This window comes from Mauremys mutica, chromosome 5 (assembly GCF_020497125.1).
Source record: "Mauremys mutica isolate MM-2020 ecotype Southern chromosome 5, ASM2049712v1, whole genome shotgun sequence".
Classification (NCBI taxonomy): domain Eukaryota; kingdom Metazoa; phylum Chordata; order Testudines; family Geoemydidae; genus Mauremys; species Mauremys mutica.
In genome coordinates, this window is record NC_059076.1 from 98,626,979 (window position 1) to 98,771,157 (window position 144,179).

The 144,179-nt window shown below is 42.5% G+C and overlaps 2 protein-coding genes, 1 long non-coding RNA gene and 1 pseudogene across 5 annotated transcripts in view; all 4 read right to left on the reverse strand.

Annotated features, from left to right (window-relative positions):
• Window positions 1-30,447: 30,447 nt before the first annotated feature.
• On the reverse strand, window positions 30,448-95,135 carry SLC30A9 (solute carrier family 30 member 9). Of its 2 annotated transcripts, XM_045019402.1 has the most exons (18): window positions 94,897-95,128; window positions 92,210-92,362; window positions 87,029-87,091; window positions 83,947-84,046; window positions 78,291-78,383; window positions 77,780-77,862; window positions 74,465-74,523; window positions 73,447-73,514; window positions 67,762-67,864; window positions 63,579-63,634; window positions 61,820-61,955; window positions 61,292-61,331; window positions 57,710-57,781; window positions 56,916-57,023; window positions 53,800-53,965; window positions 40,665-40,794; window positions 37,691-37,804; window positions 30,449-35,389 (listed from the first exon to the last, which is right to left on the reverse strand). In XM_045019402.1, exons 1-18 carry the CDS (start codon window positions 94,991-94,993, stop codon window positions 35,345-35,347), a joined length of 1,686 nt encoding a protein of 561 aa, XP_044875337.1. In that variant the 5' UTR covers window positions 94,994-95,128; the 3' UTR covers window positions 30,449-35,344. The 2 variants fall into 2 exon arrangements, 1 of the variants encoding a protein (XP_044875337.1); XR_006579871.1 differs by lacking the exon at window positions 40,665-40,794 and having other exon boundaries at window positions 30,448-35,389; window positions 94,897-95,135.
• LOC123371155 lies at window positions 80,169-82,081 on the reverse strand (annotated as a pseudogene).
• Window positions 95,136-112,806: 17,671 nt separating the features above from the next.
• Window positions 112,807-123,258, reverse strand: TMEM33 (transmembrane protein 33). Of its 2 annotated transcripts, none has more exons than XM_045019711.1 (8): window positions 123,189-123,258; window positions 122,913-122,991; window positions 120,920-121,014; window positions 120,221-120,408; window positions 117,958-118,025; window positions 116,718-116,851; window positions 116,122-116,205; window positions 112,807-115,125 (listed from the first exon to the last, which is right to left on the reverse strand). In XM_045019711.1, exons 2-8 carry the CDS (start codon window positions 122,967-122,969, stop codon window positions 114,996-114,998), a joined length of 756 nt encoding a protein of 251 aa, XP_044875646.1. In that variant the 5' UTR covers window positions 122,970-122,991; window positions 123,189-123,258; the 3' UTR covers window positions 112,807-114,995. The 2 variants fall into 2 exon arrangements, with proteins under 2 accessions (XP_044875646.1, XP_044875645.1); XM_045019710.1 differs by having other exon boundaries at window positions 123,141-123,253.
• An 18,304-nt stretch (window positions 123,259-141,562) lies between these two features.
• Window positions 141,563-144,179, reverse strand: part of LOC123370956 — a 3,658-nt gene continuing 1,041 nt past the window's right edge. The window contains exons 2-3 of the long non-coding RNA XR_006579656.1: window positions 143,680-143,723; window positions 141,563-141,985 (exon numbers count right to left, since the gene is read on the reverse strand). This is a non-coding gene — a long non-coding RNA (uncharacterized LOC123370956). The remainder of the gene's footprint in view (window positions 141,986-143,679; window positions 143,724-144,179) is intronic.

Below are 144,179 nucleotides of genomic sequence, written 5' to 3' on the forward strand. Positions count from 1 at the left end.
TGTGCAGAGGACAGAATTTAGATGTGTTTGTTTTATTTTTTAAAGTTTTAGATTACAAAAATCTGTCCTGGGTTTATGATGAACTATGGTCCCCATAGCCAAACTCACTTCATTTATAACCTTTCACAGCTACTTATTCTAACTAGTCCAAGACATATATTCTCATTGCATTGTAAATCCACGTGTATTACTGAGAACACAGCTGCAAGAAACTAGGAATAAATTCTAGGGAATACTAGGGACCAGAAGTAACAGCATATAAGCCATTGCACAAATATATATTCATGTTAAACCCCTGTGTTTTGAAAAGTATTGTATTAATTTACAGTGCTATACGTACATGGAAAATTTGGAACAGAAGGAAGTTATGTCACCTCACTCAGAAAATAGTCTTAAAATTGTTCTGGAAGATAGATCCTTGTTTTATATATTCTTTACTGTCGCTGTCCTTCATGTATCTACCCTCTCTGAAACTGTGTAGCAGTACTGCATACCCATTAGTGCCAATCTGCCTTTGCTCTATTTTCTATGACAAATAATTGTGGAGAAACTGTGATTAAAAACCCATTAATCCTAATATTTTTATTGTTAAGGTGTAGTTAATTCTATGAATACTTTCTATTGATGATTGTACTGTGTAGAGTAAATACAAGCTAGGGGTAGCCTAATACCGGATACCGTATAACAAAGTGCATAGTGTAATATAGACTAGTAAGTTTTTGTGACAATTTCTATAGGATGTGTGAATTGTTTTCTATGTGGCAACACACATTTCTTTTAAAAATGTTAGACAATTTTTTAAAGTCAATATTTTTTAATTATAAAAAACATTTGTTACTAGAGTTTGCTATTTCAGGTGTTATCCCTAATTTGAATATTGGTTTTTATTATTATGTACCTCTAGTTTCATTTGTTCTGTTGCATAACAATGCACAATAAAAGTTTGTCTCTAATTAATTGCTCAATTTTCTGAACATGTCATTGTGTCAAAACGATATTCACTATTTGGACTAAATATTAATATATTAGTAGATGAAGGGCTGTGTTGCTGTCTTTTTGATTAAATGTTTTTATAGTTTGAAGCAGGGTGGGGGAGCACAAATAAACATAATTAAATAAGAAAACAATACAAAGGTAAGTACAATATACAATACAAAGGTAAGTACAAGCCAAAATTCACCATGACATAAAATGTTTTATATTTATTCCCTGCTGTATGTTGGAAGAAAATGTAGCGAGAGAACCTGACTGCAAACTGGTTCTTCGATTAAGGCTGCGATTTTCATAGGAAGGAGCCCAAATTCCATTTATGTTCTGTGGAAGTTGGGTGTGTCACTCCTTATGTGTCTTTGAAAATCACAGACTAATTTACTTTCTGTAAGGGAGTTACAGCCTTGATGACAACAAATGGTCACATCTCCAAATATTTCTATTGAACTGGGGGTGGGAAGGGGAACAGGCCTGCGCCATTATAGACAAGGCTGGGAACACTGCTTATTATTCAGATTGCCAAACAACTTCCCATTGTAGCACCACATTTTTAGTTTCTTATAACTTTGCCAAGCTTTAACAGCTTGGGCTGAAATTTTCCATCCCAAGTGCCTACTTAAGGCTGAATTTGGAAATTTTCAGCTAATACAGTTCAGCCATTTCAGAGAATGATGTTAGGGGGAAATATGTTATTTTGCCCATGTTAAAAAAAATCTGGCAACCTTTTCTTTGAACAGCTCTTGCAGCCCCGTGCTTTGGAGCAAGCACTTGAAATCTGGCAGGGGATTTGTAGCAGAGATGTATTTTTTGCTGTTCCCATGAAAGTCTGCCCAAATTTGGCTGTTATAAGGCTTTTGGCCAAGTTATAAGCCAGTTCAGACATGCTCAGTAGAGACATCTTCAGTGTTTAGCAGCTAAATCTCCAGATTTTGCCCTCCCTTGCCATGCTCAAGCCTCTGTGATTTCCTAATGCTGACCAGACTCCACATGCACACACCATCCCCTCAGAGCTCCTAAGAGTGACTGGACTGTGCATATGCCATTCACAAAGTGATTGGGCATACGCCATCTGCTCACAGATTCTACCTGCACTATCACCACTGAGTGACTGAGCATGCTCCTTCCAGACCAGAGCTAGAGGGGCTCAAAGATTTTCTCTGGAATTATAGCTACAGGCTGGGGTGAGGCTGGCCCCTGGAACAGGGAGCATGTCCTTTCCTGTGCTCTCGGTGACCCCTTGCATCCAGGCAGTGTGTGGAGGAGGAAGCCTTGTGAGTTGAATACAGGGAGGACAAGCTGGATGGAGAGAGAGAAAAGAGTAGATTGGGACAAGGAGTCTGGGAGGAGTGAGACTAGGGGCGGGGGAGAGAAAATGGGACTGGAAGCTATTTGGCTGGGGAGGAAACAGATTGGATGAGGAGCTTTGCACTGCAGACTGGAACTGGTGGACAAGGAGACTGCACTACACCAATGCACACTGGGGAATTTGTAGCATGTGCTAGCAGGGTCAACATGAGCCAATTAGTGTGCAACACATTGGTGTGCTTTAGAAATCATACCCCTCTAGCGCCCATTGCCACGCTGTGTAGACAAGCCCTTAGGCTAGGAATCAGTGAGGTAGAGGTGGAAGACAAAGAACTGAGAAGGAGCTGGGGTGCAGGGGGAGAAGTAGGACTGGCTAGGCAGAGAGACTGGAACAAGGAGCCAGAGATGGGATTAGGGTAGGATTGAGATAGGACGAGGAGCTCAGAGAGGGAGCCAAGAACGGGGAGCCAGTAAGGGGGACAATGAGAGAGAGATCAGATGAGGAATTGTGAGTAGGGCACTGGGATTGGCTGGGCACTTAGACAAGGAGATGAAACTTGTGCAGGGAGGAGGAGAAACTGGGTATGGGGTGGGAGATTGGGACTCAGATAAAGAGCAAAGAGGGGGAGACTAGGATTGGCTAAATAAAGAGATTGGGACTTGGAAGAGAACAGCAGCAGTCTGGGACCAGGCAGACAAGGAGCATGGGACTGGTTGATGAGTCAGGGCTGAGGAAGAGGCAGAACTAGGACAGTGATAGGTTGGAGGTGATGGGGAAGAAGGGAGAAAAGGCTTAGGAAAAATCAGCAGAAAAGTCTGTTCCCACTGGGTCACATGCCCCTCCAAAGCCTGGAATGGAATCCACGATTCCAGAGTCTCATCATTCCCCCTCTGCTTTCAGAAAATATCTGTGCAGCCCACTGCTAGAGTCTGTCTCATCTGCCTCTAGTGCTGGTCCACATAGAGGATGACAACCTACTACTGCTGTGAGTTACTCCATTGGCTCAAGTGAAAGAGTCTGTGCAGTGGAGCTAAAGGTTCCAGCCCTGCTGATGACCCACATGGGTGTCAATACAATGCTACATAAGGGAATTTCTGTCTTCACTTTTCTTTTTCTACACACCAAAAAACTCAACATTATCAATGTTGCAAAGTCAAGGACTCACAAGTTAGGTAACCTTAAGCTTGACATTTCCTAACTTGTGAGTGCTTGACTTTGCACCCTTAATAATTCTCTTTTAACATGGGGGTGTAGTGTGGTGTGTGTGTGTTTTTACTTTATATAGCTGTGAAACCATTTGCTGAAGTAAGATGAGGCCATTACAGTGTCCACAGAATTGAAAGGGGAAAGCAGAAACATACATCTCCACTTTATGCTGATGAGATTCTGCTGCTGGTATCCAAGCCAAGCCCTTAGTCCCTAGATCATAGAACCATAGAGTTAGAAGGAACTGCAAGGATCATCCAGTCTAACCCCCAGCCAAGATGCAGAATTTGATGGTTTAGACTCAACAAAGACAGATGGCTATCCACCCTCCTTTTTTAAACCTCCAGCAAAGGAGCTTCTATGACCTCCCTAGGCAGTCTGTAATAGTCTTCCAACAGATATCAGGGAAGTTAAAATCCCCCATTAATACTAGCTCAACTGTGTTAGCTAATATTGTTACCTGTTTGTAGAATGCCTCACCCACTTCCTCTTCTTGTTTGGTTATCTATAATAGACCCCCACCCTAACATTGCTACTATTCTGTGCCCTTATTATCCTCACCCAGAGACTCTCAGTAGGTCTGCTGCTCACTTCCTCTTGGAACTTCTGAGTAAGTGTATACGTTTTTGACATACAGCACAACACATCCTACTTTTTTCCCCATACCTATCCTTCCGGAACAAGCTATATCCCTCAATGCTGGTACTCCAATCATGGGAGTTGTCCCACCAAGGCTCTGTAATGCTAATTAAGTCCTGATTTTTTTCATGTACCATGACTTCCAGTTCATCCTTCTTGTTCCCCATACTCCTTGCATTGGTATACAGGCATTGTTTTACCTGTCTTCATCTAAACGTTTGAGCTGTTATCTAGAAAGAACAAAATATGGACAATCACAAATCCTTCTATTTTCAGCAGATGGATATTATTTGTATTATGGTAGCACCTAAGACCTTATTGTAGCAGGCACTGTACAAACACCTATTGGAAAGACAGTCCATGCCCCAAAGAGCAAACAATTTAGCTTATAACGGAACAGAGGAGGTAGGAAAAAAACCCCACAAATGGGGAATGAGTTAACTGTTAAATGAGGCAATCTAAGCCCACTGGTCAGAGACACCTCCCCTCCCCCCCCACACACACACACTTGCCTACCCTTGGTTAGCTGGAAGTGTAGACTGTTTCCTTTTGCCTCTTGGGACTTTAAATAGGTAGACAGGTCTTAAAATGCATTCACACGATAGTGGTTTTGAAATGACTGATACGGTCAAAAGATACTGTGTGAAGCAGGAGATTGTTCAGTTCTCCAGATACCTCAAACAGGCAGATTTATCATTGACCCTTTGTAAAATATTTAAGTGTAATTTTTATCCCCACTTCCTTTATGTACATACCCCCTTTCCTCTCTCTAGCCATATTCCTTATTTTTGAAGTTAGAGCTTGGATAAAGTTTCCATGAGTGCCTACGTGGAAATGTGATGCCTCATGTTTAAAATTTTTTAGTGGAGGGGAAGTGAAGAGAGTTCATGTCTACAGAGAAACTACACCTGCCTATAGAGAAGAAGAATTTCTGTTTCCCAGTATTAGAATACATTGAATGCCTTCCTCCCAGAACGGACTCTCAGTGGTGCCCAGACATATCACAATGCCCTAATATAGCTCCATCTAAGGCCTGGCCTACAATAAAAAGTTAGGTCGAAGGAAGCTGCCTTAAGTCAACCTGTTAATGTATGTTCTACACTACCGGGTCCTTTATGCTGACCTAAGTCACCTCAAATATTGACTTCTGTAATCCACCTCTGGGAGAGGCGTAGCCCTTAATTCAATTTTGATGGGTCGACTGCAAGGTAGTGCAGCTGCAGTGTTGTGTAATTTGACTTAATTGGCCTCCCGGCCGTGTCCCACAATGGTCATCTGTGACCACTTTGGAGATCATTCTCAACTCTGCTGGACTGCCACCAGATACAAAGGAAACAGCCCCTCCCCTGTTAAAGGCCCAGGAATTTTTGATTTCCCATTTCCTGTTTGACCAGCATTGGGAGCATGCCAGCTTGAGCACAGCTGATCATGGAGACTACACGCCCCAAATGCACTCCAGCCTGGTCTGCACAGGAGGTGGTGGATCTCACCACTGTGTGGAGAGAAGAGTCTGTGCAGGCAGAGCTCCAATCCAGCAGAAGAAACACTGACATCTATGCAAAGATCACTCATGGAATGGGGGAGAAGGGCTACATGCGGGACACAGCAATGTTGTGTGAAAATAAAAGAACTTTACCTCCCTTTCCTTCTGGTACGCTTGGCAAACAGTCATTCTGATGCTGAACCCCAAGCATGCTGGTTCTACAATGAGCTGCACGCAATTCTTGGGGGTAATCCTCCCAGTACCCCCACAAGCAATGTGGACACCTCACAGGTGTGAGAGTCTAATGACAGCAAAGAGGATGGTACGGTGGACAAGGAAGAGAATGGGAGACAGGCGAGCGATGGATCCACTCTCCCCGAGAGCCAGGAAATAGTTTTAACCCTGGAGTCCTGTGGGTCGCAGGACAGCACAGTGGCCAACCGTGATGTCGGGGAAGGCACCTCTGGTGAGTATACAGTTACAATCGAAGTCTAGTTAAACTTTAGCGGGCACAGACATTCGGTGATATTGCATGTTTATTGTGAAGAAAAAGCGAGGTGCTGTGGTTCTCTGCTTACAAGAGGCCGCTCCAGCTACGCAGAGGGTGGCTCTCAGAAAAGACTATGTGGACTGGGATAGCCTGGGAATCCTCCATGGATATCTCTAGGAAACTTTCATGGAGGTACTCTGCAATCATTTGCAGAAGGTTTCTGGGCAGGGCAGTCTTATTCCACCATGGTAGAACCTTTCCCACACAATTCCTGAATTAATTCTGATGTCATCATTGTGGTACACAGCATAGCAACATAAGAACCGGGTCTATACCCAGACGCTTGCAGCATCTCCTTCCTTTCCGCCTCTGTTACCTTCAGGAGACTGATATCAAATAGGTCACCTAGGAGAAAGGGGGGGGGAGTTCTCATTAAAAGTGCTCTTACAAGAAAAAAAGAGCATGTAGACCCACCCCATCCCGCCCACATTCCAGGTTGCCAAACTATGTGGCCACTAATGTGCCTTTACTGTGCTCAGCATGGGTTAGCAAGTAGTTTAAGTGACTGATAGGGGACTGGGGCCCCAAGAGAGATTCTGCAATTTTTTATGAACATGGCCTTGCTATGGAAACATTTTAATCATGGAGAATGGCTCCTTTATTTTTTTCCATGACTGACAGCTGAAAATGTCCCCTTTGGCATGTCAACGCCTGAAATCAGACTTTTGCTGATTAGAAGAAAGAGAAAGAACGCGGGAGGACATGTTCACTGAGACAATGAACGACTCCCGGATAGCTGACACAGAGCTGAGGCTTGGAGGATTTCACGTCTGAGAAGTTAGACATGGAGAGCGGGAAAGCTTCCAATGAGCGAGAGCATGCAGCACAGGATGAGATATTTCAGGTTGAGAGACAAAGCAGACATGTTGAGGCGTCTGGTTGAACTGCAGGAACAGAAGCAGGAGGGTAGAGTCCCTCTGCAGACCCTGGTGGACAGCCAGCCAGCATTGCCTGGCACAGAATCACCCTCCTCCAAGCGTTCCATGAGGCATGGGCGAAAAGTCCATTATCCCTTTCCCTTAACTCAAGGGTGGGTACAAGGAACAGAAGGCGCCCATTCACAGACCTTTGACAGTGTAGAATGTGGTGTTATGTTACACAGCTGAAAATGTTTCTTTAATTCCAACTTTACAACCCCTTTCCCCCAAGGTTACCTTTTTTTCCCCATTCTCCCTCTTTACTTATGTTTGTTAAATAACGTAAATGGATTCGAGAAATAAATGTTCTTTATTGAGAAGTAGTCGTCGGCTTGGGCAGGGGGTTGGCTTTACAGGGACAGCGATACAAACCAGGTGAAGGTTTGGGAGAGCACAATGCAGACAAGCAGCTCACATTACTGAGACTCATTGCTGAAATGGCTTTTCAAAGCCTCGCAGATACACAGCGCCCCTTGATGTGCGCTTATTACTGCTCAAAAATGGCTGCTATGTGATCTGTCTCAACTGTCCACCCCTGCAAAAAAAAATTCTCCTTCCCCCCGCCCCACAGATATTATGGAGCACACAACAGACAGCTGTAATCATGGGGATTTTCTCTTCACTAAGGTCCACCCTTGTTAGTAAACTTCTCCAGCGCCCTTTTAAATGACCAAAGGCACATTCAACCACCATTCTCCACTTGCTGCGCCTATAGTTGAACCATGCTTTACTGCTGTCCAGATGGGCGGTGTATGGCTTCATGAGCCATGGGAGTAAGGGGTAGGCTGGGTCCCTCAGGATAACTATAGGCATCTTAACATCATTACTTGTTCATTTTGAGGTCTGGAAAGAAAGGCCTCGATTGCAGCTTTAACAACAGACCTGAGTTCCTAAAGATGCATGCATCATGGACCTTTCCCAACCATCCTACGCTGATGTTGGTGAAACATCCCCTGTGATCCACCAGCACTTGCAACACCATTGAAAAGTATCCCTTTTGGTTTATGTACTCTTTGGCAAAGTGGTCTGGTGCCAAGATGGGGATATGCGTGCCATCTATTGCCCCACCGCAATTAGGGAACCTTATCGCAGCAAAACCCTCCATTATGTCCTGAACATTTCCCACACTCACTACCCTTTGTAGCAGAAGTTGATTAATTTGAAGCACATTTGAAGCACAGCAGCTCCCTCGGTTGATTTACCTACTCCAAATTGATTCCCCACTGACTCGTAACTGTCTGGCATTGCAAACTTCCAAATAGCGATCGCCACTCGCTTCTCCACTGTCAGAGCAGCTCTCATTTTTGTGTTGCTGAACTGCAGGACAGGGGAAAGCTCTTTCCAAAGTTCCTGGAAGGTGGCCTTTCACATTCAAAAGTTCTGCAGCCACTGCTCATCATCCCATACCTGCAAAATGTTGTGGTCCCACCAGTCAGTGCTTGTTTCATGGGACCAGAAACAGCGCTCAGAGTGCAGCTGCTCTGTGACTGCCAGCCAGGGGCGGCTCTACAAATTTGGCCGCCCCAAGCAGTCATGCCCGGGAGGCGCCCCCAAGCCGCGGGAGCAGCGGACCTCCCGCGGGCATGACTGCGGAGGGTCCGCTGGTCGCGCGGCTCGGCTGGACCTCCCGCAGCTGCGGGCGGTTCGCTGGTCCGGCGGCTCCGGTTGAGCTGCCGCAGGCATGCCTGCGGGAGGTCCAGCCGAGCCGCGGGACCAGCGAACCGTCCGCAGTCATGCCTGCGGGAGGTCCACTGGAGCCGCGGGCCGAGCGTCCCCTCCGCAGTCATGCCTGCGGCAGGTCCGCTGCTCCCGGGGCTCCGGTGGACCTCCCGCAGGCATGACTGCGGCAGGTCCCCCGGCCTAGCCTGCCGCCCCCCCGGGAAAGGGCCGCCCCAGGCGGGTGCTTGCCCCGCTGGGCTCTGGAGCCGGCCCTGCTGCCAGCAACAACTGTGAATTGTTTTTCTCAATGGCTTGCAGCAGGGCTGCTTGCAGGACATCACTATGTTCCGCGCAGCGGACCCTAGGTGAACTCTAGAAATACTGCAGGAGAAGGCGCGAGGTGTTTGAGATGCTCACAGCAAGCATGCACAACAAAGCAGGCTCCATGCTTCTGGGGTTATGGTGTATGAATGGCAGTTTTAAGGTGTGAAATCCACTGGGTTGTTTGCCATTGATATGAGGGAGGGAGCACAGTGCATGATGGGATGCCGACACAATGTTCCCATTCTCCCCTGCGACAATCGTTTGGTCCCATGAGGCATTGCACAAATTTCCCAAAACACACTGCGGCAAGCTGCACTTTGGAATAGCTACCCACGATGCACTGCTTTGTACATCGATGCAGACACTGCTAATGAGGATGCACTCCATTGAGACAATGAGCATGGTGTGGCCACGCACAATCGACTTAATTAACATGGAGGCTTGAGGTTGAATTAGGTAAAGTCGACAATTTTGTAGTGTAGACAAGCCGTAAGATGGAAACATCTACGCTCTGTCCCGCTCTTGGTGCTGGGCACCACACCTTAGATATTCTCACACAAAAGCCTTTAGAACAGTGTTTGTAGGGCAAATTTCAATAACCTTTTCTCTATTCTGCCCCTTATGCTTTGAAAGAATTCTCAAAATCATCACCTTACCCTGTTCCAAATCTCTCCTTAAAACCTGCCTTTGCTGGGAGATCTACAAATCACCACTGTTTGGCATTATTTAGGCTGGCAATCACTACAGAGACAACTGGGCCTCTATTCTTACCTGTCTCTACTGTTACCTTGTCATCCTATTTCCTTATCCGACAATCCCTTCTGCTCACCCCAATTTGTCAGTTTATTCATCTATTATATGTTCCCTAGAATATGTAGAATGTGAGCTCTTGAAGGCAGCGACTAATTTGTGTTATTTGTTTATACACCACGTAGCACAAATTGGCTCTAAATTCTTAGGGCTTGGCTACACTTACAAGTTAGAGCGCACTAAAGCAGCCCAGTGTGCTCTAACTCATGACATGTCCACATTGGCAAGGCACGCAGAGCACTCTGACTCCACAGCTAGAGCACTCCTGGTACTTCACCTCAGCAAGTGGAATAATGTCTGATGCGCCCCGCTGGAGTGCCACAGCACCAGTGTGGACACCCTGGTCTGTTAATGCGCTTTGATCAGCCTCCAGAAGTATCCCACAATGCCTGTTCTAGCCACTCTGTTCATCACGTTGAACTCTAACTGCCCTGCCCTCAGGTGACCAACCACCAGACCCGCCCTTTAAATTCTCTGGGAATTTTGAAAATCCCCTTCCTGTTTGCTCAGCCAGGCGTGGAGTGCTCTCAGTGAAACTTTCAAGGTGACCATGCCTCCATGCACCAGGCGATCCCCAGTATGGAGCAATGGCGAGGTGCTGGACCTCATCAGTGTTTGGGGGGAGGAAGCTGTCCAGTCCCAGCTGCACTCCAGCCATAGGAATTACGATACCTTTGGGCAGATATCAAGGGACATGATGGAAAAGGGCCATGACCAGGACGCACTGCAGTGCAGGGTTAAAGTGAAAGAGCTGCGGAATGCCTACCACCAAGCCCACGAAGCAAACCACCGCTCTGGTGCTGCCCCAGCGACCTGCCATTTCTACAAAGAGCTGGACGCAATACTTGGGGGTGACCCCACCTCCACTCCGAGTACCACCATGGACACTTCAGAGCCCAGTTCAACAAGGCAGGAGGAGGAGCAAAGCAGGAGCAAGGGTGCTGAGGCAGAGGAAAACCCCCCGGAATCCCTAGATGCATGCAGCTAGGAGCTGTTTTCAAGCCAGGAGGAAGGTAGACCGTCATGGCGGCCGGTGCTTGGGGAAGGACAAGCACCAGAGGAGGTTCCCAATAAGCAGCTTTTATTTTGGGAAGGAAGTTATTCGGTGCGGCTCTTGGGGCGAGGAGGGTTAGAGTTGCATGCATGCCTAGATGCAGAATATGGCATTGCTGTGCTCTCTCACATCACGGTAATCGGCCTCAGTGATCTCTTCAAAGGTCTCATCCAGAACTTGGGCAATCTGCTTGCACAGGTTTCTTGGGAGAGCCACTGGGGTCCTTGTCCCAGTCAGGCTAACATGTCCACGCCACTATGCTGTGAGGGGCGGGGGGACCATTGCTGCACACAGGCAAGCTGCATATAGGCCAGGGCAGAAGACTGTGTAGACAGTGCTTGCCCTCCTTAAGTACAGGGGAATCATTGCTCTGTCTGGTGTGAACAATGCTGCCTCTGTTAAGTGTTGCATTTTGCCTTTACAGATGCAACCTTGAGATCTCAGCCGTCCATCTTATCACTGGCCGAGAGGCTGCAAAGAATCAGGAAAAGACCACGTAGAAGCAAAGACGACATGAGAATCTAAAAGTGCAGGAGTGGAGGGAGAGTGAAAGGAGAATCCGCCAGCAGAGTGAGGAGCGCCAGCACAAAAGCGCGGTGCTCTGGCAGCAAAGCACGGAGCGGCTGATAAGCATCATGGAGCGCCAAACGGACTCTCTCCAGGCGCTCATAGCCATGCAGACTGAGCACTATCGCACCCGCCCCCCCCCCTGCAGCCCTTGTCCCAAAACTCTTTCCCTTGTACCCCCATGTCACCTCCAACCCACTTTCCCCAATATCCGGGTTCTTACTGCCAGCAGCTGCCTCCAACTCCTGTAGCTTCACCACCCAGCCTTGAAAACTACGACCTTTACCCACTGCACTCAATCCCCATGACCATGCAGTACAACCATCTTGAAGTGCAGCACTCATTGCACAGCACTCCAGACAGGAAGGCTGAGTATGATAACAGGAAATACCCAAATCTGTGATTGTACCATTCTTCACCCCACACCTTGCCCTGTTTCCCAAGCAGTTGTATTTCTTTTCAATAAATGAATTTTCTTTTCAATAAGTTGATTTTTTGGCTTTGAAAACATTCTTTATTATTGCATAAAGTAAAAGATACCTTAGCCCAGGAAAGCAACAGGCACTGCAAGTCAGCATAGCAAACACAATTCCTACTAACATTGGAACCACTGCACTTCACTGCTGTGCAGGGCACCAAACATTACTGGTGGCTTTCAGCCTCAAATTGCTCCCTCAAGACATCCCTAATCCTTGCAGCCCTACGCTGGGCCCCTCTAATAGCCCTGCTCTCTGGCTGTTCAAATTCAGCCTCCAGGTGTTGAACCTCCGAGTTCCATGCCTGAGTGAATCTTTCACCCTTCCCTTCAAAAATGTTATGGAGAGTACAGCCCATGGATATAACCATGGGGATGCTGTCATCGGCCAAGTCCAGTTTCCCATACAGAGAGCGCCAGCGGCCCTTTAAAAGGCCAAAAGCACACTCCACAGTCATTCTGCACCGGCTCAGCCTGCTGTTGAACCGCTCCTTGCTGCTATCAAGGCTCCTTGTTTAGGGTTTCATGAGCCACAGCATTAAAGGGTAAGTGGGGTCTCCAAGGATCACAATGGGCATTTTGACTTCCCCTACCTTGATCTTCTGGTCTGGGAAAAAAGTCCCAGCTTGCAGCTTCCTGAACAGGCCAGTGTTCCGAAAGATGGGTGTGTCATGCACCTTTCCGGGCCAGCCTGCGTTAATGTCAATGAAATGCCCATGGTGATTCACAAGCACCTGGAGAACCATAGAGAAATACCCCTTCCAATTAACGTACTCTGAGGCTAGGTGGGTTGGTGCCAGAATTGGAATATGAGTCCCATCTATTGCCCCTCCGCAGTTAGGGAAACCCATTTGTTCAAAGCCAGCCACAATGTCATGCACATTACCCGGAGTCACAGTTCTTCTGAGCAGGATGCGATTAATGGCCCTGCAAACTTGCATCAACACGAGTCCAACCATCGACTTTCCCATTCCAAACTGGTTAGCGACTGATCGGTAGCTGTCTGGAGGTGCCAGCTTCCAGATTGCAATAGCCACCCATTTCTCCACCGTCAGGGCAGCTCTCAATCTCATGTCCTTGCTCTGCAGGGTGGGGGGAGCTCCTCACACAGTCCCATGAAAGTGGCTTTTCTCATCCGAAAGTTCTGCAGCCACTGCTCATCATCCCAGACTTGCAGGACAATGTGATCCCACCACTCAGTGCTTGTTTCCCGAGCCCAAAAGTGGCGTTCCACAGTGGTGAGCACGTCCGTGAATGCCATAAGCATTCTCGTGTCATATGCATTATACGAGTCGATATCATCGGAGTCCTCACTGTCAGTTTGAATGTTAAGGAGTAACTCGACTGCCAAACGTGATGTGCTGGCGAGACTTGTCAGCATATTCCTTAGCAGTTCGGGATCCATTCCCGCAGACTGAAAAGGGAAGACAGAGCATGCAGCACAAAAAACGTTGAAAGATGGCGCCAAATGTGGACAGAAGCAGAGGGATTGCTGGGACGTGAAGCAATGCATCACGGGTCATTGAGACAAGACCCAGAATGCCCCACACTTTCCGCCCCCTTCCCACAAGCCACAGTGCCAGAATGGGAAAAGGTGATCTGTGGGATGGCTGCCCATAATGCACCGCTCCCAATGCCACTGCAAGTGCCGCAAATGTGGCCACGCCAGTGCGCTTGCAGCTGTCAGTGTGGACAGACTGCAGCGCTTTCCCTACTGCGCTCTACGAAGGCGGGTTTAACTCAAAGCGCTCTATATCTGCAAGTGTAGCCAGGCCCTTATTTGGGGTACTCAGGCAACTGAAAGAGGAGAGAAAGAAATCCAGACACTTCAGATCAATTTTAAATTTACAAGAATCCCAAAGAACTAATAAGTCAGCCAGGCTACTTTAACTGTCCCTGTAGGGATGCCCCAAGAAAATTATAAACTCATTAACTTGTCTATTCAAAACGTTATCAATACCCCCACAACACCCCTTTCAAGATCCCTGGATCCTACACACGCCTGTCACAACACGTGGTATAACTCATCCAATGCTCTAAATGCCCCAGTAACAACTACATGGGTGAAACCAGACAATCGCTAAGCTCTCTAATGAACTCACACAGAAAAAGGATAAAACACCACCACCACATCACCCATGAGCAAACACTTTTCACAAGACAATCACTGCATGTCTGCCCTCAGAGTCCTCATCTTCAAAAGGAAACCTGCACAACACTTTCAAAAGATGATCCTGGAAGCTTAAATTCTTAACTTTGCAAGACATTAAAAAGCAGGGCCCTTATAACGACATTGGATTTATGGCTTATTACAACAATCTGTAACCCAGTAATCCACCTTTATGCCCTATGACTGCAAGGGTGTTAACAGGCCACTTCACCTTGAATGGTCCCTTAGAATATGTGTTAACGCCTTATGCTAAACTATCTGTTCCACCTTGTATTTAGCTGTGACAAGTACATTTCCCAGACCAGAAGAAGAGCTCTGTGTAGCTCAAAAGCTTGTCTCTTTCACCAACAGAAATTGATCCAATAAGAGATATTAACTCATCGACCTTGTTTATTCAAAAGTTTCATTTCATCAGTGAACAGAAAAACTAGGATGTCTTACTCCTCATCATATGAGTTGTGCTGCTTGACAGCCTTCTTCACAGTCACACAAGGATTTTTACAGAGTCCTGATTAGATAAATAGCATACGGAAGGCAATCATTCCCCACCTCTTCACCAAACTCATGAGGCACTGAGGTCACTCAAGCTGGTGATGGAAGCTATGGATCGAAAATGGTATTGAATTTCTATCCCAGCTAATTGCTTTTAAGACATTGAGGAGCTCAAGGAAAACTTTGGCTTCCAAAAAGTCAATTTTGGAGCTGCACTGTAATATCTAAATTGAAGGTAATAATATAGGTGCTGAACTCAGGGTGCTGGGGGTGTGGCAGCACCCCCTGGCTTGAAGTGTTTTCCATCATATATAGGGTTTACAATTTGGTTCAATGGCTCTCAGCACCCAGCTGTTCCAGCACCCCAGGGTAATAGCAATCCTGGAATCTCAGAGGCACTTCGACATAAATGGGTCGGAATTTAGGGGGCCTCTTGAACAGAACAAAACAAAACTGGGCATAACAAAACAAAACAAATCCCAGTGGATCTTTGTCTCTAATTTTCCAGAAAATTGGTTTTGACATGCATTAGACTCCAACCTGTATGTTCAAAATAAACATTAAAGATATAGGTAAGTGTTGGAGATGCAGAAGATTTCTTGGTTTTCTCCTGGAAGCTGTCCAAAAATTAGAGCCTGTTGAGAAGTATTTAACATTAGAGACTTCTGTTCCAGCCAGAATTGTTCATATTGGGGCTTACCCAACAGGTGTCCATATGCACCAATAGAAAAGGACACTAGCTTGTTTTAATGACACAGGCTTGTGATGGCAATTGTTTTCTTGCCTAGCTTCCTTTATTTAGTGTGCCATTCAGAATGATTGAGGAGCAAAGAACAGAGGCACCCACTAAAACCATCAAAGTGGCTAAAAGTGAAAGGACAGCTATAGCTGAAACCTTCAAAACCAAGACCCAAAGAGCTAAGGGCCTTGTATGGCTTTGTGTTTTCGAGAGTTCTCAGCAGTGAATGTAGTTGTATTAAAACATTAGGGATTTGAAAAAAGCAATCTGTGATAGACCGTTTCTAATGAGAAGGGCAGGAGAGAGATGTTAGGGGCACACAGCATGGAAGAGTTTCTCTCAAAGTGGGGTGGAGTTACTTATTTTTAAAAAACAGCCCATCAAAGCCCATTCAACTTGGACACACCATTTTGGTGGGCATATAAGGGTGCCAAACTTGCAAACTCGTACTCGCATCATCCCAGGTCTGTAGGATCACATTCTAAATAATTCTTTTCATCATCATTATGGGGAGGGAGGACAAATCAAATGGTGCTTACACAAGTGAGTTTTCATGATGATTTTGCAAGGCTGGTTTAAAAGAAGTGCAAGTAATTCTAAAAGAATTTAACGCCATTACCACCACCCAACGTGGTCTAGGTGCTTTGTAAACATAAGGAAGATACAATCCCTGCCCAGAAAAGTATGTCTATATACCTACCATGCACACCACACACAGACACTTACTTGTGTTTGGGTTTCACACACAGTAGAATTAGTGTGTTTAAATCCCCCGGACTGCTTGGAAAATCTCACTTCTAAATCCATATTTACATACCTAATTAAGTGCTCTGATTTAAATCAATGGGCGTGGCTAGGCACTGAGCATTTCTGAAAAATGGCCTTTTTTGTGTGTGCCCAAATATGGATTTAGCCTAACCTTAGGCTCCCATTTTTAAAAATCTTGGCTACTGTATTCTCTTCCCTGCTGCCTCCAAACCTAATAAAAAGGACTTAAGGAAGATCCTGGGAAGCAGAAGCCAGTGAGCATCATCTCGGCACCTGGGAAAGTGGTAGCGAGTCTAATTAAAAATAGATTACCACAACTCTTGTGTAAGTATAACTTGATAGGGGTCAAACAGGCATGGTTTCTGTGAAGTAAAAATCATGCCTCTCTAACGTGTTTTTCAAAAAGTTAATTAAAAGCAGATACAAGGGAACATTTACCTGGGTTTTCAAAAAGCTTTTGCTAAGGTCCCTCATAAAATATTAAGGAAAACAAATGCAACTACTTACCCTGGAATGAAATAGTTAAGGAATAGGAAACAATCAGCAGTTCCTCAGAGTGGAGAAAGGTTAAGTCAGGGGTCTTAAGGACTAATCCAGGGAGCAGCACTGTTTAATTAAATGATTTAGAGTGGTCGCCAAGTGGAAATTCACAGATGGTAGTTAAAACTATAGAACCTCTGAGCTCATAGAATCATGTGAGGAAAAATTGTCTAGAATAGGATCTATGGATAGTTCAACAGAGCGGATCGATATTCATAGAACAACTGAATAACAATGCTCATATTTTGCAAATAAATTATCTGACTCTCCCCCCTCCACCATTTTCTTTGCTTACAAAGTTGGGAAAATGTTCACAAATACACCCTGTATGTACTGTGAAAGTCTGCAGATCAAATATTTGCCAATGGTTTTTCACTTCTCACCTGACTCTGTGAGGATATTGGTCCAGATTATGGAAGCAAGACAAATGTAAATAATTTACATCATGCTGCAAATGTCCAGAGTACTGTAGAGTGGTGGATCCCTGCCTCAAACAACTTTCAGTCTAATGACACAATGAAAATCAGATGAAAGACTGAAAGTACAGAGTCCAATGAAGTCATTATTAAGCTTGCCCAATGCCTTGAAGCTGTATGGAAATATAGGTGCTTAGTATTTACTAAAAACGTATGTTAAGCGGTATAAGTTGGTGTATCAGAAAGGAATAGAACATATCACCAAAATAATGACATATAGATTGATGATAGGTTCTTACTCAGACTACTGTGGCCAGTGGAACTCACCAAATCTTAAAGGTGTAGCGGAGTGAAAAATCCAGAGGAAAAAATAAAAGACTAAAAATATGTGGATTATTTAGCCTTGAAAGAGAAAAATTGGCATTTAAGGGGAAGGATAGAATAAAAACTGATCAATTCTTCCTTTTTATGTTGCCCCTTACTCAGAAAAGGGGGGAGAGATGGTTCAGGTCTGTACTACTTCAAAACAGTACAGTCACAGAAAGCAGACGAGAGAAATTCTGTAGCAGGGTAAATGTGACTAACAGCTGTAACTATGCACAGTAAGGTGGAGTCAGGGCACATGAAGATCACTACAATTGTCAGGAAGGAGAACCTAGATTAAAAGCTTTTTGGGCACAGGGATGATCTTTTTACTATGTTTGTACATCACCTAGCAGGATGGGGCCTTGATCCATGACTAGCATCTTTGGGCACAATTGTTATATAAATCATCATCATCTTCCCTCTATCCACATATAGTACTGCAGAAAGCCTTCCAGAAATTCTCACTATCCTCTGAAGGACCAGGATGGGATCACTAGCAGAATCAGAATGCTGACAACTGATGCGTGCCATTAACGATTGACAAGCTAGCAAAAAACAAGAGCCCCATAGTATCCAACATCTACATGAAGTCATTAGGAAGGGTGGTGACAGAACACGGGCTGGAGTGCCAGCGCTATGCAGACATCATCCATATATCTTCCAGCTCTCCCAACGCATAGCTAAAATCAGCAGCCAGTCAAAGCTGAACTTGAGCAAGGCTGAGGGGACATAGACAGGAAGAGGGAACACACTTTGAAGAATTTGCCTCCTCTATAACCTCCCCTCTGCCCCATTATCAAGAGCATCTACCCTCAGATTGTCAGTCTACAGCCTCCCTATGGATTCCTCAATGCCATTGGATGCCCAAGAAGGCCTGGCATCAAAAAATGCCCACTTCCGTCTGTAACTGCCCGGAAAATGTCATTCCCATCCTATCAGGCACAGACTTCACCATGGTGATCCATGCATTTATGACCCCCCAGGCTTGGTTATTACAACATGGACCTAGAGATGAAGCAACAAATCCTGATAAAGCGCCAACTGGAACAAAATGCAGCAGCCTCTCTGTTTAGCACCACAGGTCCTTGTGAACACATCACCTCAGTGCTCTGCTCTCTGCACTGGCTCCCCCTTGAGTTAAAATTCATTGCCTTGAAATACCTTTCAGTGGAACTGGCCCTCCATGTTCAAGAGACCACCAGTCCCTCTGCAAACATCCTCCCGCAACAGTTGCGTCCCACTGGAGCAACAGAACTGTTGAACAACACAGGGAGGCTTGCAAGTGCAGGAGACAGAACTTTCATAGGAGCTGGGCCTGAACTACAGAATTCAGTCATGCAAGAAATAAGAATGACCACAGGCCTCACTGCATTCAGATCCACACATGCTACCGCTAGTCACATTGCTTAATGCACTTGGAGAAGGCATGCTGGTACCTCGGTGAAGGAGGCAGTATGGAACCTGAAGAAATGAACTTTGCATCTAGTTCCGTTCAATTTAGCTTTCCCTCAATAATTTCTTCTCTCCCCTCCCCCACATACAAACCATGTATTTATCTTACAGGCTGGGATCAAAGACAGGGAGCAAAAGTGTTATTTCTATTTTTAAAAACTGGAAATTCTCTGATACTACCGTGATGGGCACCAGGTAAGTACCTAGATAGAAGGTTTGTGCATTAGGTTGTATTAAAATGACACTAATACAAAAATAATAGATTATACCCACAATTTAATTTCAACTTAAAAAGAACTCCTGGAAGATAATATCTAAGGTCTACCTGAAGGAGGAGGAAAAAATAGTTGGGAAAAAAAATGAGCCTCTATTATAAACATTACAAAAAACAATAAGAAAATTCAGCCTTCAGAAGCAAGCAGTCACATCACCATCAGTGCATTAAGCAGCATCTTTTCCTTGCACAAAAGACCCTATAAAAAGCAAAGCACTCAAAGCCCCTGATTAAGCTATTTACCTCTCCCCACTTAGAAAAAAATATATTTCCAATACAGAGGCAAAAAAAATTAAATAAAAAGAATCCCTCCCAATTTTGCAGAATGCGCACTCTCTCCTATTTATATTACAAGTGTGCACACACTGCAGAACCAGCAGACAAGTCACTTCAGACATGCTTCTGTCCTCCCTTCTCCCCAGGCTCCATTAAAAAAAAAAATCAAACAGACTTCTTTGGGTGATGTTTCTGTCTGGAATGATCTCAGACATCTGCATGTTAGACAGACATCTGGAGTTAGTACTTCGTAGTCGATGGCAGGATGGGGAGAGGCATTGTTTAAAGCAATACATTTCTAAATTAAATAAACTGCTTATTTTTTCCAGGATAGCAACTTATAAGTACACTTAATTAAAACAAGGGTTCTTTTAACTTCCTCAACTGCAATTCTGATAGAATCGTAGAATTATAGAATCATGGGACTGGAAGGGACCTCGAGAGGTCATCTAGTCCAGTCCCCTGCACTCATGGCAGGACTAAGTATTATCTAGACCATTCCTGACAGGTGTTTGTCTAACCTGCTCTTAAAAATCTCCAATGATGGAGATTCCACAACCTCCCTAGGTAATTTATTCCAGTGCTTAACCACCCTGACAGGATGTTTTTCCTAATGTCAAACCTAAACCTCCTTTGCGGCAATTTAAGCCCATTGCTTCTTCTATCCTTAGGAGGTTAACAACAATTCTTCTTCCTCCTTCTTGTAACAACTTTTATGTACTTGAAAACTGTTTAGTCCTCTCAGTCTTCTCTTTTCCCGACTAAACAAACTCAATTTTTTTCCATCTTCCTTCACAGGTTGTTTTCTAGGCCTTTAATCATTTTTGTTGCTCTTCTCTGGAATTTCTCCAATTTGTCCACATCTTTCCTGAAATGTGGCGCCCAGAACTGGACATAATACTCCAGCTGAGGCCTAATCAGCACGGAGTAGATTGGAAGAATTACTTCTCGTCTTGCTTACAACATTCCTGCTAATACATCCCAGAAGGATGTTCACCTTTTATTTTTTGGTGCAATAGTGTTACACTGTTGACTCATATTTAGCTTGTGGTCCACTATGACCCCCAGATCCCTTTCTGTAGTGCTCCTTCCTAGGCAATCATTCCTCCTACCATTCCTGAGGATCACGAATGCTATCATTTCATGATCACTTTCACCCAAGCTGCTTTCCACTTCCCAATTCTCAACCAGTTCCTCCCCATTTGTCAAAATCAAATCTAGAACAGCCTCTTCCCTAGTAGCTTTCTCCACCTTCTGAAATAAATTATCTCCAATACGTTCCAAGAATTTACTGGATAATCTGTGCCTTGTGGTGTTATTTTCACAACAGATGTCTGAGTAGCTGAAGTCCCCTCCCACCACCAAGTCCTATGCTTTGGATGATTTTATTAGCAGTTTAAAAAACAAAAAGCCTCATCCACCTCTTTTTCTTGGTTAGATGGTCTGTAGTAGACTCCTACCATGACATCACCCTTGGTTCTTACCCCTTTTATCCTTACCCAGAGACTTTCAACAAGTCTGTCCATTTCCATCTCAACCTCAGCCCAAGTGTATACACTTTTAATATGCAAGGCATATTTTCCCTCCCTTTTTCCCCCACCTGTCCTTCCTGAGCAAGCTGTATCCTTTTGTACCAATATTCCAGTTATACATATTATCCCCCAAGTCTCTGTGATGCCAGCTATGTCATAGTTGTGTTTATTTGCTAGCATTTTGAGTTCTTCCTGCTTATTCCTCATACTTCTTGCATTAGTATGCAGACATCTAACTGATATGGATTTTATTTCTCTCTCTCTCACACACACACACTTCTGTCTTGTCTATCCTTTATCCCTGGTATAACAGCCCATACACCCCCCAAATTCTAACCCTTCTTCCAGGTCTCCATGTTTTCTGACTTACCTGAGGGCTCACCTGCCCCCTTCAAACCTAGTTTAAAGCCCTCCTCACTAGGTTAGCCAGTCTGTATCCAAATATGCTCTTCCCCTTCCTTGATAGGTGGACCCCATCTCTGCTTAACAGTCCTTCTTCCTGGAACAGCATCCCGGGGTCAAGGAAGCCAAAGCCCTCCTGGCGACACCATCTTCACAGCAAGGCATTAACCTCCAGGATGCATCTGTCTCTGCCTGGGCCCCTACCTTTGACCAGAAGGATGGAGGGATCAAAGAGAACATCACCTGTGCTCCCAGCTTTTTCACCTTTACTCCCAGAGCCCTGTAGTCACTTCTGATCTGCTCAGAGTCATAACTCACAGTATCATTAGTGCCCACATGGGGTAGTAGTTAGAGGGCTAGATGATCCTTGACAGTCCCTCCATAACATCTCAAATACAGGCCCCTGGCAGGTAGCATACCTTCCGGGATGCCATGTCTGGGTGACAGATGGGTGCCTCCATCCCCCCTCAGAAGAGGGTCACCAACCACCACTACCCTACGTTTCCTTCCTTCCTGGTGGGTGGGTTGGGAGTAGGGGTGGAGCACTGCCTGCTGCCAGAAGTAACCAGCAGCCAGTGTCCTCCCTGTGACAGAGCCATGTCCTCCTCCCCTGGTGGAGTGACAGCAATCCTCTGCAGCTGGATAGCTTCCTCAGCCTTGGCTGTCTCCATATGAATACTCTCAAGGAATTACTCATGGGCACGGATGCTCCTCAGCCTAGCCACCTCCTCCTGTAGCTCTCCCACCTGCTTCATAGACTTTAAGGTCAGAAGGGACCATTATGATCTTCTAGTCTGACTTCCTGCACAACACAGGCCACAGAATCTCACCCACCCACTCCTGTAACAAATTCCTGACCTATGTCTGAGCTATTGAAGTCCTCAACTTGTGGTTTAAAGACTTGAAGGTGCAGAGAATCCTCCAGCAAGTGACCCGTGCCCCATGCTGCCTCTGCCAATCTGCCCTGGAGGAAATTCCTTTCTGACCCCAAATATGGTGATCAGCTAAATCCTGAGCATGTGGGGCAAGAGTCACCAGCCAGACACCCAGGAAAGAATTCTCTGTAGTAACTCAGATCACACCCTATCTAGTGTTCCATCACAGGCCATTGAGCATATTTACTGCTAATAGTCAAAGATCAATTAATTGCCAAAATTAGGCTATCCCATTATACCATCCCTTACATAAACTTATCAAGCTTAGTCTTGAAGCCAGATATGTCTTTTGCCTCCACTACTCCCCTTGGAAGGCTATTCCAGAACTTTACTCCTCTGATGGTTAGAAACCTTCATCTAATTTCAAGTCTAAACTTCCTGATGGCCAGTTTATATCCATTTGTTCTTGTGTTCACACTGGTACTGAGCTTAAATAATTCCCCTCCCTCCATGGTATTTATCTCTCTGATATATTTATAGAGAGCAATCATATCTCTCCTCAGCCTTCTTTTGGTTAGGCTAAACAAGCCAAGCTCTTTGATTCTCCTTTCATAAGACAGGTTTTCCATTCCTTGGATCATCCTAGTAGCCCTTCTCTGTACCTGTTCCAGTTTGAATTCATCCCTCTTAAACATGGGAGACCAGAACTGCACACAGTATTCCAGATGAGGTCTCACCAGTGCCTTGTATAATGGTACTAACACCTCCTTATCTCTACTGGAAATACCTCGCCTGATGGATCCCAAGACCGCAATAGCTTTTTTCACAGCCATATCACATTGGCGGCTCATAGCCATCCTGTGATCAACCAATACTCTGAGGTCCTTCTCCTCCTCTGTTACTTCCAAGTGATGCGTCCCCAGTTTATAACAAAAATTCTTGTTATTAATCCCTAAATGCATGACCTTGCACTGTTCACTATTAAATTTCATCCTGTTACTATTACTCCAGTTTACAAGGTCATCCAGATCCTCCTGTGGGATATCCTGGGCCCTCTCTGTATTGGCAATACCTCCCAGCTTTGTGTCATCTGCAAACTTTATTAGCACATTCCCACTTTTTGTGCCAAGGTCAGTAAAAAAAGGATTAAATAAGATTGGTCCCAAAACCAATCCCTGAGGAACTCCACTAGTAACCTCCCTCCAGCCTGACAGTTCACCTTTCAGTATGACCCGTTGTAGTCTCCCCTTTAACCAGTTCCTTATCCACCTTTCAATTTTCATATTGATCCCCACCTTTCCCCCCCAGTAGGCACCTTTCACACTGGATGGTGTCCCCCCCCAGCCTGCCTTTCTGGGAGTGGGAAATGCAGGCCACAGTCTCTGCAAATCCACATCAGGATCTGGGTAGAGGCATCCAGGTTGTCTGTCTGAATAGAAGCACAGGTGGAGGAGACAGAAGCAGTGTTGGCACTGGTGATGCGGTCCTTCCTAACCATAGCGACTATATTACAATTCCCTCCCACAAACTCACTCCCAAACTCCCGTTTGCTAGCTCCCCTTGGCTGCTTAGCTCCTGGCTTTTAAGGCCTTCCCTCCTAGGTCAGCCCTACCCCCTCATTAATCACACAGAGGGAGGGTGATCACAAGGCTGATCAAAGATGATCCAGGGAACAAAGGCTCAAGCAGTCCCCAGACACACAAACTCAACTGACCCAGTAACTGAAATAACCTGAAAGAGAAAGAAAATCACAAACAGCCAAACAAACTCACTCACCCCAAGGTTAGTACTCACATCTTGTTCGTTCAGCGGGGGTGAAGATCTCCTTCTCCCCCTCTCAAAATCCCCCGTTTGTGGTCCCGTTCGCTAGCAGATAATGGGGTTAAACACCTCCTTGATCCTTCTCAGCTTCTAGCTGGACTGTTTATAAGTTTGCTTCTTGACTTTTCTCCAACTCTAATGGGTTTGTGCAAGTCAGTTAGGTCTCAATATTACGCCTGCTCATGCTGACATTTTCCCCAGCATGGTAAGTATTGAAATGAAACTTTAGGGTGGTAGCTCTCTCCATGCTCCCAATGCACTCTAGGCCCCCTTCCTGGGCCTCCTAGCTCTGGCTCTTCTGAAAGTCCCACTCTCCCTCTGTGGCACGTCAACAATTGTTTTTCCAGCAGCTTGATGCCCCTCCAGTCAGTCTCTTCATACAAGGTATGAGAGAGAAAGGGATTAAACAAAAACGCCTCTTCTTGGTCATCCTGTTACCTAGAGGGGAGAAAGTTATTAAATTCTGGGCTGCCCAAGACCCAGCTTTGTTCCTCAAAGGCAGGATTAAAGAAAAAAAGCATTTTAAGGAAAATCAATAAATTTCTCATTACTGCCAACATAACAGATTGAAAGAAGGTATTTGTCTGATGAACAGGGTTTATTAATCCTTACTCAACTAGCTGATTTCCAGGTGGATGATACCTAGCTTTTTCCTAGGGGCTTGAGACAGTTGTGTTGGGGAATTAGTTTCCAGCCACATGTCAAATAAGGATTATTGTATGGAGACAATTGAGCTCAGCCTCTGGGAACATAACATAAGAATGACCATACTGGGTCAGACCAAAGGTCCATCTAGCCCAATATCTGTCTACCGACAGTGGTCAATGCCAGGTGCCCCAGAGGGAGTGAACCTAACAGGTAATGATCAAGTGATCTCTCTCCTGCCATCCGTCTCCACTCTCTGACAAACAGAGGCTAGGGACACCATTCCTTACCCATCCTGGCTAATAACCATTAATGGACTTAACCTCCATGAATTTATCCAGTTCTCTTTTAAACGCTGTTACAGTCATAGCCTTCACAACCTCCTCAGGCAAGGAGTTCCACAAGTTGACTGTGTGCTGTGTGAAGAACTTCCTTGTATTTGTTTTAAACCTGCTGCCTATTAGTTTCATTTGGTGACCCCCCGTTCTTGTATTATGGAAATAAGTAAATAACTTTTCCTTATCCATTTTCTCCACATCACTCATGATTTTATATACCTCTATCATATCCCCCTTAGTCTCCTCTTTTCCATGCTGAAAAGTCCTAGCCTTTTTAATCTCCCCTCATATGGGACCCGTTCCAAACCCCTAATCATTTTAGTTGCCCTTCTCTGAACCTTTTCTAGGGCCAGTATATCTTTTTTGAGATGAGGAGACCACATCTGTACACAGTATTCAAGATGTGGGCATACCATCGATTTATATAAGGGCCATAATATATTCTCCTTCTTATTCTTTAACCCCTTTTCAATGATTCCTAACATCCTGTTCACTTTTTTGACCACCTCTGCACACTGCGTGGACATCTTCAGAGAACTATCCACGATGACTCCAAGATCTTTTTCCTGATTTGTTGTAGCTAAATTAGCCCCCATCATATTGTATGTCTAGTTGGGGTTATTTTTTCCAATGTGCATTACTTTACATTTATCCACATTAAATTTCATTTGCCATTTTGTTGCCCAATCACTTAGTTTTGTGAGATCTTTTTGAAGTTCTTCAGTCTGCTTTGGTCTTAACTATCTTGAGCAGTTTAGTATCATCTGCAAATGTTGCCACCTCACTTTTTACCCTTTTCTCCAGATCATATATGAATAAGTTGAATAGGATTGGTCCTAGGACTGACCCTTGGGGAACACCACTAGTTACCCCTCTCCATTCTGAGAATTTACCATTAATTCCTACCCATTGTTCCCTGTCTTTTAACCAGTTCTCAATCCATGAAAGGACCTTCCCTCTTATCCCATGACAACTTAATTTATGTAAGAGCCTTTGGTGAGGGACCTTGTCAAAGGCTTTCAGAAAATCTAAGTACACTATGTCCACTGGATCCCCCTTCCACATGTTTGTTGACCCCTTCAAAGAATTCTAATAGATTAGTAAGACATGATTTCCCTTTACAGAAACCATGTTGACTTTTGCCCAACAATTTATGTTCTTCTATGTGTCTCACAATTTTATTCTTTACTATTGTTTCGACTAATTTGCCTGGTACCGACGTTAGACTTACCGGACTGTAATTGCTGGGATCACCTCTAGAGCCCTTTTTAAATATTGGTGTTACATTAGCTATCTTCCAGTCATTGGGTACCGAAGCCGATTTAAAGGACAGGTTACAAACCCTAGTTAATAGTTCCACAACTTCACATTTGAGTTCTTTCAGAACTCTTGGGTGAATGCCATCTGGTCCCGGTGACTTGTTAATGTTGAGTTTATCGATTAATTCCAAAACCTCCTCTAGTGACACTTCAATCTGTGACAGTTCCTCAGATCTGTCACCTACAAAAGCCGGCTCAGGTTTGGGAATTTCCCTAACATCCTCAGCCGTGAAGATTGAAGCAAAGAATCCATTTAGTTTCTCTGCAATGGCTTTATCGTCTTTAAGCGCTCCTTTTGTATCTCGATCATCAAGTGGCCCCACTGGTTGTTTAGCAGGCTTCCTGCTTCTGATGTACTTAAAAAACATTTTATTACCTTTGGAGTTTTTGGCTAGCCGTTCTTCAAACTCCTCTTCGTCTTTTCCTATTACATTTTTACACTTAATTTGGCAGTGTTTATGCTCCTTTCTATGCCCCATTCACTTGCTTGTATACCCAAATGCAACCTTTCTCCCCTACTAGCTGTTTTTGACCTAACCCTCAAATCCGGAACCAGGATATAGAGATGATTCACACAGGGAGTTCATGTCAAGGAGGGAACCAACATGGATTTAGCCTATGCAGGGAGTCTTAATGCTCTGCTTTGCGGGAGGCACCTCATTGTGTTAGGGGAAGGAGAGGGCCAGGATTGAGGGAGCGGTCAGAATTGAAGAATTTACTGTCTATGAGCAAAAAGCTGCCAAATTATTGTGAGACTGAGGTCACGGACCACTTTTTAAAACTATTTTTCAAATGATATATTAAATATAGATAGGGTGAGTGTTCCTAAAGATTTCAGTTATTTTTAGAAGAGGTTGTGTCCAACCAGACATTCTGAACCCCCGAATTACTGTAATGTGCAAAATGCTACTCTGTACTCAGAACGTCCAGCAAAACTGTCCAAACCTGCTTGGTATCTGCCTGAAGCTAATGTTCTCATCTGTTTTATCTTAGAAATGTAAATTGCTCTCTTCAAACTAAAGCAGAACATACCATCTTTGTCATCTGTGATTTATTTAACATTTTTACTGAAGAATAATTACAGTTTCCAGAGATTTTTACAAGATACAATATGAGCCAATGTTAAGTGTACAAAATAAAATACATATGCACAAATAAATATTAATATGATGCCTATGCCTCTCAGTCCGCATGATTCCCAGACTTAAAGTAACTGAAATATAGCAAAATAAAAAGCATCACAAGAAAGCTTCAGAATAGTGGGGACATACATTTGTTTGAAAGATTGATGTGGTTACATGAAGAAACATAAGATACCGATTTTGAGGTTCTCAATAGCAAAATCTCTTCCAGACACGTAAGTGAAGAGGTCCAAAGTGATGGCTTTCAGATTTGTTGCAGTGTTGGCAATGATTAAACAGAAATGTATTTTCATATTTAATATAGCACATTTCCACTTCAATAAACCAAATTTTTGCATAATCTCCTTTCAAACTATAGTCACCACATTTATTTTCTACCACACTAGGAAACATGTTTTCTTCTGCTCTAAGATTTGAAACAGTTGCTTTTATCCTAAAATAAATCTTTCTTTAATAAATCCACTTTAAATTTGATTAGAAAATCAACTTTGTCTTAGGTCAGATGAGAGCATGGAACTATGTCTCACTATTTTAATCAAGTAAAATCTTTCCCTAACTCTACTGCCTCATAACAATTTTGTTAACAAATACTAGAAATACAGAATTTTGTCGATATGCTTTATCAGTACAAAAATTTAAATAGGGAATAAGAGCCTCTACTTGAATGGTTCTTGGTGGTTTTGAGCAGTGTTAGAGAAAGAAACTGCCCTCAAAAGTGCAGAGTCTAGTCTGGAAAACTGCTGCTGTACTTGCTACAAACAAGATTTCCCCCCCTCAACTAGGTTTTTCCCTCATGTTATTAAAATAATTGTCAAATCCTTGAACATGACACTTAGCCCTGGTCTACACTAGGGGAGAGGATCGAGCTAAGTTACACAACTTCAGCTACGTTATTTACGTAGCTGAAGTCGACGTACTTAGATCGACTTACCGTGATAGCGTCACCGCGGTGAGTCGACTGCTGCTGCTCCCCCGTCAATTCTGCTTGCGTCTCTCATGGTGCTGGAGTACAGAAATCGACAAGAGTGGGCTGGGGTGGGGGTCGATTTATCACATCCAGACTAGACGCGATAAATCAATCCCCACTGGATCAATCGCCGCCCGCCGATCTGGTGGGTAGTGTAGCCATATCCTTAGTACAATTAATGGCTTAAAAGGGATTTGCAAAAAGTTATGGAACTGGGCACTTCACTTTGTCCACAGAAGTTTAGACAACCTGAAAAGTTAAGGATCGGAATTTCTTCCAGTCATTCTATTAAATATTGGTGTGTTCACAATATAATGCAGTGATCTTTGGAACGCTATGTATTTCTTGCTAATGGGAGATAACTGCTTTTAATCTGTCCACAAGATGGTGCTTCAGTTTTGTTGCTGTAAGGTGTCTTTTTTTAAAAAACTTCCTTCAGTTCATGCCAAATTCCTTTTATTGGACTGGGTTACATGATTTAGGTGGCCAAATCACATAATACCAGTGTTTTATTCAGTGTTTATGCTCATACGTTGAGTGTGCTCTGAATCGATCTTGTTGAAAAATAAAAAAATAAAAGTTTCTTCAGTGCAGTGCCAACACTAATATTCCTTCCTACAGCTCACTGTCCTCTATATCTTAAACAGCCTGCCAACAGCTTTGAGAGAGGGATATTTACACACTAGATTACTCCATCATACTTAGCAGTAGGACCCAAAATTTTCCTTCCCTCACTGATAAATAATTAAACCTATATGAGACACCACCTTAGACAATTTCTTCTTATACTACTCTACCTCAAATGTCTGAAATAATAATCTGTGACCTTCATTTGGTCACCTCAGTCAAGAAACAAATTGTCAGTCCCTTAGATTGGTCATCTAAGACAGTTTTCACCATATAAATCTTTACAGTGAGATTGAAAAAAGTATTGTTTCACGCAATCGTTATTTTAAAGAAATAAAAATGTTTCAGAACAGTCTCTTTTGCTTAGGATCCAGGTATTAACTATATTGCATTCTGTATCCTTGTCAGATAACTTATTGTCTATTTTTTCCATTCAAACTATACCTTATTTCTTCTCATTTTCTATTAGATCAATTTGATGTTCATTTTTTCCACTTCTCGAGTTCCACACATCCTATTTTTTATTTGTTTCAATATTTTTACACATTACTGCTTATCTTGATAAGTCTTCCATTCCTTTTCTTCAAACACAGTCTGTTTTACTGTAGTTTCTACAGTCCATATAACTATTCAACGTAAGGAGCACACTTTTCCTCAACAGCAGGTTTTCTGAAAACAAGATTATTCTGCTTGCAAGTCAGTCCTCCTCTTTCTCCTAACCCAGGGGTCTCAAACACAAGGCCTGCGTGCCGCATGCAGCCTGCAGAGCTATTTCCTGCGGCCCACCGAGCGGCCCGGCCCCGCCCCACCTCCAGGCCAGGGATGGGCAAACTACAGCCGCAGGATTGCCCCCCTCGAGCCCCGCACCGCTCCCTGAAGCCGCTGGCATCATATCCCTGTGGCCGGGGAGGGGAGGGGGGAGAGCAGAGGCCTCCATCCATGTGTTGCCCTGGCTTCCAGGCACCACCCCCCACAACTCCCATTGGCCAGGAATGAGGAACCGCGGCCAATGGGAGCTTTGGGGGAGGTACCTGGAGGCGCGACAAGCAGCGTGCCCTGGCCCCACAGTCTGCCCTAGTCCCAGTGTGCACCGCTGCCACCCCAGAGCCTGAAGCCCTCCTGCACCCCACCCCAACCCCCTGCCCTGAGCCCCCTGCTGCATCCCACACCCCTTCTGCACCCCAACCCCCTGCCAAGCCCCCACCACACCCCTCATGCACCCTCTGGGGGCAGGGAGGGGGCAGAGTTGGGGTGGGGACTTCAGGGAAGGTGTTGGAATGGGGGCAGAGAAGGGGTGGGAAGAGGCAGGGCCTCATGGAAGGGGTGGAGGGGGGTGTCAGTGATGCAGCCCTCGGGCCAATGAACTAGCCCTCATGTGGCCCTCGTGGTCATTTGAGTTTGAGACCCCTGTTCTAACCCATAGTGAACTGATATTCTTTTTCCATCTATTTTAGTATGTGAAACAACCTAAACTATTAAATATCTATTTGCCTTACTAAACAGTGGGAAAATAACCTATTTAAAAGATGATGGTGCATTCCTCCCTTTCTGGAAAATCTTTCAGTATGCCTCAACATGCCCAATTACATGAATTATCATTCCAATTCACCTGTTGGTTTCTCGATACTCAGAAAGTACAAACATAGAAAACACAAAAACATAGTACATAGCAATAAAGGTACAGAATGATATTTTCATTTTAAACTCACCTCAGCAATATAAACTTTGGGGCAATTATAGGCCATTTTTAGCTTTACCACAGGTATCAGTACTCTCTAGTATTGATCGTTCTATTCTGCTAGGCCTGACTGCCATGAGAATAAGTTATCACAAGAAAGATTTTTCTGCCAAACCCAAAGTCATCCCAATAAATTCCCATGCATCCATTTGTTGTAAAGTTGCCTCAATCCAAATTATGTATGAACAAGATAATTTAAATGAAATTTCAAATAAATGACAAACTTTCTGCCATATACAAAGATAATATCCTCTATTTTTGGGACTTATGTGGATTTGGTGCACCCATCACAGTATGTTTTGCCACACTTCCAAAAGGTTAGATTTATCGTATTCTCTCACAAAAACCAGAACCAAACTTGCTAGTAGGATGAAATGCCAGGAGATCCCAGACCTTCAGTTAGCAGGAAACTAATCTAAGTCACATTCCTAATGTGAATGCAGTCCACATACTTTTCTAGCATGTGTGAGTATTAAAGAGGTGGACAACCACTGAGAACGTCGGGGTCCTGTGACCTTAACCCTTGCGACAGAAAAAGCTGAAGAGCTTATGTTGAGCCCAGGTGGAACAGTATCAGACAACCGAGGCTTACACCATTTAGGGCTTAATAGATAGTGACCAGCATCTTGAATTAAATTCCACTGTGAACTGGGAGTCAATCTGAAGTTCAGCGCATAAGTACAATATACTCCTGCCAGTCTGCCCTACTCAACTGTGAGGCGCGGCACATATATTGTACCAGCTGAAGATTCTGGATAGCCTTCAAGATTAGCCCCAAGTAGAGTCCCTAGCCTTGAGATTACAACTATAGATAACCATAGTGAAGGTCCCATCTGAAGGGGAAAGGATACAATCTCATGTCCAGCATCAGAAGACAAAGTATTCAGGAAGTCTACATAGAAGTCCAAGAAAAAAGAGGAATCTAATGAGACCGTAAAACTGTGAGCCCTCAGTGGTTGCAGTGGTTAGACTCTTTCCTCAAAATATATCCTGTCAATCAGCATTACCTTAATGTTAACCAGATTGAATTATGAAGTATCATGCAACTAAAGAGAATGTATTTCCCACAAAATAAATGGAGAGAGTTGTCTGAATCTTGTTTTGCAAAATAAAGGCTGTAAGGGCAACAGAATTCTCTAAAAATAAATATATTCCATGGCTTTAAGAGACAATAGAGGAAAAATTATTGAAAAAAAATCCTAGAACAAACATTTTAATTTTAGCGGATTCCTTGCTCCATTGATTTTACCACTCTTTCAAATCAGAGGTAGTATTAAGGGACATGTTAAGGTGTCACATCTATAGTTCATGAAGAAAACACCCAATTCCTCGGTACTTTGCAAATTTACTTTAATCCAAAATATCCTACCACAGAAACTATCTCAAAAATCTTCCGTCCAGAGTACTGTAACGAGGCTAAACCAAATCCTGGAACCAGTTCAACCCATTCTTTAGACCATGAAAATACTGTAGCTTAAATCCGAGTAACAGTTTTCACTAAAAAAATATTAACAGCAATCTGCACATATATTTTAAATTGCTGCCACTTTAAAGTGTGATTCCCTTCTCAAAGTACCAAGTTTATTAGGTCAATTTCTGTTATCAGTCATGCTCAATGTAGAAGACATTTTAACTGAATGCAAGCCATGAAAACCCGTGCTGGGCTCTCAGAACCAAACTGGGGTCTTTCCTCGTGCATCGCCACCAATGAAAGTGTCTTTGCAAATAAAATTAGATTCTTAATGAGGCCTGTGCAAACCTACAGCCTCCAAAGGGATTGCAAAGATGTAAACAATTGGAATTTAGTCAATCTTGTTGAAGACAGAAGCAACAGAATCCAGCTCACTTTTTCATAGTTCTGCAAAGACAATAAAAAGCAATACAATCTTATTTTTGTCACTGAAGTAGGCAGATATGAATCAGAAAACATGCAGGGAGCAGCTATGACTGAGAAAGTACCATTTTTTACACAAACATTTTTCAGAGTAGTATGCACCTGAAGATGAGGTGCTTAAATTTCTCTATAAACTAGATAAGGGAGCATTTCAGTACATTCCTAATATTTACTAACCTTTGGGGATGTTTCAGGAACACAATATACAAACTCCCCTTATAGATTACTGACTCCTATTCATGATGGTCCACCATACATGTCACTTGTGACATCACATACACCACTGAAGAGTAATGGCCAGAGGCAATGTTCAGATTCTTGCCCCTCCCTTACAGGTTTTTACAATTTTTGTTTTTCTTCAGTAACAGTACTTTATAGTGCTTTATGGGAGAGAGTGGGGGAGAGAGAGAAGATAAGATAAATAGGATTTGCATTAATCAGAGCCAAGTTCCAGTGCTCTTCCAGGATGATTATGTCATCAGCAGAGTGCATGCTGGGATATGGAGACGCAGACTTGCAGAAAAAACGCAAAAGTAAACCATTTCGAATGGACCAGTGTCCCTCATTAGATATTTGGGAAACTACCCACAAAGTTGTAACATTTTACAAATATGTGCAATTAACTATAAAAATATCACTTTTTATTAAACACATTTCTAATTATCAGTCTTAAGGACATACTACAAATCTAATTAGTACTACAGTGGGAGAAAGCCAGATAAAAATCAAGTCTTCCCTTAGATTAAGCACTAATAGGTTATAAACAAATGACTGATGAGAAGAGAAAGAATAGGAATTATAGGCAAGGGTACTAACAGACCCTTCATTCCCAATTATGTAACACAATGACACACATTACAGTACATAAAGCCTCATCTCTAAAAACTCAACTTTGGAATGTCATTTTATTTAAAATGCACAGCATGCAGTGTTTTGTGATTGTCAAAAGGCATGCTATTTTAAATTCTCATAATTCACTGGCAAATGACATTTTACATTTTAAAAAAATACTATTACAAAACATTTAATCAAATCCTGACATTTTGGTCTCCACCATTATTATTTGCTGCAATGCATAGGATTTAATCATAACAAATTGATTTTGATGACTTGTGTTCCCTATCAACAATTCTGACCTCAGCATGTCAGTCACTAGACTACTCAGCAGCAGAATCATCAGGATGCTCTTATTGCCACCTCTCTCCCATGAGCAATTTTCATGTTACTGAAACGTTTTAAAGTGCATAAAGGGTTTTTCTTGGAGAAAGATTTATCGGTAATTATTCCATTAATATTTCAATTACTAGATTTGCATGATTCGTACTCACTTAGCCTTTATTAAAAGATGATTTCTTACAGAGTCTGCTATGACTTGGATACCTATTGCAGAAAGCCTTATTCTAGAAACTCATTTTGTAAAACACTAGAAATGTGCATTTCAAACACGTAAATTCTATACACTAAGTTTTGGGATTACTGACAGCCCTGACATATATTTCAGCACAATTGTTTTACTTCCCCCACACAAAGGGTTTTTTTCTGAAAAAAAAAACAAAACCCAAAAAGCTATCTACAATTCAGATTCATACAAGTAGTGCCTGTATAAATAAATTAGTACCATCTTCACATCTAATTATAAATATTTCTAGAATGTGTTAAAACTTCTACACACCTCTTGCTTTTGCTAGCAAAGATCATTCGCAGAATATTGCCTCTTAAAAATATAAAAAGCCAAATGAAAAAAAAACCAGAAAACTACTAAATAAATCATTCCCCATGTTATATCCTCCAATGTTAGCAAGTTAAAGCAACAAAAAGAGAAAAAAACCTAAACACAAGGCATAGGCCAAGATCATCTACAAAAAAAAAGTTTGTTGAGGTTTCTACATCCTGCGCAGTAACAACGTACTCTAGGCCAAGCCCAAAGCCAACTGCATTCAAGAGACTGATCTGATCCTCTGAGGTTACATCAATAATTGCAACACTGGCAGAAGCAAGTTTCCAAATCATGACACTCGAGAAAAGGGCTGGTTTTTTTGGAGGGACTGATCTCAGAGGAAAAAAAAGGAGACCATATAGCTAGAATATAACAACTGGTTCAAGATTGGCAGGTTGAACAAATGAAACAAAGCCTGTTCTAGCATTAAAACATCTGTATCTTGCAAATACCTCCAATGGCTTCTAGAAGGAAGTAGTTAAATGAGTGCAAACTGATGTGCAAGTTGACAAAAAATTGAAATGGGGAAACTATCTTCTGTGTATTTTCAGGCATTAACATTTGCCTTATAGAAACTAAAAGATTTAAGTTCCAATTCCCAAATAAATTCACCTCCAACAGTCTCATGTAGAAATTATGCTAAGTAGCTTTTGTTGAACTGATCTTCTATACAAAGTTGTTGACTCTGAATCTAAAGCTGTTCTGGAAACTGATTCAGTAACAACAGTTCAGGAAGCCTACAGCATGAAGTAAATGAGGTATGGTATTGAAGTGACTGCAGTTTCAATAGCTGTTCCATCTCTGTGCAAACTTGTTTCCAAAAGAAAGTACTCCACGGATTTCTTCTGTCAAATCTACAATATTTCCAAATCTACATGTCGAACATCAGGATTGCGTTGCTGAAACAAAAAAACCCAATATTTTATTAATAAGCATAGACAATCAAATGTATCACGCTGATGCTGACGACAAGACCTGCCATTATGTTGGCAACAGGATAACAAATCCCTACTCCTGGTAACATAGCAATTGTTTTTAAATGAAGACTAGCTAATACTTTAACCCAGGCTTTAGGCAGGTCTAAAGAATTTGTCCACCAAGGAACATTTATCAGTGTGTACTAGAATGGTGACAACTTCATAGCTAAATTAGTTCTAATGCTTTCAAAAGTATGAAGCAGCTCATGATTTAAAAAAGGTAATTGGTTAAAGGTAAAAATGTCCAAATTAAAAAAAAAAAGTTACATTCTACATAGAAGAGGCACTTTCCTGAATGCCAAAAGTGCATGAAAAGAGCTGTCTATGCTATTAAAATGACTTGTAAGACCTAATATACTGACCAAGTTTCTATTAAAGAAATACACAACTTCAGACACTGAAAATATTATGTGGTTTGCATAACAGGTGATGTTTGCTTCAAGTGACTTGCTTCACCAACACTTCTACAGGTGACTTTAAATTAGGTAAAGCTTTTGCAATAGCAACACAATTATTGAAATCCCTATATACACTGAAAATAGGATTAATGTTTTGAAAATTATTATTCTTAATTGAGCCTGCTGTTCAAAAAATCACTGAGGGCTGGCAAGCAAACCCAACTATAGTCAAAACACTGATTTTGATTTTCAATAGCACCACTCTGGGGAGATAAAACTAAAATTACTTAGAATGTTTCTCAAAAATCCTACACAGACTAGAACATGCTCTTGAACAGCACCTTCTGATGAAGGGAAAAGGCAGTCACAAAGGCACAATATTTATCTGGCACACTATGGTTATGATCATGGCTCTGTGCTCCCCTTGGAAAATACCATGGAATTTACCTATGTCTGTGGAAATATTTGTCTGCCCAAATGCCTCACATCTTCAGACAAAGGAAATACTTAACTACTCCAAAAGCAGGGAAATAATTCTTCAGCAGAAAGGAAAAAACATTAAAAAAAAAATCATCACACCTTACAGAATGGATACGTTCTGTATTAGAAGTTCCCTTTGGGGCTTTTCATACATTTGTAATATAAACAGTTTACCCATTTATTTCATGCAGACTAATATGATTTATTTGTACATACAATTCCTTCTACTGCTCAGCCACAAAGGGCATGAGACTTGTCCACCTTTTCATCCTAGGAGGAACAGACAACTGCTGGTGCTTGGAAGAACAGATTTTCCCAGATTGTGGGATGTAACAGAATGCAAAGCAAGAAAACCAGACTCCAAAGACGGAACCAAATGTTGAACATCTGCTGCTTCCCAGACCTCTCCAATCCACTTATACTTTCAGGAATTCCCAGCATCTGCTAAAACTAGGTGATCACACATCAGCACATAAACTATCAATACAAAACCAGAGTCACAACACAACTGTCTGACTAGATATCTGTCCAGTCCAATAACACCATTCTAGAATTTGAAATCAGAAAGGCAAAAAGTATTAGAGTTGGGAAAATATTTACCTTAAAGGCCCTTATGATGAATCTATCCATTTATAAAGTTATGGTTTGGTATAAAGGACAAACCGCAAACTAAATGAAAATAAAAGCATGCCACACCTACCTACCATAACTTCTCAGGTAAGGTTTTAGTAGCCACAATGTAACAAGGATGACACGCCTTTGCTTTTACAATTGAAAGAGATCTCTAAATCCTAAACTGAAAAAAGGATGGATGCTTGTTTGTGTGTCTATTAAAGTTGTGTCACATGGTAGAGCAGTAGTTACAATGAGAGATATCGTTTGCCAAGAGCAAAACAAAAAATAAGAGGTAAAGTAATTGGAGCCCTCTTCATGTGCAATGACATCACTTCTGACACAACATTAAGTGTATGGTTAAAAAACCATTAAAAGTTGCTTCTCATTACAGCTGACGTAGAGTTCAAGGGCCTATAAATGACTTGACATTTTGAGACAACTGTGCCATTTTTCAGAGAACACAAACAGGTAATATTCCATGGGAACTGTAGTAGTAGTAGTAATGATCTTAGAAAGGCAAGTGACTTGGACAGAGACAAAACAAACCACCATACAAGCCACACATCTCAAGCAGACCCAGGGCAAGACAAATACTTGTTTTCGAGGTCAGATTTGTTCAATAAAACTTAACTGAAGTTTGTCACTGCTTTTCTTAAAGGTAAAACAAAGCCCTAAATATCAACAAAATAGGAGGATTCAGATTAATTATTTTTTACCAACTGAATATTACCTTTAGCTCCTTTTCAAGCCGGTCTACTTCAGCTCCCAGTGTGTCAATGATATTCTCTCCATGTTTAAGCATGAAGGCTTCTAATTCCTCAAGAGTTTTCACCTGCTGAATTTCCTGGCAAGAAAAGAAATTTGAGAGGTTGGAAGGAAAGGTAAAAAAAACAAAAAGAAAAACAAGCAACCATCAATTTTTAAACATTTTCATGTTTCCTAATGGGCAACCACTGGCCAATGAACTGGAAAAGGCTGGGCTTCTTTATTATTCCTGAATTTTCAGGGCAGTGAGGATGAAAGACACGAAGAATGTAAAACAGATGGGGAGGAAGATGAGCTGGCAATAAACCTGCAATATGTACATACACATTTTCACTTTTTCCTTTATTCACAAACTAGGTTTAAAGAACTGCACTTTGTCTTTCCAAAAAGTCATCTCTTAAAAAAGTTGGTAAACGTCTCAGTTTTCTCCTAACAAGACAATGCAGCTTCTCTCTTCTTGTTCTCTCCTCTCATTCTCTCTCAAAAACATAAGGCCAGAACAGACCACCGTGATCATATAGTTTGACCTTTTGCATAACACAGGCTACAGAACTTACCCAACATCTTCCCTGTTTGGATTACAGCATGTCTTTTAGAAAAACATCCATTCTTGATTTTAAAATGGACACTGATGGAGAATCCACCATAACCCTTGGTAAATTGTTCAAATGGTTGTTTACTTTCACTGTTAAAAATGTACACCTTATTTCCAGTCTGAATTTGTCTACCTTCAACTTCCAGCCACTGGATCTTGCGATACTCTTGTCTGCTAGACTGAACTCGAGGGCCAGATTAAAATCGGCTGGCGGGCTGGATGTGGCCCGTGGCCCATAGTTTGCCCACCCTTGCATTAGCCCTTTTGGCCACAGCATTTCACTGGGAGTTCACATTCAGCTGATTATCCACCATGACTCCAAGTCTTTTTCAGTCACTGCTTCCCAGACTAGTGTCTCCCATCCTGTAAGTATGACCTACATTGTTCCTAAGTTCACATTTGGGTGTATTTATTTGCTTGCACGCAGCTTATCAAGCAATCCAGATCGTTCTGTATTAGTCACCCATCCTCTTTGTTATTTACCAATCCCCCAACCTAAGTGCCATCTGCAAACTTTAGCAGTAATGATTTTATTTTCTGCCATGTCATTGATAAAAATGTTAAACAGCACAGGGCCAAGAACCAATCCTTGAAGTAGTCCACTAGAAACATACCCACTTGAAGATAGTTCCCCATTTACAATTACACTGAGACCTATCAAACAGTTTTTAATACTTTTAATACGTACCATATTAATTTTTTATTGTTCAAGTTTTTAAATCAAAATGCCAAGTCGACTGCTAACAGAAGTCTAAATAAATCATATCAACACTTTTACCTTTATCAACCAAACTTGTAATCTTACTCAAAGAAGTAACAAGTTAGTTTGACTGGATCTGTTTTACATAAACCCATGTTGATTGACATTAATTATATTGGCCTCCTTTCATTCTTGATTAAGTCCCATATAAGCTGTTCCATTATTTTGTTTGGGATCAATGTCAGATTGACAGGCCTATAATTAGCCTGCTTGTCCCATTTACCCCTTTTAAATATTGGCACATTTCTTCTAGTCCACTGGAACTTCCACGGTGTTCCAAGACTTATTGAAAATTCATATTAATGGTCCCAGCAAGCACCTCGGCCAGCACTTTTAAAACTCTTGGATGCAAGTTATCCAGACCTGCTGATTTAAAAATGTGTAACTTTAGTGGTAGCTGTCTAATGTATCGCATCGCAGGTGGCAAAGTAAATGTAGTAATACCTAAAGATTCACTATGCAACCTGCAGGAAATACTCATCCTTGGCCCCCAGAAAGAGCCAAGAAAAACAGCTGTGAACTGAGGCTAGGAGAAGCCAACAGTGTATCAAACAGAAGGAAAGAGGTTAAGGAAAACAAGATGCAACGCTCTCTACAGAAGTACTAGGCAGACCTCTTCTATAAAGAGAGGAAATTTTCACCAAATAATAAAACCCAAGCTAACAGATGCATAAGAACTATAGATGGTATCCCAGTACTAACATGAGTTTTTCTTGGCTGTCTCATATCTAAGGACAGAGCTGGCTAGATGCTTCTTAACTTGTAATATCACAGCCATAGACAATAAGGCTGCAGTATATTTAAGACACAAATATTGCATCACTAATATAGACATTGCACAGTATAAGATCAACAGTACTCCCTGGATACAAAGTAAGACGACTAGTTAAAGTTAAACATTTCCTGCAATATCAATAAAAATGTATTTAGTCTCTAAAAATCAAGTGGAAGGAGAGAAATAATGTGCTGTACAATCATAAACCAGACTTGAAAGCATGCCACCTCTGGTTCTGATCTGCACCTGCTTAGTTTGCAAGACCTACAAAGATCAGTTTTTGGATGAGAGATTTCCAGAGAAAATCCCAGGGTGTTGCAGAAGTGCTGTTGGCATAGTCACAGGGTGAGCTTGGCCTCGCTCCATCTCCCTGGTCTTCCACTGAATCAGGGTAGTTCTTAGAAAAAGCATTTCAGAGTAAGGAGCTGGGAATCATACAGGAAAATCTAGACAGAACAACAACTTGTGAATGTTGGGCAATATCCTGATTATTTAAAATTAGCCTTGTAATTTGACCTGGATAAGATTTTTTTTTTTTTTAAATACACTTCTTGTACTATGAAGGTTTTATAGTATTGCTATACACTACTGCTATTTGAGCCCAGAGGTGGAGGCTGATGGTATGATCTCTGTGTATACTTTGTATCAGTATGTTAAATATGTAAGGCCATCTGGGATCCTGCAAGATGAGGAGCTATATAAATGCAAAACAATATACTCCATCTACTTGCAAATTTTTCTTTTAATATGCTTGATAATGGGAAAGAAAAAAATGCTGGAAGTAACAATATTGCTTTATTAAAACATACTTGTAGCAGCTGTTCAATGTCTTGCTTTTCCAGGTAAGAACGAGTCACAACCCGTCCATCAAAGTCTACTTCTGCCTTGAATCTCACTTTGCTCAATCCCATGTCTGTGGCTTTAACATCATGAATTGCTCTGAAATAGATAATTTTTAGAAATGTGGAAAAATGTAAAGCAAAACAATTAGCTGATCTGAATTCTGGTATTCACTATAAATTGTCACAGTTCAAAGATTTTTTAATTATATAGGGGCACTGTTCCCTTTTGTCCCGCATTAGAGCCTCTGAATATTTTCAAATCAAACTCTCATTACTACATATTCCTATGTTTAGTACTGGTTTAAATAGATCAAGTTTTACAAATATGACCGCTGAGCGTGCAATAGTGCATCAAGTCATTTGTGAGAGGGATAAAATGGCCGAGAACTGATTACAGGAGCATTAAGATCTGACCTGGTGGCTAGTTTATTTTTTGCATTTGTGGTTAACAGATAACTGTAGAGACCAGAAATTTTCCTATCCGTAATTACCATTCTCTGATAAGTTAATAGATAACCACTCCTAGAGCTATGCTCAAAGTGAAAGCTCCAAGTTATCTACTACAGCAAGGGAGTTGTGTGTTTTACTTCTGGAGGGTTTCTGCACCACTGCACGCATGCAGAAACATGTCCCCACATAGAGTCTCTTTGCTTTCCCGCAGAAAAATGCTTTTAGTGGGGAAGCAAAGAAATGCTGCACTAGTTCTCATTCACCCCTCCCTGGAGGGGGGAACAGGAGGTCTGGGGATGCCCCGGCTCCCAGGGACAGTAGTCCCGGCTGGATGGGGGTGGAAGGGGAGGATGATGACAATGGAGTTCCCCCTCCCCTGCATGGAGCAGCCGGGGCTGGGTCAGCTCAACCCCCAGAAATGTTGGAGGGGTGGGAGTAGATGAATAGGGTTTGGGCGGAAAGGGAGAGCTGCTCCCATACAATGATCCTTCCCCCCACTTCCTGGACCCATCACTTCTCAGCTATGGGGGCAGTGGGTCACTGTACATGGAGCTGCTCCCCCTGTCTGCCCAACCCCCATGCATCTTTCCACCCAACCCCCGCACCCAGAACCTCCCCACCCCAACCCCACCACATTGGGAGCCCCTTGCATCCAGAACCCCTCCATCAAGCCCCCTCAAACTCTCCTCAAGCTTTACCCCCTGCACTGGGAGCCCCCACCCCACTGAGCCCCAACCAACTGCACCCTGCACCCCACCCCCTCACTGAGCCCTAATCACCTTCTTTTGGACTCCCCTGTAGATCCAATTCCCCCTGCACCCAGAACACCCCCAATGAGCCCCTATGCATCCAGATTCCTCCCTACCCCCAACCCCACTGAGCTGCCCACATCCAGATTGCACCACACAGAACCCTGGTACTCTTGAGGGAATTCTGCAGCAAAAATTAAAAATTCTGTGCCAAAAAATTAAAAATTCTGCAAATTTTATTTGTAAAAATAACACCGTAATACAACATTATAATTACGCCGTTTTCAATTATTTTGGTAATTTATTTCAAAATATTTGTCAGCAAATAATTGAAAATGGTGTGATTATATTGTGTTATTTTGACAAATAAAATATGCAGAATTTTAAATTTTTTGACGCAGTACTCCTTCAGGTGTAGTGTGTACTCCTGCCCTGGAACTTAAGTGATCCTAGTGGCTCAATCACCAGTTCCTTTATAGCAAGTTAGAAACTCATACATGCACATATTTTAAAAATATGACAAACTGGTTGGGGGAAGAAAAAACGGTTACTCACCTTCTCATAACTGTTGTTCTTCGAGATGTGTTATTCACGTCCATTCCAATCAGGTGTGTGCACACGCACATGCATGATGGCTGGAAGATTTTTCCCTTAGCAGCATCTGTCGGGTCAGCCTGGGCGCTCCCTGGAGTCACGCTTTCATGGCGCCTAATATATAGCCCTGCTGACCCGCCACCCCTTCAGTTCCTTCTTGACGGCTACTCCGACAGAGGGGTAGGAGGATGGATACTAGAATGGACATGAACACCACATCTCGAAGAACAGTTACGAGAAGGTGAGTAACTGTTTTTTCTTCGAGGGCTTGTTCATGTCAATTCTAATTAGGTGACTCCCAAGCAAAATTAGGGAGTGGGGTCGGAGCTGTCCACTAACTGGAGTACTGCTCTACCAAAGGCCGCATCATCTCTGGCCTGCATAGTGCACGGCGCAAGTGTGTACTGATGACCACGTCGCCACCCTGCAGATTTCCTGAGTGGGGACTTGAGCCCGGAAAGCTGCTGATGAAGCTTGTGCCCTTGTAGAATGTACCGTTATCGGGGGCGCTGAGATTCCTGCTAGATTGTAGCACTCAGTAATGCAGGCCACAATCCATGATGAAATGCACTGTGTCGAAACAGGCTGGCCCTTCATCCTGTCCGCTACTGCGACAAAGAGCTGTACCGACTTCCTGAACGGTTTCGTCTTCTCGATGTAAAAGGCCAGCGCTCTGCAGACATCAAGAGTGTGTAGCCTCTGCTCCCCGCTACTCACATGAGGCTTGGGGTAGAAAACTGGGAGGAAAATGTCCTGGTTGATGTGGAACTGCGATACCACCTTCGGGAGGAAGGCCGGATGGGGCCTGAGCTGAACTTGTCCTTAAAAAACCATGATGTAGGGCGGCTCGGACGTTAGAACCCTAAGCTCAGACACCCTCCAGGCTGAAGTTATTGCCACCTTATAGGAAAGGTAGAGCAGGGAGCATGGTGCTAGAGGCTCAAAGGGGTGCCCCATGAGCCTAGAGAGGACCAAGTTAAGGTCCCAAACAGGAACCAGTTGGCGAAGGTGCAGGTACAACCTGTCGAGGCCCTTCAGCAAGCGACCAATGGAAAGCCGAGATGGCAGCCAGGTGTACTCTTATAGAAGACAAGGAGAGACCTTCCTGCTTTAGGTGGAAAAGGTAATCCAAGATCTGGGGCACTCAGGCTAGCGCTGGGGGAAAGTCGCACTGAGCTGACCAGATTGAAAAATCTCTTCCACTTGGCCAGGTATGTGGCCCTAGTGGAGGGCTTCCTACTGCCCAAGAGAACCTGTCTGACTTGTTCTGAACAGGAGAGCTCAGATTCAGCCATGGAGCCTCCATGCCAGGGGTAGGCAACCAGCGGCACGTGAGCTGATTTTCAGTAGCACTCACACTGCCCGGGTCCTGGCCACCTGTCCGGGGGGCCCTGCATTTTAATTTAATTTTAAATGAAGATTCTTAAATATTTTAAAAACCTTATTTACTTTACATACAACAATAGTTTAATTATATATTATAGACTTATAGAAAGATTTCAGAGTAACAGCCATGTTAGTCTGTATCTGCAAAAATAACAGGAGTACTTGTGGCACCTTAGAAAAAGACTTATAGAAAGAGACCTTCTAAAAACATTGAATGTATTACTGGCGCACACAACCTTAAATAAGAGTGAATAAATGAAGACTCAGCACACCACTTCTGAAAGGTTGCCAACCCCTGCTCCATACTATGAGATGCAGTGACTGGAGGTTCGGTTGCTGGAGCCGCCCGTGATCCTGCGTGAGAAGGTCCAGGAAGAGCGGCAAGGTAATCGGGGCTCCCACTGACATGTCTAGGAGACACATGTACCAATGCTGGCGGGGCCAGACTGGTGCTATGAGAATGACCTGAGCCCGGTCTCTGTAGATCTTGAGCAGGACCTTGTGGACGAGAGATATGGGTGGGAAGGCGTACAGAAGCGGTCCCTCCCCCAATGGAGGAGGAACGTGTCCACTATGGAGCCCAGACTATGATTCTGGAAGGAGCAGAACTGCTGACACTTCCTGTTACGTCGCATGGCAGAGGTCGACTGGGGACCACCCCACGTCTGGAAGAGCGAAGATGCGACGTTCGGGCGAAGGGACCACTCATGGCTGTGAAAAGTCCTGCTGAGGCGGTCCACCAGCTCGTTCCGGAACCCTGGAAGGTACGATGCCTGCAGATTGACTAAGTGCTCTATACAAAAGTCCCATAACCTGAGGGCTTTCTGGCACAGGGGAGAGGAGCGTGCATCCCCCTGTTCGTTGATATAGAACATCGCGGTCATATTGTCCATCATGACCGATACACGTCGACCTGCTAGATTTGGGCAGAATGACCGACATGCTAGGCACACTGCCCTGAGCTCCCTGACGTTGATATGAAGATGGAGATCTGTCTGTCTGAGTCCTGTGGTCCCCTAGATGAGCTCCCCACGCCAAATCTGACACATCCGTCACTAGCGTTAGGGATGGTTGTTGGGCAAAGGGGACTCCTGAGCACACCTGCTGAGCGTCCGTCCACCACAGGAGCGAGTTGAGGACAGGGCGAGGCAGGGTCATGATCCTGTCCACGCTGCCCCTGGCAGGTCCGTACACTGACGCAAGCCATGACTGAAGCGGTCGAAGCCTGAGTCTGGCGTGCCGAACCACGTACAGTCTGCCATGTGGCCGAGAAGTTTGAGACAATTTCTCACGGTGGAGGTGGGGAACTATCTGAGTCCCTGGATCATGGCGTTGAGGGCCTGGAATCTCACTTGAAGGAGGAATGCTCTGGCTTGGGTTGAGTCCAGAACCACCCCTATGCACTCTATCCTCTGACGGGGGACAGAGTTGATTTCGCCTCATTCAGTAGCAGGCCCAGATTCTCAAAGGTGGCTCTGATGAATGCCACCTGAGCTTCCACCAGAGCCCTGGACTGGCCTTTGACCAGCCAATCGTAGAGGTATGGGAACACCTGTACCTGGTGTCTCCGCAGAAAGGCGGCGACGACTGCCATGCACTTGGTGAAGACTCAAGAAGACTTGGAAACCTTGTCTCTCCTGCTGGTTAGCCGCATCGATGACCAGCGAGTCCGGAGGCAGATGGGAGTAGAGATGCTCAAAGGCTCTGGAGGGGACAAAATACCACTACTCATTATGTTTGGCAGTGGGTGGCAGGAATGCTGGCATCTGCCATAAGGTCTTCGTGGGGTCCACCACCGTATTTATGATGGGTAACGCTACCCATGAAGGCCCCAAGGGTGCTAGGATGTCCACCGTGTCCTCTATGACCTCCTCGGCCTTGATGCCCAGACCTTGGGCAGCCCTGTGTAGCAACTGCTGTAGGACTCCGTTATGCTCTAATGCAGGAGCTACGGTCGTCCCTGCCAACACTTTGTCCAGCAACGAGGAGGAGGAAGCATGTGCCAGTAGTGGAAGCTCCCTACTGTCTGCCCCGGATGGATCACATGACTCCCGGAGCAGCGTTGGAGGAGGTGGTGCCAATGACAGTGCCGGGACCATAGGCATTGTAGCCAATGTCGGCGTCAGCATCAGTCTCTCTGGAGGTAGCTGCATCGACACGCTCACATGAGCTGCCAGGGTCAGAGGGCCCAGTGCCAACATCAGCACCAGGGCCATAGACGCCTGCATCGAGGTCAACGTCGACAACAGTGCAGGCATGGGAGACAGATGTGTCCACATCATGAAGGCCGGTGCCGAAGTCGGAGCAGAGCATGGTGATGGAGGAAAAAGCATCGGGACCGTAGGCACCGGGGGCGGATGCACAGCGGAAGGTGTCATGAAAGTGGTGGAGGCCACTGAAGACATCGCTGAGCGTGGGCCCTGGGTTCCTCCCTGGCGATAAGCCCAGAGAGACCAGAAGGGCCACAGAGGCGGGTTCTGCCACTGCGGAGGCCACGCCTGCTGCTCCCTTCTGTCTCTGCCCGACCTCACTCTATGGCTTCTGCTCCTACTCGAGCGATAGGAGTCGGGCTCCGACACTGTGGTCTCAGACACTGAAGACCACGGAGGAGCCGATCCTCGGTGCCTCGAACATCGAGAGCTCGGGGAGCGGGAAGGCTCTCTGTCAGAGTGTGTAGGCGCCGAAGGGGAGCACCTTGACATCATAGCTGGCTTTCCCTTAGAATGCACCGGAGGATGGGGCTCCATCAGTGCTGAGGGTTCCTCCCTGGCAGGTGAGAACGGTTCCGTCAGGTGAAGGAGATCTCTAGCAGCTTCCAGCATGGACGGGGCCTGAAGCTGATGCGTAGACACCGGTGATCAAGTTGGGGCCAGACTCGACTGCCTCACCTGGACAGGAGTCGACATGGCCCCGGAAGGAGACGCCGAGGAGTGGCCCGCCTGGGGTCGCACTTCTTGAGGCTTAGCCGGAGGAGAACGGTCGTCCGGCTTTTTCTTCTTTTGCAGCATCAACGTGTGGGAGTGGTGCCTACTATCTGATGGGCCCCGTGAAAAGCCGTGGCAGTGCTGAGCGTCCCTGGAGGAGTCCTTTCTCGGTGCCGAAGTCGCCAGGGCACTCCGTGTTGAGGATGCCGCCGTAGGTGTCAGGTCTCTCGAGCCCGGATCGGAGTGGGAACGTAAGGCTGCCTCCAGGAGGATCACCTTCAGCTGCTGTTCCCTTTAAGTGTTCTTGGGCGGAACTCACGGCAGATCTTATAACGATCTTTCTGATGGCTCTCCCCCAGGCACCAAAGACACGACGAGTGAGGGTCACTCTTCGGCATGCGCTTGACGCAAGCCACGCAATTCTTAAAGCCTGGGGACCGTGATATGTCACAGCGCTGGGGCCGGGGTGAGGGGAAACCCCCAACCACTAACTACACTATTAACTGGAGTACTACTAACTAACTAACTATATACATGGAATAGAGAAGAAAACTTGCTGAGCAAGAGCCAAGGGAAGTTCCAGCCACCACCACTGGTGGTAAGAAGGAACTGAAGGGGTGGCGGGTTGGCAGGGCTCTGTATTAGGTGCCCTCCATGAAGGCACAACTCCAGGGGGCGCCCAGGCCAACCCGATGGATGCTGATAAGGGACAAATCTTCCAGCCATTGTGCACATGCATGCACGCACGCACACCTGATTGGAATTGACATGAACAAGCACTTGAAGTAGTGATCTATGACAACTTATGTCTTCAATGAACAGCAATTGCAGATAAGTCACTTCCTCTCCTTGACTGCTACCACTTGAAACATCTTCACTTTTGGAGAATAAAAGGACAGATTCTCCCTTGTGCCAAGTTATATTTGATGCAGGAATAAGTGTCCCCCATCCATCAGGGACCTGCTTACTCTTATATTTTCAAGCTCTCCCCCATCCCCGACATGCCTACTCTAATTTACCACAGGGCACTATTATCCTGGTAAGGCCATACACCAGATGAAAGTTCTATTAGTTGAGCTCTGTCCTGACCCCGCATCAAGCAGACAAGCTACACAGCAAGGGTAGGAGGGAAATTTGTGGAGGAGAAGGCACTACCGACCTTATGGCAGTTGAGAGGTCCCAGCTGGAGAAGTGTAACCATACTGCATTACCTTTGCTTCAGAAATGGAGCCAAGAATCTAAAGCTCCAGGGACACGAGGATCCAAATATTTAAAGATTTTATTATGTGGTATGCATTACTCCAGTGAAAGAAGTTGGTAGCTGAGCTCTGTATGCTCTATTCAAAGCATGCTTAAAACTAATTTTAGGAAGTTCCCATCTGAGCCTTTGTTAGGATCATAATACCAAGCTTGGTTTGCTTTCTTGATAGGAGCATTGACCCAAGCATACTGTGCACGTTACAACTTGTCACAAGCTTGTAACTCCATGGAAAAGTGTCCAAAACAATGTCTCTGTCTTTGTTTATACAGTGATGGAATTTTAGAATGGCACAGCCCATGTGGATGAACATGAGCCTTGGAACACGTGCACTTGTACTAACATATTAACAAATGATCATAATGTACCTAGAGTCATGTAACTCCTGCGATAGACCTTACAACTCAGGCAGAAATCAGTGCTTTGCCTAATGACACATGGAGCCCTCCCAGGAGCCCCAAAACATAGGAGAGGATGAGAGCCAGACCTGCAGTTCACATAGATTGATTTTTGTTTGGTTTGTTATGCTTTTTGTTTTTAAAAATGATTTAAAATGTTTTGTCAATTAAAAAAAACAACAACAAAAATATTTCAGATAAGGTCAAATCGTCCCAAAGGAAATATTTAACTTAGATGTTCCTGACTGAAAATTGAAAATTTTAGCAAGTTCAACAATTTTCCCAGGAAAAAAATAGGGGTTTGTTTTTTTGTTTTTTTTTACAATTAAAGTTATGTCAGAAAACCATTCACAGAAAGTTCTCAACAAGCTCTAAATATTTTAGACTAATTATTTAGATCTCTCGCATATTGGGCTTGAAACTACACCTCTACCCCAATATAACGTGGTTGTGGGGAGCCAAAAATCCCCACTGCGTTATAGGTGAAACGCCGTTATAACGGGGTAGCGGTAGCAGGGCTGCAGAGGTGATTTAAGAGCCCAGGGCTCCAGCCACATGGAGCTCCAGGCCCTTTAAATTGCTGTTGGAGCCCTGCTCCCACTGCCGCAGCCCTGGGATAACAGCGGCAGGGCTCCAGCGGTGATTTAAAGGGCCTGGGGTTCCCAGCAGCAGCCAGAGCCCTGGACCCTTTAAAGCGCCGCTGGAGCCCTGCTGCTACCACACTAGATGCAAACCCGTGTTATATCGGGTCGCATTATAGCAGGGTAGAGGTGTACCAAAATCCCACTGGCAAAAGTTGTCAAAAACTTTATAAGCAGTTATAAAAACAAGTCTCCCCTCACACCTGAATGCCGCCCCACTAGAAATAACTTTATTTAACAGAAAAGCTAATTTTAGAAGTGGCACAACTATGAGAAAACTGTGAAGGATGTGGGGGCTGATCTGTATTAATTTATTAATACTGAATATGACTGGGCATAGTTTACTGTACAACTATATTAGAATGTTCACTGTGTGCTTCTGGGGGGGCTAGTTTAATTGCAAGCTTAAAAGGAAAGCAACACAATGATACCAGATAAAACACATCTTGGTAAATAGATCAGGATTTACAAAACAATATCTGCACTATTAATTATGAAACTGCTAATTCCAAGATCTGACCAAAGTTGCAGCTGTTTTGCTAAAGCTGAGAACTAATAGATCAAAAGGACACCAGCTGGAGCAGACAGAAGGATGTTGAAACCAGGGAATAAAAGTGATACAAACTCAAACTGAACATTTCATGAACAAATGGAATTGATGTGATGAATAATGCAAAGAGAAATAATTTTTCAGCTGCGTATATACCAATGCTGGGAGTCTGGGTAACAAGGAAGAAGAATTGGAAAGTTTCACTGATGAGAAGGAATTCAATAAAACTAGCTTTACTGAAACCTGGTGGGGCAATTCATGACAGGAATGCTAAAATCACAGGTTATAACTTGTTCAGATGAGACAGAGTAGATAAAAGAGGTGTTTTGGGGTGGGTACTTTACATTTGCGACACCATCACCTGTATTATAGTTACCGATACCCCAAAAGTGCAGAATCTTGAATGCATATGGATCAACGTGCTAATTAACAACGTCTGTGTCACAGAATCAAAGTAGAGAACCGGATGAGTTATTCCTTAAACACTTGTTTAAGGTGTGGAAAGAAAAACTCTTATGGGAAATTTATTTGGAAGACGTATGCTGGACAACTCATGCCACTAATACCATCATTAGATTTTCTAAAAATGCCAGATAATTTTCCAACACAAAAGGTATTGTGCCCATGAGGTAACTATTTTGGACCTCACTGTGATGGATAAAAATTAATCACTGGAATGGAAGCTGGTGGTTGCCTAGAGACTGGTGAACATGACCGGATTACATTAAATATGGACAGAGAACAGTCCCAGCCAGAAATATATATATACACACTTGGTGTTTCAAAAGGGCTAATTTCCTAAAGATGAAGACGATTACGAGCAAAATTGATGAGAACTTCTTTAAGAAGAGTTTGTTATATTGCCAAAAAGTCATGATTCCACAATCAGGAAAGAGTCCACCTTTCGCTCAAGTCCATCTGGTTCAGTGGCAAAGTGAAGGACGCAATTAGAAATAAAAAACTCAATATATAACGAATGGCAAAGGGAGGAAAGAGACAGCAATCAATATAAATCAGAAGTTATGAAGTGCAGAAAATTGATAAGGGAAGCTGAAAACATCAGGGACAAACCCGTGGTCAGCAGCACTAAGGACAATGAGACTTTAAAGTATTAGGAATGAAAGAAATCTCAGCAATGGTATTGGCCCATTATTGATGGAGACGATACAACTGTTGATGATGCAGAAAAGGCAGACTTCTAAATATAAAACAAAAATATTTATTGAAGAAAGCAAGTTATTGTACTCACATCATGAGGATGTGAAAGGGCAATTAGTAACAGAGAATTATGTTAGACTAAATCCACTAGTATAAACATTTATAAGTCAGCAGGCCCAAATGACTTGCATTCAAATTTCTCCAAGAGTTGGCTGAAGAGATCTCTGGCCCACTGATGTTAATTTATAATAAGACTTGGAATACCAGGGAAATTCCAGAAGACTAGAAAAGTACTAATGTTGTGTCAATATTCAAAAAGGCAAATGGGGTAACACAATTATATGCTGATTTGTCTGACATCAATCCCAGGCAATATAATAATAAAGTTGATACAGTATTTGACTGATCAAGAATTAAAGGCTAAGAATATAATTAACACCAGTCAATGTGGTTTTATGAAAAATGAATCTTGTAAAAAAAAATACCTGATTTCATTCTCTGAGGAGATTAACAGTTTGGGTGATAAAGGTAACTGCACAGATGTACAATGCTTAGACTTTTATAAAGTGTTTGACTTAGTACCACATGACATTCTGATTAAATAAATAAGTGGTAAATAATGTTGAGGACAGGGCATTCATACAGAGTTATCTGGATTGCTTGGTAACCTGAGCCCATTCAAACAAAACACATTTTAATATAGCCCACTGCAAAGCTATAAATCTAGGAACAAGTAACACAGACCATAGCTACAGAATGGGGGTCTGTACCATGGAAAGCAGTGACTCTGAACATGACTTTGGGGTCATAGTGGACAAGCAACTCAACAGCTCTCAGTGCGATGCTGCGACAAAAAGGACTAATGCAATTTTTGGATGTATAAACAGGGAGTAGTGAGTACTAGTAGGCAGGTGATTTTACCTCTGCCTATGACATTGGTGAGACCAATACTGGAATACTGCAGACAGTTATGGTGTCAATATTTTAAAAAGGATGATGAGGGCCTCAAGTAGGTAGAGGATGCACAAAAACAATTTGAGGGCTGGAGAAAATACCCTTACAGTAAGAGACTTAAAGAGTTCAATCAAGATGAAGATGGAGAGTTGGTAGCTTGATTAGTGTATAAGCACCTTTACGGGGAGGAAAATACTGAGTACTAAAGGGCTCTTTAAACTAAAGCAAAAAAAAAACAATGGCTGGAAGCTGAAACCAGACAAATTAATATTAGAAATTAGTCCCCTTTTAAAAAAAAACATTAAAACAAAAAACCCAACAGTGAGGGTAATTAACTACTAGAATAAACTACTGTACCAAAAGAAGGGGTAGATTCTCCATCTCTTGAAGTCTTCAAATTGAGACTGAATGCCTTTCTGTAAGATACATGTTAGTCAAACAAATTTGGTTTACTGCAGGAGCCACTGGGTGACAGTTAGTAGCCTGTGATATACAGGTAGTCAGTCTAGATGAACTAATGATCCCTTCAGACATAGAACTCTGAGTAATTACAAGGGAGGAAAGAAGAAGGAGGAGAGAGAGAGAGAGAGAGAGAGAGAGAGAGAGAGAAAGAAAGTGGGGCAGTTGCCAGTGAGCTGTTCGCAGAAGAATAAGCTAAAAGAGACACAAACTGGCCCTGTGAAGGGTGTCTGAAGCAGTCGAGCCCTCCTACGCTTCCAGGGGATAGTAAGTCTTGGGGAAGAAAGATATAGGTGTGGACTGTTTATTGTGTTAAAAACCTTTTTCTGCTATGCTTTGCAGTGTTCTTACTGATAAAATTAAACAATATTTTGTTTTAAGAAACCTCTCTTTTCATCATATTAACCACTAGCTACAGCTCCCAAAGGTAAGACTTAGAGGTGCTGAGTCCTGCGAGACCGGCTGAGAAATCACAATTGGTTCACAGAGACCCAGCCTAAGAATGGGGGAAATTGCAGGATTCCATCTCAGGACAGGTAAAGCCAAGAGGTTTAATATTTAATGTGGGGAGGGTACAATCTGAGAGACCAGAAAGGGGTCAAAGGTGCTGCTAGCTCTGCAACTGCCACACAACTGATTTTTAACTGTACTGTTAAAACATCCTCCACCACTCATATTAACGTGTGGTTAACAAATGTTTTACAGAGTTAGTACCTGACGCTTGAATTTTCAGACAGGACCTTAGAAAGGGGGAGATGTGTTGTAAGTAGGGTTCCCAGATCTCTCTGATAGTGATTTTCAACCTGTGATCTGCAGACTCCTGGGAGTCCACAGACTATGATTAAGATTTCCAGTGGGGTCTTTTTAGGGGTCCACAAATGAAAAAAGGTTGAAAACCACTGCTCTGTGATTACAACAACCTTCACGGGGCATATTATTCAAATTTGTTGCTTGCAACCCAAATGATACAGCCCTGTACTACAGGAGTACTTGAAATTGAAACTGACTCATTTATTTTTGTTGACCAAAACTGACAGTAATACATAAAGATGAACACCATAAATATTCCAGCTACTGATACACAGAGAAAAATAGCCATGGGTAAAGGATATTGAAAGCAAGGGTCAGCTTCTATTTTATTAAAAATTAAAGGGATTAAAGTACCAGAGTTTTAAGATAGATACTGAAAGAGCAAGGAAATACGACTTTGCAGTATGTGACTAAATTTATTTGTATCCCTTTCCTTCAAAATTCTTGTGCTGACTGCTGTAGTTAATAGTATAGTGCACCACAAAACACATTTGAAGGCTTTATTTCAGCTAAGCTTGAATTCTCCTGTTTGTCAATTCAGTCAATAACATTTTTAGCACAGGAAACCAAACCAAGTTTCTGTCAAAACCCTGATCCTGCCATATTGAGGCTGAAAAATCAATGCAAGAGGTGTATCTCTGCTCCTTTGTTTCCAATTACTTAATTTGGCTTAAAATGCCCTTGAACTATTTTTCCTCAGACAAATACTAGTTTCCTGCTTTTTGATCTGCTTGATAAGAGACTTTTATATCATGAAGATCCTCATCTTACCTAACGACAGGGTCACTCTCCAGTAACTCAGTAAGTCGCTGTAATTGCTCAGGATTAATGGATCGTCCCAGCAATGCTTCTGTATTGGTGTAGATGAGAAAAGCTGATACAGCTCCCAACAAAGTTCCCACACCTAGAGATCCCAGGCTGTCATAGTAAGGGTTGCCTACACACACACACAAAAGTTGAAAATAATTTAACAGAATACTTCTAAAAGTGTAAAAACAAAACCTTTGTAATACGGAAAAGCAGACAATACGTTATCTCTACACAGGAATTACTGTTTCTTTAGAGTACGTACTGGGAACCCTGCCTTTATTTCTGGTTAAGAAAATAAAATTGAAAAAAGAAAATAAAGAAAAGAGAATATTTAAAATAAAATCTTTCCTGTCCTAGGTCCTGGAAGCCCCATGCCCTCCCCTTATGACTTATGAATTTGTAGACTATTTTGTTAGGCGCTCAGATTCCCGGGCACGGGCGTCATGCAAGTAAAAATACCATCATCATAACCAAAATCTTGACCCACTTTCTGTGCTATGTGATAAGTAAAGCCTTCAACAGAGCAAATATCAAGTTAGCAGTAAGGTCCATCAGTTTGATGGAGAAGAGGGAGAAAAACATTACTCAATCTTTTTATAAAAACAGGAATCTTTCTTATTTGCCTTAAAACATGAAAGTAATATAAAACAGACAGCAGCAGAAATCCATCCTGGAATGCATTACAGTACTTACATAATGAGCACGTTATACATTTATTTATATTCATTTTTCCCGTCTACAACATTGCATATTTTTACATCGTATCCTAAATATAAAGTATCAGAAAACATTTTATAGAAGAGTCAAAGATGAAGTAAAGCAAATAAAGCTGTGAGGCAAGTAATTAGTGAAGATCTATAAAGAAAGGTGCCATGTTTATCCAGTTCTTACTAGGTCAATTACAAAAAACCAACACCCTTTAACGGGCAAATAACCCTCATCTCACCGCTATCAAGTCTCTCTGATTCTTGCATGGTGGGGAAGCGAGAGCTACAATGCAGAGAATGCACACACTCCTTAACACAGCTTCGTTCTCCAGCCCTTGTGTGGGACCACAAAATCTGTTATACGGATCATTCTATTTTCCTCACCTACTTTGGCAGATGGGGAGTATTTGGGCTACCGTGCATCTTTGGGGCTAAAGTCATAACTTCAAAGCTACATCCTGGGGGAAGGGAATAGGATTTCCTCCCTTAACCTTCCCTTCATGCAGAGTAAAACAGTGCACAGCCCAGTAACAAGGCTGTGCGTGGCTTCCTAGGATGTGAGTTTATGTAACCAGACTAGAGAGAAAGTGATTTACATATTTGACTATGATAGATTCTCTTTTCAGAAAAAGATTCAACTACAACTTGGGTTAACTTGAATCCAGTTAAAAGGAAATGACCCATCATACAAACTTTAAAGTCTGCAAGTGATCCCACTGGCTTCAATGCAACCACTGGAGTAAGTAAGAGTGTGAATGACTCAAGCCCTCATGTCTCCAGAACAGGAAGGCCTATCCATACGATCCTTCAATAGCATTATTAGAATTGTTTCAAGCTATAATCTCAACAATAACGGTGGTTTGAAAAAAGGCATTCAAATATCTCCTAATTTCAAATATCTTCAACTCAATATACTTGAAATCAGATTAGAGAGTAATATACAACTGTGGAAGCTCACCGCAGTAAAAGCTTCCTCCAAAAAATCTGCAAAGGGGCAGAGAGATTTTCATTAAAATATACTGCTAGAAAATCACTCAGATTCATCAGTTCTGACAGATTTTAATGCAAGCTTTTTTAAAGCAATATGAAATGTAATTGAATGTCATCAAAGAGACAAACAGCATTATTGCAGGATGTATGTATGCAGAGTGATGCCACCAAGATTATAAACTGAAGCTTACGTAGTGCTATCATTAAGGCTACGATTATGTCACCGAGGTGGCGGAAGTTCACAGAATCCATGACTTCTGCAAATTCCGTGACACCGGAGGCCCCCACAGCTGACCAGCCGTCCTGTAGTGTGAAAAACTGCTGACTGAATGTGCTACTTAGGGTGTACTGAGCATGCTCATACGAACTAAGCATGCTCAGTAACATCTACTGAAGCCAGCAGTGGGGGATCCCTGTAGCAGCCTAGCCTCCACAGTCAATCCCCACAACTGACTGGCCGCCGGCAGGGACCCACGAGTGCCCCAGCTGCCACTGCTGGTAGGGGCCTCCTCCCCCCGCTGCTCTGCCACCGCAAGCAGCTGGTCCCCTCCCTCCCCCGCCGCAGGCAGAAGGATCCCAGAGCTGCTCAGCGATCGCTGGAAGGGGCCCCCCACAGCTCCCCAGCTGCCGCCAGTGGTGGCAGAGGGACCCCCCGCAACTGACCGGCCACCACTGCTGGCAGGGACCCCTGAGCTGCCCAGCCACTTCCGCCAGAAGCAGAGGGACCCCAGAGCTGCTCAGCGGCTACGAGCAGCTGCCCTCCCCACAGCTCCCAGACATCTCTGGCCATGGCAGAGGGACCCTGGAACTGCTCAGTGGCTGCTGGAAGGGGTCCCCGACAACTCCCCAACCAGCAGTGGTGGGGGACACCCCCCCGATCCAGCTCTGCAGGGCAATGGGGACCCTGCAGCTCTCAGCTGCTGCTGGCGAGGGAGGGACAGAGTGCTGGACCCTCCTCCTTCCCCATTTTGTCATGAATGTATTTAGTAAAAGTCATGGACAGATCACAGGCAAAAAAACAAAACAAAAAAAATCACAAGCTGTGACCTGTCCCTGACTTTTACTAAAAATATCCATGACAAAATCATAGCCTTAGTTATCATACACCAGTCATATATCATACAATGGTGTAGTTTATAAATGACTAATCAACGGATTAAAAAATGTAAAATGGTTGACGTCAAAAGTGAAATTTTTCTTTTCTTATCAACTGACTTTGTAGAGTTGGAAGATGAGGAGAGTCCCATAATACAAAGGAAAAAGATGCATACATTTAAAGCAATTAACAAAGGAAGTCTAAAGGTATAGTCATACCATGCATACAAAACACAAGGATATTCTCTCAAATCGAGTCAACCTCAATTTAAGATGGAGTTTTACCTGTTAAAGAAGTCAGACCCATGCAAGTAGCAGCTAACGTCACACCCAAAACTGCTGCAGCATCCTCCAACAACACCACATTTGTACTGGGATCACGACTCAGCCTGACTGAATATTTAATAAAAATTACACTAATGTTGAAATCTTAGCTTTGTTACATCATTCATAGAGTTTTGTAAACCATTCTAATTCTAATAATGTAAAAGATTATATATTTATACATATATGTATATGTATATATATAGTTTTTATATATATACATATATTTATACATATATAAAAACTATACTTTATAGCTAACTCTTCTGTAAGTGTACATATAACACAATAAAAACAACAAGGAGCCCTTGTGGCACCTTAGAGGCTAACAAATTTATTTGGGCATAAGCTTTCGTGGGCTAGAACCCACTTCATCAGATGCATGGAGTGAAAAATACAGGAGCAAGTATAAATACATGTAAGGATGGGGATGCAGACTAACACGGCTACCACTCTGAAACATGTAACACAGTGTACACTAATTACGGAAGCTTGTCCAGAAGATGTGTAAAACTAATGGGAAATTTATTCTGAGAAATGCAACAACTTTAGTACTCAAGTGTCTAAGTAGTATTAAAGGCAATAGGTTTTCACCCAATTTGTAAAATATACTTGTTACTAGCATTCATAATCATAAGACTCATGTAAAACAAGAGAAACCGGTAATTATACTGGTTTTTATTTGTATGCAAACTCAGGTAACAAATCCTCTTTTAAATAACGAACACATACCATACTGATATAAAGAGACATACCATATTGATAAAATGATAGACCCTTGGCCCGGGCACTCCTTCGAATTTCATTTATAGCAACAAGAAGGGTAGCTGAAATAAAAGTAATATTGTTGCTGAAAATGGTTAGAGGCAAAGTGACCAACTTTCTACTATAGGAAGTGGGGGAGAAACTCTTGCTCATATCATAGCAAACTAATTACAGTGCTCCTACCAGCCATACCAGCAACAAATTTCTTTAGTGGATCAGACCCATAAAGTGTAAGGATAAACAAGTTTTACACAGAGTACAATAACTTCTTCTTACAAATACAATGAAAATTGTAATATTCTGTATTTAAAGATTTTTTTTCATGTTTCAAATGTGAGAAAGTATAAATATTTCAAGAATTCTAATCTTGAAGCTACATAGCACATAATACCCCAAAACAATAGTTCTATTAAATAAAACATCAATATACTATTACATGTGATGGCCAGAAAACTTTCCTGGTGACAATCAGTATTGTGAGCAGTGGCAATTCATAAAGAGAAGCCCTACCCATGCACTCTTCTCCACATACAAGCCAACCCATTGATGAATACTACAGTCACATAATGGCAAAAGGCTTGCTACACACTCTTTCAGATTATGTGCCAGACATTCTTATATGTATTGTTCACATCCTGTAAGATGAATACAGACCTAGAAAATAAATAAATAAAGTGTATATGTATATGTATATATATATATATATATATATACACACACACATATACACACACATATATATACATATACACACACACACACACACACCATGATTCATAGATTCTAGGTCTGGAAGGAACCTCAAGAGGTCGAGTCCAGTCCCCTGCCCTCTTGGCAGGACCAAATACTGTCTAGACCATCCCTGATAGACATTTATCTAACCTACTCTTAAATATCTCCAGAGATAGAGATTCCACAACCTCCCTAGCCAATTTATTCCAGTGTTTAACCACCATGACAGTTAGGAACTTTTTCCTAATGTCCAACCTAAATCTCCCTTGCTGCAGTTTAAACTCACTGCTTCTTGTTCATCTTAGCCTCTAATGATAGAACAAGTTTCCTTCCTCCTCCTTATGACACCCTTTTAGATACCTGAAAACTGCTATCATGTCCCTTCTCAGTCTTCTCTTTCCAAACTAAACAAACCCAATTCTTTCAGCCTTCCTTCATAGGTCATGTTCTCTAGACCTTTAATCATTCTTGTTGCTCTTCTCTGGACCCCCTCTCCAATTTCTCCACATCTTTCTTGAAATGCAGTGTCCAGAACTAGACACAATACTCCAGTTGAGGCCTAACCAGCACAGAGTAGAGCAGAAGAATGACTTCTCGTGTCTTGCTCACAACACACACCTGTTAATGCATCCCAGAATCATGTTTGCTTTTTTTGCAACAGCATCACACAGTTGACTCATTTAGCTTGTGGTCCACTATACCCCCTAGAACCCTTTCTGCCATACTCCTTCCTAGACAGTCTCTTCCCATTCTGTATGTGTGAAATTGATTGTTCCTTCCTAAGTGGAGCACTTTGCATTTGTCTTTATTAAACTTCATCCTGTTTACCTCAGACCATTTCTCCAATTTGTCCAGATCATTTTGAATTATGACCCTATCCTCTGAAGCAGTTGTAATCCCTCCCAGTTTGGTGGTATCTGCAAACTTAATAAGCACACTTTCTATGCCAATATCTAAGTTGTTGATGAAGATATTGAACAGAGCCAGTCCCAAAACAGACCCCTGAGGAATCCCACTTGTTATACCTTTCCAGCTGGATTGGGAACCATTAGTAACTACTCTCTGAGTACAGTTATCCAGCCAGTTATGCACCCGCCTTATAGTAGCCCCATCTAAGTTATATTTGCCTAGTTTATTGATAAGAATATCATGCAAGACGGTATCAAATGCCTTACTAAAGTCTAGGTATACCACATCCACCGCTTCTCCCTTATCCACAAGACTTGTTATCCTATCAAAGAAAGCTATCAGATTGGTTTGACATGATTTGTTCTTTACAAATCCATGCTGGCTATTCCCTATCACCTTATCACCTTCCAAGTGTTTGCAGATGATTATCTTAATTACTTGCTCCATTATCTTCCCTGGCACAGAAGTTAAACTAACTGGTATGGAGTTTCCTGGGTTGTTTTTATTTCCCTTTTTATAGATGGGCACCATATTTGCCCTTTTCCAGTCTTCTGGAATCTCTCCTGTCTCCCATGATTTTCCAAAGATAATAGCTAGAGGCTCAGATACCTCCTCTATTAGCTCCTTGAGTATTCTAGAACGCATTTCATCAGGCCCTGGTGACTTGCAGGCATCTAACTTTTCTAAGTGATTTTTAACTTGTTCTTTTTTTTATTTTATCTTCTAAACCTACCCCCTTCCCATTAGCATTCACCATGTTAGGCATTTCTTCAGACTTCTCGGTGAAGACCAAATCAAAGAAGTCATTAAGCATCTCTGCCGTTTCCAAGTTTCCTGTTACAGTTTCTCCCTCCTCACTTAGCAGTGGGCCTACGCTGTCCTTGGTCTTCCTCTTACTTCTAATGTATTGATTAAAACGTCTTCTTGTTTCCCTTTATTCCTGTAGCTAGTTTGAGCTCATATTGTGCCCTTGCCTTTCTAAGCTTGCCCCTGCATTCCTGTGTTGTTTGCCTATATTCATCCTTTGTAATTGTCCTAGTTTCCATTTTTTATGTGACTCCTTTTTAATTTTTAGATCATGCAAGATCTCATGGTTAAGCCAAGGTGGTCTTTTGCCATTTTCTATCTTTCCTACCCAGCGGAATAGCTTGCTTTTGGGCCCTTAATACTGTCCCTTTGAAATACTGCCACCTCTCCTCAGTTGTTTTTCCCCTCAGTCTTGATTCCCATGGGACCTTACCTATCAGCTCTCTGAGCTTACCAAAATCCACCTTCCTGAAATTCATTGTCTCTATTTTGCTGTACTCCCTTCTACCCTTCCTTAGAATTGTGAACTCTATGATTTCATGATCACTTTCACCCAAGCTGCCTTCTACTTTCAAATTCTCAACGAGTTCCTCTTTATTTGTTAAAATCAAATCTAGAACAGCTTCCCTCCAGTAGCTTTTTCAACCTTCTGAAATAAAAATTTGTCTGCAATGGAGTCCAAGAATTTATTCAATAGTCTGTGCCCCGCTGTGTTATTTTCCCAATATATATCTGGATAGTTGAAGTCCCCCATCACCACCAAATCTTGGCCTTTGGATGATTTTGTTAGTTGTTTAAAAAAAGCCTCATCCACCTCTTCCACCTGGTTAGGTGGCCTGTAGTAGACTCCTAGCATGACATCACCCTTGGTTTTTTTACCCCTTTCAGCCTAATATTAATCTTCTGCTTCAGGCAAAGGAAGGAAACTAAATAGAACACACAAGTAAATTAAAAGCAATGAAAAAGTTTTCCTGGATGTCAAACATCAATGCAATTGTGAATAACAGAGCTCAAATCTTTGCAGTTCTGTAAGCAAAAGCTTAATAAACTATCACCACAGATTGCTGAGCCTGCATTATCAGCTTAAGAATAAAGCAACACAAATATTTCATGATACTGCATACCTCCTTCAGACACCAGTGATCCTGCTAAGATACAATAAGCCTGTAAGTATAAAAAAACTAGTATTTTATTATTTTGAATGTATACAGTTTCACATTTATATAGAACCTTTCATCCCAAAATCTCCATAAGAACTTTACATACAAGAATCACTTTACCCACAACTGCAATGCAGCCATCTCTAGGTGACAGACAGAAGACTGAACAACCAACCAAATTATAATGCACTACCCAGTATAAGGAGAGAGGGAGAAATTTTTGGCTAAGGACACCAGGACAACCCCATAGTCTTAAAAAACGGACTAAATTATCAGTGTCAATGCAAAGCAGAGAGGAAATTGGTTTAAATAACCTCACGCAGATACACTGAGTTCCACCCTACATACTACCTCAGACAACTTGGTTAACCCTACTGGGATTCAAACTTTTTGTTTCAGGGTGTCTAGGTGTTTCAGATACTGAGGTTTCATTACATTAAGCCGTCCCCACCACCCATAGTTAAAAAATCCAATAGAAAAAGATTGACTTACCCAAAGAAGAGATTCCATGGGCTGAGGATGAAGTAAACCCATGATTCCATGATACCAGGAAAGTCCTGCACCCATCATGAAAATGCCGACCCCACTAATTAGGGAGGCAATGTAGCGCATATTTGTGAAGCCATATCTGTGTGAAAACAAAAAGTGGTTTAGTAAAAAATGCCTGCTTTAAAAATATATTCAGATGCTTCATTATAAATGATAAACTAGAGGCTCCTGATAGCTAATTAAAATATAGTTGCTAAAATCAAATTTAATCCGAGAAAATACTGATAGAAAAGGACATCCAGTTTCTTAAAAATTTATATAAAACAACGTAAATGTATGTAATTTAGATTTTTTCTATTCCCTTCTCCACACACAGGCTATTTAGATTTAGTTGTATTACTTTATTATGATGTACCATGGCTATATTAATGAAATTAATTTAATCTTTTTTTTTAAATTCATTCAGGTGTTTAATGAATGGGCTAACATTTACACAGCCTTGCAATGCTGCTTCTAATTGAAATCTTCATGTGTAGTCAGTCTACAGATTTCATTTCCTTTAAATTAATCCCGTAAAACTTAATAGTTCAGCTGACTGCAAATCCCCAATGTTTGCAGGTTTAAATATTTTTGGTAAAATTAAAATGGCATCTTAATAATACATCATTGTGTTAAATGCGACTCCTGATTAGCAGCATTGCAAAAGAGATGATGGTGCAGGTGAAGGGCGTAATTTGAGGGAAAGGGGAAGACTGAGTAGGGAAGGAGATCCTGATAAAAAAAGATCCTATTCTGAGAAGGCTGAATCTGGTAAACCGACATAAATCAGAAGCCTTAGGGCATGGCTACACTTGCAGATGTAGAGTGCTTTGAGTTAAGCCAGCCTTCGTAGAGCGCAGTAGGGAAAGTGCTGCAATCTGTCCACACTGACAGCTGCAAGTGCACTGGTGTCGCCACATTAGCAGCTCTTGCAACGGCCACAGAGAGCAGTGCATTGTGGTAGCTACCCCAGCATGCAAGTGGCTGCAACGTGTTTTTCAAATGGGGGGATGGGGTGGAGTGTGACAGGGTGTGTTGTGTGTATGGGGGGGGAGAGTGGGTCTTGAGGGGGCTGAGAGCATGTCAGCATGCTGTCTTGTAGGTTCAAACAGCAGCAGACCCCTCCTCCCCCCCCGCCACTCTCTCTCTCTCTCTCTCTCACAGCATTCCACAGTAATGGCTGCTGTCAGAAACGGAAGAGGAAGAGGAAAAGGCAGTCTCGTTACTATTGCCCAAATCCTGCCATCCATGCAGGAAAAAATCAGAAGAATGAACAGCATACTGTACAGCTATCTAGTGGAAAAGGTGGTAGGGCCCATAAAAATGCATCTTCCTAATAGCAATGAAAATGAAATACAAGTTTCATAGCTTACAATGTCAAAACAACATGCCAACTCATGACCATTTAGAACTCTTGAAATTTGGTAGGAATTTTTCTTACTATTTCTACTGTAAAACTGGAAGTTATTCATTTCAGTTTAGAAAAAATGAAAACATTGGATATACATACGAGTACCACCATTTTACTTAAAATAATTCAAATTGTCTGGATTAATATGATGGAACAAAAAGGAAAAACTATGGTTTATCTCCTATTCAGAAACAACAAATCCTTTAAATAAAAACAGGGTTGCACACAAGAAATAAAAGCTTTTACGCCCATATAATTATTGAACCAATTATTTATTCAACAAGATAAATTCAATAAAGACAATGGCCTTACGGATGACTAGGGTCTGGTGTCCTTGCAGACTGACTGATGCCCAATGCTAGCAAAGCCTGCATAATGCAAAGGAAAAACACATCTGTAAGAAGTTTTAAAAACCTTGAGACTAGTTCTAACTTGAAAGAATATGATTAAATAAAATTAGATCCAACTTGCTGATTTTTTACATGTAGCATTAGAAACAAAAACACATTAGCTCAGATTATAGTAACTTCACATGAAACATCCACTCCCAGACAGGACAATGTCATCCAAAACTAACTCACCTAAATCTGGTTAGTTCTAGCTGCAAGAAGTTTAAAGCAACAATTTAAACAGAAGTTAAGAACATGTTTAATATAATAGTAGAAATATTTTTGTAGCACTCTCCGCTTGGGTGTAATCAGGAAACAAAGGTTGTTTAATTTAAAAAATAAAATAAAAATCTGTCCAAACAGAAGTTTTATGCATAAACTATAGCAGTAAGTATATACTCATCTCCATTAGGTTTAAGGAAAACTAAAATTAAAATAGCCTACATTTACATTTCAACTTCCTAAGTATACATTTAGTTGCAACAAGTCACCAAATTGGAAACAATAAAAATATACTGTCTGTGCCTACATCTTGAAAAAACGGATTGTCTGAGTTGATACGTTTCTGATAGTTAGTTTAGAATAGATTCAATCTGATAGTGCAGTCTTTTATAAATCCAGGCCCAGCTACTGCAAAGATTTAGGCATGTACTTAACCTTAAGAAAATGCCAGAATTATGGTTACCCAGGTATCCTTGATTTGCCACCCCTTAATATGTATGCATTATGATACTGCCTTCAATTACATTATCACATCCTTTGTTCTACAGGACTAATATTCATTGTACAAGATGGACAATGAGTGAGGCAGAAGGTTGCCTCTCTTGTGTTTAAGGCATTAAACTCAGACTCTAGAGAACCAGATTCTATTCCTGGCTCTTCCTACATAATGCTGGACAAGACTTTTATAACACATACAGACAAAGTGGCCAAATTAAGGTTGTATCAGCATCCTTAATTCTGGTATTTCCTAACTTTTGAGTGCTTAACGTTGCATCCTTAACATTCTTTTAACTTTTTTAGAAATGTAATTTTACTTTATTACTTAGACAACTAGGGGGAAGATGAACTTGAGACTTTCAGCAATAGACAGGCTGAAGAACACAAGTTTGAGGTAGGCTGGGCATGTGATAAAAATGGGAGAAGGATGACCAGCAAAGAAAGCATGAGAAGACAACGATAGCAACAAAGGACATGGAAGACTGATGATACTTCTCTGTTAAGAGAAGTGTGAAGAGAAAAGAACTTGCACTCCAAGACCTACAAACCCATGCCAGAAGGAGTGGCAAAGAACTGTGGGCACCTCTAACCCCATGTAAATGGGAAAAGGAGTCAAGAAGTGAAATGTGATGTGACTTAGACCAAAGGAAAAAAAACAGGCTAAGGTATGAGGAGGAAACATGATCTACTGTCTTCTTCTTTGCCTTTCCCCATTAGTCAGGGTCAGCAATGCTGATCTATAGAGCATGTGTAGGATTCTACCAAATTCATGGCTATGAAAAATGTGCCACAGACTGTGAAATCTGATCTCCCCTGTGAAATCTGGCACCCAGACAGGGGCTTCTACTCTGTGCAGGGCTCCAGCTGCTAGTCCAGACTGAGGATCGGAAGGGATGAGACTTCCTCTCACACTGCAGGGGCTGCTCCCTGGGTGGGTCAGACCCATCTCCAGGAATGTTCCCTGGCTGCAGGAAGCTCCGCAGCTCCAGCTGTCACCCCACCCACACGTGCAGTGGCTGCGGCCCCAGCTGTCAGCCCCACACTGGGGCAACAGACTGCCAGAAAATCCAGATATATGATATAACCCACCCCCTTAATACCCTGCGACCCTCACTTCCATGCTGCTGCTGACATGGCACTAACTTTAGAGCTGGGACCCGGCCAGCAACCTTCCTTTCTGGCTGTCCAGCTCTGAAGACAGCAACCCTGCCAGCAGCAGGGGAGAATTAAGGGTGACAATCCCAGACTCCCCTACAATAGCTTTGCGACCCCCTAACCCTGACCACCTTTTAGGTCAGGACCATCATGGCTACACCACCACAAAATTTCAGATGTAAACATCTGCAAACATTAAACTGACTAATTTTAAAACCCCAGCCTTGAAACTGACCAAAATGGACCATGAATTTGGTATGGCCCTGAGGTGTGCGATTAGCAAAACACTTTTACAAACTAGCTGGCCAGGCCTGATTACTTCAGTTTTCCTTTTCCTAGGTCAGTGGCTCCCAACCTTTCCAGACTACTGTTATATACCTCTTTCAGGAGTCTGATTTGTCTTGCATATGCCCAACGTAGACTTAAGTTAAAAACTACTTGCTTACAAAAAGACACAAAAATACAAAAAAAAAAAAGTGTCACAGCACACTATTATGGCAAAAATGAGAAAGCAAGCAATTTCTAAAGTATCATTCTAAAATAAATCAATTGAAATATAAATATTGTTCTTATATTTCAGTGTATATAGAGCAGTATAAACAAGTCATTGTCTGTATGAAATTTTAGTTTGTACGGACTTTGCTCATGCTTTTTATGAAGCCTGTTGAAAAACTAGGCAAATATCTAGAGTTAATGTGCCCCTGAAGACCTCTGCCTACCCCCAGGAGTGGCTGAGAACCACTGTCCTAGGTGGACTGTCTGTCACAGCTGATGAGCCTCACCTGAGCAGACAGAGGCATAGAGAAGAGAAGCAACTTGCCCGTGGCCACGCAGCAGGTCAGTGGCAGAGCCAGGAATAGAACCCAGGTCTCCTGTATCCTACACTGTATCTTCTCCACTGAACCACACCACCTTGCCTGGTACATGGCCAATGGTATGGGAAATTATTAATTTAGGAAGGAGGAGTAATACTTCTGCATATCTGAAATATAGACAATATAGACAGAAGTATTAGTCCAAACTTCACTAATCAGAAACAAGATAGCAACAGAATCTCCAGTTTCTCTCCATTTCCAAGGTTTTAGCCTAGAGTGTGAGTATGAATTTGTTAATTAATAATTCTGCTATTAGTTCACAAATTCTGTACCAAGTTATGTACATCAAAACAGGATAATATTAAGAGACAAGTTGGCTACAGCAATATAAGGAGAGACTCTTAGGTTCTGAGTAAAAGTACCAAGTAAAGTAATGATAATGTGGTATTCAGAACTCACACTGTTCCTGGAAGGATCACCAACCCAGGGCTGCTTGCTATATGCCCCCATCATTAACTGACAAGGTTATGCCTAAATCACCATGCAATTTGACAAACTATTTAGTTATTCTTTCTTCTTTAAATGAATTCACTTTTATATTGCAGCCAAAAAATATATTCACGTATTACAAAAATTGCATGCCCATACTATAACCAAATGGACCTTTATCATGGATTAGTCATAACAGCATGTTACGGTCTCTAATATGAATGCCTTGCTTTGCAAGGCAGGAATTATTTAGTAATAAGTTAACTGACACTTGAAGGCATGTTCTCCCAGATGTGACAACAGTCTAGGTAAGTAAATTCTTAAACTGATCAGCCTTGGCACTGTTAAAATGGCTGCTGAACTTGTTGAAATCCAAAGCGCTTCTTACTAAGTGTTACCTGCTATTTTACTTTGAAATGAAAAGCATGCAAAACCACAGAAATTAATACAAAAACATCCACTAAAGTGTTAAAAGAGCCAAAACCACTGAAATATGCAACAGCTTAGAGCCAGTCTGTGGCTATGCTAATTCTAAAAATGGAAATGACAAATTAAAAACATCGATGTAAACTAAAAGCCAGAGAGAACCTGAAGGCTCAATTTCTGGTCTCTAGCCTCTCTCTCTCTCTCTAACTTTGTAGCATTATTTTACAAAACATGCTCCAAGAAAGCTTCTCAGAGCAGTATTCTGACTTTCCAATTCACCTCTCAAAACTAAATGCAATGTGCTACTTTCCTTCTATTTGTCATGTGCCCTGTAGTTTTTCACCCTAATCAACCATCACCAGGAGATGGCCACTTGATTTCTGAATTGAGAGCAATCTTCCTATCTGCTACCAACACAACTGTTTCAAGGGTCTGCATTCCTCCTTGGAAGCTAACTACAATCACTTTAACTTAAACAAGGGCAATGGAAGCACTACTCACCTGGTTGCAAGTGTCTGCTAAAGAATGTATAGCTTCTGAAAACATGCTTGCAGAACCCGTGTAAACCCAAGCGAGTAGTTTAAAGAAAAAATTCAACCCATTTCTAAGATTGGAGATAGAAGAAAGCTGAATTAGCAATATTATATGAATATTAACATTCAGTATTTTAAATCATCACAGTGAAATCAGATATTTTGTACAACTACATGTTGCCATCAGCAAATAAGGAAACTAAATTTCACCAAAAGTCAATTTATCAGAAATTAGTACATATAGTGAATGTGTACACATCTTCTGCAATATTTACTAGATTAAAAACATTTTCAATTAAGTGGAGTATATAGGAATCTACAGTTAGGATTTTTGGAAAACATGATTTTTTTTAAAGTAATTGCATATCATAAGCTATACTTTTGAAAGTTGCAATCTTTTTGCTCTCACCTTCTAGACACTGCACAACTACTTCCCAATTTGTAATCATGTCAGACCTTTTAGTCCAGTGGTTTTCAAACTTTTTTTCTGGCAACCCAGTTGAAGAAAACTGTTGATGCCTGCAACCCAACGGAGCTGGGGATGAGGGGTTTGGGAGGGGCTCAGGGCTGAGGCAGAGGGTTGGGGTGTGGGAGTGAGGGCTCTGGGGTGGGATCAGGGATGAGGGGTTTGGGGTGCAGGGAGGCTCCAGGTTTGGGGGGGGGAGGGCTCAGGGCTGGGACAGGGGATTGGGGCACAGGTTTATCTCGGGCGGCTCCCAGTCAACAGCGCAGCGGGGGTGATAAGGCAGGCTTCCTGCCTGTCCTGGCACCACGGACTGTGCTGCACTCTGGAAGCGGCCAGCAGTGGGTCCAGCTCCTAGGTGGAGGCGCACAAGCGGCTTCACACAACTCTTGCCCACAGGCACCACCACCACCCCTCCGCAGCTCCCATTGGCTGGGAGCTGGTGCTCGGGGCATGGTCAGTGCACAGAGCCCCGTGGCCCCCCTGCCTAGGAGCCGGACCTGCTGCTGGCCGCTTCCAGGGTGCAGCGTGATGTCAGAACAGGTAGGAACTAGCCTGCCTTAGCCGGGCAGCAGCAACAACGGGACTTTTAACGGCCAGGTCAGCGGTGCTGACCAGAGTTTCCATGACCCGGTGCCTTAGGTTCCACGACCCAGTACTGGGTCGCGACCCGCAGTTTGAAAACTACTGTTTTAATCCATCCTTGCCACCCTTGGCACAAGCCTCAGCAATCTCTCTTTCTTTCTCCCACTTAGATTTTTGTGCCTTCTTGTACAAAGCCCCCCTTCAATCTCAGTGTGCCAGTCTCATTTTACTTAAGTTCCTTCCAAGATACAAAGGGGTGGTTGGGAGAGAAAGAATCATTACATTAGGAAGAAAAAATTAAATGAACTCCTTCCCTTTGAGCGTCCCAGTGTGCTGTGTCTTTCTAAACATGCTTTCTAGATTACAAGATCTCTAGGGCAAGCACCATGTTGATATTTGTGTCTTCTCTGGGCCAGAGTGCAGCTCTTAATAATAAATAGTAGTATAATCATTGGCAAGTCTATTTCTAAAATACAAGTTTCTTTCTAAAACATATTATTTAGTTCATCCACTAGCTGTTGGAGACACTGGGTAAAATTCTACGCTCTGTGTTATACAGACAATCAGACTAGAGGGTCATAACTAGGGTGACCAGATGTCCCAATTTTATAGGGACAGTCCCGATTTTGGGGTCTTTTTCTTAATAGGTTCCTATTACCCCCCACCCACTGTCCCGATTTTTCACATTTGCTGTCTGGTCACCCTAGTCATAACAGTCCCTTCTAGTGTTACAACTTCTTAAAACAGATTAATAAATAACCCAGAGTCACAGAGGAAACCTGTAGCAACAGTGAAAAGAATTAAGTTCTCCTGGCTCCCAGTCCTTTGTTTAATTACAAGCCTGTTCTTCCTATCCATAGTGCAACATAGGTTTAGCACTAATGAGCAATGCAAACAAATTGCTGTAGGAATTATGACCACATTTTCCTGACTTCTTGTAGCAATGTAATTTTTTCCATTTAAAGAAAAAAGGAGCCAATCTGTTTATCTGAAGATGTAGTAAAGCTGTGGGATTCCTGCCTTTTAAGATGACACAGGAGAGTCCCACCAGGATTAATGACATTTTACTGCACTCCTCCAAATTCCAGGTTTGGGTTATCCGTGGGAACACAATACACTTGTGGGCTATGCAAAAATCTGCATCCAAATTTGATATGTCAGGACCCAACAGAATGGATAAACCTTTTCCTCAAATATAAAATGCTTTGAGATCCACTTGTGAAAAGACCTACATAAGAGCTAGGTATTATTATTGTGCCGTCTGGGTTAGAAACAGTAAACATGGAGTAGGGAAGATTCCAAGAGCTACTCATTAAAGAGATGCATGGCAAAGCACAAGTAGACTAAGGAGCCACTGTAACCCCAAGAGCATCGTTATGCCAGAAGGAAAGGAGCTCCCTGGTATCTAACAGCGAGTTTCAGCTGACCTGACCAATTCAGTGTACCCCAACTCATCATTGTTATAATCTGTATCTCAAAGATGCCATTAGGGATGTAAAATGTTAACCGGTAAGCATGAGTCTTACTGGTTAATCCACCTTAACCGTTAACAGCTGCGCCAGCCAGCGGGAGCAGCCCTGGACGCTTAATTGGTTAACTGTTTAAACAAAATATTTTTACTAATTTAAACAGTTAACTTTTTAAATGATATTTACATCCCTAGATGTCATGTAATATGTCACTGGAAAACTAATAACTCATTTATCATACATACATCACACAGGAATATTTAAACCATGCATGTCAGAGGGATTTGATCAATGGGTTTTTTCCAGACAAAGGAAGGAATGTGGTTCCAGCTGCCTGAATGTGCCTCCCATGTAAACTGAGAAAGATGTGACCAAAGACGAAGAAAAACAACATTTGCATGCCAGGCAAACAAAGCCATCGGGAGGGCAAGTGGGGGAAAAGTGATCATTTATGGAGCCCTGCACACATACAAAATTTGTAACCACATCCAATCCGCAAACATGGTCTGGGGATAGCTGCAGATTTGCAGGGCTGTAATTATTTAACAATCTTGGGGGGCGAGGGGGGAACGGGGGACTGCACCCCCAGGAAACCTTCCTACCTTTTGAAACACGGTTAATGAACTTTGAGAGTGAGACTTTTAAAGGTTTACTGGACTATAAAGACAGCAGCAGAGAACCCTTAAGTTATCCTGGACCTGAGGAGACAAGAAAAGCCAGCATCTTGGGCTCTGTGGGGATCCTGACTAAGGGCCAGTCAGCCATCGCTGGAAAAGGAAGACTGGTGAGGAAACTACCTTAAACGAAGACTGTAGCTTATTAAGTTATGTCTTAGCCAGTAGAAAGTGTTTTAACTTTTGTTTGTTTGTAACTCTTTCTATCTTTATCTCTTATACTTGAACTCATTTAAAACATTTCTTTTGATGGAATAAATTTGTTTTACTTTTCTAATTCTCAACCAGGGGTCTGCGGCCCCCTGGGTGTCCACGAGCCCTCCGTGGAGCCCTGCAGTTGAAGCCCCGATCCCCAGCGCCCCACACGGGGCTGAAGCCGGGAGGCATGGGGCTGAAGCCCTGAGCCCATGGGCAGAGTTGGGGACATGGAGGGCACTACCATCCTCAAAACTGCAGCACAAGAGCAAGGCAGTGCCGGGGGCAGCTCCACATCTCCTCCCCATCTTCTCTCCCTGACCAGGTCAGAGGTGGGAAGCGGGAGCTGGGCAGCGCAGGGCAGCTGCTGCTCTGGCTGGTGCCATGGAGCAGGCAGCTGCAGTGTTCCCTCCTCTCCTACTGGTGCCCCAGATTGAAGCTGCTCCTCAGCTCTCATAGTGCCCTGAAAGAGCATCACATAAGAGATAAGAGCCTATTACTCAATTATCTTCTCAGAGATTCTCTGCAAGGCTGGAGAAGGAAGGATGCATGTAGCCCTATCAACTGCCCCCGCCCCGGCAGGTATTCATCCCTTCCACCCTACTGCAGACCCCTAATCTGCAGAGGGGTCCCCTTGAGGTCATGAGTGTAGGGAAGAAACAGTGCCATGATCATGGCTGTGCCCAATTCCAAGGAGGAAGGGCAAAATTTGTACATGAATCTCTGGTGCAGGAAAGAAAAAGGAAGGGAGTATAATACAGGCCACTCTTTCCCCCTGTACACACATACAGTTGTGGTTATTGTAAATTTATTTAACAGAGCAAACGCGAGACTCAGTAGTTAATAACAGAATCTCTTGAATGATAGAAAGGGCAATTTTCAGTGACGTTACTTTCCTGATCCTTTCTTCCTGAACAAAAAGCAGAAGGAGCTGTAAACAAATTCAGGGATATTTCCCATCAAATTGCAGCTTCTTCTTTTGGGGTTATAAATTACTATTTTCTTAATAGTTCCTGCTATTTTGCTCATTTATTACCTTCCATTGGATCTGAGGAAATAGCCACACTTTTTAGAAAAATGAAGTGAATCTGTTTAAAAGATTCACTGTGTTCCTCTAAAAAGTTTTATTCAGTGTTCACTTCCTTTTCTTGTGGGTAAACTCAGTGGAAAACTAGTGATAGTTTTCAAATCAGGTTTATTTAAAGGGAAAGTTTTTGTTTGTTTCACTTAACTCAAACTCCTGACAAATACTTGAGGAAGAAATCAGCTTTGTAAAAAATTCAACACTCCTCCGCTTCTACTGATGGGGTCCTTAAGAAATCTCTCCAGCAAAAGCAGAAAAGTCAAATTTTTGACATTTTTCAAGTTTACAAAAAAAAAAAAAACTTGTTTGAAAATATATGAAGCTCTCTTTATACGTCATACAAGAGCAGGAAAGGGCATAAGCTATAAAAAGTGTTTGCCTATGCCATTCACCTTCAAGAATGCTGTTTTAACCATTAATTGTCTAACTGACCAGCTTCGAGACTAGCCTTTCTTTGATCAAAGATGGAACATGTCTTTCTGATCTCTAAATATAGAGGAATGTACTCCTAAAAGGAGCCTAACCTCTGTTTGTCAAGACATGCAAATAAATCTATTAATTTCAACTAAGAATTGGGTCTACAGATGAAACTATTGAGACAGAGAGAGAGAGAGAGAATAATTTTGCTAATTCTTACTATCAACAGGGTGATCCATCACAGATTATGTACAGTGGAAAATAATGTTTTTTTAAAAACAAAGGATACTGCACTTACTTTTTCATTTATAATACTCCACAGAACACTAAAGCTGTACTGTCGCATCTCCTAAAGGTAATTAAATCTTAATGAAACCTAACTGCTGTAGTTTGTTTTATTATATTACAAAGAAAGGGGAGTTAAACTAATGTTTTAGCTGTTTTTCAGGTTTGCTTTATTATTAGGTTATCAGTGCCTTCAATGAGAGCTGCTGGATTCTCAGCCCTTTGGAAAGTCATGCCTATTATTTAACTAAATGCCTAAATATGGACTTGGAACCTAATTTTAGGCACCCATTTTTTTAAAAAATGCCCATAATTTCTTTTAAATAAAGACTATTTTCTGGGTCACATTGCTGCAGCAATGGTGGGCTCTTCAGCAAATTTCATAGCTGCAGAATTGCAGAGAACACTAGGACCTGTAACTCAAAAATACAGACTATTTTTTACTCTTGCGTTTACAAAACATTTACTTTTTCAAACTTACATGCAAATAGCAACCATCACCACCTTTCCTGGTCCTTTGAGCAACATACCGGCTGTGCTGGAGCGTGGCTATATACAGAAATGAGAGAATGCTAAAATAAATTGCTAAACTGAACAAAGTAGTAATATAGCTAAATCCTGGGTTTATGAAGGGACTATCAGTAGTCTACTGTACACCACATACATCACCTACAATATCATGTAGTTCTAGAATTCCTGTAACAGTTGAGGTATAGCTTTGCATAATCCAGTAATATATCATGGACAGCTCACTAGATTTACACTTTGGTCTCATGCATAACTAAGATACCTAGTTTTTGTGCAGAAGCTCTCAAACTGTGGTCTGTGGAGCTCTTGATTATTCATATGATACTGACAATTCCCTTTTCAATTCCATAGACAGTGCAGGATTAGCTGTAAAGGAGGTTAAGCAAGCATTGCAGCCTCCACCAAGGGCCACTGCAACCATAAACAGAGTGAGGAGAGGAACCAGAGTCCAACAGAAAGAAGTGTCAGGTATCACCCAGCAGGCCTGGAGTTAGGAGCTTTCTCAACTAGGTTGCTTAGGGAGAGGGAAGCAAGAAAGCCAAAACAGGCTGAGGAGATTTGTTCAAACAGATGGAGGGAAAATGAAATGGAAAAAAACAACCAATATGATTTTATGTAATTAACTGTGTATTGTACACATTCAGCAAGTTGCCACACGTCTGGGGTGGAATCACAATGGGATTGTGATTAGAAATCTGGGAGAGGAGGAGATCCATAAACCAGCTCTTACAAATGGGCCAGACTATGATCATATCAGAATCCATTTAAATAATATTTTAAAAATTTAAGATTCTATTACAAACAGCATGATATAATACAGATACATTACAGGGCATTTATAACTTTCATCAAAATCTTGTATGGCCACCTATACTTTTTTCCCCACATTCTTTTGCTCCGAAATATGCTGTAAGCAATCACACACGCACCTTAATGGTGATTTTACCAAAGGAATTTAAATGATCTCTTACCTTAGTATCCCCAAGAAAATCTTTGTACTCCTTTAACAGCTTTTGGTTTCTAAACAGATCTGCAATAAGACAACTCTAGTTACATGCTGCACTTTGCAGTTGAAAATAATTTCAGGAAGTCAAGATTTGTTTTCTTTACACAACTCAGGTAAGTTTGCTACTGCATACAAATGCATTTATATTAAACAAGCAGATCTGGTCAAATTTAGATTTCTTAAAGGATCTGTTTCTTAACAGAACCCAGGCATAACATGGTAAATACTTAGCATTGGAACTGGAACTGAAAAGTATCATCTTTATCAAAAAGCTGACAGGTGTCTAAATTGACTCATAACATCTTGAAAAATAATTTAAGTTTAGGGGTGGGATTCTATGCGTCATCTCTAACAGGTGCCATACACAATCTTCAGGCCAGGGAGAAGGGAACTATGGTGGCTCTAAACCCGCTTTTCAGCCTCCCAAATCTGGGATATTCCATAGCCGCTGGCATAACACAGAGAGCCCTGGGGAGGATCTGTCTAAATAACAACCGTCTGTCCCAGTGCTGCCTACAATCTCCACAGCTCTTTGTGCTATGACCCTGCCCCGACATACCTCTCCTGACTACTGACATCTCATATGCCAGAGCTTGCAAGAGGGTCCTTGGAAGGTAGCCTTACAGCTGTCTTCCACAGTTGCTGTGCTGAAGGATTCATCCCCTAGCCAGATCTGGGCTTCTAGACACTCTTTATGCTGCTCTGGCTCTTTTACCTGAAGTAAAAGGGTCAGAGCCTATGTGAGGATCTCACCCCAGATTCTTTCCTGAGCACCCTCAACTTGAGTATCCTTTTTCCTACACTGCTGCTCTGTCACAAATATTATTATTTGTATTACCATAGCACCGAGGAGCCCTAGTCATGGATCAGAACCCCATTTCGCTAGGCACACAAAAGGAGCAAAAAGATGGTTCCTGTCCCAAAGACTTTATGATCCAAGTACAAGACAAGAGAGAAAAACTGGTGCAGACGGGAATACAAGGAAATAATGAGACAATATTGGTCATCCTGATAGGCAATTCCCACTTCAAAAGGAGAGTACTCTAATACAGTAAACATACACCTGTATAACAGCACAGTACCACTGAGATTTTATTCAATTCTATTTTCACGTTAAGATCTGGAAACGTTTGCTAGTTGTTAAGCTTTCAGGCTCCAACTTTGCGATATTTGGCTCAAACCCTTAAAAACAGTTTCAATTCTTACAATCTTTACAAAGAGTTGCAGACATGTACCACTCCCTTCCATTGGGACTACACACATTAAGTTACAAAGGTGCTATATGTTTGCAGAATCAGACCGTTTTACTTTCAGCTTTTTCAATGGTCAACTTATTTCTATGAACTACAACAGACCTCTAATTTTAAAAAGTTGCATAACTGGAACAATCACCTCAACTAATAATGCTTCTGCTAGAATATTAATTGGCCAGTACTTCCAACAAGAGAAAAATGTAATCTATAGTAAATATTGAATTGAGTTTTGTTGTAACATTATGAATAAAATCTACAATTTTGTTTTAAAGGAAAGAGTGGATCATCAGAATACATACTTTTAAAAGCATTAGACTAAAATTACAAAAGATAAGGTATCATGAATCAGTAGTTCAAATAGCATAAAACAAACAAAAGGCAAGGCTTGAAATGGTTTTGATATTTTTGTAAATTCTCACAAAGAAAAAAGCTTTGCTCAAAACCCATTCAGGTTGTTTAACAATATCTACAAATTAATCCACAAAAGCAAGGATACGTTCAGTTAAGATTAACTCATTTAAACACGTCACAAATACCTCCTATGTGTACATTAACAATACACACATTTCTCATGGCCACACTATACCATAAAACCTTAACAAAAACGTACGTATATGTTAGACACCCATACAAGGGTGAAGTGAATGATGTGTTATTCTCCTACAGGTAAGTATGAAGTTGAAGTTAACAGTGATTGATAAAAAAATAGAAAACAGGAGTACTTGTGGCACCTTAAAGACTAACAAATTTATTTTAGCATGAGCTTTCGTGAGCTAAAGCTCACTTCTTCGGATGCATAGAATGGAACACACAGACAGGAGATATTTATACATACAGAGAACATGAAAAGGTGGAAGTATGCATACCAACAGGCAGAGTCTAATCAATTGAGATGAGCTATCGTTAGCAGGAGGAAAAAAAATTTTTTGAAGTGATAATTAAGATGGCCCATAGAAGGTGTGAGGAGAACTTAACATAGGGAAATAGATTCAATTGGTGTAATGACCCAACCATTCCCAGTCTTTATTTAGACCACAGTTAATGGTATCTAGTTTGCATATTAATTCAAGTTCAGCAGTCTCTCTTTGGAGTCTGTTTTTGAAGTTTTTTTGTTGCAAAATTGCCACCTTCAAGTCTGTCACTGAGTGGTTAGGAAGGTTGAAGTGTTCTCCCACTGGTTTTTGAATGTTATGATTCCTGATGTCAGATTTGTGTCCATTTATTCTTTTGCGTAGAGACTGTCCGGTTTGGCCAATGTACATGGCAGAGGGGCATTGCTGGCACATGATGGCATATATCACGTTGGTAGTGTACACCTGCACATCTACCAACGTGATATATGCCATCATGTGCCAGCAATGCCCCTCTGCCATGTACATTGGCCAAACCGGACAGTCTCTACGCAAAAGAATAAATGGACACAAATCTGACATCAGGAATCATAACATTCAAAAACCAGTGGGAGAACACTTCAACCTTCCTAACCACTCAGTGACAGACTTGAAGGTGGCAATTTTGCAACAAAAAAACTTCAAAAACAGACTCCAAAGAGAGACTGCTGAACTTGAATTAATATGCAAACTAGATACCATTAACTGTGGTCTAAATAAAGACTGGGAATGGTTGGGTCATTACACCAATTGAATCTATTTCCCTATGTTAAGTTCTCCTCACACCTTCTATGGGCCATCTTAATTATCACTTCAAAAAAATTTTTTTCCTCCTGCTAACGATAGCTCATCTCAATTGATTAGACTCTGCCTGTTGGTATGCATACTTCCACCTTTTCATGTTCTCTGTATGTATAAATATCTCCTGTCTGTGTGTTCCATTCTATGCATCCGAAGAAGTGAGCTTTAGCTCACGAAAGCTCATGCTAAAATAAATTTGTTAGTCTTTAAGGTGCCACAAGTACTCCTGTTTTCTATTTTTTTGCGGATACAGACTAACACGGCTGCTACTCTGAAACCAGTGATTGATAAGGCATTGTGGAGACATTTGAGAAGAAAAAAAAACTCTACGCTTACTTTCTCTGTATTCTATCTCTGCTTCTTTACGCCGTTTTCTCTCTCTAGCAAGAGCCTCCGGGCTTCCCCAAACTTCTAGAGATCTGCACAAAATACAAATAATTTGGAAATCCATTTGATTTCCCCACACTATACGTTACAAAACAAAATACTTTGAATTTCAAGTTTTTGACTACATAACCCAAGCCTTCATTAATACCAGAGTAGCATGTCTTATCAATATTTCTTCTGGAAGAAATTCATCCAGATTAATCTCACAATAAGATAGTGTAGGGGGACAGTTAGATTGCAATTTGTATATATACAATGTGACCCTTCAATTTTGTATACTGTACTGAGTTACTACAACAATGGGCAAATATAGATGCATTTAAACAGAGAAGGAAAATATTACTGCCCCTTCCATTATAAAGCTAACCTTTTAAAAGTATATCTTATACCATTTTCTCATATAACCAAAGCTAAATTACTTAAATAACCAACTAATTTCCTTTTAAAAAAATTAGCTTACTTTGCCTCTACATCTGATCTCAAAAATACAGTGAAAGCCTCAGTATCATCATGGGGACTTCGTCGTCTGATTTTCCTCAGCTGTTCTAGATCACTGTTGAAGGATGGAAACAGTTTATGGCAAAAAAAACATGTTCATACTGTACATAAAGGAGTCAATATAAAGATCAAATGTACTGATCCTTAAAAAGGAATATATCATTATATTTAAAAAACTACCCTAAATTTTTTTTTAACTTGGCAAGTTTAAAGAAATTGACAGGAAGCTGAGGGTTTTTACTTAAACACAGTCCAGTGGCAATACAAGCACTATAAAGTGTTCTTTAAATTGCTCTTGAAGCTTATAATGGGATTTGCCTGGGCTCAGACTCCAAACTGTGGGCCCATATTAACATGGGAATGTTTATACCTTAGCAACTGAAAGGAAGAAATTCTTTGGATGATAAATTAACCCATACTCCCTCTTATTCCTCTCTGACGGCTACCTACATGAAAATTAGAGGTCATATGGCACTTTAAGAAAGCCGAAAGGATTATGCCCAATACCCAGGCCATTTCCCCCTCTTTCAGTAACACAGGTCTAAAGCTATGTAAAAACTGTGGCTGAGCAGGTATTTGCTATGTTTGGCTATCAGTTTTTTGGTTTTTTTCCCCCACTGTAAATCACTGTATAGAATCATAAAAATGTAGAGCTGGAAAGGACCTCAAGAGATCATAAAAGTCCATTCCTCCACACTGAGGCAAAACCATGTATATCTAGACCATCCCTTACAGATAATCTGTTCTTAAAAACCTCCAATGACAGAGATTCCACAACCTCCCTTGCTAATCTAGTCCAGTACTTAACTACCCTAAAGATTTTCCTAATAGCTAATCTAAATCTCCCTTGCTGCAGATTAAGCCCATTCCTACTTGTCCTACTTTCAGTGGACCTGGAGAACAACTGATCACCATCCTCTTTATAACATTCCTTCACATATCTGAACACTTATCAGGTGCCCCCTCCGTTGTCTTTTGTCAAGATGAAACATGCCCAGTTTTTTTTAATCTTCCCTCATAGGTCAGGTTTTCTAAACATTTTATCATTTTTGTTGTTCTCCTCCGGGCTCTCTCTAATTTGTCCACATCTTTCTTAAAGTGTGACACCCAAAACTGGACAATACTCTAGCTGAGACCTCACTAGTGCCAAGTAGATCAGAACAAATTGCCTCCTGTGCCTTACGTATGATACTCCTGTTAATACATCCCAGAATTATATTTGCCTTTTTTATAATTGCATCACACTGCTGGATAATATACTATTTGTGATCCACTATAATACCCCCAATTATTTTCTGCAGTACTACTGCATAGCCAGTTATTCCCCATTTTGCATTTGATTTTTCCTTCCAAAGTGTAGTATTTTGCATCTATTTTTATTTAATTTTGTCTTTTTAAGTTCAGACCAATTCTCCAATTTGTCAAGGTCCTTTTGAATTCTAATCCCCTGTCCACCAAAGTGCTTGCAACTCCTCTCAGCTTGGTGTCTTCCATAAATATTATAAACATACTGTCCACTCCATTATTCAAGTCATGAACAAAAATACTGAATAGTACCAGACACAAGAGAGAGCCCTGCAGGACCTCCAATAGATACATTCTCACAGTGTGACAGCAAATCATTGATAACTGCTCTTTGAGTATGGCTTTTCAACAAGTTATGCACTTTATAGAATTCAGTTTGTTTATGAGAACGTCATGTGGGACAATGTTAAAAGCATTACTAAAAATCAAGATCTCTCATATCGACTGCTATCCACAAGCCCAGTAACCCTGTCAAAGGAGGAAATTAGGTTCTGGCATGATTTGTTCTTGACATATCCATATTGGCTACTACTTTTTATTCACTGTAGCAATTGTCTGCTGTGTTGCTGCCCTCTATAGTTCAAATGGAGTCATTCACAGGTAACAGAGGCTGCTCCTTAAAGCACGGAGAAGTTTTAAGTGCTGGTGAAGCAGGATGGACAGACTGCAATGGTTCCTTAGTGAGTTCTTCTGGTTGCCTGTTTCTCAGTTTCATTTTAGCTTCCAGTTCTTTAAAGTCTTTCTCCAATTGTTTATTTTGTTCATTCATGGTCATGATGAAATTAAATACAGATTGCCTTGGGTTCACAGTTCAGTCAAACTGATGGTACATATTTCTCCAAAATTTAAAATTGAAGGACACTGTGTTAGACTCCAAGAGGGCAAGTTTCTAGGAAAAATCTGGTTTGTAGAGGATTTAGATGCTGCTTTTGTTTGTCCAGAAGGAATGGCCATAAGGAATAAGTTTTCTCTTTCAGTTTTAGTTCTTCTAGCTCTTTTTGGCAGTTTCCAAGGAAGTTTCCAAACTGGCATGAATGGACATGTTCGTGGCTCTGAAGGAGCAAAGCTTCATTGTATTCAAAGGCTTGTGGAAACTGCTCTGTGAGATGCCACACACCTTCTAAAAACTGAGTGAAAACTGGAGCGATTTCCTTTGGGTCACCATCCAATTGATCACATCTGTCAGAAAATGTGTGTCCAAAAGAGAGCCAGTCCATCTCTATCAAAACCATGAAGCCTTATATTGTTCTATAAAACAAATCCAACAAGCAAGCCAACGGAACAAATTTGGGAAGTCCTGTCCCAGCCATCAGAGCAATGAACTGGCACAGTTGCATTTTCAACTGCTATTGCTTTGGCTAAGAAGACAGCAGCATCCAACACAGCTTTGATATGACACGGTCAGCTAGAGTTCTCCAAACCAGACAAGAAATAGTTGATAGACAAAGCTTTTGTACCACTGACTTCTAAAAGTTTCTGCAGGCTGGATCTCATACAGGAATGTTTTCAATTCCAACAAACCAGAATCTAATGTTAGCATAGTTGTCTTCATTTTCATACTCTTTACCTGCTGCTCTGTTTGCCATTGCATTAAACTTCAGTTGAGTGTCCATGACACACATGTCGTGATGAGCAGGGTTGGCTATACTGATTGCATTCAGCACATTTTCATCCTCCAGACACCTGGCACTGAAACCTGAGAGAGGTTGCCTGCATCTGCAAATGGCAGCCTCTTTATCTCTATGATATGACAACACTGGGAATCTTCCTTTGCGTCTAAATTTAGAGCTACTTATCAACCTATTCTCCTCTAGGTGCTTATAAAAACTGATTTAATCATTTGTTCCAGTATCTTTCCAGGTACCAAAGTTAGGCTGACTCGTCTATAATTCCCCAGGTCCTCTTTGTTCCCCTTTTTAAGGGTAGGTATTACATTTTCCCTTCTCTAGTCCTCTGAGAACTCATGGAGGACGTGTGAGGTCCCAAAGATAATTGCTAACAGTTCTGAGATTGTTTCAGGTAGTTCCTGAAGTACCCTGAGATACACTTCATCCAGCCCTGACAACTTGAATGTATCTAAACTTACCTAATATTAACTAACCTGTTCTTTCCCTATTCTGGCTTGTGTTCCCTTTTCCCTTTTTGTTAGTATGAACTATGTTAAGATTCTGGTCACAATTAACTTTTTTAGAGAAGACTGAAGCAAAATAGGCATTCAACACCACAGCCTTCTTGGTGCAGTCCATTAGCAGATCTCTTTCTTCACTTAAGCAGTAGACCTATGCTTTCCTTTGTCTTTCTCTTGCTCCTAATGTATTTATAGAACCTCTCTTTATGCCTTTTGTGTCCTTTGCTTGGTGTAACTCATTTTGTTTCTTAGCCTGATTTTGCTCTGATTTCTACATGCTTGTGCTATACTTTTGTACTCACAGTTAAGAACTGGTCCATGATTCCACTTTCTATATATTCCTTTTTGATTTTTAGGTCATTAAAGAGCTCGTGCCACCAAACTGGCCTCTTACTATTCTTCTTATCTTTCCTTCACTTGGGGATAGTTTTCTTTTGTGACTTTATTATTGTGTCTCTTCTAGAAACTGCCAGCTTTTCTGAACTGCTTATTCCCCTTACATTTTCTTACTGTAGGACCTTACTTATTAGTTCTCTGAGTTTGTTAAGGTCTGCATTTTAAAAAAGTCCATTGTCCTTATTCTGCTGCTCTCACTCCTTCCTTTCCTTAGAGTCATGAACTCTATTTCATGATCACTTTCACCCAAATTGCCTTCCACCTTCAGATTCACAACTAATTCCTTTCTGTTAGTCAGAATCGAGTTTAAAACGGCTGTCCCCCTAGTTACTTCCTCCACTGTCTGAATCAAGACACTCAATTACAGAAGATGTTTATATATAAAATAGGAAATAATTTGGTTTGATCACAGTAACTAACCTATGGTCCTATTATTTCTGTCCAGAACTTTCTATGTAAAAGCCAACAAATATATTTTCAAATTAATCTGCCTATAGAGAAAATAAGTTATGATAAACTGATTTCACTTAATTAAGACCCTTGGCTGAACTAAGATACTAGGGTGATAAGTAAGACCCAGAGCAGAAATAGTTACAATTTTTTAATTCTGCTATAAAAGTCACCAAACTTTCATATTTAATAAAGAGAGAGTCAAGGCTGGCGAGGTAATATCTTTTATTCGACCAACTTTTGTTGGTGGAAGGGACAAGGTTTTGAGCATTACAGTACTCTTCCTCAGGTTTGGAGAAGGTACCCTGAGTGTCAGAGCTAAAGACAATGTGAGACATATTGTTAAGCAGAACGGTGATCGCCTATGCATGAAACCCTTCTGCTTAACGATATGTCGCACTTTGTATTTGGCTCAAGACACTCAGGTTACGTTCTCCAGACCTGAGGAAGAGCTCTGTGATGCTCGAAACCTTGTTCTTTCCACCAACAGAAGTTGGTCCAATAAAATATATTGCCTCACCTACCTTTGTCTTTTGTATCCTGGGGCAAATATGGCAACATCAGCACCACCACTGCGAGCAACTTATTTAATAGAGGTCAAACAGATTTTATAAATGAGATCACATATTTGAACTGTGTTGTTTAAGTGGATGCCAGCGATGGATGACAGACACTAAAGAGAGTTAAGTAAAGTAACAATAACCATGGTCCAGACTGATACATGTGATTAAGTCAGGATTATAGTGAGAGTTAAGTCTTAATTTGGCAAAATATAATAAGCATTTGTAAACAGATATAATACTAAAGTACCTAAAGTTTAACATGAAGCTTCCTATGGCTTCTAAGTGGGCTTTCATATTTTAGAGATTTGCATGGTTTCTAACTACTGTTACAAGGTTGCCTGTGCCCTCTGTGAAAAGCTGACTGTTCCAGAGACAGCATTTTCTCATCAGGGACTAATAGGATTTGCACTTCTTGGCATGCAGAGTCAGCACTCTAGAGAAGAGGAAGGATAGAGGTGTTGGAAAGAGAACTTACATGAAGTTCATTTTGTTTTAAAAGTATATATATTAAACTATTACAATGCCCCTTTGAAAGGGTAGGAAAGAGTTTGAATCCATCAGCCACCATGATTGCAATTAGCTTGAAGCTTAGTCATTTTCAAATGAAGCGTCAGCTCAGTCAGTCTACAGTTTATTGTGTATATTGGAGCGGCGCCTAGATATTTCAATCAGGATTAGTGTCCCACAGTGCTAAGCCATTCTTCACTTCTGAAACACATACGAACAAGTCAAAAATATATAGACAATTATACTTTAATTCACTTAAACTACTGTACCTGGATTTAAGACAGAACTCATTTATTGCTCTGACACCAGTGATGAAATTATTTTGTGTGTATTTTGGTCCATACTCTCTCTTTTTAAGAACTGCTTTAACTAAAAAAAAAAAAAATAATAAGTATTATCAAGTGCAATTAAAAGTCATATGGAGCATGCTACAGTATAGGCCCTGAAAGACAATTTAGCCCTCTGTGAAATCATAGGAAATTGCGAATTTACCCCATTTAAATGGAGACAAGCAAATTCTTCCTTCCTGTCAGGGATTCTGGGATAAAGATGTTTAATAAGAGAAGTAAAAGAGGAAGGTACTTGCATAGAAAAATTAATAATTTTCTGGACAGAATGGAAATAAATTAGTCCGTTCTTAACAATGTTTAACTTAATTTTGTCATTTACTATAATAAAAATTTTTATTCTGGCAACAAAAAAAGCAGATATAAACATGTTCTACTCAGTCACTGGTGGCCAAAGACTTAGCAAATTATTTTCTAATCTCAGTAGTTAATTATTTTGCTATTGCTACAGATCTTTTCAGAACTAAACCAGAACTGAAACAGACTGTACCCTCCACTTTTTTATTTTTTAATTACCCCCCCTAGTACTTTCCAGAGTTCTCTCTCTTCAAATTGCCATACTGTGCTTTGTGGACTGTAGAACAGTTAAAAGTGCACATTCCTTATTTATTTGTAGTATCTACCTACGAGATTCTACTATAATCTTTTCAGAATTTGATGCACAAGCAGGAGACCATGAGAACACATACAATTTTAAATGCAAATGTATCTTATTTTCAGTTATGCCATTCTTGGCTGCTTGTCACCCAAGTATAACATCCTTACAGTGATTTTTAATTTTAAAATCACTATTAAGTTTACTTCTGTTAATATGTTAGGCAGGTTGCCATTAAAGAATAGTTACAGTTGATGAAGGATATTAGGTGTATTAAAGGAGAACAGAGATCTTTGAAAATTTACAATTCACAAATTAAGGCCAGAAGAGACCTCTAGGATTCTAGTCTGGCCTCCTCCATAACAGAGGCCTTAAATCTTCACCCAGTAATTCCTGCATTAAGCCCATAACTTTTGTTGGAGCTATAGCATATCTTTCTAAAAGAGATCTAGTCCTGATTTAAAGTCTATAAGTGATTAAAAATCCACCACATTTCTTGGTAACTTGTTCCAATGGTTAACTATCCTCAGTGTTAACATCTGTGCCTTCTTTCTGGTCTGAATTCTGGAAGTTTTGAAGCAAAAGGTTTCAGCTGACTCTGAGTAACCCACAGGCATTACAAATTTCAGCATTTATTTTCAAAAAGTCTGGTGTATTTATGGCATCCAGTGGGTTTTTTAATCTACAACACTGTTTTAAAGTAAATTTTCAGCATCTAATAGTATGTGCTGCATCATGATTTACTCCAGAGTAATCTTTGGATCTAATGGACACTAACAGAGTTGCTTGGGCAGTGGAATGGAAGAGAACAATTGTCAAATAGAGAAAATGGCTCTTGCATGCTTTAACTGTTTTTCTTTAAATAAACCCTTGAGCAAGTTTATTAACTTTCATATCTTGGGATATAGATTAGCAACAGTTCACAAAGTATCCACTCAATATTACAAAATAAAAAAGACAAATTTGAAAAATAATGTCAGTTTTAAGTTTCCATAGAAATGTAATAAAAAAAATTTAACTCTTTAAAATATAACCCAAATTTTACAGTGAAGAGCGTTCCCTTTAAGAGTTTTCAGTGCTTTGTTATTTCATTACTATTTGTAATAGTAAATATTTAGGATACAATTGTGCCTAAAGGCCTATACAGCGCATTGAGCTGAGCATCATACAAATACAAAAGAGGGAAACCTTGCCCTGATGGACTTACAATTTAAAGACACCAAGAATGCATCTTCACTAGGAAAAAGTTGTGGGTTTGTTTGCTTTACAGTGAGTTAGCTATCTCTTTATACAAAACACACCTTTCCTTCGCAACAATAGGCCCAAATTGATAACGGTTAGAGGATGTGAACAGAACATACAAGGAAATGAGTAGGGTGAAGAATTGACACAACTTTGTTAATTACTGTAGATGGGGGAAGAGGGGAGAAGTGAGGGTTAACTGGGCTTAGAGTAAGGAAGCAGAAGAGGATAGAGGAGGAATAGGCAGTATCACCTGTCTAGCCAGGATCAGCAGCCTGAGTTTTGTAGCTACTGGAGCAGAGGCAAGTCTTAAAGGATTTAAAGGAATATAAAGTAGCAACAATTCAGATTTTATCGAGGAGTTTTTCCCCATACATAAGGTGCTGAGTGATTAAAAGCACAGAGGTGGTTAAGGAAGAAGATGACCAGTAAGTAGCAATGGCTAGGAGTACTGGTGGAGATAAGGAGCAGTCAACATGACAATAAGTTATATCAGCTAGGTAGGCTGGGATTAATTTATGGCAGGTCTTAAAGATAAAGACAAGGAAGCAGGTGTGAAAAGGGAACCCCTGGAAGAAGGGGGCTGACATGGTCAGAATGACAAGCCAAGGTGTTTTAGCTGCAGCATTCTTAAACGTTTTTCATCATGATAAGAGAAAGAGGAGAAAGGAGGGTTTGAGGCTAGGAGTTGGGGAAGAGATCAAAAATCTCAGTTTTGGCCACATTGAGTTTAAGATGTTGACTGGACATCCATGACGAGATGAAAGACAGGCTGAGATACTAGACTGGATGAAGGGAAATGAACTATGATTTATCAGCTGATATATAGATTTATCAGCTTAAAGTGGTAGTTAAAGCCACACTTTTGGCAGCAACACTATTTCTAATTATTCACTCCATCTCTGATTAGTACTATTTTCAGAAGACAGTCTCTAAAATAAACAGACACCAAATGGAAAGTAGATATGTGAGTGTTTTTCCATAAATGTGTATGTAAGTAAGCCCAAGACACGAACTACCTTACACACTTACTACTTACTCATGGGCCTCCTAATGTTCAAAGATGATTTCGTCCAAGTCTTCTAACTTCTAAAGTCTGAAAGATACCTTAAAAGGAAACACCACAGCCTAACAACTGTACCATTGCAACATAACATACATGTTTACCTTTTACTTGGATTGGCTCTTGCAATAAAAGTGGTTTTTGGCCTGCACTGCTGGTATCCCGTGCTGTAAAAAATAAAAAACCCTCACTGCTGATACATGTAACAATAATTAAATAAAATAAAAGACTATTGTTATCAGGCCAAGAGAAAATTGCATAAAGTTATATTACTATATTATATTACTACATTACTACCACTGAAAGTTGAAATTTGATATTAAACAAAGTTGCTAGGGTTTTCACTGTATTGTAGGCTATTCAAAAAATGGTCACGAATCAAAATGTTTTCAGCTGCATCTTTATAGTTGTGGACAAACAATGCAAAATTTTACCTTGTAAGTAGTAAGAATTGAGGTTTGCAGTTACTACCCCATTAAGATAATGAAGTCTAAAACTGTTTATTTTCTGTCTGCAGAAAATATCACAAATGCTTTGGTTTACAGATTAAAAACCATCTGAAGACCTGGAAACATTTTAAACAAAAAAGAGTTAAGATTTTGAAGAACACAGTAGCTTGTGAAAAATCAAAATCCATAGATTTTCTTGTGTCATGAATTTCTGTTGAAACTGGACAACAGAAGTATATTAGCTTGCATTTGGAATCTGAAATGTTATCAGATAGTTCAAATGCATGTCTGAATATTTATTTTGAAAATCATCATCTAAACTCACTGTATCAGAATAAAATCCTTATGATTCCAATAACAGATCTAACATTGTGTTTAGTACTCTAGCACTGGATGTTTGCCACACATCTGCTGTCATTAGCAAAATTAAAACTAATTTTATTGAAACTGAAGCAATTTGGAGTACTCAGAAGACCTTAAGGATTCTTCAAGTAGGTCTATGTTGCCTAATGAGAAGCTCCTGACTTAACATCTGATTTGAATTATTCAAAAGTCAAAGATTCTTAAAGCTTTGGCTACACAACTACTTTTAAGTCAAGCAAGTAGCCATTAGATATGACAGGAACTACCAAGAAGGTCTAACATGGTCTGAGTATATTTTTTTGGAAAGACCAAGGTAACAGTAAGAAACACACACAAAACAGTTTCTAATGTATTTGCACGAATCTTGCAGCAAGTGAGCTTGGAAAAGCCTAAAAATAACTCAGCCCTTTTCTTCCTGTTGAAAAGTGTTACCTGCTCTCCGGATAGCTTGAAGAACAGCAATGTTTAAAAAAAGGTTCAAAATAAATAAGATACTCTTTGCTGTTCATTTCTCATCATACTTAAAAACAATGGTCATTGACAAACTATCATTCTTCAAATGCACGGACAAGATTGTCTGGCATATTTGCTTCCCGAGTTTGCCAGAAGTCACCCTCTATTGTATAGATAAATTTGTTCTTGTTCAAAAACGTATCTCAGTGACATTATCTAATGAAAGGTTATGCCATAAACTTTCATAGGAAAAAAATAATTACACATCAAAATGTCAAGATTTATATTTGACTGTTCAGATAGCATTAAGAACCCTTTTAAAATATATTACCCTGCTCTGGAGACTTGACAAAAAACACAATGAGCCAATAAGAAAAGAATGGAGTATTAGAATTCAGAACCGCTGATCTTTGGGTGGACAGAAGTTGAGATGCCCTTTAAACATTAATAAATTAATCTTCAGAATTCCCAGTCAGGTAGGAAGATATCCCATTTTTTACTTATAGGGAAATGGAGGCTCAAGAAGGTTGTCAGACTTACCTAAGGATAATCACTAAAAATTGAGATTACTTACTTGTAACTAGAGGTTCTTGGAGATGTGTGGTCCCTATCTGTATTCCACAGGTGAATACACATGTGCTCCACATGCCTGAGACAGGAGATTTGTAGCAAGTAGTGTCTGTTGATCCGCACATAAGCAATTGCTCTCCCTATTCTCACAATTAAAGGCATAAAGGGCAGAGTGGACCAATGCCCCTCCAGTTCCTTCTTACCTTGAATCAGACAGGATATGAAGCAGAAGGGAAGGAGGGCAGGTAGTGGAATATAAATAAGAACTACATATCTCAAAAGAACCTCAATTACAGGTAAGTAACCTCCATTTCTTCAAGCGCTGGTCCCTATGTATATTCCACACATGGGTGATTGGTGAGCAGTACAGAAATAAGTGGAGGATACAAGGATGCAGTTGGTATGGATGTCTGTAACACTGCTGCAGATGCTGAGGAAGCCTAGACCAGAGCATAATGCTTCATAAAGACATGGACGGACCTCCAGGTAGCGGTCTTACAAATATCCAGTACTTGGTACTTCTCAAAGAGATACCAATGAGGTTCTTTGTGTGCTCACAGAGTGGGCCCTCACCCCATCCAAGGGGAAAATATGTGCCAACGGATAATATAGAAATATGTATCCAGAGATCCACTTAGAGTTTCTGTGCTGATAACGTGCCCTCATCATTGCTCTGCTATTGTGACAAATGGTCTATATGTTTTCCTAATTGCTTTTGTTCTTTGTGGAGAAGAGGCCAAGATCTGTTTGCAATGGAGGAAATGCAGCCTCTTTTCCTTGCTGGAAAGAGGCGGCTTTGGGAAGAATATCAGTAAGCAAAGAGACTGGTTCACGTGAAACTCTAAAATAACTTTGGGGATCAATTTCAGGCAGAGATGAAGGGAGATCTTTTCTCTATGAAATATGGCGTACTGTAGGTTTAACACGAGTGCTCCCAGTTTGCTCACCCACATAGCCAATGCAATGGCAACCTTCATGGAGCATGTGACCATTGATTCAAAAGGTGATCTGGTTAGAGCTGAAGACACATGGTGGTGTGGATTTCATCACCGGCAGGAAGATCCTAATGAGACCTTTCAAGAATCAAATTGTGATTGGCTAAGTAACGATACAGTGGCCTTCCACTGGAGGATGAAAGGCATTGATAGCTGAAAGTCCATCTGGCAGCAAACTAAAAGAAAGCTCTGACATTTTGAAGGATAGAAGATAGTCTAAAATGACAAGGACAGCTGCTGATTCTGGTGATAGCTGATTCTGTTGTGGCCAGGTAAAGAAACACCTCCATTTAGCTAAACAGCATTTTCTAGAGGACATTTTTCTGCTGTTATTAAGGACAGTCTGGATGGCCTCAGACCATGAACATTCCAAAACTGATGACCATCTAACTACCAGGCCATGAGATTAAGAAGGTCTGGGTTGGGATGTCTGATCCTGCCCTTGTCCTGAGTTAAAAGATACAAAAAGGGTTGAATATAGCCCGGAGGATAGGATGACGATGACATTTGTAGAAGTTCCAGAAACCAAAACCACCTGGGCTGATTGGGTGTGATGAGGACAACCCTGGCCCTGTCACGGCGAATTTTGCCGAGAACCTGAGGTAGCAGGGGGATAGTAGGAAAGGAATAGCTCAGATGGTCCATCCAGCATAACACAAGGGCATCATCCCTGGAGTCTCGACCTAATGATGCCCTGGAACAATAGAGGTTGAATTTCTTGCTTGATTGTGAGGAGACTAGGTCCCAAGATGGTGTTATCCACTCAGTCAAGATTTCAGTCAAGACGGAATTGTGTATTTCCCACTCAGAGTCTATGGAGAAGTGCCTACTGAGACTGTCCACCAGAGTATTCTGCACATCTGATAGGTAAGTCACTGCCTCTATACTCAGAGGACGAGATTTTGCTCCACCCTGCTTTCATAAAAAGCCCTGTCACATTGTCCAACATTATTTGAACACAAGGAGAGCTTATGGAGGGAGAAAAATGTGTTGCAGGCTAGAAAAACTGTCTTCATCTCCAGCAGATTTATATGCAATCTGGCCTCCTTTGGGGACCACGTACCATGCTTGTGTAGTGTGATTGTCCATATGTGCTCCCCATATTATGAATGATGCATCCGTAATTAGGGTTGTGTCAGGGATGGGTGGAAGAAAGGAAACTCGCACTTGCACCTGGTCTGCTTTCATCCACCAAATGAGAGAGGCTCTGACTTTTGGTGGGACTGTTACACTGGTTTTCATGTTGTCCTTGTCTGTTGAATAAACAAACTGAAGCCAGGCCTACAGGTAGCAAATGCACAGTCTGGCAAACAAACAGTATTATGTATGTACACGCAGCCATATGGACTAGTAGGAAAAGGCAGACCCTGATTGTGGTGCAAGATTTGAGGGTGACTTGATTTATCAGGATATTAATAGCCTGAAATCGGTCTATAAAAGATAGGCTTTTCCTGAGGATGACTCTAGGTCACTACAATAAAAATCTATAGTCCTTGTAGGAGTCAAAGTGGAATTTTCTCTGTTTACACAGACCCCCAGTGATGTCAGAAGGTGCAATAAAACAAGGATCACCAACTGGACCTCCTGACTTGATCTACTCATTAGTAGCCAATCATCTAGATCCAGGAAGAGGGTGTAGCCATTGCACCTCATCTGGACGGCCCTCACAGAGAAGACTTTTGTGAAGAGCTTTGGTGCCATCACCAGCTTGAACGGAAGTACTCAGAACTGGTAGTGCTCCTGTCCTACCAGGAATATGAGATATCTGGCTTAAGACTTAAGAAAAATAAGACCGTCAAGCAGCTGTAGGGAAGAATTCTGCAGTATGAATTCCAGGGCAATCCAGTTTCACAACAGTAAAAGTTGCCTGTGGGCTTCTCCACCATATTAAATGTTACATAATTTAGTACTTGTGGACATTGCCGGATTAACAGTTCTACGGGGTGAAATCCTCTATACTCAGAACACCAACAGCCTAAACAGCAGGTTAAGCTTTCTCACCATTTTGCCTCAAGCATGAGGGGAAGGAATTACTACTGATCAGCATGTTCAATTTTTATGCCAATTCAATCTTTAGCACCAACTCATTTTATACAAGTAACTAAACAGAGGCAGATTGCTAAACTGTAGAGGCATCCCATTATCTATCCCTTGAGCCATTCTATCCCTCCCCAACATTTTATCATTTATTTACAAAAAGGAAATTTAAATTTTTACCCATGCTCATTCACTGGAAGTCTTGATATACGGAGGGAGGTTTGACTATTTCCAAATTCTGCAGCTTTAGCATAATACATGCAGTTCTACACTGTGATCTGTTTTTAATTGCATAAGGCAAACTAACAATCATTTGCTGAATAAATGCTCTAGTATATCTGCTCCTTTTAAATATAAAACAGGTAAGAACCACGTCCCATACATTCACAAAACAAATGAACAGGTCTGTGTGCTTTACCAGGTTTGTGCACAGCTCCTTCAGGGCCTGGTACAGGGCCTTTTTTCTGACCATCAGAGGTGTAAACTCTCACTTGACTCAGTGACTGGACTGGTAGACGACTGCATGGCAGTATGTGAGAGAGACTTCCACATTTCATTGAGCCTTGCCATCCTGACAGGAAAAACGTTTTACACACATCAGTTTGAGAAGAAAAGAGAAAGTGTATGTCAAGAAGAGTTGCCAAGATTAGTTGTGGAAATTAGCTTTTAATAAATATTTTTGCCCATTTTACCTGTGTGCTCAAATTTCGTAAACTCTACACAGCTAAAACTAGTCCTTTCACCAATTTCCCAAGCTTCTCCTGTCTTTCCTCAAGCATTTTAACACACAAATATACTGTCATATTTTTGCTAAGTTTCTCACATTGCCTAGTCCTTTTAAACACTGCACATGAGATACTCCTAAAGTTATCCAACAGAAAACTACTTTAACATTGTCTTACTGCTCGATTAAACCCTATTTTAAATCACCCTCAGCACAAAACCATCTTTATAATGAGCAAAATACTTGGCAGTCAGAGAGGATATTACAGTAGAATGACATTGGCATACACTGCAAAACTATTAGCAAAATAATCCTAACAGTTATGTCCTTTAATTCCACTCCTCACACCCAAAAACAAATATTTTAATGGACTAAATATGTAATAGATGTCTGCAATTCAGGTGTAATATCTCAACCCACAACATATAGGCCACAATTAAAGTGTGATACATAAATATTACACACAAACATTTTCTCTGTGTTTGCAGAGAAACCACCTTTACCAGGCAATTGATAGTGTTAAAAGACTATCCCACAGTATACCAAATTTACTGAACACAGTTCTAGTTCATCAGCATTAGCAGTCAATTTCTGTTAAGCAACATAAGCAAGCAAAGCATCGACACCCCAAATGCATATATCTTCTCTGCAAATATAACTTCATCCATTATTGAAATGCAAATACCTACTTTAAAAAAAAAGCTGGTGTAGTGGTGTTTTTGGGAAAATTATAAAATCAAGTACTGCTTATCTTACTTGCATTACATATAACTGGACATTAAACAGAGGACTACATTATTATTACACAAGTCATCTCACAACACAATCATAGAGGTATGTTTGGTAAAAGCATGCACTCCATAAAAATTCCTTATAGCCTTTTACTTAATGTTCCACTACAGCTAGAACAGATATATCTGAATATAAAGTATTGTACACAAAATATACATAAGTTATATTAATGTCAAAGTGATTCAGATAACAAAAGGCCTTTAAATACCATGCCAAAGTTCAATATGCTCTGCTAAACACATGTCTAATAAATTAAGAAGTTACAGAAACAACACTTTATGGTACTTGACAAATGCATGCTTTTAAACCCAACTGTATTTTGAATGTATCTACATTTTGGGGAAATTTCACATTCAAAGAGGAAACTTCTTGATAACGGACTAAAATAATTCAGCCATTACATTCTTCCGTCAAATTATTGTCTGTCTATTTTCAGAAACTTCTGTGATATACACTGGAAAGTTTACTCAACAGTACTAGGCAGCTTTTATTAAAAAAAGCAGTACAGCATGTGTTTTGGAGAAAACAGCTATATGAAAAGAATTATATGGATTCTACAGACACAAGAAACTAGCTAGTTCAAAGTGCTATGTTTGGAGCTGGGGCTATTGACCAGGGTTGGGAGGATCACTCTAAAATGCTATGTAGACGTACCCAAACAATCTCTTCTCCCACTACCACATGATCATAAAACTGACCAGCTGCAGGTTTTTATTGCTAGTGAACTCAAAGGACAAGCAATTTCTGAAACTTCTGCCCATGAAACAAGAAAATATATAAATGAATTATTAAAAATATTGGGTTTCCACAAGTTGCCAATGTGGCCCTAGACATCACAAGGATTAAGTACCTGATCTACAGGAAGTCATCATGTAATTTACTCAACTACTTCCTTTTCATAGACGTTCAGATATAAAAAAAGACCTAATTCAGTGCAGGACTGTTTCCTCTGGTTTATTATCCAGTACTTTTATTGTCCACTTTTTTGCCTCATCCCACACTGATTACTTCAGTCAATTTCAACAGGGAATAGGTGGGAGAGGCTGTTTGCAACACAGCACAGCAAACAGGCAATTTTTAAATGACAGAGGTCACGATGAGAAAACACTGGGGGTGCTCCCTTTAGCACAGTGGACAGACAAAACGTGAGGCTCAGGGCTATGAAATATGAATTATGATGGGCCCTTGGGGAGCCGCTGAGCTGGTGAGAGGGAGCACTGAAGTGGTGAGGGTAAGGAAGAAACGGGAATATGGGACTGTAATTGAAGAGCACCAGGTTTTGGCAAATTGTGGGAATAGGATGGCTCATGGAGTGGGAGAGACGGACGGTTTTAAGGTGGTTTTGGAAATATCAGACTATGGGGCAGTCTAGGTGGGCTAAGACGAGGGGGTCTTTGGGGCGCACAGTACGAGGGGAAAGTGCGGGGAGCCAGATCCCCAGGGGAGGCTGCGGTGAGGGTCCGGCAGCGTGGCCGTGTAGGAGGCGTAAGGCGCCCTAGGAGAGCCGGGTCAGCAGCGGGTCCGGGCAGGGTGGGCGGCGCCCAGGGGAAGGGGCTGGAGGGCCCGGCTTCCCCGCCAGCCCCACTCACCGTGGCAGACCCGGCTGAGCTGCGCCGCCGGGCACCGCAGGTACAGCCGGTTGAGGCAGCGCCATCCCCGCCTCTGGGCGGCCAGAGCCGGCATCATCCTCGCCTGCTGCCGGACTCGCGCACGCAGGGCCGGGACTCGGGCTCCGCGAGGCAGGCAGAGGCAGCCGCTCTCATTGGAGCACCCGGCGCCGGCCAGCCGGCGGGGGGGGGCGGCCCCCCAAGCGTCCGGAGCGGCGGCGGGAGAGGGAGGAGTCGCTGGACCCGGATGTAAAACGGTGCGCGCGCTCCGGCCGCGCCGGGTAGCGGACGCCGGCCAGACACACGCCTCCTTCCTGGTGAACGCGCAAGCGCGAGGCGGGGCGCGCACGCTTCGAATGCCAAGCAGAGGCTCTCCGGGCGGTGCAGAGGTTAGCGCAGCCGCCTAGCGAGGGGGAAGGTGGCAGGTTCTAATCCTGCCTGGCTAGTCTTCGCTGCCAGGTTGTGGGAAAGGCAGCAGGACCACCTACTACGCGCAGCATCGTAAAATTAATTGACGAGCGAGAGGAGTTTTGTTCGTAGGATAGAAATTTACCCTGCTTTGTATATGCGGCCCATAATACTCACACACACTTTTACACATAAAAAAGCTTAATTTGTTAGGGTTTGGAAAGGCCCAGTAACAGTTCACACCATGCCTGCCCCTTTGGTGGGTCTGTCAATAACAGGATCGTGGATCTGCCGGGCACGTAACATTTCCCAAGGCGTCTGCGCTCCACTGATGTCAATGGAACTAATCAGGTGCATAACCTTAAACAGATGCATGTGTGGTCAGGCTCAGAGCCCCTGGCACTGCAGTAATGGCTGATACTCCGCTGGAGTGGCTGTTTCTCTCATTTTCATTATAAATTCAGTTCTATAACTATTAAGACAATAAGGTGACTACACTTTTCTCATTATTACAGTTACCCAGCCTTATACCCTAACATTTTTTTCAGTGGTACAGCATTGCTTTTTTGTTGCATTGCCCTCTGCTATATCCTCGTGTATTACAGTCACTGGTTACAATAGGGCTGACACATTTGGTTTTGTCAATGTTGATGTAATGTAGGTTTTTCATATTTTAATACTCAAACAGTAACACTTAGTATAATTCAGAGATATACACAACCTTAAATAATTAATTTTCTGAATGGCAGGTAAGTATAATATTACCATTTTACAGTCCAGGAACCTGAAGCAGCAAGTTTATGTCACATGCCTACTGCCACAGAGCAAATCAGTGCCAGAGACTGAATTCAAAGTCAGGAGTTCCTGTTACTCAGACCAGTCATTGTCTGCCAGACTATGCTGCTGCAAATAATAACAACAACCAACAGCAACAATTAATGAATCTATTTTGTAATGTTTGAAATCTGCTTAAATTATCATACTAAATACTGAAAATAAGTACATAGAGATTCTATTGATCATTTCTGTCACTGCTCCACCTTCTCCTGCTTGAAGTCTCTCTCAAAACTTATTGTTTTAAGGTTACAGCTATAGCTTTAATAAAATGAACAAATGAATATAAACAAAATTCACTTTCAGGATGCATGCACTAACCTCCCCTCTGATTGCATAATCACATTGTTCTCGCCCTTATCATACCATTTCCCCTCTCTGTGTTCACTCTCCTGCTTCTGTTGGTTTTATCATAAAATAGGCCCCATGCCTGTAAACACATGTACTTAATTTAAGTAATCCCGCTGAAATCAGATTATATATTTTCATGCAAGCCTTTTGACAACTTTGAGGAAGTTCCAAAATGTCTTAGATTTTCATTTATATAACTGTGCCAAATATTCTTTGGTTTACTTCTCTTGGGTCTGCATCACTGTGGGGAGCATGCTCGTGGATCTAATCAGAAAATAAACTTGGCAATGGAGTTGGATAATTGATGTATCTGATAATCCACAACACAGTTGAACACTTAAGAGAATTACTATGCATATCCAATTTGATTTTGAATAAGGGCATATTCACTGGCATATAACTTCTTTCACTGCCTGCAAGTAGTGTTGCCAATTTAAGTATTCCTGTAAGCATGGTGAAGGCAGACTGAACTAAGATACTTAGATGAAATAATGATATTAACACCCATCTTCCCAATAGCCCAATCACTGCTATAGCAAGATATCCCTAGTACTGCAACAGATGCTGTATCATTAAGTATCAGATGTACTGCAATGGAGTTAAACGTTAAATTAGCTGTAAACTAGAGTAAACTGCAAAGCAGTAAAGGTGGAATAGGTTTTCTCCACTATAATTTAGAGTGTAAACTGGTGCACAACTACTGCACTGGTGGGGTGCAAAATAAGCTTTATTAAGAAAAATGCAAAACCAGGGAAAATTCAATAGTGAGGGGTATGGGGTTTGTTAAGGTAGACAATTGGGGAGGGGTTTCTTTTAGTAAATAGTATAGGGGGTTTCAATAGTGGGGTACAATACAGTGGGGTACAATACAGTTGGTAACCAATTAACACTGAAGTATAAATGTAACAGGTAGCTAACAACTTCTATGTAAAGGGTGTGTCACAGCAGCATATAACCAACTAACAGTTAAGGGTAAAATGTGTTAAATAACCAACAACTCTAGGTAAAAATGCGTTACAGTGGTGTAAATGTAAAATGTGAGGTGTGTCAGACCCTTTGGCTACACTTACAAGTTGCAGCGCTGGTGGAGGCTTTCCAGCGCTGCAATTACACCCCGTCCACACTTGCAGGGCACAACCAGCGCTGCAACTCCCTGGTTGCAGCGCTGGCTGAAAACCCATCCCGGCAGGGGTATAAGGAGTGCAGCGCTGGTGATCCAGCGCTGCTCAGCAGGTGTGGACACTCACCAGCGCTTTAATTGTCCTCCAGGGAATAAGGAGGTATCCCAGAATTCCTGTTCAGCCACTCTGCTCATCAATTTGCACTCTACTGCTCTTGCCTCAGGTGACCCGCCCTTTAAATGCCCTGGGAATTTTAAAAATCTCCTTCCTGTTTGCTGCAGCCAGGTGTGGAGTGCAATCAGTTAATCTTTCCAGGTGACCATGCCTCCACGTGGCAAACGAGCCCCAGCATGGAGCAATGGCGAGCTGATGGACCTCATCAGTGTTTGGGGGGAGGAATCTGTGCAGGCACAGCTGCGCTCCGGCCATAGGAATTACGATATCTTTGAGCAGATATCAAGGGCCATGCTGGATAGGGGCCATGATCGGGACGCACTACAATGCAGGGTGAAAGTTAAAGAGCTGCGGAGTGCCTATTACAAAGCCCGCGAGGGGAATCGCCGATCCGGAGCTGCCCCCACGACCTGCCGTTTTTACAGGGAGATGGACGAGATACTTGGGGGTGACCCCACTGCCAATCCCAGGACAACGATGGACACTTCTGAGCAGGCTGGGGGACAGGAGGCGGAGGTGGAGGCGGCGGGAGGAAACCGCGAGTGAAGCTACTGGGATGGGGGAAGACACCCCAGAGTGGGCATGCAGCCAGGAGCTCTTCTCAAGCCAGGAGGAAAGTACCCAATCGCAGCAGCCAGCAGTTGCAGAAGGACAAGCAGAGGAGCGGGTTAACGGTAAGCGGCTTTTATTTTCTGGGTGGAAATGTTTCTGGAGAGGAAGGGGGGTTATGGCTGCATGCATGCCAGACTAGAATAGCCCGTTGATGTGGTCTATCACGTCGCGGTAATCTGCTTCAGTTATCTCAGCAAAAGTTTCAGCCAGAGCGTGGGCAATATGCCTGCGCAGGTTTATAGGCAGAGCCACTGTGTTCCTTGTCCCAGTCACGCTGACGCGTCCGCGCCACTGTGCTGCGAGTGGGGGGGGGACCATTTCTGAACACAGGCAAGCCGCGTAGGGTCCCGGGCGGAATCCACATTGCTGTAAAAGAGCCTCCCGCTGTTCCCTAGTGACTCGCAGCAGGGAGACATCTGCCAGGATTAACTCCTGTGAAAAATGTTGGGAGACTCTTTAGTGAAGAGATAGGGAGATACTGAAGATCACCCCTGCAGCTGCATCTTCACTCAACCCCTCTATCACTCCAGATTACCCGAAGCAACCAGCTCCCCTCTATCAATCAAGCCCCACTTCTCCCTCTATAAGCACCCCTCACTCACCATTTCGTGGCTTCTGTCGTGTTATGCGTGTGGTAAAAGAATGCTAAAGTGAGAACTCCCTCAGTGTAACAATTCATGTCTGGAGATAGTGGATACAATGCTGCCCCTGTTAAATGTTGTCATTTCTGGGTTTCTACAGTGACCTTGACTACTGGACTGAGCAGATGTTCCACTGCACAGAGGCTTCAAAATTTGAGAAAAAATCCCCGAAAGAGCAAAGAGGACATGCTGAAAACTGTTCTTCATCACTCTGCTACAGAGAGAAAGGAATTGAAGGAGTGGAGAGAGAAGGAAAGCATGATCCGCCAGAGACATTGGCGTAGAAACGCTGTGCCAAAGAGGAAAAGCACAAACCAGCTGCTAGACATCCTGTCGCGCCAAGCGGACTCTCTCCAGGCTATCGTAGCCATGCAGGCAGAGCAGTCCCGTGCTGCCCCACAGCCCCCCCCCCCATCCCAAAGCTTTTTGCCTTGTGCCCCAATGTCAGCTCAAACCGCCTTTCCCCAGCATTCAGGTTCTTACCACCACCAGCTGCCTCCAACACCTGTACGTTCACCAACCAGCCCTGATACCTACCACCACCCTTACCCTCTGCACTCAACCCCCATCACCATGCAGTATATGCACCCTGAAGTGCAGGATTCGTTAAACAGCACTCCAGACAGGACATATGCAAACTTGTGACTGTACAGTTCACCAACCCACACCCCTGCCCTCTTGTTTTCATGAAATGTTGTGTGTGTGTCTGTCTGTCTGTCTGTCAAGGAAGTTTTTTTCTTTTCAATAAAACAATTCTTGGCTTTGAAAACAGTCTTTATTATAGCAGATAGTTAAAGATACCTTAGCCCAGTAAAGAAAGAGGCACTGCAAATCATATTATTATTAGGGATAATAGAATAACAGTGTAAACAGTGCAATTCACTCCCATGCAAGGCAGCAAACATTACTGTTGGCTTTCAGCCTCAAATTCTTCCCTCAAGGCATCCCTAATCCTTGTAGCCCTGTGCTGGGCCTCTCTATTAGCCCTGCTCTCTGGCTGTGCATATTCAGCCTCCAGGACTTGAACCTCGGTGGTCCATGCCTGACTGAATGTTTCACCCTTCCCTTCACAAATATTATGGAGGGTACAGCAAGCGCATATAACCGCGGGGATGCTGCTTTCCCCCAAGTCTAGCTTCCCATACAGACATCTCCAGCGGGCTTTTAAATGCCCAAAAGCACACTCCACAGTCATTCTGCACCGGCTCAGCCTGTAGTTGAACCGGTCCTTGCTCCTGTCAAGCTTCCCTGTATAGGGTTTCATGAGCCAAGGCAGTAACGGGTACGCGGGGTCTCCAAGGATCACAGTGGGCATTTCGACATCCCCTACTGTGATCTTCCTGTCTGGGAAAAAAGTCCCTGCCTGCATCTTCCTGAACAGGCCACTGTTCCGAAAGATGCGTGCATCATGCACCTTTCCAGGCCAGCCTGTGTAAATGTCAATGAAACGCCCGCGGTGATCCACAAGCGCCTGGAGAACCATAGAGAAATACCCCTTACGATTAACGTACTCTGATGCCAGGTGGGGGGGGCCAGAATAGGAATATGCGTCCCATCTATCGCCCCTCCACAGTTAGGGAAACCCATTTGTGCAAAGCCATCCACAATGTCCTGCACGCTCCCCAGAGTCACGGTCTTTCTTAGCAGGATGCGATTAATTGCCTTGCAAACTTGCATCAAAACGATTCCCACGGTCGACTTTCCCACACCAAACTGGTTCCCGACCGACCGGTAGCTGTCTGGAGTTGCCAGCTTCCAGATTGCAATAGCCACCCACTTTTCCACCGTCAGGGCAGCTCTCAATCTTGTGTCCTTGCGCCGCAGAGTGGGGGCGAGCTCAGCACACAGTCCCATGAAAGTGGCTTTTCTCATACGAAAGTTCTGCAGCCACTGCTCGTCATCCCAGACTTCCATGACGATGTGATCCCACCACTCAGTGCTTGTTTCCCGAGCCCAAAAGCGGCGTTCAACGGTGCTGAGCATTTCCGTGAATGCCACAAGCACTTTGGTGTCACACGCGGCAGGAGAATCGATATCGATATCATCGTCAGACTCCTCACTGTCACTTTGGAGCTGAAGGAATAGCTCGACTGCCAAACGTGTTGTGCTAGCGACAGTCATCAGCACAGTCCTCAGCAGCTCGGGCTCCATTTCCCACAGAAATCGCGATTCACACACAGAGCAGAAAGACACTCACAATGGCGCCAAACGTTGCCAGAAAGACAGAATGCTGGGATGTGAAGCGATGCACCACGGGGCGTTGGAACAGGAAGCGGAATGACCCACACACTTCCTTCCCCTTCCCACAATACTCAGCGCCAAAACGGCGCCAAAACGGGACGAGGTGCTCTGTGGGATAGCTGCCCACAATGCACCTCTCAATACAGCGCTGGAAAGTGCTGCAAGTGTGTCCACACTGCAGCACTGGTAGCTGTCAGTGTGGCCACACTCCAGCGCTGGCCCTACACAGCTGCATGACCAGCGCTGTAACTCCCAGCGCTGCAACTTGTAAGTGTAGCCAAGCCCTTGAGAGAAAAAGTAACCAATGGGGTTTTATGCTAGACTTCAGCAATACAATTGAGGTTTGGCAGCAGTAGGAGCGGGGTGAACACGTGAGGGAAGGAATTAAAAGAGAGAGCACGAGGTGGAGCAGAGACCAAAGGCAGAGGCGCTGCGGAGGGAAATTTAAACTCAGGGAGACACAGAGAACAGACAGGCTGTAAGTTTAAGCAGCAAAGACTGGGGAAGCCCGGGGGGGGCACAATTATACAGAACACAGCAAGGTCTTTATCTATGATCTAACTTAACCAAGACTACACAAATTAGGAAGTAACAAAACACAATACAACAATTCTCTAAGCCTAACTTACAGAGTACAATGCAAACAATTTTTAAACCTAACTTAACCACAGCTATGCAAAATGAAATTACAACTTATCTAGACTAAAGGCTAAACCTAACCTAATGGGTGCACCTTATACTAGGGGTAGTTCCAGAGGGCAGAGTGGTGTGTGCCCAGGATACAGCTCAAAGGGGTGTGGGGGTTTAAGGTGGTGGCTGCAGCAGTGGGACGACTGCAAGTAGGCTGCCCAGGATAGAGTCCAGGGAGGACAGCTTAGCAGCGGCACAGGCTTATTTTTAGCAGCAAAAGCGCTGCGGAGCAAGAAACAGATTACAGATACAGACCAAGGAGTTAGCTTGGGTCTGTCTGCTGGGGAAACAAGGCCAGCAGCTAGGACAGGGGGAGTTTGCAAGAGGGAGTTCTTACCAATCCCCAGGACAGCAGCAAGCACAGAGACAGGAACAGCAGCAGCATCAAAGGACGCAGAGAGGACTCGATTCACTTACAATAATCAGGAGATCTCCAGGCACAAATTCGTTGTTCATGGGAGGGGAGTTTAAAAATGGGGGTATGCTCAAAAACAAACGAGAGCGGGGAGAGGGCCCCCCAAAGACTCCTAGCTGATCAGACCAAGTGGCAAAGCAAGGACCTTCTCCGAGGTCTGATCAGAAAATGTCTGGTTTTAAAGGCGAACTCAGGCAGTTTCCCGCCAGTAACTCTGATTGGTTCCCCTTGTTACAGGGAAGGAGAGGAGGCAGGGAAAAACTGCAGGTAGGCATAGGCATGCCTGGGCATGTTCTGAGCCACACGTATGACTCATATGCTCAGCTATTTTGGCCACTTCAGGTCTTGCATTCCTGGGCAGAGCCCCCTACACCGAGCCAGGTCCGAACAAAGAAGCTAAACAAAGGAGCAAAAAGCCCCCTCCCTGAGCAGAGCAATGGCTCCAGTCAGTCTGCACAAGCCATTCCCATGAGCAGGGCCAGGCTGTGACTTTGGTCAGTACCATGGCCGGGAGGGGCGGCCACACAGGACAAACAGAAAGGAGAGGGGAAAAAAGGAATGCAGCAGGGGGACAGCTGTAACAGACACCCTAGTACTGCAACAGATGCTGTATCATTAAGTACCAGATGTACTGCAATGGAGTTAAACGTTAAATTAGCTGTAAACTAGAGTAAACTGCAAAGCAGTAAAGGTGGAATAGGTTTTCTCCACTATAATTTAGAGTGTAAACTGGTGCATTCATGTTCAGCTGACTTATTACTATGTTGGCAGGGGGTCCAGTAATAAAAATTTAAAAGGAGAAAACAAGATTGACAAGAAAAAGTTCCCTGTATGGTGGGAAAGCATTCTCATATGTGTGAAGATATCTGCAAGAATGTGACTGGCTAGTAATTATTCAAACATTTGTAATCTCTGAAGGGTCTCACTCAAATTCCAAAAGAGATGGAGTCAGTTTTTAAAACATTTTTTTCTGATGTGCCATTTCCTCCTGCAATGCAAAAGTTACCTCTGGACAGTCCACTCTCATTTTCCTACTGTCTCTGCTACTTCTGTATTTGAACTCATAATTTTGGCACAGGAAGGAAACAAAAAAAGATGGAGCATCACAGACAAGTTGGTGGCTATTGCAAGAATGGAGTTCAACCAGGTTTTGCATGGTCATGGAGAAATATTCCTTTCTGCTGATGAACTCTGAGGTGTGGTGGTGGAGTAGATAATAGGATCTCATCAGTGGCCCCTATACACCATGGAAACGCCAGGTGTTCAAAGCTGTCAGTAACCTCCTGCGCGTTGCCAAGCTTTATGACCCGAGACAACAGTACCTTCTCAATAGTAACTCATCTCTCCATGACAAGAGCTTTTATTTACCAACACCAAACTGGCTAGCTACTTACGAGCTTCCACATGGTGATGGCTGCACACTTCTCCATGCTGAGAGGAATTCTCATATTGATGCTCTGCTGCTGCAACTCCAGTGTGAGCTCTGCATAGATATAGCTATAGTCCTAGGGTGAAATCTTGATCCCACCGAAGTCAGTGGCAAAATTCTCATTTAATTTAATAGGGCCAGGATTTCAACCATGATGCTCAACATAAATAATAGTTCTTGAATAGTTATTTTAAACTTGTATCTTGGGATATGAAGACAGTTTTAGATACCAAAAATTTTGTGTTCAAGTCATACCTTGACCAGAGAGCAAACTGATTATTGCAAAAGATCATTGCAAATGTCTTCTCTAATATGAGCTGAGAAAGTGAAAGTTGGATCCATTATACTACCATCAGAGGTTACAGTTCTTTGATGCTACTAAAGCATTACAATGTTCTAGGTCACTACTTCAAACTACGTTTTGTGTAAAATGTTAAAAATCTGGGTTGCATATTAAGGAATACAGAAGTTTCTATTACATTGCAAATTTTGCTTTGGAAAGGACTGCCAAGGATAGCAGGGCTTGGCTCCATGTTAAAACAGAAAACCAAGGACCAGATCCACAAAGGAATTTAGGTATTGCAATGCAGAGTGTCGCAGGGCCTAACTTTTGGATGCCTACAAAATCACAGGAACAACTCTATTATTCACAAAACCTGAATTAGGAATTTAAGATCCCTATACAATTAATGTGGAGAGATAGGTGCCTTAAAATGCAATCAATAAAAGCCAACATGCTAGGTGGGACTAGCCAATGGGAGATGTTGACATCAGTGGTGTATGCTAAGCCCCGCCCCCTTATGGAAACAAGTGCCAAAGTCTGGGCTGTAGGGAGGCACCTTTCTCTGCATAGTGATCCGTTAATGGGAAACCCATGTCCTGGAGTCAGGCAGCTTACGCACCTAGGTAGTTTCTTGCAAGAATAAGGTAGGTGCCTCCCTCACTCCACACAAAATGGCCACAAAAGGACTTGATGGTGTCCATCTTATAACTTTTAATCCAGCGGTCAGAGCATTCACCTGGGATGTCTGGGGTTTAAACAGCTTTGTAGCTCTGGGCCAAAGATCTGTAGTTACAGAAATCTTGTCCACTCAGGGCCTGAATCTGATCCAAATACACTGGAGTCAGTGGAAAGACTTTCCTTGATTTCAGTGTGTGTCAAATTAGACCTTAATTGAACTGCCTCTTTGACCATAACAGCAAGAGGGGATCATGGCTGGGAGAGTAGTACAATGGATGTTTTCTTTATTCTACCTATCAAAGTCCTAGATGCCACAATAGATTTCATCCTCTCTCTCTGCTTTGGAGGCATTATGAGAATTACAAGAATGAGGAGTGTGCCATTTATTAAGATAATAAGAGAATAAAGTAAAAAGATTTTTCAAGACAGAAAAAAAATTAAATACAAACCCAAGACAGGCTGCTAAACTGATGGGTTATAGGTAGTATAAAATGTAATACCAGCAAAAAACACACATGCAGACAGATGTAGAGAGAGACCCATGCAAAATACCAAATTTGGTATTTTCCCTAAATTGCTAACATATAAAAGTAACAGATCGAAACAGGGAAGGTAAAAACTTCAAAAGCCAGTCAAGTGGCTCAGCTAAGCAGCAGCAATGGTGGATGAGCTAGAACTCTGTACTCACACACTGCAGCCTCCTCCACCATGGTAGGCTGGGCCAAGTAACCCCCTACGGCAGCAATCTGTTTTCATTTTAAACAGATCAAGATCAGTCTCTCTCAGTTTTGTACAAAGTGAAAGTCACCAAAAATATGATTCCAAAAGTAATTTTCAGCTAGAAGACTTTAAGACTATCCAGAGGATTCAGGTAATGTCATAAACAAGAGCGGAGTTTGCGTGGGTTGTGTAATCACCAGAGAGCCCAAGGAGCTCCTTAGCTCTTATTATTAACATTATATAGCCTTTTTTTTAAGTTGCTGCTTCTTTTTCTGCCTTTTCCTTCTTGCTCTTCCTCCTCCTTCCTTCCTTCGTGTCCTATTCCTTCTTTCAACGTTCTCTTCTCCTTTTTGCAAACTGCTAGATTGCTTTAATTGCAATGCAATTGGAGCAACTGAAGTCATAGAATCATAGACTTCAAGGTCAGAAGAGACCAATATGATCATCTAGTCTGACCTCCTGCACAACACAGGCCACAGAATCTCACCCACCCACTTCTGTATCAAACCTATGTCTGAGCCACTGAAGTCCTCAAATCATGGTTTAGAGACTTCAAGATGCAGAGAATCCTCCAGCAAGTGACCCGTGCCCCACGCTGCAGAGGAAGGCAAAAAAAACCCAGAGCCTCTGCCAATCTGCCCTAGAGGAAAATTTCTTCCCAACCCCAAATATGGCGATCAGTTAAACCCTGAGCATGTGGGCAAGATTCACCAGCCAGACACCCAGGAAAGAATTCTCTGTAGTAACTCAGATCCCACCCCATCTAACATCTCATCACAAGACATTGGGCATATTTACCGCTAGTAGTCAAAGATCAATTAATTGCCAAAATTAGGCTATCCCATCATACCATCCCCTCCATAAACTTATCAAGCTTAGTCTTGAAGCCAGATATGTCTTTTGCCCCACTACTCCCCTTGGAAGGCTGTTCCAGAACTTCACTCCTCAGATGGTTAGAAACCTTCGTCTAATTTCAAGTCTAAACTTCCTGATGGCCAGAAGTCAATGCAGCTATACCAATTAATGATCTGGTCCTATGTCTTTATTATCATTTATGATTTTTAACTTATTTACTCAGTGGAGTGATCTCACGATCTGTTGGTGAGAGCTTTGCCTATACACTTTTATGTAGAATGTGTAGCATACAGAATGAATGTGCTGAAATTCACCAGAATGAACACAACCTTGTCCAGTGGCTGGGCCTAGTTAACCCGTTTATTTCAAAATAGTCCTTTGCTGAAGTTTTCTTTAATAATGCTGGCTCCAAACCCCTCACAACCTAATAAGATAACTAATTATCTCACTCGCTCTCAGGTTGTATGTAAACATGAAGTGAGTTGTGTTTGGGTTTTATCCCAAAGAATTATCTTGCTATCCCTTTGAGCCATACTGCACACTAGCAATGTGATCATATGTCAGTTATGATAGGAAAGAATCAACTTGACTGGAGGCAGAGATTGAGTAGCAGCCAAAAATCATTTGACAGCCCACGGTAAATCTGCTAAGGCTCTTGTCCCAATGCAGAGCCTAGACCTATTCATTTGAATAAAATAAGCAGGATCTGGTCTGTAGTCACATTATTTAACATCAGATTTGGTTGATATATTTGTTATGGGGCAGATTTTGATCTCAGTTACATTGGTGTAAATTCAAAGCAACTTTACTAATTTCAGCAGTGTTACCCCAGATTTAAACACATGGAAACAGTTATCAATATTTGGCCTTATTTCATTACTGTGTAATAATCACCAACAAGCAACCTCTTTATAGACTTACAGAACAGAACCTTGATCCTGCAAACACTTATACACATGCTTAACTTGAAATCAATAGGACTACTCACAGTAGTAAGGTTAAGCATGTGCATAAGTGTGTGCAGGATTGGGGCCTAAATCTTTAACTGAGATAAATCAGCATAGCACCAAGCTGATGATCCAGCCTTAAGTCTTTATTGACATTTGAGATTTTGAACTTAGTTCTTCGTTTCCACCATTAAATAAAACAATAAATTACATCAGTTCCCAGTATCTTGCACTGTTTTGTAAACAAGAGGACAGTTTATATGTAAAGTTTCCAACTAGTAACTCAACTGCACTCAAAAGAAAGCTGAGTTCTAGTACCAAGTGTTCCTTTGCAACAAAACATTGTAAGATTGCTTTGAATCTAGGAAAAAAATATTACACTATTTGATTTTGACATCAAATAATACCACAGATGTGACAATATAGAAGGAGAGCGCAATTTAATTTGTGTTGAAATAAATACTAGACATACAAAGCACATACAGTGAAAAAGGGTCACAATAAATTACAAGGGGAGACATTTTGCTCATTCATTGTAGAAAGCCCTTGATATTTCCAATTTCATACCATCAAATTTATCATTCTTGCTGATTTAAGCAGAACACAAAACAAATATGGATCCCAGTGCTTACTTTCACAGGTACTGGCATGGATAATTTAGTACGATGATCCAATTTGGAAATCAGTAGGGACCACTAAATCACTGCATAAAAGAAAGAGCGAATGAGGTCTTTTCTCCTTAGTGTCAGCAGGCTGTGATTATTATGTTTATTAGATTTTCTTGAAAGGGCTTCAGATTTTCTCAAATATGCAGGAGAATGTTATTTCCCCTCTGAGTCCTACATTAGCATTTGTGTGCCTCAGTCCTTGAATACAGGAAAACAATGAATTTTTCAATTTATTTCAGAAATGTATAGAGAGTGGATAGCATAGATGGTGGGAGCAATAAAACTCTCTTACCTGTACAATATTTGCAATTAAAAATGGATCCGGCTTTTGCAGAAAAGTTACTAAGGAATGCTGGCATGCGCTATAAAAGAAGCTTTTGAAGATTTATTTCATTACATTGATAATGTAGTTATGAAATAGCAAATGATTGTTCAAAGTCCTGTTCTTAAAAAGAAAACTTTTTAGATTGTAAGCTTTTCGGGGTAGGGGCTGTCTCTTCCTGTGTTTTTGGGAAGTGTCTAGCAGTTAGGATACTATTGCAATATAATATTTCCACTATGGTTGTACTCTCTCCACAAATATTGTACACCCCTTTGTTCAAAATGAGCCAGTATAGGTGATTACAGTAAAACAGCATGGTCTGATGATGTCTCAGGGCTAGTCTACACTTACCGCGCGGGTCGACGCGGTGAGTTCGACTTTCCGGAGTTCGAACTATCGCGTCTGATCTAGACGCGATAGTTCGAACTCCGGAAGCGCTAGTTCGAACTCCGGTACTCCACCTCGGCAGCTGGAGTTAGCAGAGTCGACCTTGGAGCCGCGGAGTTCGGTTCCGCGGCGTCTGGACGGGTACGTAGTTCGAACTAGGGTAGTTCGAATTCAGCTACGCTATTCACGTAGCTGAATTTGCGTACCCTAGTTCGACCCCCATTCTTAGTGTAGACCAGGCCTTATACTCTCACATACCAGCATTCATGGAATCAGATTATCTGATGCACTTTGATTCTACTGGAAATAGCAAAGGGGGAAGAGATGTCAGGGAGGCAGTTATGATTCCATTTTTCCAGCCAGCTCTGTGCCAGCCATAGCCCCAGGGAATTTAGAACAAGCTGCTTTAAATTCCACCAGTTTGCAGATGGTCTCAAAGTCACTCAATGCTATGGCCACTTCTCCTTTACTTTCTACATCAGCTCTGTGGGCACAGGTGTAGTCATAGGAGCTGGCTACACTTGCTCACTGACTGCTGAGGAATTGGAGTTCCTGCTTCCTTTGTGCTACTTTCTAATAGGATTAAGATAACGTGAACCAGGCGCCTTTTAGTTCACACCAGCAGTGTCCACACGGGGTGGAAAGGTGGTTTCAGCACAGCATGCCCGTGAGTGCTGCCAATCACACCCCTGTAGTCCAAACTGGAGAAGTGCACAGACAAGCCCTAAATCTCAGGTTTAGGCACCTAAATCTCATTTTTAGGCTCCACTGTGATCCACAAAACTCCTGCCAAAGACTGTAGGTGCTCTACTCACTTGGCACATGCATTTTTAGGGTAAAAGTTCCCTAGGCACCTATATTTCTGCTTTTGAGCACACACACTGCTCCCTCACTCTGGGCATTTGGATGCCTATCTCCCGCCTATACCTCAGAGCAATCCACAAACCAAGGGGAAATACTGTAGGCATGCAGATGAATGTCTAATTCACAAGCAGAGCACAATCCAGACAGTAGGCATGCTCAAAGGCTGCCTACCAGATTGGGTCCCATTCAAAATATGGATGGTGTAGGGGTGCCTATCATCTAACTTTTAGTCCAGTGCTTAGAGCACTCACTTGGGATGTGGGACATACAGGTTCAATTCCCCTCTCTACCTGAGAGGGAGCAGGATTTTAACAGAGGTCCAGCACCTCTCACATGGGCGGTGGGTACCATAGGCAGGGGAAGGGTGTGCCTCCCCAAAACAGCCTGACATGGCCTCGCCCACACTCCATCCCCAGGTCCCCTCCTGCCTGCTTCCAGTTCCCTCCCTTCCCAGTGTGACCAAGAGGCTGGCAGGGGCAGACAGGTTGGGGCTGGTGAGCACAAGACCCAGGGCTGGGGCCGTGCCATGCTGCCTGTCCGTCTGCCCGGCCCTGGGGGCACTGAGACCATGCCACCTGCCCAGCACTCCCCAACATAGGGGCTGGGGGCAATCCACTTTGTGGATCCGAGCCTTAATTTATTTTTGGAACTGGACCAGAACTATCATTTCTGTTACTGAGTGGAAGGATGATCCACTTATTGGGCCACAAGACCAGGCTTCAATTCCCTGTTCCATCACAGACTTCCTATGGGACCTTGAGCAAGTCACTTAATCTCTTACTTCCTCAGGTGCCCATCTGTAAGAGGGGAATAGTACTTCCCTACTTCACTGGGTGTTGTGCATTAAAGATTGTGAGACATTCAGATACTACAGTAATGGGGACAATGTAAATATCTAATAAGCAATTATATATAAATATGCATGTTATCACAAAATACCTTTAGCATCTCAAAAACAATATGAAGTATGGCTATAGGACAGAAATTGAAAAATACATGGTGACTGAAAATAAGATATTTTAAATTCTGTTCTTTAAGAATATTCTAATTTATAGTGCTCCCCTTTATACACAGCAGGGTATTTTTTCATTTCTAATGAAGTGACAATATATATACTGAAAGTACAAAGAGGAATATAAGAAGAAGAAATCTGAATAGAGATGAGGAGGAAAACGTGTGTATAAGGCACCTATTATTTTGTTTTTTAAAAAATCTGACATTGCTCATTTCCCAACTGTACATCAGAGACTTCTCCAAATTGGTCATGTAGCTTTAGTTTGTTTATCTAAAGACTGAAAGAAAGGTAATCTGATGTTCCTCAACCCATTCTCTCCTCTCTGTGCAGCCATATGAATTTATTGTGAAAAGCTAAATCATATAAAACTCCATCTGGTTTCAGAAGAGTTACTTAAGTTAGCACAACCTATTTGGTCAGCCTAAAAACCTTTCATTAGAATTAGATGTGAAATTTGTTTTGGGTGGTCATGATTGGAACCTGAGTTTCACACGCTAGTTGCAAAACTTCCTTCTGATGTCACAGTCATGCGTGATAAGCTCACCTACTCAGTGATGTGAAACCTATACTCATGGGTTCAGCAGGCAAACTATGATAGCCCTGGCACATGATGTGCATAACTTACAGTAGTGAAGGAACAAGGAAGAAGCTGGGTTTGTTTTTGTTTGGTTGGTTTTTGTTTTTTTTAATACTTTCAACAAAAATTTCCAACCTTGTTTTTGTGATGATGGGAAAACACTGAGTTTATCAGATAATAGGTATTACGAGGATTGACAAAGGATCAAGAACGCTTGCTGGAAAGTGTTGGCTTGTAGTTTGCAAGCAAAATGAGGGGTCAAAACTATTCCCACTACTTGGCTGTCCTGTATTGCGAAGCATTGACTAGCTAGGTTGTTCAAGCTAAGCGCAGAACTATATCTGCAGTTTTGTCCAGCCATATCTCTGTGCTATATGCTAAATCTGGGTAATACTGTGACAGAGTAATAAGGAAACCTTCTACAAAACCTGGGGTATTAGTCAAACTAAATCCTAGGTATGGAAAGTTTCATAATCAATTTCTAATAGTTTACTCATAAATTGTTGGGGTTTCTTTGGTTAAGTAAAACCAAACCAACTCAGTTAAAAGAAAGAAAGAATCTTACCTTCCTCAGGTCTGCTAGTTCTGCTCTTTCTAGCCATTTCATCTGCTTTAAGTTCTCTATTCATAACAGACTTACTCACTTATTCACCCAGCTACTCTCCCACATGTTCAGAGTATGGTACAGGTGCTGTAATAAACAGGCCTAATTGTCCTCTGTTTTACTCCAGTTTTCAATGGAGTTATGCTGGTGTAAATCAAGTGAGTCACACCCATGTAAAAATGAAGTGGTGAATCAGGCATAATATCACTAGCATATAGTCCCCTAGCTGGTTCAGAATCTGACAACAGAAAAGTGTGAGATGAAGGTTTCAATGAATTTATGCAAATTAAATGCCACGGATCTGAAAGTTTACAGCTGTGGGGGAGAGAGAGCTCAGTGGTTTGAGCATTAGCCTGCTAAACCCAGGGCTGTAAATTCAATCCTTAAAGGGGCCATTTAGGGATCTGGGGCAAAACTGGGGATTGGTCCTCCTTTGAGCAGGAGGTTGGACTAGATGACCTAAGGTCCCTTCCAACCCTGATATTCTATGATTCCACCAAAAGAAGATATCTTTTATGGGACTATTAACTCATCTACCTTGAAGTTCTTCTTCACGCAGTGCAGTCAACTTGTGTCACTCCTTACCTGAGGAGGTTGTGAAGGCTAGGACTATAACAGTGTTTAAAAGAGAACTAGATAAATTCATAGTGGTGAAGTCCATAAATGGCTATTAGCCAGGATGGGTAAAGAATGGTGTCCCTAGCCTCTGTTCATCAGAGGATGGAGATGAATGGCAGGAGAGAGATCACTTGATCATTGCCTGTTAGGTTCACTCCCTCTGGGGCACCTGGCATTGGCCACTGTCGGTAGACAGATACTGGGCTAGATGGACCTTTGGTCTGACCCAGTACGGCCGTTCTTACGCATCTCTTGTGTTCTGGGACCAATGTAGCTACACCACCACTGCAAAGGACTTTATTCACCTTGCTCTTACTCAAGTATACATCAGGAGTTGTTCCTCTTAAGTTGGTGGTCTAAATGAGACAAATCATGCCTCACATCTGTGCATGGCATTTAAGAATGATAAACACGTTAACTTTCCAACAATGTCCTAGACACAGCATGCTGCCATACAAAGACAGGTAGGCTCAAGAGCAAATTTACATTTCTGTTCTTCTGGTTACAAGTTTTTGGGTCCTTAAGCACCACAATTTAAATTTAAAAGAAAAACTAACATTTTTCTTGAAAGCTGCCCTCCAGGGTTGTGAACACCAGTGCTAACCTTTAAAATCTTGCTTTCTTAGGATAAGTAAAAAGGTGGATCCAAAATAAAGGTGGATATAAGGATGTGTCAGGGCTCTGATCTGTGTAGCATTTAGGTTAGATTCAAGTGTGGTAATGGGACTAGGTAGAGAAAAACACACACGCACAAAAATTGCACTCTCTGCTCAACTTCAGGACTCATCTCAGAATATTGCAGTTACTTTACACAGAGGAAATAAACTAGAAAAGCCATCTATTAGCAAACTATTTTTTAACATTCATTTTATTGCTGTAGAAATTTTAGTTTTTATAAAAACACTCAGATCACAGGACATATATATATTGAGGCTGGTTGCAGGTCTGAGCAGCTGTACCAGAGTATAGCATGCAGTTGCTTCTGCACAGTGTGTAATAGTTCCATAAATAGCTAATTACGCTAAAAAAGCCAAGGTCAGAGCAATCAAGTAAAATTATTCACAACATCATTTTTGTCAGTACCTGGAGGTTGAGCAAAAATGTACAATGCATGGCTCCTGACAGAAACTAATGACTGAAAAGTCTAAATTACATCTGCAACATACGTAAGGAAATGAGATAATTACAAGGAAATATTTTGACTTAAGGAGCAAGAGTTTCCCAAATATTTAGTATAAGGTCTGATCTGATCATGCAGTAGTAATTATAAAGAAGCTCAACGAATAAAATTTAACTTCTATGCAACTAAAGTATCAATTGTATACTGTGCCTACTCGCCCAAACATCTTACCCAAATTTTAAGGAAACAGGCTAAATTCAGACAAATGTAATTCCTGGAAAAAAAGAATACCTTTACAATAATGAGGTATGCTGGGTGAATGTGTAATCAGCACTCAATTTCACATGCATTTCTGAAGTCAAGATATTTAGTAGTGTTATAGGAACAGATTGACTTATGCCAAATTTTCTCTACGGTAATTTGTTTCAATAGATTTCTGACCAGGTGCAATCTTTTATGTAAGTTCTCCATCTCAGTGAGGTTCTTAGAAACTGGGGAAAGAATTCCTATAGGACTAGCTACAGATTAACTTATATTTCCTAAAAAGTAGCGATGCCTAAATTGCTGCAGTCTTATTTAGGCACAAAAGCACTTGTATTTGCAATAATTTTTTGCACTATTACATTAAACTCCTACCCACCTCAAGTCATTGTGTAAACACTGCAGCTTCATTTTATACAGAAGCCTACTGGTCAGTGACTTCACTATAGTGACAAAGACATTCATCATATAGAAACACAAGCTCACTGTTCAGAGAGTTTGATATGGTCAGATTTTTAAGAATTCTCCCAAATGCAGGATGTGAAAGTATGAGGGCATAAGGTGATTTATTGGTGTGTTCACTTTTAAATGACATTAAAAAACAGACTCGCCCCCAGAAAACTGTCACATCAACCACCACAGTTCATGAGATTTTTAATCCATTTGATTACGTCCTAAATGGGCCATGTTTGCATTCACGAACTGACTACGTGAATTTAAACAAATTAAGTGTACTGGGTATATTTGGAGTGTGGAAAAGAATACTGTCCAAAATGTACTGCATATGTCTGTATGCCAATTGCGGTCTGTAACAGACTACAAGTTATGCTGTGGTAACATCTTATAGTAGCTATGCATACAGCTAGGATTGACTAAAATTCTTAAATATATATCTGCTTTCAGTAGATCTATTTATGGGGGGGAAAACAGGTACAATTCTCTGTTAACCATTTGTTTTTTTGTTTGTTTAACATTCTGTATGACTGAGTATTTTTTCCTTAAAATAATTTTGGCTAAGAGGGAAACAGATACTTTCACCAATTAGCAATACAGCATAGTAATATTTTCTTGGAAACTTAGGACTTATTTGTGAGACAATGCACTGAATATCTCAGAGGGAAATCTATAGACAATTTTATACAAACGAGTGAGATCAGTGTAAAAACTGGAATTTATAACCATTAGCAGAAATGCCAGCAGCTCATAATGTTCACAATATATACATACACATATTTCTGAAAGTTAATTATGCAACTGTTGGTGCCAGTCTGCTTATAAAGGAAATGCTATTGAGGCACAGTCTTCTTACAAAAAGAGGGCATGAAGGCTTCATTATTAGGTGTTCAACAACGATCCTCAGCTCTGTGAAAAGAGTCCTGAAAAATTTATAAATAAAATAAATAAATAAATCAGAAATATATTTACATCACAGCTGTGTTGATCAGCAGTTATTAAACCTCAAAAGAGTCTTCAATTCAATTATTCAAGAATTTCATATTAGATCCCCAAAGTAGCTAGAAAACATCTGAGGACAATGAGTGTAATACATATATGAGAGACAAATGTTCAGTGTGGACCCAAGAATTCTTGCCCCTGAAATTCTTCAGGTTTTTAATCACTTTTGCAAGCTACTTCAAACTTAAAAGGCAGCCTCAGACAAAAAGGGAACACCATGAAAGAAAGTGATAGTTTTTTTGCAAGGGGAGAGAGGCGGTAGTGGTGGTGTAGAAGATGCAAGCAACAGAGCAGAGACATCAAGAAAGGAAGAGACACAAGCCCATGTTCTAGAACCCCTTCCACTCCTCCAGGAAGAAAGACTGCATGGCAACACTCTCACAACAGAAACAATTCAGAATATCCTATAAGTACCAGTAAAATCGCAGTTCATCTCTTCAGGGCACATATAATTAAGCAAATGAATCAAATTTAATGCTGCACTGCTTTAAAGGATTTTTTTAAGATGTCAAGGATTGAAATGCTTTCCTGGATTTCTGTTGAAAGACTTCAATAGTAAAATGGAATAATTGATTATTGTAGTATACTGTATTTTTGACATTTTGGCTCTCTAACTAGTCTGTGGCCACAAAACCTGTCCTGGAACTGAGGAGCTGCAAAAAAGCTTATCTACAAAAAGCTTATCTAAAAACCGTCATGAGAAAACTTTTCACAATATATTACTTGTACAACTACAATTTAGTGAGGGAGAAGAGCAACCTCCCATTTATGGTGCTGTTTGGAAAATGTAATTTTCAATAAGGGTTGTTTTTTTAAGCCCAGTTACATATGAATTACATTTCTAGCATGTAACATTTTAGCATACTATTGTACATAAGTTAATACATTATTAATTCTCAAATCAATGTAATGCTTACCGGCAATATGGATTTCTACGGGAGGAATAACGCAATGTAAGAAATCTATAGTAAATGAAAGGCTGAAGCAAACTCCCCTGGCCACTGAAAGGAAAGGAAAAACGATTGTTCTGAGTTTTGTCATCACAAACTCAATATGTTTTGCAATTAGAAATAAGGCAACTCCATATATTTTATATGTTGAGGATAGTCAGATGATCATATTTGTTTGAGAATCCAGGTTTGACAACAAAAAGCAATAAGATATCTAGAAACACCAGCATATTCATATCCACTAAGGCTGAAAGTTATAAAATAAAAAGCAACAACTGCATGCTACACCACAATTGAAATTTTAAAAACGAACGAAACGCAGCATTACTGTTCTCATATTAAAATTACCATTTATAAAGTGCTTTATGTGCCCAATTTTCAAGACAAACACAGACGTGGATGCAAATGCCTGTGTAAAAGCTAAAATCCCAGCTACCTGCAATGAGCTTTACATAGGCTCCACACCTGTACCCATGTAGAACTAACTGCAAGATTGAGGCTTTGGGTAGGAAATGTTCAAGTATGGAAGTAAATATATTAGAAAATGTTTCTGTAATTCTTACCTAAGAAGCATAAAAACTGTAGCTGGCATCAGGAAAATTTCATTGCAAGCAATAAATTTTAGGATATTTTGTTGATTAGCATTTAGTTTCTCTAAAAGACTTCTCAGGAAAGGCAGACTATTCAAACCTCTTGCCTTTAGAAAGGGAAAACAAAGTTAGAGTCAGTTAGGTTGTCCAGTTCCGTTCTTGCTCTAGTTTTAACTCAAACACTCAAATGACTGTCAGCCATACTAATTTCAGCAACTTTTGAGACCCTACCTAGTTACTTGAAAACTAATAAGATTCTGGGATCCTCTAAAGGATACTTCAAATATAGGGTTTTTGTAGAAAAGAGAAGCACTGCAGAAAAATACCCCACATTTACATACTTCCCAAACAGTTAATCCTAACACTTTCTATGAAAGGCAAGTAAGCATCTTCCACTTTCCAGCATTATCCATAAGACATATGGAGAAAATGTGATTTTGAGAAAAGTAAAAATCCAGTTTTACCCTTTTTCACTTTAGTTACAGATGCCATAGCAATGGCCAATAGCTTTATTCTGATCACTAGAACGAAATATGTACCCGTAGCATATGGAAAATTTAATTTAAAAGAAAAGATTCCAAAGGAGAGTGTGTGTATTATATAAATAAAACATAGTGAGGATTTGGGGCTGAGAAGCAGCTTCTTTAAATATTGTTTTGCTTTCCAACTTTATTTTAAGCACTTTGCTGTTTCATCTACTGAAACAGCACTTGTCTAAGTGCAGCTGGAAGGGGGCCCAGATGCAACCCACCATAATCTGTTGCAATGCAGTCAGTTATCTCAAGTATTTCTGCATAGTAGGCAAACATGGAAGTCATTTGCTTCCACATGGATAGTAACCGGAGAGAAAAAGAGAGAGCACAAAGCTTAAATAGAATTCACATATTCTAAAGTACCGGTATTGAATCAACACAAGCTGGCTAGCAAGATGAGCACCTCAAGCTAAGAGGAGGCTTGTCTACAAACATTGTGTCTGTGTGTCAGGAGGTTAGACCATCCAACTATATTTATTATGCAAAAATTAAATTGATTGGTTCTCAACTTTACCATATTGTGACCCCACATTGGGGCACAAAAGCGTTTCAAGACCACTCTCCCATCTAGCCATGAAGAAAGAGAGGATAATCGCAACCCTTTGAAATGTGTTTACAACCCCTAGATACAAGCCATTTTACACCAAAAAGTACTGAGCAATATATTGCACCATACTTACATCAATAACTTTCTTTGTATATGTGGCAGCATGAAGCAACGAGAACAGCAGAACTGGGAAAATACTCACTGAAGCAAGCAATAAGGAAAATTATAGGCCAGAAAGTATTTTAATACATTTATTCTGTACGATATCATGCCAGCATATCTACATGATACAGTTGTTATAGCATGAAGTATAGCATTATCCTTAGCAAGAAGTTTTCAAAATCAGTGACAGCTGTACAGAGCTCAGAGATATGTATGTATATAGCAGTTCTCTCTGTAGCTATGTTTTCTTTTGAAAAAATAATAAAGAAGAAGGGTTCGTAATCAGCTAGCAGCCTCTTTTGTGATATTCTGAAAAGACTTAACAGACCTAGTTGTAATCGTGAGACAGACATCACACACAGCTGTATTACTGTTGACCCAGACACTTCTTGATGTGTTTTGTTTCCATCAAGGATTTTGGGCAAGTCACTTAATCGCCTCATACCTTGGCTCTTTATCCGCAAAGTGGGAATAATAATCCTTCCTTTCTTTCACCCTTTCTTGTCTATCTAGCTCGTAAACTTTGTCTAGCATAATGTGGTTCTGCTCTCAGCTGAGACTTTGAGGCACTACAGTAATAGAAAAATGTTATCAGCCAAAGTCAGCAAATGGAGTTTACATTTTTCTTCCCGAGATAAGTCAATGGAATTAATTTGAGAAGATATCTAGTGCATTGTCACCATAACAAGAAACTTTTTATGATCAACCTTTACAACAGATACTGAAATGTAACAGGTGCAAGGGGCATAAACTAAATTCCACAAAGCCCTCTTGTTCCTAAGAGTACTTGAGACTGATTACTACTGCCTGGCATCTCTACTCTCTAGAAGTGAACTTGAATGTAGAAGTGGAGCAAAATATATTCCAGACCCACTTTCCGGTATTATGTCATGTCACAGTGTGCGTTCAAAACTTCATTCTGAAGCCAAGGTCACAGAACTGCAAATTAAAGTCCTTTGTGTAACTGACCAAGTGTCTGGTGCTGAAGTGAAGGAAAGGGGGCTCAGACTGACGAGTCTGAAGTGTTAACAGAAAATGGACAGTGCACACACAGATTAAACAAGGTGTTAAAGAAAGTTATTCAAAAGCTAGTCTGTACTGTCAAAGTATCACAATCCTAACATATACTACTTAATGATCAGGAATTCTTTTTTTTTCCCCCATAAAAAAGTTTACTCCAGTATATACTTGACTCTACGAGCTACTACAGTATTAACTGGCAACAGTGAAAGCATGAAATCCCTAAAGAATGGTTTACAATGCCGTTTTAGACAAAGAATGGCATCACACTTCCTATTAACATACTGTACTTCACAGTCCCCCACCACCACACACGGCTTCCACCAGCTCAGGATGACAAAGTCAGATGTCTCTGCTGCCAGGCACATCTTAGTACAGTGAAACAATAAATAAAATATGTAAACCTGAAGAAGGAAGATAACCACTTACTAAATTCCTGTTGCTTGTCATCAAGCTGAAAGCTACTATTTCAACAGCTAAAATTCTCATTAATACAATGAAAATAAACTTATCTAAGGAGAAGCCTCAATAGCTCAAATCTATAGTTTAGAAGTGGGGTACCAAATCAGCTATAATTCACATGTAGCTCACGGTGGTAGTGACAGATCTTACCATCCAATGACTGTTCAATGGATTACATGAAATGAGTTTGTTGTATCACTGCCATAGTTCCTGAGTCTCCACAACAAGAAAAACAAAACAAAAAAAACCCAATTGCCTGGAAGCAGAGACTGAAATGTACTTTCACCGTAAGAGTGGTCCCTCCAGGTAAGGGCCACATGCCATGTGGGAGAGATTCGCTATACTGACTATCCTTAAGGCTAAGTTTTTGTCACAGATATTTTTAGTAAAAGGCAATAAACAAAAATCCACGGAAGCCCGTGACCTGTCCCTGACTTTCACTAAAAATATCCCTGACAAAATGGGGAGGCGGGTTTAGCACCCACTGCTGCTGGGGCTCTGGGGTCCCCCCACTGCTGCAGTGAGTGGGAGCTTTAGGGTCTCCCTGCACGTGGGCTGAGCAGCCCGTGACATAATCATAGCCTTAACTATGCTGTATGTTCTATGGATAGCAGCCGCACTTTGGTTTTAAATCAATTTCTCATATCACAATGAAGGCTGCTGTGGAAGAGAATTAAGTGTCACAATCCTCACTCATGGAGTAATGTTTAAGGTAATAATAATATGTGAAAGAGTACATAGATAAAGGATACTTGTAACAGGATAAGAATTAACGAAGATAAGAGAATACAAAAGGTAGTGGCAGCTGTCCTCCAACAAAGCCTGGGCCAGGAATGCCCTGCTTAGCTGGAAATGTGGTAACCTTTGGTGTAGTCGAAGAGCACTGGTAAGCGCATTTGCTAGCAAGGCACGTTGATAAAAGCTAGCTGCTTCATGCAACCTGTAAATTATCAGAGGAGAGGTTACCATACAAACCATCCTCCCTTGAGGATTGCATCATAACTGCACAATACTTGAAGCTATTTCTACTATTACAGCCAAGACAATGATTAGTATTAATTTGTTTTTAAAAAAAAATGTCTTTTGTATTTACATAACATTGCTGATGTGCATAGCACTCAACATTACAGAGCTACTGAAAGCATTATTTCATAGGAATACAGAAAGAAAAAAAAAAAGCAGTCTTCCTAGTCAGTTCCAAGGAAACAGAAAAAGATTTTTTAAGAAAGAAGTTAAAAATAATTTTAATAAAGTATCTAACAACTTAAATTCTCAAACTGTTCTGGTGAAGTGCGAGTAAAAGTTAAAACCTAGACAAGCTAAAACAAATAATCTGCACTCATTTCTTTACGACCTATGTAATCTTTGTGAAATTGAAAGCTTGCATAAGCATAAAATAAAACTTAGTTATTTTGTAACATTCAAACAACTGAAAATAGTACAATACATACCCTAGAAGGGGCAGAACAAATAAAGCTGAACAGTAGACTGTGAACAATCGGGAAAGCCACATTGCTGTGTCCAACTTGTTAGTCATCAGAAATTGCTATATTGAAAAGAAAAAACAAACAAAACCCCCACAAGTTGGTGTCTAAACATTTAGTTATATCCAAGCCGAACATTCTTTCCTATTTTCAGTAATGCATAGTTTATCAGGAGACTTCATTTATCGAGTCTAGCCTAGCCTATCGACTAGCCTATCGAGTTTATTTTTCTACTTATATTGTAACTCAGTATAAAGCCAGTCTTGCAATAAGATCTGATCATATGAATTCCTTAGCCCAACTGACTCTCCCAGGTCTCTGTATGGATGCAAGCTTCCACTTTCTTGGCTATGACTGAAGTCTACACTGCCCATCTCTAGGGCCAGGTGCTCAGCCCAGGACTCTACAGGCAGAAATGAGGGGAAGAACCTTTTTATTCTGGGACCAGTTGGGGCTGGTCTAAATTATACCAGCAGGAACAGTCTCCTAAGAAGCATTTGACTGAGCAGAGATTGCTGGATCACTGCCATTTTGCGCTCTATCCGCACACCTTCCCACCCTAAATGTGCTCAGTGTGCCAAAAATGCTGTAAACAGGTAGTGTGAAGCCAACTTTATGCCATTCATGGATTCCTATACATCGGGGGAAACCCCAAATGCTCCATTTAAGGCAGCCATCCAGTTGGAAAAGCCTGGGGCAAAGATCTGGCCTGAATACCTCTGAAGAAGTTTGAAGATTAGTTCCCACCTCCATGCACTTGTTTTATTTTGGACATATTGTAGCTAATGCAGATATGAGCTGGGACCATTAACTGTGAAATAATTACTGACTATTAAAAATTACAGATGTCTTTATTTTATGATCTGTTCACTTATTTGTACGTAATGGTTGCAATATACGTGTAACATTGTATTTTAATTAAGAGATTTCAAAAAAGCATTTACAATGTGGTTTGTGATAAGAATTTTTTGTTTCAATTTCAAATTACACTTTAATTAAGAGTTCATTCAAATTTAGACATTCCCCTGCAATGTCATGCACTGAAAGAGTGACAGAGTTTGTGAACCAGAAAGTGAAACTTTCTTATTTTTCCTCTTAAAACTGATTGAAGCTTACAAAATGAACAATTAAAACAAATGGTCAAATTAGATATTCATTTTTCTTTTTCACCAATACGAAGTTTTAATAATACATGTGGTGTGCATATGGGTCATGTGTGCATCTGCTGTCTTACCTGTCAGTGATGTTGCGGGAATGGCAATTTTAAACTATATAAGAGGACATTAACACAATGAGGTGGAAAAAGGATACTGTAAGAAAGAAGTTGACCCAAAGCCAAGACTAAACAGCTTGTCCACAGTAGGAAATAAAGCATGTTTTTACAACCTTAATGGGGACAGTGCAAGTTATAGTTTTGAACATGTTAGTAAATCAAGGTGACCTCTAGGAGAGAATTTGAACCTTCACCAACTAACACATGTTCAAAACTACAGCTTGCCCTGTCTAGCACAGGATTTTCAAACATGCTAGCTATCACATTTTAAACACCTCCCTAGTTGTTTCCTAGCAGGGACAAGGCCTCACTGAATGGCAGAGGCCTCAGGGATTCTGGTATATTGGAATATGATGGTTATGGAAAGCTTGGAAACAACTAGCACAATGGCTGGGGAGAGCAAGAGACAGAAGCAGAACTGCCCGAAAACGGTGGTGGAGGAAGGATGTGCAAGAAAGGGAAATGCTGAGATTAAGGAATAGGCCCAGCAGCTCAAGGAGAGGCATACTTGAAAGCAGAGAGGGAGTCTTTGTCCGTACAGCGCCGGGCACTATGGGGCCCTGGGGCACTAAAACCAGTGATACCCCAAGGGGGGGCAGATCTGGGGGGAGAATTCAGCTCGACACTGCAGGGCACGGAAGGGACGGTCCGCCCGCCTGGGACAGGGCCGCCGGGGCCTCTCCTTACCACCGCTCCGCCGCCGGCGCCAGCCTGCATGGGCCCGTTCTGCGCTGTATCCGCCATGGCCGGCCGCTCGGGACACGCTCTGCGGGGAGAGAAAAGAGCATGAGCCGGGGACGGAGCCGCATGGCCCCGGGCACGGCCCCCGCCGCCCCCCTGCGCCGCGCCCAGCCCCTCAGCGGAAGGAGCCCCAGGGGCCTGGCCCCGGCGCGCCCCGGGCCAGGGGGCACCCACCAGGCTGACCCGACACCGAAAGCACCCGGCAGGAACGGGGGCGACAACCTGACAGGCGAGGCGGGCCCGACCCGGATGCAGCAGAGAGTCAGTTCCGGGGTCAGCGCTGGGGCATGCTGGGTAACGTAGGCAGCGCCGGGAGGGCCTCCCCCTATTGCTCTGACGCAGGAGGAGCCGCCCCGCCCATCGGGCCACGTGCCGTGCGCAGTGAGCTAAGGGCTTGGCTACTCTCGAAACTTCAAAGGCAGCGCTTGGAAGCGTGAGTGTGGTCGCAGCGCCGGCGCAGGCGGAGAGCTCTCCCAGCGCTGCAGGTACTCCACCTCCCCGTGGGGATTAGCTTGCAGCTCCCAGCGCTGGGGCACTGTTTACACTGGCGCTTTACAGCGCTGTATCTTGCAGCGCTCAGGGGGGTGTTTTTTTCACACCCCTGAGCGAGAAACTTGCAGCGCTGTAAAGCGCCAGTGTAGCCAAGGCCTAAGCAACCCTTGCTGGCCGGGGGGCGCCTTCAGCGGGCTGTGATGCCCGCTGACCTCATGACCCCCCGCCCCCAGGCTCAGAACGTGTAATTGCCCGTAACAGTCAGTGACGTCATGCTGGTGGCCTCGCTTTCCCTCTGTGACCTCGCAGAGATCACTTCTCCCCAGTGACATCACATTGATAACCTCACCTCCACCCCGTGACATCCCAATGATCGCCTCACCCCAGTGATGTCACATCAATCACTTCAGCTCTGCCACATGACATCACCGCAATTGCTTCACTTCCAACCTGATATCACATTGATCACTTTGTATCAGTGACATCTCGTCAATCACCTCTCCACCCTCATGACATTACATCAGTCACCTCACATAACAGTACAGTGATTGCCTCGCTTCCACCCCAGTGACATCACAGTAATTGCCTCATCCCCATCCAAATGATATCACATCAATCACCTCACCTCCACCCCAGTGACAATATCAGTTTGATCACCTCACCTCCATCCCAGTGATATCACATCAATTGCCTCATCTTCCCCATGACATCACAGGGATCACCCTGTCCCAGTGATATCACATCAAATTCCTTCACCTCAATGTGGTAACGTCACATCATCTCATGGAGCAGGGTAACACTGTATGATTATATACCAACACAGCATGGTGACATTTGCACCATCTTGCACTGATCTGGTGATAGAGTGACATCATCTAAGCCTGCATCAACACCTCATGCCACCATAGAAGGATGACATGTAACCTCATGCTGATTCAATGCAGTGATATTATACAATCTCACACCAAAGAAGTGTAATGGCAACATAAAACTTTATACATATACAGTATGACAGCACTTTGCCTATGCCAGCTTTGCATGGTGGCATTAATGCATCATTTCATGATAATGTGGTGCAGTGACAATACCTCACAGATGTGACAGATATGATGCTTTGGAAGCATGGAATATGCAAAGACTATTGGATCAATTTTATAATGTTATCTGGATCTTTATAGGCTGGCTCAATGAGTGAGTTAAAAGATGTTTCCTGTAGGAACTAAAGTCACTGCAGGGATAATTAATTTAAATCCCTAATGCAGGTAACAAATCTGGGGAATTTCCACCCCCTGGGGAAATAGCATATACTGGATTGTCCTAGTTCAAGAGATGGCAAACAAAGAACTGCAAACTATATAGAGAAATAGCCCTGATTTGGGAGAAGGGACACACTCAGTCCAGGAGTTGATATAAAACTGTGGCCAAGAGAGACAGGAAAGGTGGAAAGGTCCTGAAGTACTTTAATATCAGTAAAAAAGGTAATTTTCCCTCTGTTGATACTCACACCTTCTTGTCAGCTGTTGGGAATGGGCCACATCCACCCTGACTGAATTGGTCTCATTAGCACTACAAAAAGTAATTTTCCCTCTGTTCATGTTCATCCCTTCTTGTCAACTGTTGGAAATGGGCCACATTGACCCTGACTGAATTGTCCTCATTAGCATTGACCCCCCCATTTTGGTTAGGCAACTCCCATCTTTTCATCTGCTGTATATTTATATCTCCCTACTGTATTTTTCACTCCATGCATTTGATGAAGTGGGGTATAGCCCACGAAAGCTTATGCCCAAATAAATTTGATAGTCTCTAAGGTGCCACAAGGACTCCTCGTTGTTTTTAATATCAGTGTGTCCATGTGCATATGGATGGTTGCTTGGTAAGCTACACCTGCATATAAACTTTTTCTTGTTTTTACTATGTTTTTTCTATAATTTTTTTCTGAATAAATACTACAGAAAGCTGGCTGGTGACTGGCTAACCCTGTCATTGCCCCTGAGAGAACAGGACTGCAGTTACTGAGCTAAAGTCAGACCCGCTGAGATAATCACAGTGAAATGCAGGAATCTATAGTCTCAAGCTCAGGTTTGAGGGAGGGAGTCATGGTATTCTGCCTGGAGAAGGTTGACATAGGACTTAGAACAAAGTGTGGGTGCCCTCAATGATGCCCAATGGGGTCAGAGGTGCAGTTACCTTTGGAACCTCAACAATAGCCTCATATCATGCTAACGTACTGATGTTATCACATACTTCATACCAGTACAGTGACATGAGTTCATAACCTCACACTGATGTGATTCTATGACATTAGTGCATAACTTCACACTGAAATAAAATGAAGTGACAGTGTTACTGCATAACATCATGATGTGTCCGTGTGGATCAGTAATGTTAGTGCATATCCTCATATTATACTGATACGGCATGACTGTGTTGTCACATGACCTCCCTGATGCAGCCCAACATGACTGCATTTTCCCATAAACTCATGATGTGTCCATGCAACATGATGTTATTTATTTATTTAAATTTTGAATAAATAATAAATGCCTATCCAAGACTGTACGCACTGTAACATGCAATAAATATAAGTAAATTAAACCTGAGAAGCATTAAAATCAGTTCCACAGGAACATAGCCAGCCAGCCAGCTGCCTATCCCCTTCATCGTCTAGGACAGAGGTTCTCAAACTGTGGTCCATGGACCACCAGTGGTCCGCAAGCTCTGTTCAGGTGGTCCACGGATAGTTTCCTCTAAGGTGAGCGCCTGGAAGGCCACACACAAAAGAATGAAGGACCACCCGCCTAATTAATGGAGCCACGCAGCCCTGGAGAAGAAGCACGTATACGGTGAGGTGGTGGCCTTGTGGGGAATAGGGGACAGGTGGGAGGAGTGGGGTGAGAAGAGGGGGTAGAGGGAATTTGGGATGTGCACGGCTGCAGCGGCCAGAGAAAGAGGCAATTTTCCCCAGTTCCAGGGCTGTGGCTGCTGGGGAGAGACCCCTCTTCTTCCCAGCCCCAACTTGGGAGCTGCTGCTGTGGGGGAGAGAGGGAGAGACTCCCCTCCTTCGCAGCCCCAGCTCAAGGGCTGCCGAGGCTGGGGAGAGAGGGCACATTCATTGCATTAGAAAGGTAAGACTACTGATATTAAAATACAAGTTGTGTGCTTTTATTTGTAGAACAAAACAACTTTAATTATTATTAAGGTTTTTTTTTATATAGTGCTTTTATCCAAAGTGCTTTACAATAGTTAGAGCAGCAAAGAATCCTGTGGCACCTTATAGACTAACAGACGTTTTGCAGCATGAGCTTTTGTGGGTGAATACCCACTTCGTCGGATGCAAGAGTGGAAATTTCCAGGGGCAGGTAAATATAAGCAAGCAAGAAGCAAGCTAGAGATAACGAGGTTAGATCAATCAGGGAGGATGAGGCCCTGTTCTAGCAGTTGAGGTGTGAAAACCAAGGGAGAGGAAACTAGTTCTGTAGTTGGCAAGCCATTCACAGTCTTTGTTTAATCCTAAACTGATGGTGTCAAATTTGCAAATGAACTGAAGCTCAGCAGTTTCTCTTAGAAGTCTGGTCCTAAAGTATTTTTGCTGGAGGATGGCCACCTTAAGATCTGCTATTGTGTGGCCAGGGAGGTTGAAGTGTTCTCCTACAGGTTTTTGTATATTGCCATTCCTAATATCTGATTTGTGTCCATTTATCCTTTTCCTTAGAGACTGTCCAGTTTGGCCGATGTACATAGCAGAAGGGCATTGCTGGCATATGATGGCATATATTACATTGGTGGATGTGCAGGTGAATGAACTGGTGATGGTGTGGCTGATCTGGTTAGGTCCTGTGATGGTGTTGCTGGTGTAGATATGTGGGCAGAGTTGGCATCGAGGTTTGTTGCATGGATTGGTTCCTGAGCTAGAGTTACTATGGTGCGGTGTGCAGTTACTGGTGAGAATATGCTTCAGGTATTCCAACCTAACCAGATCAGCCACACCATCACCGGTTTATTCACCTGTAGGAGAACACTTCAACCTCCCTGGCCACACAATAGCAGATCTTAAGGTGGCCATCCTCCAGCAAAAAAAAACTTTAGGACCAGACTTCTAGGGCTTTGGCTACACTTGCATTTCAAAGCGCTGCCGCGGCAGCGCTTTGAAGTGCTAAGTGTAATCAAAGCACCAGCGCTGGGAGAAAACTCTCCCAGCGCTGTCCGTACTCCACTTCCCTGTGGGGAATAACGGACAGCGCTGGGAGCGCGGCTCCCAGCGCTGGGGCTTTGACTACACTGGCGCTTTGTAGCGCCGCAATTTGCAGCGCTGCAGAGGGTGTGTTTTCACACCCTGCTGCAGCGCTGCAAATTTGTAAGTGTAGCCAAGCCCTAAGAGAAACTGCTGAGCTTCAGTTCATTTGCAAATTTGACACCATCAGTTTAGGATTAAACAAAGACTGTGAATGGCTTGCCAACTACAGAACCAGTTTCTCCTCCCTTGGTTTTCACACCTCAACTGCTAGAACAGGGCCTCATCCTCCCTGATTGATCTAACCTCGTTATCTCTAGCTTGCTTCTTGCTTGCTTATATTTACCTGCCCCTGGAAATTTCCACTCTTGCATCCGACGAAGTGGGTATTCACCCACGAAAGCTCATGCTGCAAAACGTCTGTTAGTCTATAAGGTGCCACAGGATTCTTTGCTGCTTTTACAGAACCAGACTAATACGGCTACCTCTCTGATACTTACAATAGTTAGTTAACGGTACAAACAACATTTGGAAAGATCATTAAGTGATCCACCGAGACCCTCAGCAATTTTCAAGTGGTCCGCGAAAAAAAGTTTGAGAGCCACTGATCTAGGAAGTTGGGCCCAGATCCTCAAAAGTATTTAGGTGTCTGACTCCCATTGATTTCAATAGGCCTTAGGTGCCCAAATAACTTTGAAGATCTGGGCCTTAGTTAGTACACGACCATCTAGATTCTGCAAGATGACATCATATAGTCTCACAGCAAGTTGATGCAAATTTTGCAAGGTAGTAGTGCCCAAGTTTGCATTATTGAATAAACTCTCAGAAGTGTCAGTCCTAGTTTACATATTCTAAAATCCACCTTAATTTAACCAAGGAGGTCTGCGACGTGTGCCATACATATGATTTTAAAATAAATTAATTAATTACCTCACAACAGAACTGATACTTAATTTAATTTAAAGTTAAGAATCCTTGCACTTTAAAACTGGAGAACTTAAATACAGGTTTGTTGTAATCGTTTTAATTTCATCTGAGGCAGAAAATGTTAACCTTTGAAAGGGTTACTCCGGAGATACAGGTCACACCCCTTCCAAACAGGCAAGGATAGCTGCAACAAATAACAATTTACTAAACAAGGACCCCCAAAATAACCATAACAAGTATAGAAAACCACTTGGTTGTTAACTGAACAATAGGCTTTAAGCCCAGAACCCCAAAAACCAATATACACTATGAGTGGGGAAAAGAAGAGGATAAAAGGGACTAACACATCACCATTCTTCACAATAGATACGAACACCAGAGAAGACTATCAGGATCACAGGAAAACAGCAAGGATTCAGGAACGAAGGACACCACGAAGATGTCAGGACACACCAGGATCAGGCACAGGAAAGCTACTCTTCTATCTTCTCTTGACACAATGTTTCTATTCTTGACATGACGTCTTGGCTGTGAGCAAGCACAGACACTGAGCTGCCACTATGGTAGACAACGACTGGTACCAGGTGAGCAAGCCTTATATACCCTGCTGATTACCAAGTCACCTGACCTCCGCTTTCCCGCCACACAAGAAAAGAGTGCCAAACCTTTCAATAAGAAAGGGGCTCAATATGGAGGGTAAACAACAACTTGTAAGAAACAAAATAGTGAAAGCAAAAATTTCCTTACAGAACCACCTCCTATGTCTATAGTCTGAGGGCTTTATTCATCTCTATGTAAATCTGGAGTAACTCCATTAAAGTCAGTTTCTAGTCTAGGAGAACAGACTCAGGTCCTCACCGTCTGGCACTTTTGCATTTCACTTTTCATCTTCTGACATGATTTGAACTCTTGTGGTTTCTCTCAACAATGTATATGAGGTTCCCCCTCCTGGCGACAGAGATTTTGGGAAACAAAGCTATCTGCTCAGATTTCTAATATCTCAAGATACTTAAAGTTACTCTTTATTAGCAAAAAGGCATATTTAGGTGACTAAATATATTGGAATCAACATCAGCTAATCAGAGTAATTTCTGATTTATGATAATTAACTCTGAGGATTGACTGGAAAAGATTCAGTAAACCAGGGGAGTGTGCAGTGAAATACCTAGATAGGCAGGGAGTAAAAGAACATTGGCAGCTAATAACAGTTATAAGTAAGGCCTAGAGCCAATTAACAAACAAATTGAAAATGTAGGACCCAATTCTTCACTTATTTGTACCTTGTGTAGTCACTTACACTTGGCTAAAGTGAGTGCAAAGTGGACGTAAGTGCAACACTTCTCTTTTGGTAGTGTTTTATACTCATTTTCCACAGGTGTAAATGATTACCCAGGGTGCAAGACAGTGCAGAATCAGAACTGTAAATGTGGCCATAAGATGTTGCACAAGGGTTTTTGTATTCAGTAAAACTAAACATAACCAACAAAAATGTGTATTATGTTAAGTTGGAAATTTCTATTATATATCCTGAACCAAAAAGAAAAACTGATGTGAAATTGGAATTAAGGTTGTACATATAGATCAGTAATTTAAGGATAAAAAACATTCCAAGACTACTGTAATTATCCCCTTAAAAAAGCATTAAAAATCTAGGAAATTCAGAGTTTAGATTGAAACTTAAAAGAAATCCAATCATGTTCAGGTATGGAAATGCACAGTTAAGGCAACTATACACCTTAACTCTGCGCTATAGTGATGTCATGAGAAAAAAACCTAATCTATCTTTACAAATCATTTTTGTCTGATCCGAAACCACAAACACTAAGGCCCAGATTCACAAAGGCACTTAGGTGCCTAACTCCCATTGAAATCAATGGGAGTTAGGCACCTAAATACATTTGTGAATGTGGGCCTAGAATAACTTAATCAGAATCATATGGTTATTACCTGTTATTGATAGCTCAGGAATGACTGAATGCACACATATAAAGTACTCACCTCCAGTATCTGCTTTCTTATCTGCTGCTCATACAGACTATAGACTCTCTCTTTAGTACAAAGAATATTACAGATTTATCTTAGTCTAGGGTGACCAGACAGCAAGTGTGAAAAATCGGGATAGGGTGTGGGGGGGTAATAGGAGCCCATATTAAAAAAAAGCCCCAAATATTGGGACTGTCCCTATAAAATCGGGACATCTGGTCACCCAAGCTTAGTCCCATAGAAATCTGATGTTATTTCATTGTTTATTACCAGACTGTAATAACTTTGGAAAGGCCAAACCTTGACATTTACATTATGGAAAACTGTGTGAAAGAAATTAATCCCACATAACTTCAAAATATCACACATTTGGGCCATGACAAGTTGAGGGCAATTCTCAAGTGGTGTTCCTCTTGTCTTGGGTTCATTTTAATTTTTCTGTGGTATTTTCCCTTTTTTTTTTCTTTTTTCTTTTTGTGCATCCATAAATTTATACCTATATCAGTCGTTGCTTTTCATTTGATGAGAGTCTCTTCTCTTGAGTTTTCTGGACAACAATACTGTCCCTTTTAATCTGAAGAGGAAAAAACAAAGTGGTAGCTTAAGTGGTAGCTGCCTCAACTATTGGTTTTCCCCCTTTCCTGTTTCCTCTCTGCTATAATGTCATGGATTGCGCCGCAAAGGAGGAGCAGGAATTGATTCCTATGTTATTACCGATTTGGCTTTCTACCGTTACAAGAGGATTCTACCAGGGCCGGCTCTAGGTTTTTTGCCGCCCCAAGCAAAAAAATTTTTGGCTGCTCCCCCCGCCCCCAGACATGAGCCCCCCCCGCCCACCAGTACCCCCCACTCACACCCCCTGTTGCCCCAGCACTGGCCTCCTCCCCAAATGTGGGATCCGCTACCAGCACACTGCAGCCGAGCCCTGGCCCAGCTGCGACTCTGTCCCCATGCGGGTGGAGCTGCTGGGCAGCACGGAGCGGGAGTACTTCCAGGTGGCGGCACGGCTACGGGGTGGCGCAAAGAACACGGCCCCCTCCCTGGGCTTCGCAGCACTGTTGGTGGCCAAGGTGGATCAGTTCGTGCTCACCGCCCTCACCCTCGACATGCTGGCGACCAAAGACCTGGAGAGCCCCCTGGACCTGCTGCTCTTCAGCCTCACGGTGCCCTGGCCCAGCCCTGGCAGGAGGGAAGGCGAGGATCTCCGGCTGCGGGGCTACCTGCTCAGCACCGACGAACCCAGTCGGCCGCTCACCTCCTCACACACTCCAGGAGCCCCTCGCCACCATCGCAGCCCGGGCTCGGCTCCAGGGGACCCCATTTCCCTCCCTCCCCGGCTCCTCACACACACTGGGTAGGGCCGCCCAGAGGATTCAGGGCAAAGCAATTTTGGGGGCCCCTTCCATAAAAAAAAGTTGCAATACTATAGTAACATGTATTTGGAAATGTAAAAAATAACTAGTGAAAATTAATTTGTAATAATTTGAAAATACACCAAATACATTATTTAAAAACATTAAATGCTTTACTGGTCTGTATACATTTGCAATTACAAAATGGGCTGTTGCTGGGTGATGGTGATGGTTGGTGCCAATGGGCTGTCACTGCCTGGAGGTGGTGCTGCTGTTGCCCAGGGCTGGGTGGGGAGCTGGGCTCTGGGGGGTGCCCGGCTCACAGGGGCTGGGCTCAGGACTGTGAGGAGATGGGGTCGGAGGTTGTCTGGCTCAGAGGGGCTCGCCTCAGAGCTGGGGGTCTGGGGTGGGGGGATGGGGTCGGAGGGTGCCCACCTCAGAGCAGCTGGGCTCAGAGCTGGGGGTCAGGGCAGTGGGGGATGGGGTCGGGGGTGTCCGGATCAGAGGGGCTGGGCTCAGAGCTGGGGGTCAGGGCTGTGGGGGGAATGGGGTCAGGGGGGTGTCCGGATCAGAGGGGCTGGGCTCAGAGCTGGGGGTCAGGGCTGTAGGGGTAATGGGGTGAGGGGGGTGTCTGGATCAGAGGGGCTGGGCTTGGAGCTGGGGGTCAGGGCTGGGCCTGGGGGGTAATGGGGTCGGGGGGTGCCTGACAAACACCTCCCTGAGACCCCCCCCAATCCAACCCCCCTTCCCTGGCCCCTGACTGCCCCCCGCACAGAACTAGTGCCCCCTCCCTGCCCCCGGGACTCCCTGCCCCTTAGCCACACCCCCCCACCCCAGCTAATTACCCCCGGCCAGGGGCGGCTCTAGGCACCAGCAAAACAAGCTGCTGCCTAGGGCGGCAAAATATAGGGGGCGGCAAAAGGCTCATCCTGCCGCTGCGAGCCGAGGAGTGGCCCGTCCCCTGCAGCCAGGCGGGGCCGCGCTACCGGCTCCGCTTGGGGGAGAGGGATGGCCCCTTACCGGTAGCGCGGCCCCGCCTGGCTGCAGAAGACGGGCCGCTCCTCCTCCGCTTGTTCCCCGAGTCCTAAACAGCCCGGCTCAGAGCTGCGTGGTCATGGGGCGGGGCTACAAGCACCGGGCCGAGTGGAGGCAGCTGAGCTCAGCCTGGAGCTCACGGCCCCGCCCCCTCCCCACGCGGCTCTGAGCGGGGAAGAGCTCAGCCCCGTCCGGAGCCATGCGGCTGCCACGCGGTGAGCCGGGGGTAAGCAGCCGGGGCGGGGGGGGGCTGGCTAAGGGGCAGGGAGTCCCGGGGGCAGGGAGGGGGCACAGGTTCTGTGGAGGGGGGGCGGTCAGGGGCCAGGAGAAAGCAGTGAGAATAAGAACACCAGATCTTCCTTCTGTGATGGGGTATACAAACCCCACACTGGGCAACAGGGGGTTGAGGACTGCACTGGGCTCAGCCAGTTCCGACCCACCACACCTGTAAGGCATGCATAGGCCAGAAGAGAGGCTTTAAAAGGGAGCAGAACAGGTCACTTGTGGGCAGACTAGGGAAGAGAACAGACCTTCAACCTTCAGCTTCTGAGGAAAGGGCTGACGGAAGGCAGGAACTTCCCAGACAACCACTGCCTGAAGGCCCCTCCCTGTGGGAAGAGAGGATCAGATTCTGATACACACTGAGAGGACGTCATTCTCCCCTTTCTCTTACTAACTCCATTTATTTGTGTTAATTCCTCTTGATATTTGTTTATGGACTACCCTGGAAAGGGAGAGACTTTGAAGTGACCAGGCCAGAGACCAAGTTACAGGAAGAGACAGAGCAGCCAATGGCAGTAGACCCCTGCAAAGAGAGTGCTGCTATGCCATGCCCAGCCATGAGGAGGTGCCAGCGATGAGTCGACTCCTTCACACATTCTCTTATGTTATAAAAATGTAGACACATCAGGCCAAATTTTGAGCTGTGGCTTCTAATTTTTCAATTGCAAAAATGCATACACCCATTTCCAGCATCCCAATTAGCACTTACAAAAACCCATTTGTGTGCATAAATGTGGGTTTAGCTCACACATATAATGAAATAATAATACTTTGCATTTATTTAGTATCTTTAATCTGAAGCTCACAACTATGCTGTGAGTTAGGTACAGTCAGGAGACTGCCGGTCAGAAAAGTTAATGATTTGCCCATGGACATGAGTCAGTGGCAGGACTGGGAATATAACCTGGGGTTCCTGACTCCCAGTTTTCTTCTTTAACCCAAAATCACTACTGCTTCCATACAGAGTTATGTGCAAAATTGCATATGCATTTTAGAAGCCACTTTGGGTATGTCTACACAGCAATATAAGCCTAGGGTTAGTGGGACTTGAGTCAATTGACCCATGTCAGGAAACCCTGGACTTGAGTGTCTACATTGCATTTTAACACTAGGTTAAGGATTTTCTGACCCCACTTGAACCTAGGGCTCTAGTATCCACACGACAGTGCACAGACCCAAGTCAAAGTAACCCTATCCCAGATTGCCTAGCGCCTCCCCTTTCCCCTGCAGTGCTGACACTGTAGCCCAGTATTTCTCAAACTTTTTGCACTGGTTTTCCCCTTTGGACTTAAAAGAACCATGACCCCTCTACTAGAAAAAATTGCGACCCTCTATGTTAAGCTCAGGACTCAGGCTTCTGCTCCATCGGGCGCGGGGCTCCGGACTTCAATCCCACACCAAGCAGGGCTGAAACATGTGAATTAGCTTTGCAGGGCCCCCGGTAGCATGGGGCCCCAGGCAATTGCCCTGATTTCTACTTCCTAGTGTCAGCCCTGCTTGCACCCCCTAAACCCATCCCATGACCATCCTAAGGATCACGAGCCCGAGATTGAGAAACATTGCTCTAGCCCTACAAATGTGTTCCACTGTGGGAAAACTCTACGGCCCACCCAGTTTCCTACCTGTGATGATGGTATTGATGGGGCTCAGGTGCCCATAAGGAGCGCATGAGTACACAAACTGCATAATCAGCTCCTTCGGTGGCTGTCTCAATAGAATGCCTGCAGTTTGAGAAGGCTTTATACTGAACTATCATCTAATCTGAGAAGTGGGCTCCAAGGCCACCCAGAGGATTCAGGGGGCCTGGGGCAAAGTGGGGGAGCTGCAGCACTTGTACTCACCCAGCAGCGGTCCGGGTCTTCGGCAGCAGGGGGCCCTTCAGTCGCTCCGCGTCTTCAGCAGCACTGAAGGACTCCCTGCCGCCAAAATTCTGGCCAAAGACCTGGACTGCCGCCGGGCCAGGGCTCGTGGGGCCCCTGCGGGGCATGGGGCCTGGGGCAAATTGCCCCACTTGCCCCCCCCCTGGGCAGCCCTGGTGAGCTCTCCACCTTTACGTTGAGTCACCTGGGCAGGAAAATGCCTATGTGCAGCTGTTCTAATTAGGATAATTAGGACATTAGTCTCCAGGGCTGTCAAACTATTAAAATTAAACTTTGCAATTCTTAATTTTTACACTGGGATGTTCAATGAAGGTGTTTTTGTTGACTGTTGGTTTTTTTTTTGTCTGTTTGTTTTGAAGTTTGACGTAAAATGTGAGTTTCAGAGGAAGAAGGCACACACACACCCCAGCCTGGCTGCTGGCAGCTGCAGAATGGTGAAATGCATCCCCGGGGCTTGGGGTGCAGTGTGTTCCAGCACCCCTAGAGGATCTCTTATCCCTGCCCCTGCTGCACTCCAGGAGGCAGGGTTAAGGGATCCCCAGGAGGCTGTGGGGAAGCTATGGGACTGGCTTCCACACACCACCCTCGCAGTACATGCTGCCTTGGTGCCTCTGCACATGCAGCCCCAGGGGGCAAGCGGAGTTCGGAAGCAAGAGCCAAAGAGTGGAGCAGGACCAGGCGGCTGCCTTGCAGGGAGGGTTAGCGGCAGAGCCCTCAGCTCTGCATGGCTGGAGGAGGAATGACCCCCAACATTCTGGCAGCCGGAAGCCACCTCCCACCTGTCAACTTTGCTTCCTTCTCCAGGCCAGCTCCAGGCAGCAGCAAGGAGGAGCCGAAGCAGGAAGCGGGAGCAGGCTCAGCCAGGCAATAAAGGCACTTCCTGCCACTGCGCTGGCTGCCTGCAGTGCTGCTCTTCTGCTGCTGAGAATGAGTCTGTGGGGACTTCTAGGATCTGAGTCAAGTCGAGGCTGTGTGCACACAGGAAAGCAATAGGGCTCAGATCCTAGGTCCCAGCTTAACACAGCCTCAGACCCTCCAGCCCTGCAAGGTCCTGGGACCCTAGGTCTGAGCCCTAGGTTAGCACAGTTGGCATGTGGATGCAAGGGGGGTTAGGTTTGAGCCCATGCTCAAGCCTGGGTTTACCTTGCTGTGTAGACACACCATCTGAGGGCCAGTGAAAACAGATCCTTTTATGGTTAGTTTACTTTTTAAAACACGTACATATTTTTACTGTGAGAGACATTGTAGAAACATTTTATAAATCCATTATTATAATAATTGATCTTACACATCCACAGTAAAATATATTTATTATATATAACAGGGGTCGGCAACCTTTCCGAAGTGGTGTGCCGAGTCTTCATTTATTCACTCTAATTTAAGGTTTTGCATGCCAGTAGTACATTTCAACGTTTTTAGAAGGTCTCTGTCTATAGGTCTATAATATAGAACTAAACTATTGTTGTATGTAAAGTAAATAGTTTTTAAAATATTTCAGAAGCTTCATTTAAAATTAAATTAAAATGCAAAGCCCCCCCAGACCGGTGGCCAGGACCCAGGCAGTGTGAGTGCCACTGAAAATCAGCTCGCGTGCCACCTTCGGCACACGTGCCATAGGTTGCCTACCCCTGATATATAACAATTATTTAATCCCCTCCTTTTTCTCAGCAAAGGACCTTGCAGGTTCCATGCCTGTCAGGAACTCAGCTGGCTCAGGGTATGGTTGCCAAGCAACTCGATGAGCTGGCTATTCCCAATAAACCCTCACTAAATAATAGTGCTCCCTGATTGGACAGAAGGAACAACAGCTCACCATTTAAGCCTTGTAGCAACAGCAGCACAGTGGCTGCTCCATGTGTTCCACATCCATAGCTGCATCAGTCCTGCTTCCTGTACCAGCTCTTGTTCCAGCCCATGCCTGCTGCTGGTCCTAGTCCCTGCCTTCTTCAGAACTCCTGGTTCCAAATCACTGGCTTGTCTCCTGACCACTACTCCAATTCTTCTCCAATCACTAGGCCAGACTCCTGTTCCAACCACTGGGTTGTACTGCCTACACTCTGGTTGTACTGCCTACACTCTACAGTGTCTTTGTCACCTTTGAACTTCTGCAACTCACTCTACCTAGGGCTGAAGGTAAATGCCAGATGGAAACTACAAATTGTACCTATCTGCTTAGTGAGGAACAAAGGATGGCGTGAACACATCATACCAGTGCTCTCCAACCTCATCTTGCTCTCTGTTTATTTGTCTTGTAGATTTAGGACAAGGACCTCACACTCAAGGCCCTTAATGTCTAGGACTAGGCTGTCTCAGGGATTACCCACTCCATCCAGGACTATCCAAGAAGGCAACCCTCCATGGGAATGTTACAGTGTGTCATGCCCAAATTAAGATTCTTATTCTGGGTGCAGGAGTCAGAGCATTTTTTGGTGGTGGAAAACATTGTCACAGCACATTAGATGGAGCCTGAGCTTGTGTTCAGATCTATACACAAAATCCGTTTCTTCAATAAGTTCTTCCACCATGTAAATGCCGGTTCTAACTTTCTGGTGACACTGTAAATAAGAAGAGGGCAGCATTATCTCCTGCAAATGTAAACAAACTTGTTTGTCTTAGTGACTGGCTGCACAAGAAGTAGGGCTGAGTGGACTTGTAGGCGCTGAAGTTTTACATTGTTTTGTTTTTGAGTGCAGCTATGTAACAAAAAAAATCTACATTTGTAAGTTGTACTTTCACAACAAAGAGATTGCACTACAGTATTTGTATGAGGTGAATTGAAAAATACTATTTCTTTTATCATTTTTACAATGCAAATATTTATAATAAAAAATAATATACACTTTCAATTTCAATTGGTATTCTACAGTGCGATTAAAACTGTGATTAATCATGCTTCATTTTTTTAATTGCGATTATTGTTTTTTTTAGTTAATCACATGAGTTAACTGCAGTAATCGACGGCCCTAGTCTGAATGCATTTAATAACGGAGGGTAAATATTTTTACAGATTGAGAAACTGAATCACACAGAGGTTGAGACTTGTCCAAGTTCACCCAGTGCGTCCATTGAGTCTCCACCCCCCTCTCGCCCCACCATGTGTTGTAGTCACTAGGCCATATGAATTTAAACAGACAAGTTTGATAAATTTTATGTTTTGTCTTATGTGAAAAAAGTTTTCAGACACATGCATCCCAACTGGTATTCCTAGTGAGTCTGTTATATCTTTGGAAGTAGGATGTTTTGAGCATATATGCAATAATCCTCAACATAGGGGCAGGTAACCAACCAGCTATCTGGTGGTTATACTCCTGGTACTCCTGATAGATATACTCCTACCTACTTGTAAATTAGCTGCTTGAATCAGAGGGCCTGTTAATATTTGTGTTAACCATGGGAACGTCTACACTGCAAATGCAAAAAGACTACTGGCAACAAGTCTCAGGGCCCAGGTCAACTGACTCGGGCTCAAGGGATTCACACTATATGACTAAAAATAAAAGTGTAGAAGTTTGGGCTCAGGTTGTAGCTTGAGCTCGGAGACCCTCTCCCACAATCTGGGTTTCAGAGCCTGGGCTCCAGCCCAAGCCTCAACATCTACACTGCTATTTCTCGCCCCATAGCTCTGAGATTCACTGCCAAGAGTCTTTTTTTTTTTTTGCAGTGCAGATGTTCCCTGAGGTTCCCCTTAGTTGTCTCAGTATGAGCTCTCCATCTAGAATTTCTACTTTTCCAAGTCACCCCCTTTCCAAGCCTTCTCAAACCCTTCCTTTTGGCTGTGACATACAGCACAGGTAACACCTTCCACTGAAGAACAGCAAGTTCTGAGATACGACACCTTCTTCCTTGATTTTCTCTGGTTAAGCTCTCTTCCACCTCCATCATCCATAGTGTTGCTTTTCCCTCCAACCAGGGAGACAACATGAAATATTTTTTCTGAGACTATAACTAATGTCGTTCCTTGGTTAGCCACTGATGTGTACTCAAAGAGCGGGGCTGTTGACGCCTTCCAGTGGAAACCAAGTAAGTGACCTCATGATGTGCCAGGTCTCCAAGTGGCCCAAGAGTTGGACTCCTGAAGCTCTGTATGTTTAACTACACACTGTTGCTGTGCCACTAGGCTGACAGGGATTTTGCCTTGTTTCCTTCAAACACTTATGCCTGTGCTTAATTTCAAGAATGTGAATAATCCCATTTACTTCAGTCAGAACCTTAGATTTTAAATGTGCTAGGGAAAAGATTGTCTCTTATTCTGTTGGTACAGATACAATAAATAAATAATAAAATAATTATTTTATTTCAGCTCAATAAAAATAATAGCAATAAAGGAAAGAGCGACAAGGCTTGCATAATAGTAGAGTTACCAAAGTTTATGCACCATTTATTGATTAGTTACCTCAAAACATTTCACTGGTAACCACTACATTAAAATAATTCTTGTGTTACAGTACAAAGCAATATGGAAGTCTAACACAGAAAGAAAAGTGAATATCACTAAAAATGAATAATGAACATTATTTGTGACAAAATAGCGGTTAGTAAAAGCATATAATATTTCACAGGGCTTTTTCAGTGTTATTGACATTGTAATTTTTCTGGCATTTACAATGCTATAATTGCATGATAGCTTGAAGGAATTTTGTGGTATTTCTCAAAGAACAGCAGAGTTTACCAGAAATACTTTTTTCCCCCAAAACTGTTAAGAGGACTTTCATGCTTTTTAATCTATTCTTTTGAAAATGGAAAGCACATGCCATGTAATCATGACTTCCTGGGATTCTGAAAGACCAATAAAAGAGGCACATTGATACCCAGTGAATAGAAATACAGTTATTGCATTTTGGATTTGATCTGTTCTGGGTGCTCTTTATACTCAAATCATAATTTTAAAAGGTTGTTTTCATGAAACCTTGCACATTCCTAATTATCAGAAATCTAATTTCTTCCCACTGTGTTGATCAGTGTGAGTAAAAAAATTAAGGTTTTTCCTATTCTATAATTCGTTATATATGTTAGATGTATCATAATGTCATCAAGATCTCTGATTTGAAAAATAGTAGAAACTGATGTAAAGTATGTGTAAGTCGTATAAGAATGGGGATGGCTCTTCCATTCCATTGGTTTCTAAAAACTTTTTTCAGTAATGTTATCAACTGAAATCACTATGAGTAAAGTTATTAAAAGATATTATCAAAATGTGTCTTTTTTTAAAGGAAGAATAAAATTCTTAAGACTATTAGAAGAAAGCTTGGTAGTGCAGAGATTAATCCCCCATAACCTCTCACCACTGGAGACCTAGGTTGAAATCTTTTTTTAGGATCACAAGTAAAAATCAATTTACCGTCCTTATCATTGTTCCCTGCAGATGTTTGTCCCAAGTCACAAGCCGCCACACAATTCATTGTGTTTGTCAATCTACAAAAATAAAAGCTGCTTGAAAGGGCAATAGGATGTTTTCTAGCGTGTGGAGTAAGCTGGGCCAAAGTCACAACTAGTCTGTGCCTGTTTTTCCAACTGAAAATTGGGATAATAAAACAAACCTTTGTAAAGCGCTATGAAAGCCTCAGATTGAAGAGACTGAGGGCAAAGATCTTGGTCCTGTTCTGGTCCTTTGTGCCATTCTGGCCCTGTAAAGGGGCTATAGAACCAGCTTAATTAGAATAGATGGTATAAAGTCAGATATGTTGTAGAACTGAAGTAGTGACTCCATGCCACCGCCGTTCATAGAACCATAGAGAGTGTGGTCAGGAAGCCTCTGTGTTCTGTCTATTCCAGGCTACCTAAGGCTGTGGGCAGCTGAGCATATAGGCAGCCTTTGGGTTGTTCTTATTTATGCTAGAGCCAAACTGGCTCTTGGCCAGCACTAGGATTAAGGAGTTGCAAAGGTGGAATAAAGCAATTGTTCTGACTCTCAGACCTCAGAACTTGTACTGAGCATAGCTTGGCCTTTTCAACAATAGGACTCTATGTACATGCTTATTTATTATTCAATATTTTATTTGCAGTGTTGTTGTAGCCATGTTGGTCCCAGGATATTAGAGACACAAGGTGGGTGAGGAAGTATCTTTTATTGTACCAACTTCTGTTGGTGAAAGACAAAAGCTTTTTAGCTACCCAGAGCTCTTCTTCACCGCAAAAAGAGCTCCATATAGCTTGAAAGCTTGTCTGTTTCACAAACACAAATTGGTCCAATAAGAGATATGACCCCACCCACCTTGTCTCTCTATTATTTGTATTGTTCACTTGATGGGGACTCAATTTTAGTCTTTCTGAAGATTAAACTGCTGTTGTCTTCAATAGAAATTTCACCAGCATAAAATCTCCAAGATCAGGACGCAGGATACATTATTATTGTTATTAATCATTTATGCTACAGGAGCTACCACAGGTCCCAGTCAGGATGAGGGCTGCTTTGTACTTTGTTCTTCAGCAGAATCTATAGCCCAAGGAAATTCAGTTCCTATTTTAAACCTTGGCTTCTGAGAGGTATTTGGTTGAATTTTAGGCAAAATTCTGATATTTGGCTTGGCCAAATCAATTTTCAAAGGCATATTCAAAGTTGAACAAGTGAGAAGACCATCCTCCCTCCTCACTGTGCCTGTAAGAAGGCTGCCTCAGTCGCTATTGCTCCCATTCATGGCCTTTTCCTGTCAGGTTCTCTCACTGTTGTTCTCGTCTAATCCCCTACCTTGTGACAGACCTCTTCTTCCCACTGTCTTTCTTACTGTTGTTCTTTCCCATTCCCTCCCTGGTTTCAGGACAGCATCCAAGTTAGGAGTGAACTCAAACACCCTGTAGGTTTCTAGGGAGGTTACTTCTCTCCTTGCTTGATGCAATCTGTAAGTTAAAACAAACATTTTTATACTATCCACAAACTTTGTTTACAAGAGGCAAATAGGATTGTGATGGTGCCAACTTTCTTAAGATGTTGCAATGTACATAGGCATATAACCACATTATACAGCAGGCCTTGATTGCTAAAGGAGATGAAGCACACAAAGAAAAGCCGGGCTCAGGAATACAAATCAGGAAGAGCATTAATTGTACATGAAACTTTTAAGTACACGGACAAATCCCACCACACAGATACCAGAACCAGGATGGGCACTGCTAGAGTAATATACGACAGCAAGTGTGCTGAGCATGGGCTCATCCTTACCAACACAATCTTCAGGCAAACTGACAAATATAAAAGCTGGGGGGTGCCTCCAAGATCAGAGAACTTGCACTTGATTGACTATGTCATTATACAGCAGAGACATCAGACAGCATAGAGATCACCATAGCAATGCGAGGAGCAAACGGTTGAACTGACCATGGGATGATCAGAACCATTTTCAGTTTATACATTGTTGCCTCTCAATGAAACAGTGCTGAACAGGCTAAACCCAAACTGAATTTAGTAAGGTTGAAACATCCATTTCATCAAGAAACACTGAGGGAAAACATATAGGTAAAAATTGGTAGCATTACATCCAGGGGTGAGCTGCAGCGGGTTCGCACGGGTTCGCGGGAACCCGTTGTTAAATTTAGCAGCCATTTTAGAACCGCTTGTTAAGGGCTGCTAAATTTAACAAAAGTTCCCGCCCACTCCTCTCCTGCTCCGCCCCCTTCTCCTCCCCCTCCCCTGCTTCCCGCGAATCAGATGTTCGCGGGAAGCCTGAACAAGCAGCATGGAGGCAGCCAGCAGGTAAGCTGGGGCGCAGAGGGGGAGGGGAGGTGCGGCTGGCTCAGCAGCTCCCGGTCCCAGACCGCGGCTCCCTCCAGCCCAGCGCCGGCCCGGGGAGTCGGGCCCCACGGCTGCCGCCGAGCGGCCGGGCCTCCATGCCGGCCCGGGGAGTCGGGCCCCGCGGCGCCGGTCGTGGTCCTGGCAGAGTGGACCCGGTCCCCAGGCAGTGTGGTAAGGGGGCAGGGAGGGGGTGGGTTGTGGGGGGGTGGATAGGGGTCAGGGCAGTCAGAGGGCAGGGAACAGGGGGATTGAATGGGGGCAAGGATCCTGGGGAGCAGTCAGGAAAGAGCAGGGTTGGATGAGGTGGTGGGGGCACTCAGGGACAGAGAGAAGGGGTAGTTGTATGGGGTAGGGGTTCTGGGGGGCCATTGAGAATGAGAGGAGGGGTTGGGTGGGGCGGCAAGGGGCAGTCAGGGGACAGGGAAGGGGGGGATGGGTCAGGGGTCTCGGAGTGTGTGTGTTAAGGAACATGAGGGGTTGGATGGGGCACGACCCCCCCCCAAGGAGGGGGGGGAAGGAGGGAACCCGTTGTTAAAATTTTGGAGGGAGGAGGGAACCCGTTGTTAAAAATTTGGCAGCTCATCACTGATTACATCATAACTCAATAACACACTTGAAAAGTGGAATATATTCAAATCAGCCACCCTTTTTGCAAACTCTAGGTTAAAATCAAAGGCAGCCCAAGGATTGAGTTGATGAAAATGATGAGGAAATAAAAAAGATCTTCAAGGAAAAGAACAATGTATTTATGTCTGGGCAAAATGACAAAGAATCAACATAAAAGAAAGACAAATTCAAATACCTGCAAGCCAGGGCTCAAATATGGCTTTGTGTTCCACAGGATAACTGGTGGGAAATGAAAACAGAAGAAATACAGCATTATGCCCATACAAACAACACCAAGTTGTTTTATTACTCTCTGAATTACTTAATTTATGGCCCATGAAAATCGGGACCAGCTCCACTAAAGAATTCAGATGGAGCTGCCTTAATAAAGAACAAAGGAGGCATCTCTCTAAGATGGGTGTAGCACTTTACTGAGTTACTCAGCCATCCCTCTTCTGTCAACCCACAGGCTAGAGGAACTAATCCAGCATCCCACACAGGAAGAAATTGCCCAATTAACTACCGCTGAGGAAGGACAAAAAGCTATCAGACAAATGAAGGCAAGTAAATCACCAGGCAAAGACAGCATACCAGATGAAATCTGTAACTTGCAGGCTACAAACCTGTCCGCTATCTATGCAAAATTATCAAGGTTATCTATTAATCTGAGAAAATGCCTCAGGATTTCAAAGACGC

Coding starts and splice junctions, on each gene's coding strand:
- SLC30A9 (XM_045019402.1), bottom strand. CDS start 94,993: ATGATGCCGGCTCTGGCCGCCCAGAGGCGGGGATGGCGCTGCCTCAAC. Junction 87,092..92,209: donor AGGAGCTGTGCACAAACCTG/GTAAAGCACACA, acceptor TATTTTTTACAG/CACGGGATACCAGCAGTGCA. Junction 61,332..61,819: donor CCATGGAATCTCTTCTTTGG/GTAAGTCAATCT, acceptor TTATACTTACAG/GCTTATTGTATCTTAGCAGG.
- TMEM33 (XM_045019711.1), bottom strand. CDS start 122,969: ATGGCGGATACAGCGCAGAACGGGCCCATGCAGGCTGGCGCCGGCGGC. Junction 121,015..122,912: donor GCGCCGGCGGCGGAGCGGTG/GTAAGGAGAGGC, acceptor TTTTCAATATAG/CAATTTCTGATGACTAACAA. Junction 116,206..116,717: donor ACAGTTTTTATGCTTCTTAG/GTAAGAATTACA, acceptor CTTTCCTTTCAG/TGGCCAGGGGAGTTTGCTTC.